The sequence below is a fragment of the Thamnophis elegans genome, chromosome 13, assembly GCF_009769535.1.
Source record: "Thamnophis elegans isolate rThaEle1 chromosome 13, rThaEle1.pri, whole genome shotgun sequence".
NCBI lineage: Eukaryota > Metazoa > Chordata > Lepidosauria > Squamata > Colubridae > Thamnophis > Thamnophis elegans.
Genome location: NC_045553.1, coordinates 39,801,645 through 39,945,823, shown reverse-complemented (window position 1 = coordinate 39,945,823; position 144,179 = coordinate 39,801,645). Strand labels below are relative to the sequence as shown.

Below are 144,179 nucleotides of genomic sequence, written 5' to 3'. Positions count from 1 at the left end.
GAGCCGCGGCTCAGCTGTGTTACTCCCCAGAAGTAACGTAGAAGGTAAGCTTTGCTAAAACTGCACACATGCAAAACACACGATCACCGAACCGATTGTTAAACTGGCAGGATCCCACCACTGTCTACCATCCATCCATCCATCCATCCATCCATCCATCCATCCATCCAGACAATTTGCATAACCATCCATCTCAAACTGGAAACTCAGAGGTCCCCAATCCCCAGTCCGTGGATAGGCACCGGGCTGCAGCACGCCAGAAGTCAGGCCACGGAACAAGTGAAGCCCCACCTGTAGGATACAGGCAGCATGAGAAACCACACCTCCTCCATTCCACAGAAGAACCTCTCTCCATGGAACCAGTCCCTGGTACCCAAAAGGTTGGGGGCCACCACCCTGAGAGCAATGGTGGGATTCAGCCAGTTCACGCCTATTTGGGAGAACCGGTTGTTAACTTTCTAAGCAGTTCAGAGAACTGGTTGTTGGAAGAAATCTTATTTTGTTTTTTCCCCCCATACTAATCCTGTAAGAAAGGAAACATTCTGGTGTTGTTTCTAGCCTCATCTTTATTGCCCTGCTTACAGAAACTGCTTCTCCAGTTAACCCTTATTACCATTGTAACAACTAAGGCGAAGTGCCCATCGACCTGAGTGACATTGACTTGGCCACGCCCACACAATCACATGATCACTGAGCCCCGCCTACCCAGATGGTCATTAGTGCAGAGAACCGGTTGTTGAATTATTTGAATCCTACCACTGCCTGAGAGGCAAACAATCGTAAAGAATTAAAATAGAATACGAATAAATTAAATAGAATTAATGAATCAGTTCCTTTGAGATAGGCCAACTCCAGAAAGAGACAGCAAGGATGATAAGAATGCTGTTCTATTGTTATAGGATTGCTTTTAATTTCTTTCTCATGCTTTCTCCTGTCCCCGGATTGTTTCTTTTATTTTATTTTTTCTGAATACATTCTTCAAACTTATCTTATTTATACACAAGATAGGTGCAAATGATTTTTTTTCACTCTCCCCCTTCCTCCAGTAACCGAGCAGTACTTGAAAAATACAGGAGAATTTGCACTTATTAATGGAATCCCTTTATTTTTTTCCGATAAAAAGAAACCCTGTTATGAAACCTTTCATTTATTTTTGGACAAAAGTGGAGCTCCTGTGGAGAACTGTTCACCAGTCCCCGTGTACTTCACACACACACTGAGAGACACACGGATACACACACACACACACACACAAACACAAAGAGCACAAATCCTAGAAAAACCTAACCCTCCCTCTTAATCCTCTGTCTTTGTTCTTATAAATTTACGGCTGGGATTCAAGATGAAGCAATATAACTAAGCTGCATAAAATAATATAATTATAGAAATCTATTTTTGAAAAATACAAATGAATGCCCAAATCAAATGGCAGAGGAACCAAGGAGAATAAACAGATCCCAGTGAATCTCACCAAAGTCAGTATTCGAAATAAAACTCAGGGACCTTCTTAATGGTCACCTCTAAAGAAAAGCAAAGATTGGTTTTCAACCCAGCTTCTTTGATGTGTTGAAACTTTTCCTTTCAAAACCAAAAAGCCAAGGAATTTTCTATTCATGCTTAGTTTTGTTAGAACCATTTTTTCAAAGGAAGGCAGTGATATTCTAAGGCATTTCTAGCTGAATTTCTTCTCCAGTGGTATTTTCAATGGAATAAAAATGAACTTTTGTGGGGGTTTTTTCCCCCCTGCCTAGAATTATGGCAAGAAAGTGAATTCTGTTAAATTGCTACATTTCCAATTCTGGAGTTGAACTTCAAATTATATATGGAGAACCCCAGAAGGGAGAAAAAAAGACTCAAGCTGTGTGTCACTTTTTTTTACTTATTCTAAAAACTGAGCCAGAAAAACACCCCAATATTGCTACTAAAGGTAAAAGTAAAGGTAAAGTTTCCCCTTGCACATATGCGCTAGTCGTTCCCGACTGTAGGGGTCAGTGCTCATCTCCACTTCAAAGCCGAAGAGCCAGTGCTGAAGACGTCTCCGTGGTGATGGGGCCGGCATGACTAAACGCCAAAGGTGCATGGAGCGCTGTTACCTTCCCCCCAAAGGTGGTTCCTATTTTTCTACTTGCATTTTTATGTGCTTTAGAACTGCTAGGTTGGCAGAAACTGGGACAAGTAACGGGAGCTCACTCCATTACATGGCACTAGGGATTCGAACTTGCCAAACTGCCAACCTTTCTGATTGACAAGCTCGGCGCTTTAGCCACTGAGCCACAATATTGCTATTATGGAGCATCAAAATAGAATTGGAGAATTGCTGGAGAAATCAAGGGAAGACACAATATATTGTCCAGTCACCATTTTATCAGGCTGCTTCATCAGCTTCCTTAAAAGCCCAGCAACTTTGTGTCATCTCCTCAGTTTAAGCTGATCATGAGCTGGACTGCAAAATCTTGCATTGCATTGTGATGGATGTCAATTGCACAGCTTCCAGCAAGAGCCGAAGTCCATTTTCCCCCTCTTTTTACCACCCTCTAATCCCTTGCTTTGGAGTTGGGTCAGGATGAACTGAATGGAGCTGAGTGTTTACTAGCTGGATGCCCTTCCTGACACCTATGCTGGGTTCACAGCAGATATTTTCTCTTTCCGGCCTGATCGAGAAACACCTGCCGCTGCCTAGGATTGAATTCAAAATCTTCCAAGTGGGAGATCTGCGCTGCTGAAGAATGGAAGTCCAATAAATATGCAAATTGCAACATCATGGAAGGATAGTACAGATCCGGCAGAAAACAGGATCAGCAATTCTCCAACTGTATTTTGATTGGTAGTAAAATAAGGTGCCAATCTGACTAGAATGAAAAATTGAAATGTAATGCAAGGCAAAGTATACAGAGAAATATTTCTTACCTCAATAGGAGAGGAAGTGTGATACAAGACATAGGATATTGGCTTGAACTCTTAAACTCCTGAATTTGAAGCTTGTCTGAGTCATTAGTGTTCTAAGTAGACTTAATGTGATCATTCCTTCCTTAGCCTCCCTTCAGCAGCTGCGAAGACAAGAACAGGAGATTGCAAACTCACAAAGAGCTGGACGCAGGCACTATTGATTACCGAGCCTAATGTCTGAGTGTGTAATGCGCTTTGATTTCTCACATAAAAATAATTGAAGTGTGAAGCAATACCAGATAAAACAAATTGGATACAAGTACACAGACGAGAGAGATGTATGAAAAAGAGTCGCGCAGGAGATAGATTTCATCTCTTTCTAACAAGCCCTGGGTCAGCCTATCGTTTCTGGTTAAGAAATGCCATCCCATCATCACTGACCACTTCCTTTGAGATAGAAGAGCAGGGTGTTCTTGGCTCCAATAAGCCAGTCCTTGCTTAACAATCGATCACTTAGTGTTAGGTAAGCTCCCTGTTGGGAGAGCGAGTACATTCAGAGAAGCGTTGTGACAGTTGTGTTGGAGAACACAGAAACCAGCATACAGAGACACTGCAATTTAAATAGGCTTTTACTTTCATGGAAATAGAGATATCAGAGTCCATCAAACAGTCCAAGTCATGCGCAGATAAGACAGTCAGTCATCAATGTCTTTCAGTTAAGGGATAATCCAAATAACATAGTCCAGTATCATATAATCAGTTCAGAACTCAAAGTTTGCTAGCAGTTGCAAAACTTACAATAGCTCACGGCACTTTCTAACAGCCAGCTTCCAAAACACTCAGATCAGATCAGCCCAGCATCTAACGAACAGAGAGCTAACAGTCATTATGGCTCCCTCTTATGGCTAATTGAGGAAACAGCAACCAATCACATTTTATAGTATGATTTAAAGAAACAGGTACAGCATTGCTATATGATTTATATATTGCCAACCCAACCGTTAGAAGTATATTCCGAACAACCTAACAGCCATTTGAAGCTACAGTGGAACTGTAACTTATGGTTATGGAACTTATGACTCTGTGCTGAAGTTATGGCTGCTGTAGTGCCCCTGGCATGTTGGGCCTATGTCAATGGTCACCTATAGGGAACAATGTTAAGACTTCTACTTCTGTAAGTTCTGCAAGTTTGCAGGTTTCCCACATATAAATTAAGTCCTTTAAGCCTGTGCCCAAATATCAAGGAGAAAACTCCCTTACACACAGAATAATACAATAGTAACCCCATTTAGTAGAATTGAAATGGGGAGATCCACATGGCCTTCACGGTGAACCATAATATGGCTTGATTTGTTTGAACACAGTGTCAGGTCTGCAAGCCATCTTTTCTTTTGAACTTCAGGCCTGCCACACTTTCTACTATTCATTTTCTACTGTGGGAAAATAGGGGGGGGGGGATTATAGAGAGTTGGGTGACATGTAGCCATAATAACATTCTTTCTGGAAAGCCACAGTCATCCTTTGTCTCTGCATCTGGCTGGAACTGGATGGGAGGAAACTGCCAGCATGGCAGTGGAAGATTGGACCATCTGATGGGCTTGTGGGTGTGAGGGTAAGTTCTTGAACTTTCAGCTGGGTAGCAAAACCTGGAAGCTTTCAGATTTGGGTTTTCCCAGATGTGCCAACATGGCTCTCTTAATAAATTGGAACTTTGAGGAATCCCTTGCCTCAGACTCTGATTTACTTTTGGATGCTATTTGGAACCCTGACACATAGTTTGTGGCCCAGAGATCTCAACTGAATTATGTCCACAGTTTTATGATGCCATGGCTCTCTGGAGTACATGCGCGGAACTGAATTTTAAGTTATCGTGCCAACTTTATAAAATGCCAACTTGTCTTTTTCTCGGGTTATTAGTGGTGATCTATTATGCAGCTCGCTGAAGGGGAAGGCAGGATATTTGTCAAATTAATTAATCGGTAAACAAGCTTTGATTTAGTAGAAGCCAATTCAAAAATATTCTCTCAACCTCTGTTTTTTTTGCCCCCCCCTGAGGAAAAACCTGATTGCCAAAATGATAGGCTGATTTTTCCCCCCTTCTACATGAAATACAGTTTCCCCCCCCCAAACAATTATAATATATCTGTCAGACCTGGAAGCCATCTTTTACATTTTGGTCCTCAGGCCAGAGATGGTATTCTGCCGGTTTGCACATGGGCGAACCGGTACTGGCGGCAGTGCAAAGCTCCGCCCACACACCCTGATGTCATCACACACGCTCTGTGCATGCGCTCTACTACTGAACTTGTAGCAAAGATAAGAGGATTTCATGCCTGCTTCAGGCCTGCCACATTTTCTACTATGGGAAAATGGGAGGGGTTGCTATCTAGTCAAAACAACTTTCCTTTCTCAGAGAGTCAAGGCCACCTTGCCCTGCAGCTGCAACGGTGTAACCGGGAGGCATCTCCAGTTTTGGATGATGCCTGATTGGGCCATGTGATGGATATGTGGGTGCTGGGCAGGGGCTTGGACTTTCTTTTGGGTGGGGAAATCTTGGAAGCTTTCAGATTCGGGTTTTCCCAGATGTGCCAATATGACATCTCTAATAAAATGGAAACTCAAGCTTCGGAGTCTTCTTTTGTTAGGGGTGTCACTTGGAACCCTGACAATATCAGGCAATCTGTGAGCGTGTGGTTTATTGTGTAGAATTCATCAACCACAGAGGTTAGTAGTTCTCCCCACCTCCACTCCTACCTTTGTAAAACAGAACAGAGCAACAGAATAATTATGTCACTTTTATGCATGAAGCCACTTGTTCCTTTCGGACGGACTGTGAAATTGGCAGTAGCTGAAAATGGGGATGGGAAGGCCAGTTTTCTGCCTCTTATCAAATACGCAAAGAGGTTTTTTATCAGCCTCCCTCCTATCACAACTCTCCTATCTCATATTCCGAAGGGGAATGGTTAGGAATGACCTCAAAAAAGGCCCAACATTTTGTTCAAGGTGAATTGAACTCAATCCAGATGGAGCCACTACTGATTCGTCTGTGCGGTTGCAGAGAAAGTCCCGACATTTAGACCACTGATGAAAATGTGACCCTGGTGATACTAAGCAGACAAAAATACAGTTGGAAGAATTATTCTCTACATACCTGAAGATCCTCCCAAACTTGCTGCTGAAAAAAACTTGCTTTTAAAAGTTAATGAGATTTAAGAGAGGAAGTAATTAAATATATGGAGAATAATCATACTAGCAGGAGTGCCTCAACTAGATTTAGTTTGGATTGAGTCAAATTTAGACTCTGCCAACACCTTGCCCCAATCTTGAAGAGGGCCTGTCTTTCCCAGCACCGCAGTCAAAAACCAAGTATAGCCCTTAGTATGACCGTGACCCGTCAAAACTGCGGTCCACAAAAGCGCGCTCGACGAAAGCACGCATTTGACGTCATCACAGCGCGACGAAAAAAATTAAAAATTGAAATAAAAATAAAATTAAAGCAAGCCGATTCACATAAAGGTAAGGGTTAGGTTTAGGGTTACGTTTAGCGTTAGGTTAAGGGTTAGCGTTAGGTTTAGCGTTAGGTTAAGGGTTAGGTTTAGGGTTAGATTTAGGGTTAGGTTAAGGGTTAGGTTTAGGGTTAGGTTTGGGGGGGTTAGGGTAAGGTTTTCGCTTTATTTTTACATTTATCGATCACAGCGCGATGTTTTCGTCGCGCTGTGATGACGTCACGTACGCGCTTTCGTCGAGCGCGATTTTGTTGTCCGCAGTTTTGTGGTGGAACCAGTATGACAAGCAGCAGATCCTTGGCATGAAAAATAACGGGTAGCAGACCATGGGCAGGGCAAAATAAGATAAAGTGAGGGACTAATACCACTCTATAAAGCCCTAGTAAGGCCACACCTAGAGTACTGCAACCAGTTTTGGTCACCACACTATAAAACAGAGGAAAGCAAACATTAATCGGTTTTATAATACAGCAACGGCTTTGCTATGAGTTTGCCTGTCTCTTGAAAACTCTAGAAAAAGTGCAGAGAAGAGCAACCAGGATGATTAGGGGACTGGAGGCTAATGTCAGGCCTGCAGTGGTTCCTTTAAGAATCTTTGGCCTGCCACACACACTCTCTCTCTTCTAGCTTCATCTTTAGTACGTGTATTCATTAAGGGGGGAATAGCAAGGGGTAGAATGTATTGTTTCTAAAATAAAAAATTCCTTCTTAGAAGCTCAAGGTTATTCTTTGTCTCTGCACCTTGGCACCTGACCAGAACCAGCTGGGTGGAGATGCCAACGTGGAAGGAGGAGATTGGGCCATGTGATGGATTTGTGGGTGTGGGGACAAGATAATGAACTTTTAACTGGGTGGAATCCCAGGAAGTTCTTCAGAATTGGGATTCCATAGTACGATGCCAAAATGTCTGTTTTATTAAATTGGAACCTTAAGGATAGCTCTGCCTTGGACTCTGATTTAATTCTGCATGATATTTGGAACACTGACAGCTAAAACATACGATGAACGGTTGCAGGAACTGAGCATGGCTAATCTAGTGAAGAGAAGGACCAGGGGAGACATGATAGCAGTCTTCCAACATTTGAGGGGCTGCCACAGAGATGAGGGGGGGTCAAGCTATTTTCCAAGGCACCTGAAGGCCAGACAAGGAATAATGGATGGAAACTGACCAAGGAGAGATTCAACCTGGAAATAAGGAGGAACTTTCTGACAGTGAGAACAGTCAACCCATGGAACAGAAGTTGCCTTCAGAAGTTGTGGGAGCTTCCTCACTTGAGACTTTCAAGAAGAGATTGGACTGCTATTTGTCAGAAATGGTGTAGGGTCTCCTGCTTGAGCAGCGTGTTGGACTAGATGACCCTTAAGATCCCTTCCAACTCTGTCAATCTGTAAATCAAGAGACTCTTTTGCAGGGAGGTTGAATGTTGGGCCATCACAGTTTGACCAGTTCCCAAAGGATCCCAAACTTTCTCAACTCCACTTACAGAGCTGATCTCAGACTTTCTGCAGAGAAAAATCCTGAATGCTACACTTTTCTTCAGTGCATTTTCTTTTGTCTAAAAACACCAGAGGTGGGTTCCTACCAGTTCGCACCTATTCGGTAGAACCAGTTCATCAAATCTACCAAATCAGTTAGAAGAAGTTCCACCAGTGGACCCGGAAAGCAGGCCACACCTACAGAAGAGGTTCCAAAATTTTTGAAACCCACCACTGAAAAACACACACACACACAAATAGCAGATTCAGGGACATATGACATTAAGAATGAGCAGAACCTTAGTCCAAGAAACATTTGGCCAGGATAAAAAACAACCAATCATCTGCCTGTGTAACCTGGGTCAGTTATATAATGTGTATGAAACAACTAAAGCCTACTTCTTTGAATATCTTAGAAAAATATATGTTGCACTAATTAGACTCTCTATTGTAATTATTTAATATTTCTAACAGATTAGCAGAGTTGGAAGGGACCTTGCAGGTCATCTAATCCAATGGTCTGCCCAAGCAGAAGACCCTATACCATTTCTGAAAGATGGCAGTCCAGTCTCTTCTTCAAATCTTCCAGGGATGAAGCTCTCACAACTTCTGAAGGCAACTTCTGTTCCATGGGTTGATGGTTCTCACTGTCAGAAAATTCCCCCTTATTTCCAGGTTGAATCTCTCCTTGATCAGTTTCCATCCATTATTTCTTGTCTGGTCTTCAGGTGCCAATGAATTTGTGGGAATGCATGCACACATGCACACACACACACTCTCTCACACACAAATTGCTTAGGAAAGCTGAGGAGACAAATTGCACCCCCCTGGTGATCCTCGGCTTACGACTGTAAATGGAACCTGCCCACCCTGGTTGTAAGTCATGACGGTCGTAATTTGAGTGATCACATGACCAACCTGATTTTATTATCTTTTTTGGGTTCCACCACAAAACCGTGTTCGACTAAAGCGCGCTCGACGAAACCGCGTAGCTGACGTCATCACAGTGCGACGAAAAAAGCACGCTGTGAGCGCTAAAGCTAAAATTAACCCCTAAACCTAAACCTAACCCCCCAAAACCTAATCCTAAACCTAACCCTAAACCTAACCCTTAACCTAACCCTAAACCTAACCCTAAACCTAATGCTAAACCTAACGCTAACCCTTAACCTAACCCTAAACCTAACCCTAACACTTAAGCTAACCCTAAACCTAACCCTAACCCTTAACCTAACCCTAAACCTAAACCTAACCCTAAACCTAACCCTTACCTTAACGTGAATCGGCTTGCTTTCAAAGCGCTTTTTAAAGCGCCCTTTTTTCTCCGCGGTCGCTGTTGTCGCGCTGCTGATGACGTCAGCGACGCGCTTTAATCGGGCGCGATTTAGTGGACCGCGGTTTTGTCGTGCCACGCTTTTTTGTTGTATAATAAATGGACTTATTTTAAATGCACTTTACTGAGAGTTGAGAAGCAAAAAAGCTGGCAAATTTATCCTGTTTTGGCAGTTGGTTGAGAAGCTGCCATATTTATTCTGACCAGTTGGTCTCTCCAGATAAAATCGACTGGGATTATAAAGTTGGAGGGATTTCAGTGGCGACTAAAAGATGATCTGGAATAGCATCAAAGCATCTCTCTCACATGGCTCTCCAGCTTTGCTCACACACATCTAATGAAAGGCTGCTCACTGGTTTTGGTACTGGGGAAGTCTGTTCTATTGTCAAACTGCCCGTGCTGTTTGGAAATTGTGTAAACCTTCTCTGCATTTCTTTTTTTTAAAATATATTTTTATTCTTTTTAAACAAAACAACGCATACAAAACAAAGCAAGAGAGGAACAGAAGAACAGCTTTCCTCCATTTCATCAAGCATGTCGTTTGGTTATAAGTTTTTGTGCATCAATTCTTTAGGATTAACATCACTGGTTTACATTAAACATAGCTGAATGTTTCGCTGTCATTGAGCATTATGTGTTCAAATTATCATTAATATCATTTCATTTGTAACAATCCTTATTTCCTTAGATTCATAATTATCTTTCAAATAACAATGAGTCTTTAAAGTATTATAGTATCACCTATCTCCAAGGAGAAAAAGCGGAGATTAGAACAAAGAATTCCCATTAACTTATAATATACATTCATATTTTCAATTGACCATAATGTCACCAATCATCCAGAATTCCAAGAATAGTTTCCCATTATTAATTATTAATCCATATAGTGGTTAAGTATTTCAATGCATGTATATGTCAATTGTTCCTTACATCATCATTGATCTGTTTAATATACAAACCTTCTCTGCATTTGAGCAACAGTACAGGCCTGGGTTTTTTTATCTTCATTGAAAAAGACACTCATGGATGTTTTAAAGTCACGATCGTATCTCCTCTTGATCGTTTCTTCTAAGGCTAAAACTAGGATGGCAGCCTTTGGGTAGCCAACAACCACATTGTTTGGAAGAATGGGCACATGTTTTTGTGTGAACGCGATGAGATAAAGTTGGTGAGGATCACATCACACTTGTGGGCAAGCCAAGAACAGGGTTCAGGATAGCTGGATCCATGCAGCATGCTAAACCATACTTGGATCTGCTTGGTTACAGCATCAGCTGGTCATTGCAATTTATACCTAGCAGCTGCAAATAAAATATCACCAGCCAATAAAAATAAGAGGGCTCAATTGAAGGATGCAACGGAGCAGAATATAAGACCCTTTCCACTTTCTCTGCATAATTTCCCAGTTTTGTGCTACTTTTTTGTACAATGCACCATGCCACGAATTAGGTTTGGATACTCATTTCTTCTTATAGTATAGTTTTTTAATGCAGTATGTTCTTTAATTACTTTATTTCTTGTTATACCTACTGTTTTTCTATTATGTACATATAGATCAGTGGTGGGTTTCAAAAAATTTTGGAACCTCTTCTGTAGGTGTGGCCTGCTTTCCGGGTCCACTGGTGGAACCTCTTCTAACCGGTTCGGTAGGTTTGACGAACTGGTTCTACCGAACTGGTGCGAACTGGTAGGAACCCACCTCTGATATAGATATATGTCATAGTTCTGGGGTGCGATGGCTCAGTGGTTAAAGGCACTGAGCTTGAAAGCTGGAAGCCAACAGCCCAAGTTCGAGACCCGAGTGCTGCGCAACAGGGTGAGTTCCTGTTACTTGCCCCACCTCCTGAACACCTACCAGTCTGAAAGCATGCAAATGTATGTGAGTAGATAAATAGGTACCACTTTGGTGAGAAGGAAACAGTGTTCTGTGCACCTCAGTATGTAGTCATGTTGGCTACAGAAGCATCTTTGGACAATGCTGGCTCCTTCAACTAGGAAATGGACATGAGCACTATCCCTTAGAGCAGGGGTCTCCAACCCCCTGTCTGTGGCATGCCAGAAACCAGGCCATGCAAACAAATGAATCTCCATCCACAGGATGCAGGTACCATGCAAAACCTCGCCCCGCCAGTCTGTGGAAAGATCTCTCTCCACATAACTGGTCCCTGGTGCCCAAAAAGTTGGGGGCTACTGCCCTAGAGTCAGACACAGCTGGGCAGGGCAAACCTTTATTTTTTATTTTCATGCTTTAGTTCTACTCTTAGATATTTTGTGGTATCTGATCTTACAGCTGTAATAAACTGATTGATTGGATTCTATTGGATTCTATTCAGAATTTAACCTTGGTTCGGAACAAAACTAATAGAAATTGCTTCAAGCTCATTTTTTAGAGCCTGTTGGGATTTTAGTTTGTTACCTTGGTAGTAGCAGTTTCTGAAAGAGGAGAGAGACAAATGAATGCCAGCTTACAATGAAATCCCAGACCTCACAAAGAGTGTAGCAATTGGCTAAAGCAGCCAGGCAGCCTGCCCGCCTTTTTTTAATAGGACCCCAACTGATAAACGTTGGTTTCCCTGTAATGTCACCCAGGTAGTCTTCAAGCTACGACCATAATGAAGACCAGGAAGCATATCATTCAGCAGTGCGGTCATTGAACGAGACATCACATGATCGTGAATGATAATCGTCCCTCCCAGCTTCCCCATAGACTTTACTCATTGAAAGCCTGCTGGGAAGGCTGCCGATGAGGATCCCATGTTCCCAGGATGGTGCAATCATGGTCAACATGAACCATTTCCTAACGACTTGCATTACAATTGCATGCCCCCAGGAATGTTGCAACATAAATGCGAGGAGTGGTCAAATGTCAGCTTTTTCTCCATGCCAATAGTGATGATACTCTGAGTAAATGGTGGTCCTTTGCTTTAATCTGCTCTTCTCTCTGATACATTTTCGACTGACGTCTTTTGATGTCTCTGCTATTAATTCCACAGGACGTTTATTTCCAAAGAGATCCTTTACATCTCCTGTCCTTTTGGACTGTCGGCTAGTTTAACTGTGCTCCCAAAAACTCCCCTGGACTGGATTAGGTAAAGGTAAAGGTTCCCTTCACGCATATGTGTTAGTTGTTCCTTACTCTAGGGGGCGGTGCTCATCTCTGTTTCAAAGCCGAAGAGCCAGCACTGTCCGAAGATGCATCCGTGGCCGTGTGGCCAGCATGACTAAATGCCGAAGACGCACAGAATGTTGTTACCTTCCCACCAAAGGTGGTTCCTATTTTTCTACTTGCGTTTTTACATGCTTTCGAACTGCTAGGTTGGCAGAAACTGAGACAAGTAATGGGAACTCACTCTGTTACACGGCGCTATGGATTCGAACTGCCGAACTGTCAACCTTTCTGATCAACAAGCTCAGCGTCTTAACCACTAAGCCACCGTGTCCCACCTGGATTACCACAATAAAAAAAAATATTAATTTCAATGGGATTTAAGCAGCACCTCCGTAGACTAAGGAGCAATTCATTATCTTGTCTTCAACTGAAAGAAAGTGGGATCTAAGTTCTCTTCCTGGTCGGCAAGCATAGGAAATACCAAATTTAGGTCAGCCGAGGCCATCAAACTCACTGGCCTCAAAGCAATGCATTGATACAGCTGGTGAAAAAGCCAATTAGCACTACACGTGGGATGCAGTGGACACCCTGCTGAAGAAGATCCCTTCTTGATCAGTGGAAGAGATGAAGCTACCTTAGATGTACAAGGCTGATGCTTTAGATCAGTGGTCAGCAACCCGCCGTGCTGGAGCCGCATGTGGCTCTTTCATCCCTCTGCTGTGGCTCCCTGTCGCTGGTCGGCTCCATAATTCATAGGGCTTTTAGTTAGGACAGGTAGAGGACAAAGGATGCTGCCCTAGGAGGAGATTCTATGGTGGGGGAACCAGACTTCTGGTCAGCTCCAGAACTGAACGGGGGTCTTCCGGTTAGGACTTATGTGGCTCTTTGAGTGTTTAAGGTTGCCGACCCCTGCTTTAGATGATGCAGTGGGTTGGGTGGGATGTTAAGGTAAAGCTTCCCCTTGTAACATTCTTGACCCATTAACCTGCTTCTTTGAACTTCAGGTGCACAGCTCTCTCTGTATCTGTGTGCCCAGAGCCATTTTGGTACCACAGAATCGGGCCTAGAATTTGGCTACCAAGATGCCCTTTTTGATGATAAGCATGCTGCTGTCAAAGGTTGGAAGAAGACTATCAGGGAGTAACAGATTCATCTGCCTAAAGCACAGCCTTCCTCTAAGTGTAGGTCCTTTTGATTATTCTTGAGGGGTGGAGCCATGATGGAGAAGATAGAACCTATGAGTATGCTTCAACCCTTGACCAAGACTTAAGAAAAACCACTTTCTAAGACCTGGTATCCTCCACATGCATTGGAGTTGAAACTTCCTAAATTTCAGGGCTCCAATGGTTAACAGCTGGACGTAGGCTAAGATTTTGGAGAGTTGACTATAATAAAACTCCTTATTTGTATTTATAAAGCCACAGCAGCTAACAAAATAGCATGGAACCCATAACAACACAATGCAGGTAACCTAACAAAACCAGCATTTCACAAAGAAATATTTCTGTACAAGCCACCAAAAGATTTTTTTTTAAAGGAAGGAATTCTCCTTCCGAAATATTTATTATCAGATTCTAGATTGGGACCATAGAAACTATGAGTTTTCTCCAACCCTAGATAAAATTCCTTGAATGCTGACTATCCTAACTGAAGAAAGGAAAACAATATTCTTGGGGGTGGTAACGCCTCATTAGATCGTCTAAGGCAACGTTTGTTTGTTTAGAACGAAAGAGGCATTTAGAGGCAGCTGAAGATTCCTATAGTTATGTGACCTCTTTAAATTCCTCACCCCTTGTGCATGTTAAAACATATCTTTATTTTTCTAGGCAAGTTCATCAGACGAAATACTCATACAAGACAGAAGTTATGGGGAACAAAGGTGGGGTTAAGTTCCTTTGACTGGGCGATGCCTTCCTCCTTAAAAAAAATAAATCAGGCTCTATATGTAATTAAGGAAGACCTGGATTTAAAGAAATCACATATTTATATGTAACGCTTGATATTTAAATTCGTTTCCAGGCAATCAGAAAGGTTAACATGGAACAAGTGTGAAATCCAAACAGGCAATTAGCAATCATTTCATCAGGGAGTCTGAGCATTCAGATGAGAGATCAAAAGCAACGGGGGGAAAGGATAGGTTGAAGAGACATTTGGGTCACTGTCCTGAGTGTTGATTTGAATTCAGAGGTTAAAACATTTTTTTTTAGGCCAGAGAGATATTGCCATGGCCTTTCTCCTTCCTTTCCAAATGATTCAAAGTGGAATAGAAAAATTCACATCCCTGCACATTGTCCAGAATCTACAACACTGATCTCATCTTGCAGGGTTAAGACAAACAGATGTGTGGTTCCCATTGTGCAAAAAAACCCACCGGCATCTCACTAACACATTGCATGCTTCTCATTAGACAGAAGATACATGTCAAACCCACCTGCCACCCACTGTCTACTTCCCTTTCCCCCATCCTTTCACCAAGGCAAAATCCAGAATAACTTCTGATACTTTTCACATCGCTTGGCCCTCCCAGAACCCTCAGCCAGAAGTTAGCTGTTCTCCTCTTTCTTCTTTTTAAGGGAGCTGACCTCATTCTCCTCTGATAAGTGGGCAACCTGAAAAGAAGGTCCTTGGCATCTCCTACCACCCTGCTCTTGTTCTTGGAATCGCCTGTTTTCCTCAACCTCCAGAAACCGGAGAGAGAAACCAACCCCAAACGAAACAACTTACCTGGCAAGGGAGGCGACTAAAGAGACTCTCCGGGGGCAGCTGCTGGTGAACCCACTGGAGAATGAAAGTCCAACTTATTCTGTGATGGTCTGACCCGCACCATTGTCGCCAGAAATGCGTAGGGGTCTTCTCATTGAGCTGTTCTCATCCCAGGGTCTCCGTGCCCTTCCCTCTTTCTCCCTGCTTGCTGTAAGAAAAGATATAGGCAGAGCCTCTGTGCACACCCCCTCTTCTTAACCATGCCTTGTTCCCTTAGTTAGAAATGTTGGTCTTCATCTCGATCTTCTCAGCCGCCTGTTAAATTTCCCTCCCTGAGCCTTATGTTGCTGCTGCTGCTGCTGCTACTACTTCCCTCTCTGTCTGTGTAGTACAAATGAATTCTCTGTGTATTACGGCTATTTAAAGGGGTGGAAAGAAGAGAAGGAAGGGAGACGGGGCTCCATGTGATCGGAGCATCATCTGTTCTGAATGAACAAGAAGGGAAAGGAAAGGTGGAGGAAGAGAGGGAGGGGAAGCAGGGGAAGGAGGGGCTGAGATAGACGCTTAAGCTTTGCTTCCCAGGCTGCACAAATAGGACAAATATGGGGCAGGCAGCATCAGGGGAGAGCAGCATCCATCACCTTGAGAAAACACAGGTGCCTATTCTTTCCCCGTAGAGTCTTCATGAGAGCCAAGGCTGCATCTTCTGTGCTGCCCATCTCTGGTTCAGTTTTGTTTCTTTTGCTGAGGTTGGTGCTCGGCTCTACTTAGCCAGGGAGTCGCTTGGAAAACAAAGGAAAGGAAGGAGGGGAAGCCGAAGCTTTGCACAGTGCATGAGAAAGAATATAGATTCCCCCAATAGTTGCTACAAGCAACCAATCAAAGAAGCCCAGGCGAAGAGGAAAGAAGGAGGCTGGGCAGAACATCTGGATGGGGGAAATAAATACCCAAGCCTTTCAATATCCAGAATAACAGAGTTGGAAAAGGATCCTGGAGGTCTTCTAGTCCAACCCCCTGCTCAGGCAGGAAACCTTATCACTATTTCAGACATATGGTGGTCCAAATGCATTTCTTGTCAGGAAATTTCTCCTTAGTTCTAGATTGTTTCTCTCCTTGATTAGTTTCCACCCTCCTTGTCCTACCCACTGGCGCTTTGGAGAATAGTTTGACTCCCTCTTCTTTGTGGTAGCCCCTGAGATATGAACACTGCTATCATGTCACCCTGAGTCCTTCTTTTCATTAAACTGGACATATTTAGTTTAGTTTAGTTTAGTTTTATTTCATTTGTATGCCGCCCTTTTCCCTGAAGGGACTCAGGGCGGCTCACAACTCAAGGGAAGGGGGATACAGACTGTTGACAACAACACAAAACAATACATAATTAAAAAGCACAACAATCATACCATTCGAGATAGGGGCAATGATTCTTTAGCCCCAGGCCTGTCAGAACAGCCAGGTTTTAAGGGCTATGTGGAAGGCCTGGAGGGTGGTGAGGGTGCGAATCTCCACGGGGAGTTCGTTCCAGAGGGTCGGAGCAGCCACAGAGAAGGCTCTTCTCCGGGTAGTCGCCAGTCGACACTGGCCGGCGGATGGAATTCGGAGGAGGCCTAGTCTGTGCGATCTAATCGGTCTGGTGGAGGTAATTGGCAGCATACCCAGTTCCTGCACCTGTTCTTCATCCGTTTTAGACTCTGGGCCCCTAATCATCTTTGTCATTCATCCAGCTTTTGATTTAGGCAGCATTTAGAACCCTATTTTTCTCATACAAAAGTAATCCTGTGAGATATGGCCAACGGGACCACAGGGATCTTTCTATATCTGGCTCTCCTCATTCCTAACCCAACATCTTAACTGCCACTGCACATTTTCCGAGGAAACTTGCAGGAATGGGCAATAAGCCCTTAAGCCTTACAACCTTGATTTAATTCCAGCTGTTGGTAACCTGCTGTTTCAGTTGAACGCGTGCATCTGGCTCCATTTTACCAATGTATTTCTGTCACTTTGATTTCTCCGACAGGCTCAAGGTGTCCTCTCCTTTCTCCTTCGGTTTCCTCAATGCCGCGGGCTGACAAATGAAGACAGGTGAGGAGTCAACCTGATTGCGAAGAACCGTATTCGAATCTGGTTTCCTCCAGCCTGCCTAACACTTTAACCTTTGGTGGCGGCATAGATTGTGGAGCGTAGGCTCAAGGAGACGTGGCTGCATAATTATTTAATCACGTAGCTCCATCAATATATAAGAGGTTTTCCAGGTCGCCACTCAAGGGTTTTAATTATAAATCATAAAGCAGCAAGAGGAATGGTGGCGGAAGACGTCCCCGGAAAGAAGAAGAAGCATCTTTCCAGTTCTTTACGCGTAGAGTTCAGATCCATTCTTCCCCATCTACATGCAGATCAGGTGCTGGTGAAGCCTGGAGATTGCTGTTACAAGCTTACGACAGATGTGGGAAGGATCAGAAGTGTCTAAAATGAACTTGCATCAAAGGTTGCTATGGGCAATACTCCTACTCTGGATTACAGTAACGGCTTCCTCTGGTCCCAGAGGATGTACCAACGTCCATCCAGCTCCCAAATCCAGTCATAATGTTATGGGTGTATTTTATGGCTGTTATTTCTTAGTCTATTTGGAGAGGGGAATTGAGCAGTTCTCTTAGACTAATAGTTTATAATTGTGATGGAGAACCGATGGCACACGTGCCACAGGTGGCAATGCAGAACCCCCTCTGCAGACACCCCAGCCGTCGCCCCAGCCCAGCTCTACTGTGCAAGCACACATGCCTCCCATTGGCCAACTGGTCTTTGAGTCTCTGCCACGCAGTGGCGGGTTACGACCGGTACATCCTGGTATGGGTGCACCGGTGCCTGCCGGTAACACCAGGTACCATTCCTGTATGGTGCTCCGGAGGGCTCAACCACCTGCTCTCCTTACTGGTATTTGAGCTGTTTGGGGCTTCCGCACACGGGCACAGAGCGTACGACGCCTGCTCGACGCTCCGCCGAGCAGCTGGAGCATCGCGGAGGCGTCGCTGATCCTCGCGGGCGGTAAGTACGTATGTTCATGTGGTGGACGCCTGGCCCCCATTGCACCGTACTGGTTGCAATGGGATGCTGAACCCACCACTGCTGCCATGTATGCGCAAGGGGATGGGACGCATGTGTGAGACACATGCATGGGGGCATGGGGCACATGTGTGGGGGTGCTCGCATTGCATTTTGGGGCCTCGCGCAGCCCCCCGCACCACATTTTGGCTTCCAGGTTGGTGCGGGAGGCCTTCCAGGACCAAAACGGGGCACAGGAGGCGCTCACATTGCATTTTGGAGATTTGCGCATACACGATGTCAGCCTCTGCTTCGCTTACTTACTATCAGCTGCCATAGAAATGGGGAAAGTGGGCACATGGTATTTGGGATGGGAATAAATGGTACAGGAGGTGATATGGCAAAGGGAGTTTTCTTCTCACCATCTTCTGCGCATGCTGGTGGCCGGTGTTTGGACCTGGTCAAGGCCAACCATCCTGCATACCAACCTGATGATGCCTTTTGGAGATGCATCCCACATGACACCTAAGGGAGTTGCAAATTGGACACTGGGGTGGGACCGCTGGAGAGAGGGGGCTGGGTTATCATTTGATATGTGTACTTGTTCGCGCCTTTCTGGCTCAGATCTTGCTTTACTTTCGTTGCTATCTTTTCGTAACCAGTAAAAGTATTTTAATTCCACGAACAATGGAGTTAGGAGTTGTCTTTCTTGGTTATTGATGGAGGCACGCCTGACACACACACTTTGGGCATTTGGCATCAAAAAGGTTAACATCACTGGTTTACAGTGACCCAAATAATTGATTTTGTATTCTATCGTTCTGATTAAGAGACTCAAGGCAACTACAGATCGGATGAAGTAAAAAAAAGAGTAACAAAATAAACACATGTAACATAACAGAATAACAGAGTTGGAAGGGACCTTGGAGGTTTTAATCTCCAGTTTCCCAGAGGTGAGCAAGAGGTGGAGGTGAAACCTTTTGAATCCAATGGACCTTTTTTATTAAAAGTACAGTGTGGAGAGGCAAAGCTAACACCACCACCACCCCCAGCGGAGTTCCACTCTTGGTGATTTCACTGACTCATTCATGACTCTCTTTGCAATACAGATGTGGCTTTGCCACAGGCTCCTTTACATGGTAGTCCTTTTCCTCTCCCCATCTAGCCAAGAGTCCTGAAATTTTCAGGTGCTTTACGGATGTATCTTTTGATTTCTTTTAGCCAGGAACAGCCAGGTGCTACCAGTTCCTGAAGGAGAAGTTAAGGGGGGAAAAAATCCCTCTCAAACTATATTCCTACTGTGGAGAAGAGATTTAAAACAATTCAGATCCAAACAAAAAAACAAACCCTCCCTTCTGTTCTGTATATTTTACCCTGATTAAATTATTTCACTGGCTATTTGAAAAACCAGCAGAAACCACACACACACACACACACACACACACACACACACACACACACACACCTTCTCTCCAGCCTCTTTTTCCAGTCCAACAGGGCTAGTATAGTATTATTACATCATCGGCATTCCTTTGGAATCTTAGTGTGAGCTGATTTAATTTCCAGTAAAGGACAAACTAGCAGAAAATGAATGAATAAATCAGAAGGAGTGTTAGATGCGATGTGTAAAAAACAACAGCCCAAACAAATCTTTTCAACACCTCCTCTCTCCATCACACATGAGTGCGGTGCACTCACACACAAACACACACACACACACAGACACCCACAACAGAAGGGTTCATTAACATGTTCCTGCTAGGGTCTGGATAATGTGAAGAGGGGAAAATAACATTTGACATGGAGGGTAATGTAGCTGTAGCTTGGAAGCTTTGACAGGAGTAAGGCAAAAATGGTGAAACGGGAAGCCCCCGGGAGAGTTTCTCTCGCGGGAATTTTATGATGAGGCCAACAGAGCTGTCATTTTTCCTGTTGTGTAGGAATTCATAAATGCCAGCCAAAATCAAAAAGGTCAGCAGAAATAAGAGGGGGAAATACAAAGGGGAGGGAGTGGACATCTGGCCTGGAAGTAGCCATGCCAATGAATACCCCAAGCAACAGATGGATGGTTTAATGGTCAGCCTGGAATCACTAAAGGAGGCAATTAGAAGCAGGGAGAAAATGGTGTCCTCCCCACTCATGCATCTTGGAATTGGGAGAACATTGGTATCCTTGCAGGAGAAGCATGGCAGATGTGAAGATAAATGGGAAGAGGTTTAAAAGAACACAGGTGAATTTATCATGACACAGAATCATTCATCTAGATAATCTCTTTCAGTCCTTTGAATATTGTCTTCCATATCATGGCGCTTGCAAAATTAATCTTCCAGAGATGAATTTTCTTTGTCAAATTTCAGATAGTAGGAACATTTTTTTTCAGTGTTATGTATCTATCAGTTAGCCTGAAACAGTGATATAGACAGATGATAGACAATCAATTCCATGTTTTGATTTCCACTCCCAATGAAGTGAAGGGAAGGAAAGGAGGGAGGGAGGGAGGAAAGGGAAGACACTTTTCAAATATTACTTTATTAAAGGTAAAGGTTCCCTTAGCACACATGTGCTAGTCTTTCGCGACTTTAGGGGGCAGTGCTCATCTCCGTTTCAAAGCCAAAGAGCTAGCGCTGTCCAAAGATGTCTCCATGGTCATGTGGCTGGCATGACTGAACGTCAAAGGCACACAGAGCACTGTTACCTTCCCACCAAAGGTGGTCCCTATTTTTCTACTTGCATTTTAACATGCTTTCGCGCTGCTAGGTTGCAGAAGCTGGGAATAAGTAATGGGAGCTCACTCCGTTACGCGGCACTAGGGATTCGAACCGCCGAACTGCCGACCTTTCTGATCGACAAGCTCAGCGTCTCAGCCACTGAGCCGCCATGTCCCTCTTTCTTACATGATGAATTTTGTAATTATCCTTTTTGTAGGTTCTGAAAGTCAATTATCCCTTTATGAAGGCTTGACTTGAGGGAGGCAGTTTCCCTCACCACAAAGGCAACGTCAAAGACATTGTGTTCTGTTGCCGCTGATACCTTTATAATAAGATTTCAAATGATTTTTTTTTTTTAGTGTAACAGGAAGCGGAAACATAGCAGTTCTGCAGAAGGGAGATGGACAGTGGGGTGGGGAAGGGAAAGGAACTGACAAAGAGGGAGAACAATTTTGAACTCCTCTTTTGCAAGAAAGGGGTGAAGGATTCTTTTCTAGTCTCAGATGAAAGTCCACATGTGGTAGCTGCTCTGCATTATATTACGGAAGAGAGAATACACAAGCTGTCAATTTATCTCAATAATACTGCATCCAGTTTTGGTCACCACACTATTCAATTCAATTCAATTCAATTTATTACATTTATATGCCGCCCTTTTCCCCCAAAGGGGACTCAGGGCGGCTCACAACTCAAACCAGACAAAAATTTTAAAAAAACAAAGCATAACAATACATAATTTAAAACACACAACAGTCATACCATTCGAGACGGGGGCAACAGCTTTTTAGCCCCAGGCCTGTCGGAACAGCCAGGTTTTAAGGGCTTTGCAGAAGGCCTGGAGGGTGGTGAGGGTCCGAATCTCCACGGGGAGTTCGTTCCAGAGGGTCGGAGATGTGGAGACTCTAGAAAATGTGCAGAGAAGAGCAACCAAGATGATTAGGGAACTGGAGGCTAAAGCATACAATGAATGGTTACAGGACATGGCTAGTCTAGTGAAGAGAAGGACCAGGGGAGACATGATGAATTTTATAATTAAAAGGAAACTGGAGGCTAAAGCATATGATGAACGGTTGCAGGAACTGGGCATGGCTACTCTAGTGAAGAGAATGACCAGGGGAGACATGATGGCAGTCTTCCAATATTTGAGGGGCTGCCACAGAGAGGAGGGGATCAAGCTATTTTCCAAGGCACTTGAAGGCCAGACAAGGAATCATGGATGGAAACGGATCAAGGAGAGATTCAACCTAGAAATAACGAGAAATTTTATGACAGTGAGAACAATCAACTAATGGAACAGACATTTTCCTTCAGAGGACCCCCTCCTTTCTGTGGCAGCCCCTCAAATATTGGAAGATTGCCATCATGTCTCCCCTGGTCCTTCTCTTCACTAGAGTAGCCATGCCCAGTTCCTGCAACCGTTCATCGTATGCTTTAGCCTCCAGTTCCCTTTTAATTACAAAATTCATCATGTAATAAAGAGGGACGTGATGGCTCAGTGGCTAAGACGCTGAGCTTGTTGATCAGAAAGGTCGGCAGTTCGGCGGTTTGAATCCCTCGTGCCGCATAACAGAGTGAGCTCCCATTACTTATCTCAGCTTCTGCAACCCAGCAGTCCGAAAGCATGTAAAAATGCAAGTAGAAAAATAGGGACCACTAGCCATGCCCAGTTCCTGTAATCTCCTTCAAATGTGCCCAATTCCATAAACTCATAGCCACACCATAATCAAGCACCGATTGGTAGATTTTTTTCTTTCCTCCCTCCCTCCCTATGCAAATAACCACCGCACAAAAGCCTTGAGAGAGATGAGGTTCCGGAAACCATCTTTTCTCAGTTTTGCAGGGGGGAATCGATGATGAACACTTAACAGACACCGAGCTCAGCTGCAGCCCCGTCCTTAGAAGGAATGTGGGGAAGCTGAGCCATGGCAACCCAGCAGATGAGCTTCCCCCTGAGCTTTGCTGGAGATGCTCCCCGCTGTGAAGAACTCTGGTGCAACATTAGAGAGAACACGCACCTGGGCTTAAATGCTTCCCCTGACTTACAAGCAGAAATTCCCATGGGAAAAAAAAAATCAAAATAGATAGGTAATCAGCAACCTCAGAATAACCTGCAGCTTTGGAAGCCCTGTACTAAACTTCCTCCAGTCTTGCTGCTGAAAACCAGAAGTTTTCTAATAGGTTTAGGCAACAAACTTTCCAGAACTGTCGTTTTAGAAACAAATTGTCCTCTGTAGGTCAGGAAACAAATTCTGAAGGTGTTCTTCTTGTGAATTTTTTTTATTACTATGCCTTCAGGTCAGTTTGGATTCCTGGCAACCATCTGGACTAGTCCCTGCTGTTTTCTTGGTAAGATTTTCAGGCTTGGTTTACTATCGCCTCGTTCCTAGGGCAGAAAGAGAGAGAGTGACTGGCCCAAGGTCATGAAGCTGGCTTTGTATCTAAGACAGGGCTAGAACTGACCATCTCCTGTGTTTGGCCCAAAGCTGACTTTCAAGCCTAAGGTAGGACTAGATCTCCAAAGTCACCCAGCTTGCTTTCATGCCTAAGGCAAGACTAGAATTTTAAAGACACCCAGCTTGCTTTCATGCCTAAGACAGGACTAGAACTTTAAAGACACCCAGCTGGCTTTCATGCCTAAGACAGGACTAGAACTTTAAAGACACCCAGATGGCTTTCATGCCTAAGGCAGGACTACAACTTTAAAGACCCCAGCTGGCTTTCATGCCTAAGGCAGGACTAGAACTCCAAAGTCACCCAGCTGGCTTTCATGCCTAAGGCAGGACTACAACTTTAAAGACACCCAGCTGGCTAGTCCAGGCAGGACTAGAACTCATGGTCTTCTGGTTTTTAGCGTGATGTCTTACCCACTGGGTCAAACTGGCTCTCTTTGCAGTGTGTTGTGACAGAGCACTATTCAATGTACATCACTGCCCTTTCAACATAATCTTTTATTCCTCCAACTATATTAAGCATGAACCCAGTGCTGAAAGGTTGATCAGCCTTGGCATAGACCTTTGTCCTATCACACCCAATGATTCTTTAATCTCACATTAAAAAAAAATACTGAGGGAGAGAGTGAGTGAGAGAGAGAGAGAGAGTGAAGGAGAGAGGGGGGAGGAGGGAGAGAGAGGGAGAGAGAGAAGGAGAGAGAGAGAGAAGGGGAGTGAGAGAGAGTGAAGGAGAGTGTGAGAGAGGCAGAGAGAATGAAAGAGACAGTGAGAAGGAGAGGGGAGAGAGAGAAAGGAGAAGGAGAGATAGAGGCAGAGGGAGTGAGAGAGAGAGTGAGAGGGAGAGAGAAAGAAGGAGAGAGAGAGAGAGAAAGAGAGAGAGAAAGAGGGAGAGAGAGAGAAAGAAGGAGAGGGAGAGAGAGAAGGAGAGGGAGAGGGAGAAGGAGGAGACCAGCAGCAGACTGAACCAAGATCTATGCCTTACATTTTCTTTTTTTAATTGTTTGCCAGCAGCTTTAACTGTGACATTTGATGACCTTAATCTGCTGGAGGCCAAACAACGCTGACATTTTAGCCAGTAGAGCAAGAACCTGATACTTCAAAAATGATGCCCTCAATTATGTGTCGAGGTTAGCACCTGGGTTAATGGAGAGCCAAATCTTTCTTAGATGGGAAGATTCACAAAAGATGTGGACCACAACTAAGGCTGATGCCAGGGACTTTGGAAACACAGCTGAGTTTTCAAAACAAAGCCCTGCTTCCTCCATTTTCTTTTGTAACCCGAGATAGGAGATTTGCACGGGGCACTTTGCTTAGGCCCCCAGAGAGATTTAGGTAGGTCAGTTTTAAATTGGCTTCATCTGTGATTAGTGCAAAAGGTAGACAGATGTTGGCTTCATGTTGTATAGCATTTTGCTAGAACAAATTTCTGGTCCAATATTTTAATTTGCCTTTGGTTTTGATGAAATGCATTTCCCCAAAGAAAACTACAAGGTGTTATTTTTTGCTTCTCAACAAATACAGGGCATAACTTGATAGCAGAAGGTCATGAAATCATTTTCAAAGGCAACAGATTTGGAGACCAGTCAGAGGAAGTGAAGTGTTGAGACGAGTGATCCATATAATGATCAGTGTAGTCGACACTCATGGTTTCATGATTTTGGATTGTGTTCCAGTAAAAGAAAATGGGATTCAAGTCAAGGTCATTGTGGTGATGGCTATTATTCTGTGGGCAACAGGCTAGAAACCAGGAGAAAGTGAGTTCTAATCATCTTAGTAATGAAAGCTGGCTGGTAACTTTGGGCCAATCACCAGGAGATTGTGAGTTCTAGTCCCACCTTAGACATGAAAGCTGACTGGGTGCCTTTTGGCCAATCACCAGAATATTGTGAGTTCTAGTTCCATCTTGGGCATCAAAACTGGCTGGATAACTTTGGGCCAATCACCAGGGGACTGTGAGTTCTAGTCCCACCTTAGACATGAAAGCTGACTGGGTGACTTTTGGCCAATCACCAGAATACTGTGAGTTCTAGTTCCATCTTGGGCATCAAAACTGGCTGGATAACTTTGGGCCAATCACCAGGGGACTGTGAGTTCTAGTCCCGCCTTAGGCATGAAAGCTGACTGGGTGACTTTTGGCCAATCACCAGAATACTGTGAGTTCTAGTTCCATCTTGGGCATCAAAACTGGCTGGGTAACTTTGGGCCAATCACCAGGAGACTGTGAGTTCTAGTCCCGCCTTAGGCATGAAAGTCAGCTGGGTGACTTTAAGCCAGCCGCTCTCTCTCAGTCCAATCTGCCTCACAAGGTTGCTGTTCTGTCTCATATACCTTTCCCTACCCTGTGCAGCCACATAGAGAGGGATTTGAGGACTCAAAATGTATGGAAAGAAAATCCAGAGAGAGTTCTGTCCACATGGTGGTGACTATGATTGGGACAATAGAGATTATTTTTTTGAAAATAGTAAAGATGACAACAACAACAACAACAACAACAAAAAGTTGCAACAACTGTGGTGACATGGAACGTGCCTTCTCTCCATTTCATTGTGTTGGAAGGAAAAATCCATCTGGTTCAATTCCAAGGTGGGAGAAAAACACTGGAAATAAAATGGAGGCTGCAGGCTGATTAGAAACAAGGTCCATTTATTGGTGAACAGAACCCCCAGGATTCTGAAAGGGTGTTGGGCAATTCCTATTGTAGCTAATGGCTTTTGTCCTGGGTTGGATCTTGGCTGAGAGGCTGTTTGTTCTAATCCTACCATTCCACTTTTGTTAGCTGTCAAACTTTGCTGCAAGGAGTTTCAAAATATCCTGTCTTGAATAGGCTTCTGCTGGCAAATATTTGCTTTGCTTATGAATGGAGCCATCTAGACAGTTGGCGTCCTCTTTCAATAAGCTCTTTATCTCCTTAAGGGCTGGCATCTGCTGTGGGCTATTGAGAAAGACTGGGGGTTGCTTTCTGCCTCTAAAAACAAGTTTCTCCATTTCTCCTTTAGGGAAATATAATATTCTGCCTTATTTAATATTTCCCAAAATATTTCATTCTTCTACCACAATTGGTAGAGAAATGATGAGGATTTAGATCAGCTGCAAATCCAGTTTATGCATATAAAAGTCTGTAAATTTGTAGATTTTAATATAATCTTGATCCACCAGCAGAGGTCACTAGAAAGTCATGAAGAAATGATGGTACTCTTTATTTGAATGTAAGCCAATTTACTACCTAAGGGCTGCTGAAATCTCCTCACTCCTATTGCATTTAAATGTAGAGTTGTCCCCAGTGTTTCATCTATTTGAGGAAAATGAGGCACATGGCATTTCTCTTTTCTCCTCCTTTCTGCTTCTCTCCTCCTCCTCCTCTCCAGTTCTCTCTCTCTTCAATTCTCTCTTCCCCAATTCTCTTTTTTCTTTCTCTTCTTCCTTCCTCTGAATAACCTTGAGCTTTGATCATCATCTCTGTTCCTGCAAAAAGACCTCACCAGAGGGCAGAAAAAAAGGGAGCAGGACAGGACAGAAAACATACAGTGTTGACTCTAGAGGTCTTCTAGAATGTGGGCCCTGGTGCACAACTGGAGGTGGTATTCAGCCGGTTCGGACCGGTTCAGGTGAACCGGTAGCTTCAACGATTAGCTGGCCCTGCCAACTCACCCCTGCTCTATCCCCTCCTTTATTTCCTCCTTTCTAGCTCATCTTGCTGACTTGGAAGGTAAACAGCTGAGCTTCTAAATGCCCCATTTTCAATGCTGCGCGCATGCACAAAGAATACATGTACGCTCAGTGCACGCTCATTGAACAGGTTGTTAAATTGGCAGCATCCCACCACTGTGTGCACAACCACTGGCTATGGGTGAATTGTGATATCATCCCGCTTTTCCTTCAATTGACGGCCTAGCCTCAAGCCAGCATCTTATCTCACAAGGTCTTACGTTATTCACGATCTGCCAGGAATTGCTTCTTGGTAGACAAATAGCTACCACATCTGGACTGTCAAAATTCAATTGTTGGCTAGATGGGAGTAAAAGATTTTAAGTCTGTTCGGTAGCTCCTTGCTGCCACCTAGACATTATTTACATTTTGACAGCCCAGGTTTTGTTTTTTTTTAAATTATTTGCAGTTTTCTTTTTTCACACCATATATATTTTGTGGACAGTTTATTAACTGGGTCAAATCTTTTCTAAACAACGCTAAAAGTAATAATGCAAATAAGTATGTATAATCCTAATCTTCCACCTTCAACAATACTATTCTCTCTTCATAATTCTTTGTCATTTCCCCCATTATTTCATTTAAACATAGATAACATTTGTATTTGTTAACCCCTACTAAATTACTAATATTTAATATTTTAAGTTGCTCATTATTCCACCATAGCTTCAATATTCCAAATGTGTAGGATTACTAATAAAGCCAAATATTAACAATATTTAATCAACCCTGGGAGTATATCTCAAAATCCCCAGTATGTCTAATCCTTAATATTTTAAATATCTTTGAAGAGCCGAGGTGGCGCAGTGGTTAAATGCAGCACTGCAGGCTACTTCAGCTAACTGCAGTTCTGCAGTTCGGTGGTTCAAATCTCACCGGCTCAAAGGTTGACTCAGCCTTCCATCCTTCCGAGGTGGGTAAAATGAGGACCCAGACTGTGGGGGCGATATGCTGACTCTGTAAACTGCTTAGAGAGGGCTGAAAGCCCTATGAAGCGGTATATAAGTCTAACTGCTATTGCTATTGCTAAATTCACAATATACTTTAACATACTCTTAATGTTGATAATACAATTAGATTACCTAATCCTAAATTTCCATCTACCTAAGCTTTATTTTTAGTTAGAATAGGTTGTATTTTCTGTTAATATATATATTACTATTTTCCCTATTTGTATTTTTCCATTTTATTAATATCTTTTCTCAGTAGCCATCATCTCTTAACCTTCATTTGTTGATTTTTTTAGTCAGCCTTTCATCTCTCTTTCTATTGGAATCTTGTCTAAATCTTTCTTTTTTCTATTATAAACTTTTATGGAGTTATCTAATTGATTCCTACTTAATAATCCCTTTTCTTCTTTATTTTTAGCTTCTTGCATTCCATTTTGATTTTTCCTTTCCACTGCTTCTTCTAATTTCTCATCTATTTCCTGAATATCATATTGCTCTTTCCCCTCCAATTGTTGAATGACTTCTACATTCATTTCTATGCCTTTAAACAATCCCCTTGTCTTTATTGTTCTTTATAGTTTCATGCACACTTTTTAACATCAAAAATATTTCTAAGAAATTTCAGATAGCTTATGACTAAAGAAACAAGGAATGATATAATTTGTTTAGAGCTAGCCTAGCAAGGAGGAATTAAAGCTCAAATGAAAGATGATATTAACTTCTTTTTAAGTTTATTTTAGAATGTTTTTATTAAAGATCTATACCCTGTATTGGTTCTGGGAAATCGGGGGGGGGGGGAAGGTGGGGGGTTGGGGGGCAAGGGGGGGAGGGAAGTAAATATTTGTAAAAGTTTTTTTTTCAAAATTTTCATTAAAAATATATCTATATATTTCTTATATGCCTTTATTATCCCCAGTAGATTCATTTTATAACAATTTAATAAAAATTACTCAGTATGTTTTTTTTATTCCAATGTCTCAATATTTTAAAAACCCCGCTTAATAAAATTTCATCAATTCCATAATTATAACTCCAACACACCTAAATTTATAATCTTTAAAATTGTTTAGTAATTTACAGCCTTATAGTGTTCCAATTCTATATCTTCCCAATTGGCCAAAGTCTTATTTAACTTTCCTTCTTTTCTCTTTTCTTCTATCACCTTTCTTCTTTTGTCTCATATCTATTAAGTAACATTAAAGATCCCCAATCCAAATTAATCCAATAGAGTCCTCCAATCTTTCGGATCCATATTTCAATAGCCAATTTTAATAAAAAATTAGTTATTTACAAGTTAGTTCCTTTTATAAATCTTCAGAAGGTGAAAAAAAACTCATTAAGTATTCTCAAATTATCCAAGTCATCTTCAAACATAAAGTCAAGGTCAATCCGTCTTCCAGATGTTGTTACTTCTATTTTGTGTATTAGAGTTTATGTGCATTGAATTCACTTTCACTGAGTATACTGCAGCTTTAGTGCAGCTTCCAGTAGATGACTCTCTTATTCCCAAATCCAACGTTAAACAATCTGTCAAAAATAGTTAATTATCTGATGAAAGCAGGGGGTTTAGAAATACAAATAAACAAGACAATTTCTCCCGAAAATCACCTTTCAAATTGTTTAAGCTTTTTTCAGGCTTTCTGTGTTTTAAAGCTTCCTTTGAGCTTCTTTCATTTCTTGTTTTTCAGGATTTCCCCCCCCCCTTCCATGTATTTAATTGCCGCTTACTTAGGCTTGGAAGTTCTCTTTTAGAATTCTTGTACTTAAATCAGGTCTTTAGAGTAAAAGTTGGTAATGATCTCACTCGGTTTCAATGTTCCATCCACGAACTGCTCCAGCACAAATCTTACGGTCTCGGTTGTCCCAGCTTTAGGAATACAAAAAATGCCCATTGTCCCTGCTGCCATTCAGGATAGCTTGCTTCAGACCGAACAAGGAAATTGTGAGTGCCTCATGGTGAGCGAAGCACCTCTCCCTCCTTCACCATCCCTACGACAGTGGTTACCGGCTAGATTTTTCAAGGCTTGGTGGAGCTTGCTTTTTTCCAGCTGTTCTCACTGCGACATCAACCGGAATCTCTTGACAGCCCAGTCTTATTTGCACAGTCTGAGGTGAATTCTCCAACAAAGGTTGATTAGCAGCAAATCTTTAAAAACTGGGCCAGCCAGGCCTAATGCTTACCAGCTCATGAGATTCTTGCCGCCTGTCAAAATGCTCATCCCCACTCCCTCACTTTTTCTCACCGAAATGATAAGCCGAGCTATTTCTTGGGTTTCTGTTTTGGACAGCAGGGGGTTGATTTCACATTTTAATGGTTACCTGCCATTAACCACCTGATGCTGATGCTGACATTGGATGAACAAAAAAGAAGAAACCTCAGTTGAAAAAGATTGGCAAAATGAGACAGGCAAGGACAGTGAAAAAAAGCTTTTGAAAACAATTCACATCCCCATATCTCCACTTATAGACAGCAAATGTGGTCTATGTGTAGGAGGAATAATCGCTGTGATAGAAAATGCTTCATTGTGTTTTATTTCTGGCAGTCCCATTTCCTTCTGTTTTCCATTCATGAACATCACATTCATTTTGGGTTTTTCTTTTGTGTCCCCCCCCCCTTCCTCTCTTTTGCATCTGTGCATGTTTTATTCCGGACGTGGGAAACGTAACACCTTATTCACCTTGCAGGAAATTGTACTCTTAACAAAAACCTCTGAGGCTAGATAATGTGTCAGTATATCAAGGAGGGGGGAAAAAATGCCAGCCAGTTCACTTCTGACAAGAAAAAGAGTTCCATATAATTTCGTGTCAAATGACCGACATAAAGTCCAAATTTAAGTTCTATTAAAACCCAATGGATAACTTTTGACCACTGAATAAACAGCTTCACAAAAAATAGAACCATATGAAAAGGATGGATTACTCTCCAATAGAAAATAATATCTGTAGTTCAGGGTTGAACTGTGCAGTTCTTGGGTGCTCCCTGAGCTGGCTTGTTTGCTTGCAGGCGTTTCATTACCTAGCGAGGTGTTCTGACCCCCCCCTCCATATGGTGAGTCACACCGACACAAGGTTACTGTTAGCCACACTTTATTCACAGTAATTACTCACAGACAAGACTTTGGCAGCAACCCAGACTCCCACAGATAAGAGATACACACAAGAGCTTCTCCAGCTTAGTAAAACGCTTGTGTCCTGCAAAAGGTCTCCTCCCAAAGTCTCTTCTTATATACTCTCTTGGGAGGAGCCCAAATCACAACCATCTGGGCCCGATTATCTTCTGTGTCTCCGTAATTGCTGCCTGCGCTTATCCATCCTTCTTTGCCTGGTGTCCGGGACCAACTCCCTTTGCTTCTCCTCACTGCTCCAGGGCCTGATGTCAGGGAGAAACTCCCTTTGGCTTTCACCGCTGCTCCATGCCTCAGGCACCTCCTGGTGGCCAAACAGCCTCTCTGGTCCCTGCTCGGAGTCTGCACCCTGCCAAGGGTCCTCCACATCTTCCAAAGCCGACTCATAGGGTCCCTCGCTATCGGAGTCTCTCAGCAGCTCCAACAGCTCCTGCTGGGCCACAACACTAGGTAACCTCCTCAATACATTACCTCCCAGTCTGATAATGAAACATCTCCAAACAAACAACCAATCAAAGAAGAGGACCAAGGAACCTACAGGTTTCTCTCCTGCAGTACTGCTTTCCATTCCCAGAAATATAAAAAGTTGTTTGCTGAACCGTGGATTCATTGTAGAGATGCCTTCTACCTGATAAGGAACCATTCATGGGATTGAAGATCTCTGAGCTTCTTGAATGGCAACCGCAGTGCCCCTCTGCAGTAATGCTTGTCTCTGAGACTGTACACAGAATAATGAAACCAGATTTGACTTGGAAGCAGAAGTGAAATTCTATTGCGAATAGGCAAATGAGATTCTCCTGGTCGGTCAGTCTCCATCCAGTGCAGGTGCCTCTGGATAATGTAGCAAGGTGTATTTGCTGAACACTACGCTGGAGGCCAGAGAAGATGGACTGAGTCAGGAACATGTTGCAGTCGGTTCTTTTCATGCATGGTCCCAGAGCCACAGTGGCCTCTCCCGTTGCACGTAAGTTGCTTCAAGTTTGTATCCTTTCTGACACTCCGCAAGGTGGAGAGTAAAGTTTATAGGATGGCATTTTAGTTGAGAGGATTGTCTTAAAAGCAGATGGGATTTACCATGACAATGCTTTGCAAAATAAATATTATGGGAGATTGCACATAATGATTAAACAAATTCTTTGCTTTTTCATTGCCATACTCTTTTGTGGGCTTAGTTTTAATTGATGGGCAGACAGTGTTCAAACACATTTATTGCAGGATCCAATCTGGGTCGATCACCAGGACCAGAAGTTTTGTCTCCTGAGATTTCGTACTCCTGCTGGAGTTCATCTTCAAGGAACACATGGATTCTTCATTATGGACTGATTTGTTAGATTTCTCTTCTGTCTTTCTGTGATGGGTTCCAAAATAGAGACACCCCATTCAAATAAGTCATATATGCTTGGAGAAAAAAAAGAAGCATTAATACTTTGTCCATCAAATTCTTTTACAAACCTAGGGTTCCATGAAACACACTTTCATGTCAAGCATAGTGAGGAAAGTCTATTTAAAGCATTTCAAATAATGTTCAGGATTTGGTCTTCAATTCTTACTTTTCCTTTGGCATCAACTCAATTATACAACTTCTAGGAAAAAAAGACTGTAATCACATGGATCGTAATAGTCATTAAAGAATGCTACCCAAACCAGATCTGCTTATGGCAAGAGCCCATCCTTAGGTCTCCTCAAATTTGATGGCTACCAACTCTGGATTGCAAGATCTCAGATGAAAATGGTAGCAAAACCTGGGTTTGTTTTATATCTCTTTGCTGCCGCCTAAGATGGTCCCTATATTTTCAGCTCTGAAAAGCCCTACCAACTGCTCAGCTAAGACACCTTTCAGTTCCAAAAGACCCGAACAAAGGAATCGACTCGTTTGAGCAGCAACTCCAGAGGTTCCTTGAAAATATATTGTCAGAGCAGGCAATCAAGACTCCCCACTGCTTAAAGATGGATACTGCAGAATCTCCAGCAAGTTGAAGTACCATCCAATCAGGAACCATCAGGAACCCCTTATCCCTCATTACAGTCCATTTCAACTTGCTGATGGGAAGCATTAAGAAGAACTGCTTTCCGTTTTTAGAAACATTCATAAGGAGGTAAGTGACTGAAGGCAATTAGAACCTGGGTTCTCCAGCTTTTCATATTTTGGTGTCTTTTAGGTATGTCGTATTTCAGTCCTAAGGATTCCCCACCAGCAGGGCCATGCTGAGAGCGGTAGATCTTCCTTGGGATGTTAAATTTAGGATGTTAAACTTTACTGGATCCCACAGATCAACCTGTTGCTTGAGTTAATGTTTACAAAGATCGTTTAAAGCAGAATACTCAAACACTATAGTAGTAAAAGTTTGTACTGCCAAAGAGTCAGATCATTTTCTGGATGTTCTTTGCCCAATTGTGTGTGTGTGTGTGTGTGTTTGTGTGTGTTTTAAAAATGCTGTGTGTTGGACGCTTGACACTGTTGCTTTTCTTAAACCTTTTAAAGTAGCCACTCCTCTCTCTTTTCAGTCAGGTTATATAATAAGCCACATTCCTCATTGTGCTATTGCGTATAGATGAGTTGGCAGGTGGTTTGAGCTAGGACATTGATTCATAAATGCCAAAGAGGCCCTTAGCTGGTCGCCGTCTGATGCAAGAACTGGTGGACCAAAGCAAACCAGGAATTCAATTTACCACTTCGCAGGTACCAAAAGCTTGATTGGCGGGCAAAGATTGGGGCGGCTTTTCCCTCTACATTCCTCACAACATTCTTTACTATTTAGCAGGGGAGGAAAAAGAGGTAAGAGAAGCGATTGTATCTTGATTTCTTAAACAAGAAAAGCTTAATTCATTTCTAACATCTCTCTGAAGACTTGGTTCACGTGATACATTTCCCTGAACATCTGCAGAACATGTTCAGCTTGGATAGCTTGAACTTCGGTGAAGTTGTGAGTTGTTGGGTATGCTGGGTCTAGAGAAAAGAAAGACTAGGGGGGGGGACATGATAGCAGTATTCCAGTATTTGAGGGGGTGCCATAAAGAAGAGGGGGGGTCAACTTATTTTCCAAAGCACCAGAAGACAAGACGAGAAACAATGGATAGAAACTGATCAAGGGGAGAAGCAACGTGGAAGGAGAAACTTCCTAACAGTGAGAACAATCAACCAATGAAACATCACTGGAGGCTTTTAAGAAGAGACTGTCTGAAATGGTACAGGTCTCCTGCTTGAGTGGGAGGTTGGATTAGAAGACCTCCAAGGTTCCTTCCTGCTCTTTTCTGATTGATTGTTGTTCCTTTTTTTTGTCTTTCTGAGGTTGAGATGTTGTGCAAATCATTTAACTACTTGGTGCAATGTGCAAATTTAGAATATGGAATAATTCAACAAACAGAACAAGCATATATTCTGCAGTGTATAGCCTGTCTTTGGCCTCGGAGCTTTCTTACCCCAAGTTCAAAGCTGAGGTTCTGTCAAATGGACAGATGAATAGAGAGACAGCCAGGGATAGAGAATAAAAGCTTACCCAACACTTGGTTTTAAGTTCATGCTTAGCTCTTTGGTGATTCTAGGCTAACTGCCACCTCCCCACAAAACCATCTCAAAATCTTACTGAAGCAGGATTAAGCCCCATGATATCCATTCATTTAAGGAATGATAGGGAAAAGTTACAGCTCAGAAAGAAAGAATCAAGGCTGAGAGGACCCTCGTTGAAATCCTTACGAGCTGCCATCAATTTTAATTGTTTATTTATTTCTCTTTGTTTGTTTTTGTTTATTTATTTAGTTAGTCAAACATGTAAAAGATAACAGTTATAAGTATAAACATAGGTATGAGCACAGGAAATGGGTAGGAATAAATGGAGACAGTAGAGCAGGGACAATAGGCACGCTGGTGGGCTTATGCAGGCCCACTTACAGACCTCTTAGGAATGGGGTAAGGTCAACAGCAGTTGGTCTTAGATTAAAATTATGGGGGATTTGGGAATGTAACAACAGAGTCAGGTAGCGCATTCCAGGCATTGACCACTCTTGCTGAAGTCATATTTTCTGCAGTCGCGTTTGGAGCAGTTTACCTTGAGTTTGTATCTATTGTTTGCTCCTGTATTATTTATATTATTGTATAAAGCTGAAGTAGTCATTGACAGGTAGGACGTTGTAATAAGTAATTTTGGATACTACGTTTAGGTCAGACAATAGGTGGCATATTTCTAGGTTGTCCAAGCCCAAAATTTCGAGTCTGGTGGCATAAGGGGTTCTATTGTGAGCAGAGGAGTGGAGGACTCTTCTCATGAAATACCTCTGGACTTGCTCGATTGTATTAATCAAGTGTGGGTTCCTGCCAGTTCTAGCCTCTTCTATAGAAGAGGTTCCACAAATCTACCGTGCCGTTTAGAACTGGTTCCAGCTCCCTTCCCCCACCTGTCCGCACATCATCAAGATGAAGAGCGAGAGGAGGAATTCTGGGAGTTGAAGTCCACAAGTCTTAAAGCTGTCAAGTTTGAACACCCCTGGGTTTTTTTCCCTAAAGGGTTAGGGGTGAAAGGGTCTTATAACTTGACAGCTTTAAGACTTGCACACTTCAATGCCAGAGTTCCTGAGCCAACATGACTGGAGGAGGAATTCTGGGAGTTGAAATCCACAAGCGTTGTTAAGTGAGTTTCACCACATTTTACCAGTTGGCCACGCCCACCCAGTCACATGGCTGGCAAGCCACTGCCCCGGTCACATGGCCAGCAAGCCACTCCCACAAAGCAGGCCACAAATACAGAAGAGGTTCTAAAAAGTTTTGAAACCCACCACTGGTATTAATATCCAATATACAGTGTGGATTTTTTGCAAGGGGACTGATTTTAGAGGCTCAGCAGTCTTACCTTTTAAACCTATCCCTTGGTTTTTACAATTGCACGATAAGCAAAGCACAACATTTGAGTATTTATTGACTTTCTCGATTCATGGTTTCTGACTTCAGGTTTCAGCTCTTTTCAAATTGCCTTGCAAGTTTCTTCTTCTGGCAGGCCTGGAGGGTGCAGAGAGTCATGAATTTTTTTTTAATTTTAATTATTATTAATGATGGTAAACTTATTTACAGCATAATATCTATCCAGAGTGGGTTTTATCATGTCAATTGCTGATACATATGATGAATTGCTTCCTGCCATTGTTAATCTGAAGATAGGCGGGGCGCATCTAAATGAGTGCGGTGGGAGAGACATCTTAACTTAATTTAGTTTAATTTATTTGATTTCGGTGCTGTTTGACTCTAAAATGACTCAATACAAACCATCAAATTAAGTTTTATAGGTTCCCTGCGCAAAAACAGAAAATGTGTGTGTGTGCACATATTCACACAAACATACATTCTGTGCAGTGGTGGGTTTCAAAAATTGTTCGAACCTACTCTGTGGGTGTGGCCTCCTTTGTGGGAGTGGCTTGCCACCCATGTGACCTGTGGGAGTGGCTTGCCGCCCATGTGACCGGATATGAAGATGCCGACGACACTTGTCAGAACCACTTTAAATTACCTCAGACACAGCACTGGCATGCATAAGAATATGATGTAAACTTGTTTTTTAAAAGGCATCTTTGGTTTGCGTTAAAACAACTTCAACACACGCAATGTTCTGATTGCACCACAAACGCAGTAGTCATCCTTACCTTTCACAGAGGCACTGAGTTTTATAAATATGAGCATGATAGTGTAGAATAATCATATCCAAGGACCAGTGGTGGGTTTCAAAATTTTTTGGAACCTCTTCTGTAGGTGTGTCCTGCTTTCCGGGTCCACTGGTGGAACCTCTTCTAACCGGTTCGGTAGATTTGACGAACCGGTTCTACCGAATAGGTGCGAACTGGTAGGAACCCACCTCTGATTCTGTGTATATGAGCCTTGGACATGTTGAATAGCTCATGAATGGTGAATCAGGAGAGGATCCAGTTTTGTTTAGCGTTCCGGTTTTTGTAGTAGTCGACCAGATCCCACTGGGTTGTCACAAGAAACAGAGAAATTAGAATAATTTATTCTATTTATTGCTTGCAACTTGATGAGCTGTGGTGGCTTAGTAGTTAGCATGGCATTATTAGACTGGTTGCTCAAAGTTGAAATCCACAACTACCCTTATGAGAACAGCAATTCTAGCTTATTTATTCATTCCTCCAGAAGTAGCAATATTTTGCTTAATTAAAATATGCAAAGTGGTTCCATTTAGATGTCTTAGATGGTAGATATCATGTTCCTGTCAATTTAAGTGGGGCCAGAAAGTTCATCTTTGTTGCTACCATAATCAAAGTCATGCCTTTCTCCTTCTATAGCTGTCCATAGCACATGTAGTATACCATATTGTAGCCGCCTGAAGGTATTTTCATTGGACTGTTCAAATATTTCAAATCAATCATGCTTAACAAACGATCTAATGCTGGTACACAGCTTGAGAAGCTGAGAATGCTTCCAGGATGTCCTTGGTCTGTCCTTTAGAAAGTGTTGGTTTTTTTGGTGTTGACTGAAGTTGTGTGCAGTTGGTTTATAGAAGTCAGGAATGGTTTTTCTGCCCTTGCTTATCAGTTCTCAGTAAGACTTTAATCCCAGAGGCCATCAGGTCCAGGCCTTCAAAACAGCAAAAGGATATAGCAAGTGTACTTTTGATTTTGCTGACCACGTCCTCTGTGGCCACTAAGGCATTTTGCTGCTTGAGTGAAAGATAATATGGTGTCTGTATCTTTCAGTACTTGGGATAACATCCTTTACTAGGTAGGCTTGATGAGGATAGGAGCTCTGGAGAGGTTAGGAGTCTGACACAATCCTATCTTCTATCAGAGAGCAATGATGACAGATTCAGGAGCAATGTCCTAGAACTACCATTTTTCTGACATTTGTTATTTGAGGCAGTTGGTGACCTGGCTTATGGTAGGGTTGGCTGTACTTCTCACTTACCTTTTCTAAAGGCAAAATTAAGACATCCATTGTTGGAACAGGTGACATAATTAGGATCTTCAGGTTACATTGCATTTTTATAGAATGGAATAGAATGAAATTAGGAAAGAATGTTATATTCTAGAGTAGAGTAGAGTAGAGTAGAGTAGAGTAGAGTAGAGTAGAGTAGAGTAGAATAGAATGAAATTAGGAAAGAATAGAATAGAATAGAATGCAATTAGGAAAGAATGGAACAGAGTAGAGTAGAGTAGAGTGGAGTGGAGTGGAGTGGAATGGAATAGAGTAGAGTAGAGTAGAGTAGAGTAGAGTAGAGTAGAATAGAATAGAATAGAATAGAATAGAATAGATATTGGAATGTAGAATAGAGTAGAATAGACTACAATAGAGTAGAATAGAATAGAATAGATATTGGAATGTAGAATAGAGTAGAGTAGAGTAGAATAAAAGAATAGAATAGAATAGAATAGAATAGATATTGGAATGTAGAGTAGAGTAGAGTAGAATAGAATAGAATAGAATAGAATAGAATAGAATAGAATAGAATAGAATAGAATTCATTATTGGCCAAGTGTGTGGACACACAAGGAATTTGTCTCTGGTACATAAGCTCTCTGTGTACATACAAACAACAAATGACAAATCATGATCATAATCATAAAATACAATCATCATAATTATAAGACACAACATTCAGTGAAAGCCATAGGATACTAAATAAGCAATCAACATGAATCATAAGATACAAACATCAAAGTTATAGTCATAAGAAGCTAAGGGAATAGGGAATAGGAAAGATGAGAAGGACAATAGGAATACAGCCTTACTAGATGATTTGTCATTGCAGGGCATAAGACAGTGTTATGGGAATTAGTTGTTTAATAGAGTGATGGCATGCGGGGGAGGGACTGTCCTTGTTTTTAAAACTGTCCTTTGTCCTTTAAAAGGAAAAGCAAATGAGACATGTTATAGGGTAAAAGTAAAGGTTCTCCTTGTACATATGTGCTAGTCATTCCTGACTCTAGGGGGCGGTGCTCATATTCATTTCAAAGCCGAAGAGCCGGCGCTGTCCGAAGACATCTCTGTGTTCATGTGGCCAGCATGACTAAATGCCGAAGGCGCATGGAACGCTGTTACCTTCCCACCAAAGGTGGTTCCTATTTTTCTATTTGGATTTTTACATGCTTTCAAACTGCTAGATTGGCAGAAGCTGGGACAAGTAACGGGAGCTCACTCTGTTACGTGGCACTAGGGATTCGAACCGCAAAACTGCCAACCTTTCTGATCCACCTTTCTGTCTTAGCCACTGAGCCCCCATGTCCCTGAGACATGTTAGGGAGATGTATAAATCTGAATATATGACAATATTTCCTATTTAGCCAGCAACTAACCCAAGTAACCAGAATCTTATCTATTTGGGGAAATTCTCCAAGGATTCTTTTTCCTTCTGTTGATTTGTGTCTGATTTTTGGGAAACTGCTTGGACAAGTCCCTGCAGGGTTTTTTTTGTGGCAGTTCTGGTTACCACTGCCTCCTTCCCAGGGCTGAGAAAGAATGGCTGGCCCAAAGTCACCCAGCTTGGCTTTGTGTCTAATGAGGACTAGAACTCACAATCTCCTGGTTTGTAGCCTGATGCTTTAAGTACTACACCAAACCAGTACAGCAAAAAATTGTAAGCAGAGCTAAATATCAAGTCTCATCTGAGCTCCTTTATATGGAACCTGGCAAGGAATTGAGGCTGTGCCATTTATGCGCAAAGCCCATGTACTTCCCCTGTTCTGCAGCCCTTCCTTAAATGCTGATTTATGGGAGTATAATAAACACACCTGCATGCATGAGAATACCATTTTCAATAGTTATAATTTTAGCCATGCTCTTAAAAGAGCAGAAACATATTACCCTGTTTCTTCAAAAATAAGACTTCCCCGGATAATAAGTCCAATCAGGCTAAAATAAGTCCTCCCCCAAAATAAGCCCCCCCCCCGAAAATATTGCAGCACAGCAGCAGCCATGAGGTGACCAAGCTTGCTGCCTCCTGCACCTCAAAAATAATAAGACCTCGGTTGGAGGAGGAGCCAACATCGTGACAATATGGACGTGTGGTCTTGATGCTCCAAGACCGCAGCTGATACATTTGCTGCTGGGTGGTCCAATCGGACCTAAACCGTCCCGAAGAGACGGTGAACAGGAAGAATACGTCTTGCTGACCTCAGGGACATCGCAAAGTCCCTGATCGATGCAAGATAAGTTCTTCAAGCTGGTGACAAAAAATCCAGCCAAGGCTGACGAAGTCGGGGCGGCTCCAAAATGGAAGGATATGGAAAGAGAAGGTGTTTCCAGCTGGTGAGGAACTTTTACTGTTTTAAAAAGAGACTGCCTATAAAAAACTTAAAATTAATTTAAATTGGAGAACAGAAGAATCAAGCGGCGGAATTAAATTTGAAACGGTTTTGGACAGTGAAATTTGAAATTTAATAAAATTTGTATGAGACTGTTTTGCTATTGGAAAGATACAGGTTGATAGATAGAAGAATATAATTTAAAACTAGTTAAACTTAGTGAAATTTATTGACAATAGATATAGTTTAAATAAATAATTGATAATGTTACCAGTGTATACAATGTGTAGTGTTATGTTGAGTATAATTGGATATGAATATTGAATGGTACCCATGTAAGGAAAATTAGCAATCCCTTTGGATTAAAAGTTAATAATAACAATAAAAAAAGAACTAAGTCAGATACAGTTAAAGTTTTGATTATTAGGGGGGGAAAGTTATGATATAGAATATAGTCAAATAAAAGAGGAATAAGAATAACAACATATATATAGATATGGGTATAACATAAGGAAACTGGGTGTAAACTTTAAACAGTGATTTGGAAAGGAGGATTAGAAAACATTGTTATTAAATATTATGGATGTTTAGCTAGAATAGGACATAAGGATTTAGTGTTAGTGGAGGATTTTAGAAATAGTAATTGAAAGGCCAGTATGTGGTTATGTATTACATTTTGGTATATTTTATGATGAAGGACGCTTAAACAATTATAGTCAAATGAAAATGGAGATATGATGATGGTGACATGTATGAATATTTGAGTTAAAATACTTAAGTTAATATGAATTATGTTTGTTGACTGTGGAAGAGATGCACAAAAGTCTTTTTGTAACCAACTGATACACTTTCTATAGCATATAAAGAAGGATATTGTATTTGTTTTAAATTAAAAATATTTTTTAATTAAAAATAATAATAATAATAATAATAAGACCTCCCCCAAAACAAGGCCAAGCACTTATTTGGGGGGGTCAAAAGAAAATAAGACCCTTTTTGGTCACCAAGAACAAAATGTGTGTTTGTGTTTCTTTATTAACCATCCCCCCCTTTGCTGCTTATAGAACAACTGCAGAAGAGAGCTTGTGTGGGGTTTGTGAAGGAGAAAATAGGTCAGCAAAACCCACCTCCAACCAATGAAATGGTTATTTCTCATTTCTGGATGACATCTCTGGATCCAATCCATTAAGTTTTGATCTTCTAATGGAACATTTTAAATCAGCTGTAAATAATTACACATTCCCTCCATCAATATCTTCTCTTTAGACCTTAGGCTGGGAGTATTTCAACATGGAAGTCTATTCTACACCCCCACCCCTCAGATAGAACAAGGACAATCAGAACTAAGGTCAACGGATCTCCAACAAGCTTGGATTGTGGATAAGGGTGGCCCCAGTGCAATGAAATGAAAGCAACATGTATTATCAGGGCACCACATGGAAAAGTTACAAATGCTGCTTCTTAAAAGCACCATGCAAAGTAGAATCGTTTGCATCTCATTTGCTTAGGTGCTTGTCCACTTTGGCAACCTAATACGTTGGTTCTCTAACTCACTCAATTCAGCTTGAAAACTAGCAACCTTTTGCAAATCAATTGTTCTTAGAGAAAAAAATATATGTTGTTTTAACCATTCAGTCGAGGCCGACTTTTGGCGTCTTTATAGCAGTGGTGGGTGGCAGGCGGTACATCCCGGTACGGCTGTACCGGAGCCTGCCCGGAGCGCCAAATACCGTTCCGGAGGGCTCACCCGCCCACCCAAGCTCCTTATTGGTCTTTTAAGTCTTCTGCACTTCTACGCACGAGCATGGTACATACAGGTCTGCGTGATGCTCCGCTGAGCAGCTGGAGCATCACAGAGGCTCGTGGAGGCGCTAAGATGATGTGGACGCCGCCGAGCCCGTTCCAACCGTACCAGTTGGAACGAGATCCAAAACCCACCACTGCTTTATAGACGAGTGTTCTCCAATGCCACTCCATCAAGCCCAGCTTCTTTCAATTGTTGGGATGTTCATTGTTGTATCGGTTTTGATGGTGTCAAGCCAGTATGTTCTTTGCTTGCCCTGTTCTTCTTGGTCCACCAGCCATTGCTAGCCTTGTTGACTTCTCTAGTGAATTTGCACACATGACGTAGCCAAAGTAACTCAAATGTAGTCTTGTGATTTTTGGCTTTTGGTTGTATGTCTGGTTTTTTATGATTCATCACCTCTCTGTTAGTTGCTCTGGCTGCCCACGGTATATGCAATCATTTACAGCAGCATCACAGTCCAAAGGTGTCAATTCTTTTTTTTTTAATTGAAAATTTTAGGAAAAAAAAAACTTTTACAAATGTTTACCTCCCCCCCCTCTCCCCCATCCAACCCCCCAATCCAACCCCCCCAACCCCCTCCCACTTCCCAGAACCAATACAGGGTATAAATCTTTAACAAAAACATTCTAAAATAAACTTTTTAAAAAGTTGGTATCATCTTTCATTTGAGCTTTAACTCCTCTTAGCTAGGCTAAGTCTAAACAGATTATGTCATTCCTTGTTTTTTCAGTCATAAACTATCTGGAATTCCTTAGTCCCATGTTTATTTTGAGTATAGTCAATCCATCTTCTCCACTCCAGTTTATATTTATCATTTGAGTGGTCCTTGCTGATATTTTAACCATCTCTGCCAGGTTTGTTACTTTTAATGTCCATTCTTGAATAATAGGCAAATCTTCCTTCTTCCAGCATTGCGCCACCAACAATTTTGCTGCCGTTATTAAATGCAAAATCAGGTTAATCTCTATAACTGTACAATCAGTAATTATACCTAACAAGAATAGGTGTCGATTCTTCTTCGATCAGCCGTTCTTAGTGTCTACAGCCAGAGAAACGAACTCATATAACTCAACATGACTCAGAGAAGACATTAGAAATGCAAAACGGGAGTTTTTAAGTGAAGATTATCAGTAAGGAAAGGAACAGGATGCATGTGCTAAATTTGATTTAAGTCATGCTGTATTGGTAAGAAGCTTGGTGCAGGCATTAAAAAAGTAGCAAAATGATGTGCCAGTGGTGCAGTTATTTCTCCTTTTATGCAGCGTGTCTGTGACATCATTTCCAAAGAGACATCCCTTCACATATGAACGTAAAAAGCTCTTTTCGAGTTTGCTGGTGTCTGTGTGATTGCATATTTTGATCTCTGCTTTACAACTCTAGCTGTAACCTTCTAATTTCCCTGAAAGGTTTAGGTTTAGGTTTATTAGATTTATATGCCACCCTTTTCCCAAGGACTCAGGGCGGCGTACAGCATTAAAAGAAACACATAATACAAAAGTTTAAAAAAATTAAATAGAATATCCCAAACAAACCCAGTTAGAATTAACAATAATTAACATTCTTTCTCTGGGTCAGTAATCTGTATCTCTTTATAAGTTGTTGATTCATGGAAGAAGAATATATCAGAGGACAATGTGGTTTCAAGTGTGGTCCTGATGCATCTACTCTAACAATGAAGAGAATTCAGACTTTGCATCTGCCATGGGGAGGAGTGAGTCATGATGTTAATGCTGCATTTTCCCAAAGAGTTAACCAAGAATTGACACTGACTTGTTGCCATATTTGTGCTGTGAACCTATCACATATTCACTGAAAATCAGTCCCATTTCTCAAGGAGAGTTGGTACAGAATATATTGCATTATCCTCCCAAACCTTTCAAATATGGTTGACACCTCCAGTTCAAATGCTTTGGAACCTGGAAGTTACAATTGATCCATCTTGGGGGAGCTTGGTTAGGCGAGGAGGAGGAGGAGAAGAAGAAGGAAAGGAGGAGGGGGGAGGGGAAGAGGAAGGAGGAGAATTAGAAGAGGAGGAGGGAAGGAGACGGAAAGGAGGAGGGGAAGGAGGGGAAGAGGAAGGAGGAAGAGAAGGAAAGGAGGGGAAGGAGAAGAGAAGGAGGAGGAGGAGGAGAAATAAAGGAGGAGGGGAAGAGGAAGGAGGAGGAGGAAAAGAAAAGGAGAAGAGGAGGGGGAAGGAGAAGGAAAGGAGGAGAGGAAGAAGAAGGAGGAGGAAGAGAAGGAAAGGAGGAGGGGAAGGAGGGGAAGAGGAAGGAGGAGGAAGAGAAGGAAAGGAGGAGGGGAAGGAGAAGAGAAGGAGGAGGAGAAGGAGAAATAAAGGAGGAGGGGAAGAGGAAGGGGGAGGAGGAAAAGAGAAGGAGAAGGGGAGGAAGAAGAGAAGGAAAGGAGGAGGGGAAGGAGGGGAAGAGGAAGGAGGAGAAAGAGAAGGAGGAGGAGGAGGAGGGGAAGGAGAAATAAAGGAGGAGGGGAAGAGGAAGGAGGAGAAGGAGGAGAGGAGGAGAAGAAGAAGAAGGAGACGGAGAGACTGTTTAGTTCTACAGAACTACATTTTGAGTTAATTCTTCACTCTTGCATTTTACAGAGGAAGACAGGCAGTCAGCAATCTCTCACATGACTCCCAATTTCATTGAGTTCTTTTTGGCTTTTTAATCATTAACCCCAAATGACGGTGGTCCCATGCTAAGAATTTGGTTTTGCTTACGAGCGAGTCTTGAATTGATGGCGCACTTCATGGATATTACAATACGCGACTTGATGAGGTTTTCATTTCCGTGCTTTGGTCCTTTCTCATCCTTGCTGATAAATTATGACCGACATGAGCATTCTTAAATCAAATCTAAGCATCTCTCCTTTGATATTTGGTTTGAAACGATGGGAAAAAATGAACGTGGAAGAAAACAAGATTCTGGGTTAATTTGCATTCTTCTGAGGTTGGAAGTCAGCACAATGAAGCTTAAGGCTCAATTGCCCCGTCTCAGGGTGTCTGAGTGCAGGCCTTACCATTAACTGGCTTTGGGTACCATGTCCTGAATTTTAACTTTTCCACATGCTTTGAAAATTCTCAGCCATGAAAAATTAATTAGAATATTTGAGTTTGCCACCTCAGCAGGCTTTCAAGAGGAACCTCTCTAAAATCGCCTCCACGATTGTGCAGCCAAAAGTTTCTGGCAAATGCGTGAATTTGGATGGCTTTTTCCTTTGGCCTAACTTCTAAAATAAGTACCGGTATTATTATTATTATTTTTATCCAGCAGATGTAACTGAGTTATTTCAATAAAGTGCAGCTTCCCAGAAAAGGGAAAAAAAGAAAGAAAATCCTATCATCTTCAAAGTTTTCACTGTGTTACTATGGTGCCCTATAAAACCTGGAAGCTGGAAGCAACAGTCCTCAGAATTGCAGAATGGAGACCTTCTTTCTGATCTAAGTGGCTTTTAATATTTTTAGCTTTAGCATGGCTTTAGAAATGGGATTTGAAACCAAGAGAACAAAGGATTAAACACAGCAGAGGTGGGTTCCTACCAGTTCGCACCTATTCGGTAGAACCGGTTCCTCAAATCTACCGAACCGGTTAGAAGAGGTTCCACCAGTGGACCCGGAAAGCAGGCCACACCTACAGAAGAGCTTCCAAAATTTTTTGAAACCCACCACTGGTCCTTGGATATGATTATTCTACACTATCATGCTCATATTTATAAAACTCAGTGCCTCTGTGAAAGGTAAGGATGACTACTGCGTTTGTGGTGCAATCAGAACTTTGCCTGTGTTGAAGTTGTTTTAATGCAAAACAAAGATGCCTTTCAAAAAACAAGTTTACATCATATTCTTATGCATGCCAGTGCTGTGTGTGAGGTAATTTAAGGTGGTTCTGACAAGTGTCGTCGGCATCTTCATATCCAGTCACATGGGGCGGCAAGCCACTCCCATCCAGTCACATGGGCGGCAAGCCACTCCCACAAAGGAAGCCACACCCACAGAGTAGGTTCAAACAATTTTTGAAATCCACCACTGAAACCCAGGTTGGCCTAGTGGTGAAAGTGCTGGCTAGGAACCAGGAGATTGTGAGTTCTAGTCCCACCTTAGGCATGAAAGCTGGCTAGGACTAGGAAGGGGTCTGCAACCTTAAACACTAAAAGAGCCATTTGGACCTGTTTCCCACAGAAAAGAAAACACCGGGAGCCACAAAACCTGAGTGGGCATGGCCAACTTAACATCACTCACTCCCACCCAGTCACATGACCCACCCAGCCACTCCTATCCTGGTTTTGTGGCTTCCGGTGTTTCCTGTGGGAAATGGGTATCTCTGTGTGTATGTGTCTCTCCCTCTCCCTCTCATCTCAGGCCAGGTGAGGAGTGACTGGAAGGGGAGAGTGAGGGGTGGGGCCAGCCAGTGATGGATTCAGCTGACAGGGAGCCACAGCAACGGGATGAAAGAGCCACATGTGGCTCCTAAGCCGCCGGTTGCTGAGACCCGGACTAGGTGATAGAGCCAAGTTTATTTAAAGCAGCTGTGTTTCAGAATTGTGCAGCTGCTTTAATGAGTCACTGACAGGTGCTCCATTTTGGGGGAAGTAAATCTGAAGCATCGCATTACCACTAAACAATTAACACTAGGCTGGTTCTTGTCTAAGGGGAAACGTCTTGTGCTGAGATACCTGCACACTTCAAAGAGTTTTCCTGTGTTAATGGAAGCCATTTAGTTAGTCATTACATCCTTGCTAGCTTCCTTGAGCAAACATTTACTTCTTTTTATCTAGCAAAAGCAAATCTTTACTTAGGTATGAGGCCTGTTAACAGCTTTCTTACTTCCGTAAGAATTATCCTGCGGGAGACAATAGTAGACAGAACAGCAAGAGTTGCAAAATGATCTGAGCATGTCAGAGTTTGGCCAATCACTGCTATTATAATAGCAATAGCAATAGCAGTTAGACTTATATACCGCTTCATAGGGCTTTCAGCCCTCTCTAAGCGGTTTACAGAGTCAGCATATTGCCCCCAACAACAATCCGGGTCCTCATTTTACCCACCTCAGAAGGATGGAAGGCTGAGTCAATCCTGAGCCGGTGAGATTTGAACCGCCGAACTGCAGAACTGCAGTCAGCTGAAGTAGCCTGCAGTGCTGCATTTAACCACTGCACCACCTCGGCTCTTAATAATTCTCCAGCCTCCTTGGTTTCCCACATTTGGCTGACATTTTCCCCAAAGGAGGACCTAATGAAGGGGGTCTTTTTCTGACTGACCAACAGAGATACCAGGGAGGATGGGATGGACAATTAACTTCATGTCTACATCTGCAAAGGGGTCAATACATTGGAAGCCTTTGGGAGAAATTAGAAAAGAGTGGTCAACGACTGGAATGCTCTACCTGACTCTGTTGTTATATCCTCAAACCCCCACAGCTTCAACCTTAAACTATCTACCATGGACCCAGTGGTGGGTTTCAAAAATTGTTCGAACCTACTCTGTGGGTGTGGCCTCCTTTGTGGGAGTGGCTTGCCGGCCATGTGACCTGGTGGGAGTGGCTTGCCAGCCATGTGTTCTCTCTCTCTCTCTTTCTCTCTCTCTCCTTCCTTTTGTCTTTCTGTCCCTTTTTCCTTTTTTTCTTTCATCTCTCTCTCACTTTTTCTTTCTTTTTTTCTTTTTTTATTTCTTTCTTTCTTTCTTCCTTTCTTTCTTTCTCTCTCTGTGTGAGTCTGTCTATCTGTGTGTGTGTGTGTGTGTGTGTCAGTGGTGGATTTCAAAAATTTTTAGAACCTCTTCTGTAGGTGTCGCCTGCTTTCTGGGTCCACTGGTGGAACCTCTTTTAACCGGTTTGGTAGATTTGACGAACCGGTTCTACTGAACTGGTGCGAACTGGTAGGAACCCACCTCTGCATGGACCTCACCCCATTCCTAAGAGATCCGTAAAGGGGGCGTTCTTAAGCACACCAGCATCCCTGCCCTACTGCCCCTTTCCTACTTTCCCCCCCCCCTAAAGCGTCCCTGTCTATTGTCCCCATTTATTTGTCTTCATTTCTTTCATTCATGTCCATGTTTATATTTATACCTGCTCCCTTGTACATGTTTCACAAGCTAATAAATACAAATACGAACAGGGTGGACTGTGACTAAATGTGATTGGTAAGATACATTGCTCCCTGGAGGCATACAGGTTAGTCCTCGACTTACAACACTTCCTATAGTGAACGTTCAAAGTTACAATGGCATTGAAAAATGGAACTTATGACTGTTTTCCACAGTTATGTCCTTTGCGGCATCACTGGGATCATATGATCGAAATTCTGATGCTTGGAAACCGGTTCGTGTTTGTGACCGTTGCTGTGCCCCCCGAGGACATGGGATCCCCTTTTGCGACTTTCTGAAGAAGCAAAATCAATGGAGAAATCAAATTCCCTTACTGACTAACTTATTGACTGCAATGATTCCCTTAACAGCTGCGGCAAGAAAAGTCGTAAATTGGGGCAAAACTTGCTTAACAAATGTCTGACTTAACAGCAGAAATTTGGGGCTCAGTTGTGGCCGTAAGACAAGGACTACATGTATGAAGTTTTGACAGACCTACTTGGGATGTAGTTACAACCAGATACGAAGTTCCAATGGTAAATTCCCCCCCAATCACATGACTGCACTCCAGGTATTGCCAACTGGGCTGATTTCAGGCGTGCCTCCATCCATAACCAAGAAAGAAAACTCCCAACTCCATTGTTCGTGGAATTAAAATAACTTTTACTGGTTATGAAAAGATAGCAATGAAAGTAAAGCAGGATCTGAGCCAGAAAGGTGCGAACAAGTACATATCCAATGATAACTCAGCCCCCCTCCCTCCAACGTCCCCACCCCGGTGTCCAATCTGCAACTCCCTTAGGTGTCATGTGGGGTGCATCCCCAAAAGGCACCATCATGTTGGTATGCAGGACGGTTGGCCTTGACCAAGTCCAAACACCAGCCACCAGCATGTGCAGAAGATGGTGAGAAGAAAACTCCCTTTTCCATATCACCTCCTGTACCATTTATTCCCATCCCAAATACCATGCCCCCACCCTCCCCGTTTCTATGGCAGCTGATGGCAAGTAAGCGAAGCAGACGCTGACATCTGCATTTATAGCATCTACAACCATGGACCATAACATTGTTTGTTATTTCCAGCAAAATCACACTCATAGTGAGCCGCCAGCTCACTTAATGATTGTGGATTCACTTGACAATAGTACAATAGTACTTAGACTTATATACCACTTCAAAATGCTTTACAGCGCTCTCTAAGCGGTTTACAGAGTTAGGACATTGCCCCCAATAATCTGGATCCTCATTTTACCGACCTTGAAAAGCTGGGTCAATCTTGAGTCCCAACAGGATTGAACTCCTGGCAGTGGGCAGAGTTAATCTGCAATGCTGCATTCTAGGAAGGAAGGAAGGAAGGAAGGAAGGAAGGAAGGAAGGAAGGAAGGAAAAGCAATAGCAATAGCACTGTATTAGCTATACATGGTTCTATCAACAGATAGCAATAGCAATAGAATTTAGACTTATATACCACTTATATACCACTTCACAGTGCTTTCCAGTCCTCTGCAAGTGGTTTATAGAGTCAGCCTATTGCCCCCAACAATCTGGGTCCTCATTTTGTCAACCTTGGAAGGACGGAAGGCTGAGCCAACCTTGAGCCTGGTGAGATTCGAACTGCCAATTTGCAGGCAGCCGGCAGGCAGCAGAAGTAGCTGCAGTACTGCACTCTAACCACTGCACCACCCCAGCTCTTCAACAATCATGGCGATTTGCTTAATGACCACTGCAAAAAAAAAGGTCGTTACAGCCATCACAAGTTGCAACCATGAGGGACAGCTTCTGTTACGGTTATAACTTGAGGACTCCCTGAAGATTATGGACTATTGATCCAGTGGCATCAATTAGTATTGAATAAACACCTGAGAAAGGTGATGTTCTCCAGCTCTGAAGATATGATTGCTGAGAAGTTGCTTCTGGATTTAAAATCCAAAAGTGCAATTTCATTTCCTATCTCCCTCCCAGTGGCATCCCTGCCCAGCTGTTTCCCCCAATCTGGGCCCTGTAGATTCACTGGGCTTCTCATTATTTCTACCCAGCGTGCTATAGCTCGTTTTGTCACACTGCCCAATTAAGCCGTCGAAGACAGCTGCCTCATTATTCTTCACAGGGGTGCTCGCTCTTAGCCTTATTTGCAGAACAGCATTTTTGTGGGAATTTTTAAGCAGAGGGACTCCACACCTGTTTTGCATTCAGATGGTCTCTACCCCAAAATCCAGACCCAAAAATAAATTCTGGAAACTTCCTGACACCATAGAGCAGGGATCAGCAGTCTAGATCTGAAGCGTGCCACTTTTTCTGTCCTAAGGAGCAGGCTTGTCCCTCCCCTAAATAATGAGTGGGGAGACAGATAGATAGATATTAAACTCTTCTTATCCAATTAAATATACTTAATATGATTTCTCTCCAGCTGTGCTTTCAGTAGGCCTATGCAAAGCTTCAAAAGTTTGCACACAAAAGATGGGTTAGAAAAGATGACAGCACAACAAATAGATCTAAAACCAGAATTATTATTACTAGGTGTACTACCAGGGAATTACAATAAAAGAATTACATACTTAATGTAATAACAGCAGCTAGAATCCCATATGCACAAAATTGGAAAAAGGAAAGTATACCTATAGATGAACAAGATACTAAAGAAAATATTAGAATGTGCTGAATTGGACAGGTTGACAATGGAACTTAAGGACAAAGAGGAAACAGGGTATTATTTAACATGTACAAATCTTCTACAAATGGTTAGATAACAGGTGCAAAGATTAGTAACTTAGTAAGGAAAGAAGAAGCGGTGGCTCAGTGGCTAAGATTCTGAGTTTGTCAAACAGAGGTCAGTAGTTCAGTGGTTCGAATCCCTAGTGCCACATCACGGAGTGAGCTTCTGTTACTTGTCCCAGCTTCTGCTAACCTAGCAGTTCAAAAGCACGCAGAAAATGCAAGTAGAAAAATAGGTACCATCTTTGGGCGGAAGTTAACAGCATTCTGTGCACCTTTTGCATCTAGTCACGCCGGTCACATGACCATGGAGACGTCTTCTGATTTCACTAGCTTTTCAGCTTTGAAATGGAGAATAGTACCGCCCCCGAGAGTCAGGAACAACTAGCATATATGTGCAATGGGAACCTTTACCTTTACGTATGAAAATAATAGTTATAACTATGATGTACAATATTATGTATTTAAAAGCGACTACACTGTATAATTACGAGAATAATGGTTATAATTAGGGTGTATAAGACTATGTTTACTTAAAAAGGACTTGATACAGTCAGTACATTGTCATTGCAAAACTGGAAACGTGATGCATAATAAAGAAAAATGTATAATAAAAATATTTTTTTAAAAAGGTTTGTGCACAACTTTGAAGATATTGCTGACGAAAGTGTTGAAGCCTTTCACCTCACACCCCAGAAAGTCAATTGGTTTTATTACAGGCCTCTTCTAATTACTTGAGGTCCTGGATGAGACACGAGAATGATTTTAGGAGGAAAATGAAATTGTTCCTACCATGTGTACGACTTTGTTGAGCCAACAGTGACTTCCTTCTCCGTACTAAATAATATCCTTTTCTCCCATTAAAAATGACAAATATGATTGCAACATCTAGAAGCCTTTGGGAAGTTGCGTCCAATCCTTCAAGGGACACTAGGCAGTAAATCTTTGGTAGGTAGATAAGAAGAACAGAGTTGGAAGGAACCTTAAAGGTCTTCTAGTCCATCCTCCTGTTCAGAGAGGAAACCCTATACTATTTCAAACCAATGGTTGTCCAATGTCTTCTTTAAAACTTTCAGTTTTTTGATAATTTGAATACTTTGGTATAATTGTATGTAGTGACCATTTTATATCAGAAAAATCTTTGTATATTAAACAGATCAGTGATGATGTAAGGAACAATTGACATATACATGAATTGAAATACTTAACCACTATATGGATTAATAATCAATAATGGGAAACTATACTTGGAATTCTGGATGATTGGTGACATTATGGTCAATTGAAAATATGAATGTATATTATAAATTAATGGGAATTCTTTGTTCTAATCTTCACTTTTTCTCCTTAGAGATAGGTGATACTATAATACTTTAAAGACTCATTGTTATTTCATAGATAATTATGAATCTAAGGAAATAAGGATTGTTGCAAATGAAACAATATTAATGGTAATTTGAACACATAATGCTCAATGACAGCGAAACATTCAGTTATGTTTAATGTAAACCAGTGATGTTAATCCTAAGATTAAGAATTGATGCACAAAAACTTGTAACCAAACAACATGCTTGATGAAATGGAGGAAAGTTGTTCTTTTTTCTTCTCTTTCTTTGTTTTGTATGTGTTGTTTTGTTTAAAAAGAATAAAAGTATATCTAAAAAAAAACCTTTCAGTTTTGGAGCATTCACAACTACTAGAGGCAAGTTGTTCCACTGGTTAATTGTTCTCACTGTCAGGAAATGCCTCCTTGGTTTTAGGTTGCTTCCTTGATTAGTTTCAAGCTATTGTTTCTTGTCCTGCCCTCAGGTGCTTTGGAGAATCTCTCTTCTTAGATATTGGGGCTTAGGTAGATAAAGGGACTTCCTGTATTCCTGATTGTTTTATGTGAAGTGCTTTTTAGTTTTCGCAACTTCCCTATCAGGCTTCGGGGGACATGGATTGGACCTCAGTAACCTAAATACAAATAAACAATTTTATCTATAAAGTGTGGCAATGAATGACATGTGGGCTTGTATTCCTCCAAAGAATTAAGTCGAGACATTTCTCCAGTTTAAAGCCAGGCATTTGCAATGTTTATTCCCTCTGCTCAATCAATCAATATCTACTTTGGTAAATGAAATGGGTATATGACAGGATGGGCTTGTTCTCGGCTGATTTAATTCTCTCACGGTGAGAATTCTTTGTTATACAACAATGGGTGATATATTCATTTCTTCAAAGGAGGATTAAGAGCAATGTCCTTACTGAGCTAGATTAGATTGGTTCAGATTCCTACGGATTTAAACCAGATTCCTTTTATAACCACTTACTGTTATACAACACACATTTCCCACCCCCCTAAAAAGGTATCTTTTATTCTTTTAAAGGGAGACTAAGAACAATGCTCAAATCTCGATTGGACTGTAACAAATAACCTCAGAGAGGGACCTGGGTTGACATTCCATTGCACACAATATTTTTAATGAAAAGATGAGATCGAAATTTAGCCTCTTAATTTGTACCCCATGCCATTTACATGTTACTTCTTCCAGGAGCTTCAATCTTCTTACATTGTTTTAAACTTATAACTCCTTGCAAGTAAGCAACTAAGCAAGTAGATTTGCTTGGACACTTCTCTTTCTTTCTAAAAGCCGAGGCCGAAGTGGCGCAGTGGTTAAATGCAGCACTGCAGGCTACTTCAACTGACTGCAGTTCTGCAGTTCGGCTGTTCAAATCTCACGGGCTCAGGGTTGACTCAGCCTTCCATCCTTCCGAGGTGGGTAAAATGAGGACCCGGATTGTTGTTGGGGGTGATATGCTGACTCTGTAAACCGCTGAGAGAGGGCTGAAAGCCCTATGAAGCGGTATATAAGTCTAACTGCTATTGCTATTGCTAAAATGCTAAATTTGGTCGTTGTTTTTATTTTTTTCACACCAGAAGAAGATTCAAAATTGACATTCTCAGTCATGGTCCATGGTTGTATTTCACCACATAGGGACTTTCAAAAGGTGACTGGACTCTGTTTTTCCTTGAAGATGTTTCACTTCTCATCCAAGAAGCTTTCTCAGTTCTGACTGGATGGTGGAGGATGGAAGGATTTGTATTCCTGCGTCAGAAGTGTGCTGCTGATGGTTCGACTCGGCTCGGTCGAACTGGTAGTCGTGGTGGCGGGAGGCTCCGCCCACCCGCCAGGACGCTTCTGTGCATGTGCAGAAACTTCTGCACACGTGAAGAAGTGTCACGCGTGCTTATGTTCATGCGGGAGCGTGTCCGAACAAGTAGTAACAAAATTGGCAACCCACCACTGTCATGCGTGTGTCCTCCACCATTCAGTCAGAACCGAAGAAGCTTCTTGGATCGAGAAGCGAAATGTTTTCAAGAAAAAACCCCAAGAAAGCCCAGTTGCCTCTTGAAAAAAAGCGTGGCACGACAAAACCGCGGTCCACTAAAGCGCGCCCGATTAAAGCGCGTACCTGACGTCATCAGCAGCGCGACAAATACGACCGCGGAGAAAAAAGGGCGCTTTAAAAAGCGCTTTTAAAGCAAGCCGATTCACATAAAGGTAAGGGTTAGGGTTAGGGTTAGGGTTAGGGTTAGGTTAAGGGTTAGGGTTAGGTTTAGGGTTACGTTAAGCGTTAGGGTTAGGTTTAGGGTTAGGTTAAGGGTTAGCGTTAGGTTTAGCGTTAGGTTAAGGGTTAGGTTTGGGGGGGTTAGGGTAAGGTTTTCATGTTAATTTTAACTTTACCGCTCACAGCGTGATGTTTTCGTCGCGCTGTGATGACGTCAGGTATGCGCTTTCTTCGAGCGCGCTTTAGTCTACCGCGGTTTTGTGGTGGAACCGAAAAAAAGCACCTTTGGGACAACCATGATCTGGATGACTGAGAATGTCCATAGACAATCTAGCCATTGTGTACATGACTGCATTTGCATGGTGTTTTAGAAAGGCCCTTCCTTCTTCCTTAACGTTTGAATGTATTGAGTTTCAGGGTTAATTATTTGGAAGGGGGGGGGAAAGGAAAGAAAACGCCAACCGTAAAAATCTGTTCTCCTTGCCCTCTGGTTTTACACGCCTGCTCCCTAGTTGGTTGCAAAGAGGGGTTATGCTCTAAATGAAAGTCATAAAACAGGGCTGTGAAGGCCCAGCAAGAGTGACTTGCAAAGGAGAATGATGAAAGGTTTCACCTCTGAGATTTAAACAACTGAAAGCAATAAGAGGAAATGAAAACTTAAACCCTGGAAAATTACTACAAACGGCGTGTTGAATCCGGGAGCTTTTCTTTGGATTCTTTGGTTGGGTGTTTTTCCGAGGCAAACAGATTAAGGGAATGTAAGGAAGCAAAATTGAGCAGAAATGACCTCCTGGCCTTTCTTGGGAACGTGCTTAAAGTTTAACTGGACTCTGGCTGTTGACCAGCCAAGAGGAGAATAAGTCAGGACAAGAATGCCTATAGGGCCTTTTGTAGCTGACTGCAGACACGGAAAGCTCTACTCTTGGGTAGCTAATGCATGTTTCCTGGGAGTTGCCCAATCATAAATGTTGGACACATTTCTCTTGTGACTTTCAGGGACAGGTTCAAAGTTGTTGCTGTGAAGGACGGGGTGGGATGAAGTAGAGTAGGTTACTGCAGTGTTTTTCAACCTTGGCCATTTGAAGATGTCTGGACTTCAACTCCCAGAATTCCCCAGCCAGCATTCGCTGGCTGGGGAATTCTGGGAGTTGAAGTCCAGACATCTTCAAGTGGCCAAGGTTGAGAAACACTGGGTTACTGTAGAGTAAGACATGTCCTGGTGTCTGCCATCTTCTCATGTTTCTAACAGCAGACTCCAATGCATGAAGGCTACAAAACAGAGAGCGAAAAATGATGAGGGATCAGCAGAGATTTATAGAAGTGCCCTCTTTTCCCCCAGGTTCTTTAGAACAGGGGTGTCAAACTCAAACTTAAATCTGGCTGGTGGGGCGGCCTGGAAATATCAAAGGACCAGCCTGTAGGGGCCTCTCCACACCCTGATGGGATGGATGCCTCCTGCAACATCCTGCTGGTAAACGGGGCGCAGGGGGCTGTGCGCGGGTTCCCCTGTGCCCATTTTTGGCCTGGGTGACCTCCTGCAGGACTTTGCTGGCCAAAAACGGGCTGCATGGAGACCCCATGAGGCCCCCATGTGGCCCATTTTCAGCCTGAGCAGCAGTCTCCCGGTCAAAAACAGGGGGGGTCCTCATGCAGCCTGTTTTGGTCCAGCTGATCCAGCCCTCAAAGAAATCCAGTTTGACACCCCTGCTTTAGAAGTAAGCAAATTTTGAAAGGCCATCTCACTTTTATCCAGGGTTGTAAAGACCGCTCCTGCTCTGACAGTTTTCAGCTGCCTTCAGAGTCAGACATCAGTGAGGCAGATGAACAGCTGAAGCCTGTTCCCAGTGTGCGCATGCACAGAATTGCCTGATGAAGGGAACGGCTAAAGAACAGGGGTTGACTTGGGAGTGGACGATGAATGGCCCCTCCCAGAGGAAACAAAAGAGGAGCGAAAGGCGACTGGAGTTTGCAAGAGGCAATTAGTTCACTTAATTGGTTCGTGACTCTCCGAGACTCCTTGCCAAGTTTTGCAGTAGCAGTTAGACTTATATACCGCTTCATAGGGCTTTCAGCCCTCTAAGCGGTTTACAGAGTCAGCATATCACCCCACACAGTCTGGGTCCTCATTTCACCCACCTCGGAAGGATGGAAGGCTGAGTCAACCTTGAGCCGGTGAGATTAGAACCGCTGAACTGCAGATAACAGTCAGCTGAAGTGGCCTGCAGTACTGCACCCTAACCACTGCGCCACCTCGGCTCTTTGCAGATATCGGCCTGGCAGCTCTCCAAGCCAGAGAAGGTTCTGTGACTGTAAATCCTCCCTGGAAAGACTTTGCTGGATGTGAATGAGCAGAATTCACAGTCAATTAATAAAAGGGTTTTTTGTCAGGACAAGGAGTTTATGTTATGCTCTTGGGAAGCCTGGGTCAGAACACTAATATGCATAGCTGCCCAGAGTCTTTGGGAGTGGGTGATCGTTGTAAATGCAATTCATGCAATAAATAAACAAGGTAACCAACTATTCCCAGGCTTTCTTGAATCACATGCATATCATGTGGTCGAGATCCTGAACTTGCCTCTGGGAATCCCGAGTTATTATTTCACCACGACCCCACTCAACAGGCTTAAATGTGCTACTCTTTCTCAACCTGAAAAAACTGAAGGAGGCAGTTCTAATGGATGTGGCTTGCCTGAAAAATTGTATCTGGATTACACAAGTGAGTGCCAGTTGGGGATAGTGGTGAAGGCACTGAGCTAGAAACCGGGAGATTAGTCCTGCCTTAGGCACACGGAGCCAGTTCAGTAGCCTTGGGCCTGTCCTTCTCTCTCAGCCCTAGGAAGAAGAAGAAGAAGGACAAGGACAAATCATTTCTAAAACCCTGCCAAGAAAACTGCAGGGATTTGTCCTGGCAGTCAACACTGACCGGAAGGCATAAAAAAAAAAGTGGGCGGGGGGGAAGCCAGTGAAGAGTTCTGAACAATTTCTTGTTTTTATTAGAAATGTTGCAGTGAAAGTACATGGATACTTGCCCTGTCTTTCAATTGTATATTCATTTCTTCTGCAAAAAGCAAGTTCTGTTATTTGGTATGTGGTTTATTTATTTATTTTTTTAACCGCTAATCCAATGAAACCAATGAAAATTAAAAACCCAAGCAAAATAGAAACATGGTCTGAATAGAAGCAATCTAATTTGTCCTTTGTGTTGGGAGGCAAATAGAGGAGATTCCTTCCCTGTATTGCCTAGGCAACGACACTTCTCACATATTTCCCTCCTTGTGAATTGAAGCACTCCAGGATCATATGTCTTGGGTGCTGTGGTAGGTGCGTCTGAATGCGGTGTGCAATTCTCACAATCAAGGTCTTCCATAGAGCAGGAGCACCTAAGGTGAATCTCTATCTCCCCAGCCCTGCAAAAGCTGTTTCTTGCTCTGCACCGCAAATTATGTGAGGAAAAAAACAGAAGTTCATCTTTTATGTCCAGACAGTTCTAGGCTGCCTTAACAGAGGGATAGAATCAAGATCCCATGAAGTGCTAATACCACTTTATAATGCCTTGGTAAGGCCACACTTGAAATACTGCATGCAGTTTTGGTTGCCACGATGTAAAAAAGATGTGGAGATTCTGGAAAGAGTGCAGAGAAGAGCAACGAAGAGGATTAGGGGACTGGAAGCTAAAACATACGATGAACGGTTGCTGGAATTGGTTACGTCTAGTTTGATGAAAAGAAGAACTAGGGATGATATGATATCAGGGTTCCAATCTCTCAGGGGCTGCCACAAAGAAGAGGGAGTCAAGCTTTTCTCCAAAGCACTTGAGGGCAGGACTAGAAACAATGGGTAGAAATTAATCAAGGAGAGAAGCAATCTAGAACTAAAGAGAAATTTCCTGACAGTTAGAACAATTAATCAGTGGAACAGCTTCCCTCCAGAGGTTGTGAATGTTCAAACACTGGAAGTTTTTAAGAAGATGTTGAATATCCATTTGTCTGAAGTGGTGTAGGGTTTCCTGCCTAAGCTGGGGGTTGGACTAGAAAACCTTCAAGGTCCCTTCCAACTCTGTCATTCTATTCTATTCAGAGGACTTGCTGGATGAATGTTCCTCTCCAAAGGAACCAAGGAAGTCTTGTGGGTATCTTAAAGAGTAACATATGTATGCCTTCAACTTGGATAAGAGAACTTCAGTTCTGCTTTCATGCCATGGTGACAATGTCACGTTTTTGTACTTTCAATGTCCATGATTGTTTTTCCAGTTGGGAGAGATTCCAAACCTTCCCCATATGTCACCGCAGTTGAGCCACGACAGCATTTGGGCTTAGCACCGGGGTTGAGTCACAAAGGAGAACATTTTCAGAAAGCTCCAGCATGATGTCAACGTCACTGAACCCTGATTTATACATGTCCGTTCCTCTCTTGGCCCATTTCCCCATCATCCCGTGACATTTTACATCCCGAAATAGGTCATAATGCACCCAGGGTTAAATTTCCCTGTCATTTCTCATGCCGCGAGCATTTTTATGCAGAGTTAATTCATGCATTCGCACACAAGTCACCCCCGCCAAATCTACACTGAGCAATCACAAACGAAGTACTTATCAACTCCCTAGTGGTAACTGTGCTACTGCGAGAGCTTCTTGTAACTTTTATTGGTGCCAGCCATGAAAGTGGGGAAAATACATGGCTAGCTGTTTTGAAGGACATTCAGGGGGTAGAATTGAAGTCATTAGTGTTATAGTACATACCCGAGTTAAGTACCACTTCGGAATGCGTCCTCGGGCTATTCCATAACGTGACCCGTCAAAACCGCGGAGGACAAAATCGCGATCGACGAAAGCGCGCATGTGACGTCATCACAGCGCGACGAAAAAAAATTAAAATTGAAATAAAATTTAAATTAAAGCAAGCCGATTCACATAAAGGTAAGGGTTAGGTTTAGTGTTAGGGTTAGGGTTAGGTTAAGGGTTAGGGTTAGGGTTAGAGCGTTAGCGTTACGTTTAGTGTTAGGTTAAGGGTTAGCGTTAGGTTTAGCGTTACGTTAACGGTTAGGTTTAGGGTTAGATTTAGGGTTAGGTTTAGGGTTAGGTTTGGGGGGGTTAGGGTAAGGTTTTCGCTTTATTTTTACATTTTTCGATCACAGCGCGATGTGGAATCTTTTCCCACATGGATAAGTTCATTGAGAAAAGAAAAGAAAAAACGCTTACAAGACATTGTCATAATTCTTCCATTTCTCCCTTTAATCCAGAGTGACTGCTGGGAATGTTTAAGTACTTCCAGAAACATTTCACACTGAACTGGGCCGAATGCAAGAGACGGAGGTCACGTCTGGTGTCAAAAGATGGAAGGTGTAACATAGAATTTGGGAATGTTGAAGAAGAGTCCAGATTTGTTTGCCTGATTGACATCTGGACCACCATCCTGGATCTAAGGTGGCGGTATAAGATGACCATCTTTATTTCAGCTTTCTTGGGAAGCTGGTTCTTCTTTGGCCTTCTTTGGTATGTCGTGGCCTACATCCATCAAGATCTGCCGGAGTTCAGCCCTTCTATAAACCACACACCTTGTGTAGATAACATCAATGGCTTGACTTCAGCTTTCCTCTTCTCCCTGGAGACCCAGGTCACTATTGGCTATGGGTTCAGGTGTGTTACGGAACAATGTGCCACGGCAATTTTTCTTCTCATCTTTCAATCTATCCTAGGAGTTATCATCAACTCCTTCATGTGTGGGGCCATTCTGGCCAAAATCTCCAGACCCAAAAAGAGAGCGAAAACAATCACCTTTAGCAAAAATGCTGTGATTAGTAAACGAGGTGGAAAACTTTGCCTTCTCATCCGGGTGGCCAATCTCAGGAAAAGTCTGTTGATTGGAAGTCACATCTACGGCAAACTCCTGAAAACTACCATCACCCCTGAAGGAGAGACGATCATCTTGGATCAAGTCAACATCCATTTCATGGTTGATGCAGGCAACGAGAACCTTTTCTTCATCTGCCCCTTGACGATTTACCACGTCATCGACAAGCACAGTCCCTTCTTTCACATGTCAGCTGACACCCTCCTTCAACATGACTTTGAACTGGTGGTGTTTCTAGATGGGACCGTAGAATCCACCAGCGCGACTTGCCAAGTACGGACATCGTACATTGCCGAAGAGGTCCTGTGGGGTTATCGCTTCGCCCCCATCGTTTCGAAGACCAAAGAAGGGAAGTACAGGGTGGATTTTCACAACTTCAGCAAAACTGTGGAAGTGGAAACTCCACATTGTGCGTTCTGCCTCTACAACGAGAAGGACGCCAAAGCCAAGGCAAAGATGGGATTTGACAACCCTGCCTTTGTGTCCCATGAAATTAGTGAATCCAATGAGACAAAGATGTGACTTTATTGCCCCGTGGGACTCATGTGTGTATGTGTGTGTGTGTGTGTGTCTGTGTGTGCTTACTTTTTGATTTTCCTGGGATGTGCCAAGAATACCTAATGGTTTTCTGTTGGGGGAAAAAAAATGAACTGGTTTCTTTTGTTGATCATAAGCAACCAGAAAAGACTATGAAGTAGTAATTCCCCCAATATCATAAAATTTGGGACACGATGGCTCAGTGGCTAATACACTGAGCTTGTTGGTCAGAAAGGTCGGCAGTTTGGCGGTTCGAATCCCTAGCGCCGCGTAACGGAATGAGCTCCCGTTACTTGCCCCAGCTTCTGCCAACCTAGCAGTTCGAAAGCACGTAAAAATGCAAGTAGAAAAATAGGAACCACCTTTGATGGGAAGGGAACAGTATTCTGTGCACCTTTGGTGTTTAGTCATGCCAGCCACATGACCAAGGAGACGTCTTTGGACAGCGCTGGCTCTTCGGCTTTTAAATGGAGATGAGCACTGTCTCCTAGAGTTGGGAGCGACTAGCACATATGTACGAGTGGAACCTTTACCTTTACTTTTACATATAATGTGCCGATAGGTGTAGGGACTTACACTGTAATATTGGTTACCAAGAAAAAGATTCTATGTCTTGCACAATGGGGAGAAAGTGGAAAATATTTTTTTGGCTGGATAATAAGTGGATTTAAAATTAAATAATTATCATGACAGCACTACTGCATGAATGTAAATGTTTCCTTATGTGGAAAACTATATTCAGGATTCAGTCACAGTGGCTCTTAGTCGGTTTTGATTAATTTTTTAAAAATGGAAAGCAGAATTATACTTGGTTAGTCCTTGGCTGTGAAATGACCAGAAAACCTCTGGATTAGATTAGGAAATTAAAAAAAAATCCAAAAAGGAAGGCAACAGCAAATTAATAAAATTATACGTCTCTCTCCTTGCAATCATCAAGAGAGATTCAAGTAAGATTTTACTTTATGATACAAACACACAGAAACTCAATTGCCCCGTGTTAAATAGGACAAAGGAGCGGTTACGGGAAACTAGGATTAAAATGTGGTTTACTTGTATTTCTGGTAAAATGATCTTAAAGTATTTGGGTCCCTTTCTGTGAGACAAGTGACTCAACAGTGATCATTGTAAGACTGTTTGGCTCTGATCCTCCTCCTCCTCCTCTTCCTCCTCCTCCCCCTCTTCAAATCATTGATTCCTAATAAACTGCCTGGACAAATCCCCGTATTTTTCTTGGCAAGATTTCAGTAATGCCTTGCCATTGCCTACTTCCTAGAGCAGGAGGGAGGAGGGGAGAAAGGGGGCAGAGAGAGGACAGAGAGAGAGACAGAGAGAAAGAGAGAGACAGAGAGAGAGAGACAGACAGAGACAGAGACAGACAGACAGACAGACAGAAAGACAGACACACACACACAAACACACACACACACACACTTTGTGCCAAAGGTAAGGCTAGAATTCAGTCTCCCAGTTTCTAGACTGGGTGCCTCAACTACTTACTACACCAAACTGCTTCAGATTAACAGAGTTGGAAGGGACCTTATAGGTCATCTAGTCCAACCCCCTACTCAAGCAGGAGACCCTGCACCATTTCTGACAAATAGCAGTCCAGTCTCTTCTTGAAAGCCTCCGGTGATAAAGCTCCCACAAATTCCAAAGGCAACTTCTGTTCCATTGGTTGGTTGTTCTCACTGTCAGAAAGTTCCTCCTTATTTCTAGGTTGAATCTCTCCTTGATCCGTTTCCATCCATGATTCCTTGTCTGGCCTTCAAGTGCCTTGGAAAATAGCTTGATCCCCTCCTCTCTGTGGCAGCCCCTCAAATATTGGAAGACTGCTATCCTGTCTCCCCTGGTCCTTCTCTTCACTAGACTAGGCATGCCCAGTTCCTGTTCATCGTATGTTTTGGTCTCCAGTCCCCTAATCATCCTGGTTGCTCTTCTCTGCACTTTTTCTAGGGTCTCAACATCTTTTTTTATAGTGTGGGGACCAAAACTGGATGCAGTACTCTAGGTGTGGTCTTACTAGGGCTTTATAGAGTGGTATTAATACCTCACTTGATCTCGTGGCCTTACATCTTTTGTATAATGTGATCTGTTTTTCCCTTCCTCCCATGAGGGGACGGATCAGATACAAATAACGTGGCCTTCTGGGATTTTGTCAGGATGCAGCAAACAGAGCGACATATTCAAAGAAGCGTGGGAAGAGAAGAGGATGCAAATGCTCGGAAGGAAGTCAGGAGCTCCCAGGCTGCAACCTAATCTCTACCACTGAGTTCAGTTTTGCATATTTAGCCCACGTGTTACAAGACAACTGGGAAGGCAGCATTCATTTGTCTCCTGTGGGTGTTTGCTGCAACCTTACCAATTAGATTCGTAAACGCCAGTTAAACAATTTAAAAGAGGATTGAGCAAGAAGAAATGTTAACTACCTTTTTCCTTCTGTCCCTCCCTCTCCCTCTCTCTATATCGCTCTCCTCTCTCTCTAATCTATTTGTGTCTGTCTGTCTCTCTATCTATCATCTATCCATCCATCCATCCATTTCTATCATCTATCTGTCTATCAACTATATCTATATCTATCATCTGTCTATTGCCTGCCTGCCTGCCTGCCTGCCTGCCTGCCTGCCTGCCTGCCTGCCTGCCTGCCTGCCTGCCTGCCTGCCTGCCTGCCTGCCTGCCTGCCTGCCTGCCTATCTATCTATCTATCTATCTATCTATCTATCTATCTATCTATCTATCTATCTATCTATCTATCTATCTATCTATTGTCTGTCTATTTATCTATATCTATCTATCTATCTATCTATCTATCTATCATCTATCTATCTATCTATCTATCTATCTATCTATCTATCTATCTATCTATCTATCACTATCTATCTCTATCTATCTATCTATCTATCTATCTATCTATCACTATCTATCTCTATCTATCTATCTATCTATCTATCATCTATCTATCTATCTATCTATCTATCTATCTATCTATCACTATCTATCTCTATCTATCTATCTATCTATCTATCTATCTATCTATCTATCTATCTATCTATCTATCTATCTATCTATCTATCTATCTATCTATCTATTATCTATCTATCTCTATCTATCTATCTATCTATCTATCTATCTATCTATCTATCTATCTATCTATCTATCTATCTATCTATTGTCTGTCTATTTATCTATATCTATCTATCTATCTATCTATCTATCTATCTATCTATCTATCTATCTATCTATCATCTATCTATCTATCTATCTATCTATCTATCACTATCTATCTCTATCTATCTATCTATCTATCTATCTATCTATCTATCTATCTATCTATCACTATCTATCTCTATCTATCTATCTATCTATCTATCATCTATCTATCTATCTATCTATCTATCTATCTATCTATCTATCTATCTATCTATCACTATCTATCTCTATCTATCTATCTATCTATCTATCTATCTATCTATCTATCTATCTATCTATCTATCTATCTATCTATCTATCTATCTATCTATTATCTATCTATCTCTATCTATCTATCTATCTATCTATCTATCTATCTATCTATCTATCTATCTATCTGTCTATCATCTGTCTGTCTGTCCATCTGTCTGTCTATCATCTCCCTCCCTCTCCCTCCCATCCTTCCTCCCCCCCTCATCTACACACACACACACACACACACACACACACAGGTTTTGCAGTAATATGCAAATAAAACTAATAATTATTTCTCCACTCCCAGACCAAGACAGCAAGAGTAATGGGTATGTAGCAATTTAATAAACCCACATCAAAGGAGAGATTAGTGATTAATATTTCATACTTGTTTTATACCACCTTGCAAGACTGAATTGCAGGCTTAATATGGATAGCAACCAGAGAGTGGGGGGAGGGGGCATTTTCCTCCATTTTTTTTTTCGCACCTTGTGGAAAATATTCCGGGTATGCAAATACACAGCTAACAATTTAAGGGCAATTCAAGTGAATCTACAAACCAAACAGGATTTCCAAAAGAAACCAGTCTGTCACACTAAAGTGCAGAATCAAATGAGACGCACAATTTAAACCAGGGGTCTCCAACCTTGGCAGCTTTAAGCCTTGGTGGACTTCAACTCCCAGAATTCCCCTGCCAGGGGAATTCTGGGAGTTGAAGTCCACCAAGGCTTAAAGCTGCCAAGGTTGGAGACTCCTGATTTAAACCATTTCTCTCCGTCCACAGCAATGTCTCTTTCCTAATGCATTCAAACGGGATTGTGAAATTGCCCAGGTTTCGCCTGACTCCCCCCCCCCACCCGTGGGTAATATCTCAGAAATGGTTGTTCTGTGCCATTTATCAATGGTTATTGCTAGCTTCAATATTTCACTGCTACCACCACCGAGCTAGAAAAGTAGCTCGAATATATTGCAAAGAATATTCACAAAATTAAAACGTCGCCTCTTGCAAGGCTCAACCAGAGTGTTTCCCTGGCAGAGACTGCCCTCTTCAGGCCCAAACTGTAATTTCACTCTCAAGTCGTTGTTACCCCTGGACACACAATCCCTTCCTTATCTAACTAACCCCAACCCTAACCTGTATAAATGATGGTGATTTTCCTCACTAAACTGTAATAATTTCCTGGGCAAAGTATGTTCATTTTGGGGATAAATGATAATAAATTACAATTTAGGTCGTTTGTGATGAATTATGATTTCCTGGACACATCGTAACTGCGGTCACTTTGGCAATTATGACAAATTGGGATTGTTTCCTGGACGAATTATAATGATTTATGGCATAAATTTAGAGGTTCAATTATGAGAATTTCTTGCACAAATGATAGTAGATTGTGAGTGTTTAGCCACCAGTTCAGGAGATATTCAACCTAAAAATAAAGATATTTTTTTTTATTTTTATAAATGTGTTTTTATTTTATTTTTTTCCATTTTCATTTCGTACAGTCACATATATACTGTGCATAACCGGGGCCATATAACATTAAACAATAAACACAGCCATTCCTCTTGTCAACAATAGCCCCCAAAATAGAAACCCAATGTACCTCTTCGACCCTCCATACACCCTTTCTTTCGCCCCCCTCCAACTTTCCATCTTCCCTCCAACATTCCCCTCTACCCTACTTCCCCTCCCCCTCTACCACTCCTCTCTCCCAGTACACTCCCTCCCTTCCTTCTCACCCTCCCTCCCGTCCTCTCTCCCACCCTCTCTACCCCTCTTTCTTCTATCCCTCTACTCCTCCCTTCGGTGTATTTCTACTATCTATTAATATATTCAGCTTATCCTATTTTTACAGTGAAATTAAAGAGCAACAGTATACAAGTGCAGTCGCGTTACTTTAAAAAAAAAATAAAGATAAATTTTCTGGCTGTTAGAGAGCAATCAACCCATGGAACAGAAGTTGCCTTCGGAAGTTGTGGGAGTTCCATCACTGGAGGCTTTCAAGAAGAGACTGGACTGCCATCTTTCAGAAATGGTGTAGGGTCTCCTGCTTGGGTGGGGGTGCGGGTTGGACTAGATGACCTACAAGGTCCCTTCCAACTCTTTTAATCTGTTAATCACCGAAATATCTTTCCCAGACTTCTTCTGGTATTTCAACTTTCAGAAACTATACTCAGCTTTTCCCTTAATTATTGAGACTAGATTCTTCCCTCTCCTGTCCACCCAATTAAGTCTTCCAAATTTTGTGCCACGGCTGGAAATACGCTTCTTCATATACCAAGCTGTGAAGTTTAGATGTCCATCCCGGTTTTATTTTAATCCCTTGACTCATAACGATGCCGCGCTGCTTCGAGCTGATTAAAAACCCCAAGAGCTAACTGGAGATCTAAGAATAAGCCTAGAATATTTCCACGCAGTTCCGATTGATTGCCGCAGCAGGAAGTGCCTGTCAATCCAAAAATGATCTTGGTGGACCAGGAATGAGGGAAGATAAGCCTTCACCCAAAGAGTTCAGCCTCTCAAGAACCATGAATAGAACTTCCTTTGTGTAGAGTGGAGGTTCTGAGCAGAAAGATATCAGTCCTCACTCAGGACAAAAAAGAAAAGCAATCAAAGATATACAGGATCCATTTAGAAAAGGTCCTGTAGAAAAATCTATTTCTGGGCTTGTCACCCAAAGCCACGAAGCAAAAGTTCAGTTAGGAGGACATGAGTAAATGTAATCTTCTAAAACAGGCAGCTGGGCAGTTGGAAGTCCCTTCTTCCTCCTTCCTTTTGGCAAGAGTCTTATTTTGTGAAGGAGGGGACAGCCATACTGGGTCCCATCCACTGAGGGGATTAATCTCAAATAAAGCTTGGTATTTAAAAGAATTGGAGGGGAGGGAAATAAATATTTTAGTTTAAGAAAATAGATGTAGGCGAATGATTATTCCAGTATTTTTTATTTCTCCCATGTAGTCCTATTAGTTTATTGGGCTTTGGACAAAGAGGAAGAATTATATTTAAAAGGGGGTGAAGATCAAGAGAAGATTAGTGAATATTAGCTACTAGTGGTAATTCTGGTATTTTGACAATTGTAGGGAATTGTTTTTCCTAATTTTCTCAAGTTTCTCTTCACCGTGAGAGAGAAAGATCTCCTTCTCCTCCCATAGACCGATTAGATCTCACAGGTTAGGTCTTCTCCGGATCCCATCTGCCAGCCAATGTCGGCTGGCAACTCCCCGGGGGAGAGCCTTCTCTGTCGCAGCTCCAGCCCTCTGGAACAACCTCCCCGTGGAGATCCGGACCCTTACTACCCTCCCGGCCTTCCACAAAGCCGTTAAGTCCTGGCTGTTCCAGCAGGCCGGGGGGGGGGGGGCTTTCAAAATATCCAGCCCCATGGAAACTGTGACTGTTGTGTATTTTAAAGTGTTGTTTTGTTTATTTATCCCCTTCCCTTGTTTATTGTAAGCCGCCCGGAGTCTTTCGGGAGTGGCGGCATACAAGACCAATAAACTCAAATTCAAACTCAAACTCCTCCTCTTTCTTCTCCCTCCTCTTCCTCCTCTTGTTCTTTTCCTCTTCTGCTTCCTCTTCCTCCTTCCCCTCCTTCTTCCTCTTCCTCCTCTTCCTCTTCTTCTTCACCTTCCTTCCTTCTTCTTCCTCCTCCTCCTCCTCCTCCTCCTCCTCTCTTTCACATTTGTCTGCTTGTTTTTTTCTTACCTAATTTTATTATTAAGAACTGTATGGGTGCTGTCTCTTGTGATGTTTCTTTCCATCATTTCGATGGCGCCATTTTTGGCCCTAAATCCTACTGAGGAGGGAGAGGAGATTTCTGGAAGGAATTCTTGAGATTAAATGGACTTGTCAGAAGTCTGGAAGGCTGCTAAAAAGATGTGGTGGTATCCCTAAGCTATCCTTCACAAAGAAGCAACCAAATAGCACACCCAACTTTTATTGAAGTTAAGAAATCAACAACCTTTAGTGATTTACCCTCAGCTAAGCTTGTATAGTTTGATTTATCTTATTGGCTTCCCATCTTTCAAGGTTTCAGATGAAGTTCTCTCTCAACCTCGGTTCCAGAAGATTTTGAACTGCAGTTCTTAAAAGAATTGATGCATGCAAAGCACAGGAAGCTATGGGAATGTGAAGTGTGTCTTGTGAGTAAAAGCCATGGTGGCACAGTGGGTAGAATGCAGTACTGCAGACTCCTTCTGTTAACTGCCGGCTGCCTGCAATTTGGCAGTTCAAATCTCACCAGACTCAAGGTTTATGGTAAAATGAGGACCCAGATTGTTGGGGGCAAGAGGCTGACTCTGTAAAGGGCTGTAAAAGCACTGTGACGTGGCATATAAGTCTAAGTGCTATTGCTAAAAGAAATATATGGCTTAATTTTTTTTTACTTGCGATTATTACATTTATTTCTATGGGAACTCTTCAGCTCCACAATTTCACCTACTTTTATACTGTTTCCCTCAACATTTTGTAAAGGGAGAGACAATAGAAAAGCTAAACGAAAGAGACCACAATGGAGTTAAATCGAGGGAACTCAAGAAATATGTTTAAAGCTATAGAAATCATTTGTTTTTAAATGACCACACGGGGGCGCTCTTGGGTTAAAGAAAGAATATTAATAGGTTTGTTTCCATGATGAATTGGCCACTAGAGGGCGCTTTCCTTTCCTTTAGGTCCTAAAGTTTAGGAGACAATCTAATAGTATTCTGCGTAGTTGCAAGAAGAAATACTTCTCTCTCTCTCTCTCTCTCTCTCTCTCTCTCTCTCTCTCTCTCTCTCTCTCTCTCCTCTCTCTCTCTCTCTCTCTCTCTCTCTCTCTCTCTCTCTCTCTCTCTCTCTCTCTCTCTCTCTCTCTCTCTCTCTCACACACACACACACACACACACACACACACAAAACGGCAAAAAACCCTTGAAGTTTTATCTGTAAAAGAAAACCCCTGTATGAACGTTTAACTTTAATTCAAGGAAAAAACCATTTAGTTCATTATGTTTCACATTTTAGTTCACCTTGGTCTTCAGCTGAACAAGACACTTTAAGGGAAACAAGCCTTGAGGTTATTCTATCTCCTTCCTTCCTTCCTTCCTTCCTTCCTTCCTTCCTTCCGTCCTTCCTTCCTTCCTTCCTCCCTTCCTTCCTTCCTTCCTATCTATCTATCTATCTATCTATCTATCTATCTATCTATCTATCTATCTATCTATCTATCTATCTATCTCTATTCATCCATCCATCCATCCATTTATTCACCTATCTATATCTAACATATATTTATCATCTCTATCTTCATCCACCCATACCTCACTCCATTTATAACTATCTATCATCTCCATCCATCCATCCATCCATCCATCCATCCATCCATCCATCCATTTCTATCATCTATCTATCTATCTATCTATCTATCTGTCTGTCTGTCTGTCTGTCTGTCTGTCCGTCCGTCCATCCATCCATCATCTATTTATCTATCTATCTATCTATCTATCTATCTATCTATCTATCTATCTATTCTATTCATCATCTATCATCTCTATCTCCATCCATCCATCCATCCATCCATCCATCCATTGTATAAATATAAAAGGTGTGCAAAAATATCCTTAGGAAACATTTTTTTTAAAATGGCTTTATAAATGCACTTATTTTCCATCAACAGCTGCACATTCTAGGAAGTGTTCAAGGCAATGTATTTAGCATCACAAAAGGTTTATTGCTGTTGTGTTAGTCCTGCTTTTTAAAATTACATAATCAGATTATAAGGTACCACTTGGGAAAGATTTAATATGCTATGATTACAGATGGAATCAGGATATTGAAGGTCCTAATTTTGACTGCTGTAAAGACTATTTTTCTTCCCCATCTCAGCTGGACTCCCAAACTCTCTAAACAGATCTCCCCATTTCCTCTTGTCAGGTGCATTTATGGATCAGTGCAGATTTTCCAGGAAACGTCCTACAATTTAAGATTCCGAGACCATTTTAGAGTCCATAATGCCTCTAATGCAAATTCTCTCTTAGGTTTTGCAATACCCAACACTTTTTTCTTCTTTTGCATATTTTTAGATTCATCCTCAAATATGAGGTGAGAAACAACAATTAAATTAATTGAAAAGGGGACTGAGATGATATTTTAATTACCTGGAGTAACTTAGAACATACTATAGACTTGTGGTCTCTATATGATAGACTTGTGGTTCAAATAAGCATTTATTTTCTTCCAGAGAAGTTTGAAAACAGAATGTTGATAGGGTTCAAAATACACATTTGAACCCTCTTCTCAAGGATCAATTGCCAGATTTTTTCCGAGTTACTTGTGCCAGTTAATCAATATAAAACCAATACAGCTTGGTAAAAGATAAAGGTTCCCCTCGCATATATGTACTAGTCATTTTTGGCTCTAGGGGGCAGTGCTCATCTCTGTTCCAAAGCCGAAGAGCCAGCGCCATCTGAAAACATCTCCGTGGTCATGTGGCTGGCATGACTACACGCCGAAGGCGCACGGAATGCTGTTACCTTCCCACCAAAGGTGATCCCTGTTTTTCTACTTGCATTTTTTACATGCTTTCAAGCTGCTAGGTTGGCAAAAGCTGGGTCAAAGTACAGGAGCTCACTCCGTTACGCGGCGCTAGGGATTCGAACCGCCGAACTGCTGACCTTTCCAATCGACAAGCTGAGCATCTTAGCCACTGAGCCACCGCTTTGTAATAGATCTTCGTTCCAAGTTTTGGGATAAAGCCATCAGTTTGTTTCCAAATGGAGCCTGTAGTTTTTTCCAACAGATACATTAGATGTGCTTCTTTTTTATTAAGACTTTATTTTTTTAGCAAAACAAATAATAATAATAATAACCAAAAAAAAAGCTGCAACCCAAATGTACAGATTAAAAAGATGTACAAAAATGGATTTGATAGTTAAAAAAAAACAAACAACAACCACAACTGCATTTGTGACCGAGGTCAACTCGTTTCAGTTTTCATCAATACTGCGAGATATAGGTTAAAAACATAACTCTACATAATTTATACAGTAAGTTGCCCTCTGACTTCGTTGACCTCTTCGGTAGCGGACTGACAAACGCACAGCGTTCGTGAATCGGTAATGTTTATTTTGCAATTCCCCCAACTTTGTTGAAGTTGGTGGAGTTGCTGTCATTTTATATTAGTTCCATTTTGCATTCTTCAGAATAGCTGTCCTCAATGCATTATACCTTCCTGTTTTATATTTTTTCCTGGTGCTTCCAGAGATATTAACAAAAGCATGTGACTCAATGCACATTCTTGTAAAGTCCTTTCAATGCCCTTAGTTGCTTTAAAATATACATATTTTACTTATATCTCATTCTCTTTTCTTTCCAGTTGAGTGAAAAAACAACAACAACAACAATCCAAGCCTTCATTGGCCTTAAAAACTAAAATTCCAGTTGATTATCTGCAAACCGGGTCTTCAAAATTTGCGAATTTTCTTCAGCACATTTCAAAACAGGGAGGAAAGGAAAAAAAACCCACCATGATTTCCCATTAGTTTTGGAAGAAACATTCATGTTCTAAAAGTCATTTTTTTCGAAAAAAGCTTTTTGGCTTGACAATACTCGGTCTACAAGTTCTCGGGTGATAACTCACTGCAGAAACTCTTAAAGCAGGTCCTATAAACGAGAAAAGCTTTGAACCCCAAAAAGGAAAGGCAGGATACTGGCCCACTGGAGAACTCAGCTGTTCCTCTGAGACAGAGGAAGCAGAGTTAGAAAAATAAAAAAAGGTTTATTCCAATAAAAATTACAATAGAAAATAACAATATTAATATCCAGGTTTTTTTTTTAAAGCTTTCTCCCCAAAGGTATAGATATAAAAAAAACATCCAATCGAAACAAGAAACGCCAGCAAAAGTGAAAAACACCTAGTAGTAGCTGCCTAGGTGTGAGGGCATGTGAGAATTAGCATGGCGGGGGACGTTGGGATTCGGATAAATACTTCCAGTAGGAGAAGTCCAGTAAGGGGAAGCCGCCCCAAAGAAACTAGAGGAAGTGACGGGCATAGAGGATGGATGTGGAGGGACGAAGTTCATTTTCTGCTGGTGGCCGTGGTAGGAAGGCATGTAGGAGAGATCCGAAGGGTATTTGTACATTGAGGATTCGGTCGGGTGAGGCTGGAGGGCTTGCGCAATGCCGTGAAAGTCAAATTTGTAAGCGTATCTCTTGCCGTGCACTTTGGTCATAATGTTCTTGTCGTAGTAATATCGGAGGGCTCGGCTCAACTTGTCGTAATTCATGTTGGGCTTGCTTTTGCGTTCCCCCCAGCGCCTGGCCACCTCATCGGGGTCGGTCATCTTGAACTCCCCATTGGTTCCTTCCCACGTAATGCAGCTGGCGTTGGAGCTGTCCGACAGCAACTCAAGGAGGAATTGCCACAGTTGGATCTGTCCACTCCCTATGAGAGAGAGGGAGAGAGAGAGAGCGAGGGAGAGAGAGATAGATGAGAGAGAGAGAGAAAGGGGGGAGAGAGAGATGAAAGAGAGGGGGAGAGAGAGATGAGACAGAAAGAGAGAGAAAGAGATGGAGAGAGAGGGGGAGATAAGAGAGAGAGAGAAAGAGAGGGAGAGATGAGAGAGAGAGGGAGAGAGGGGAGAGAGATGAGACACACAGAGAGAAAAAGATGGAGAGAGAGGGAGAGAGAGATGAGAGAGAGAGAGAGGGAGATGAGAGATGAGAGAAAGAGAAAAGGAGAGAGAGAGATGAGAGAGGGGGGAGAGAGAAAGAGAGGGAGAGGGAGATGAGAGAGAGATGAGAGATGAGAGAAAGAGAAAAGGAGAGAGAGATGAGAGAGACAGAGAGAGAGAGGAAGGGAGGGAGAGAGAGATAAGAGAGAGAGAGGGGGACATGAGAGAGAGATGAGAGAAAGAGAAAAGGAGAGAGAGATGAGAGAGAGATACAGAGAGAGAGAGAGAGAGAGAGATCAATTATAAATTTCTCTTGACATTCACAGATCAGTCAAAATGTTACATCTGCCTGGTGTTAGACACATAGCCTTCTCAGTGGTGGCTCCAGAGCGCCATAAAAAGAAGTAAACTTTAAAAAAAGAATTTCAACTGTGTTTGCTTTTCAGTTTCTGTTTCACTTATGATGTTGCTGTAGCTTCTTTGTTTAAATAAATGATAACATGATCGTTTCATATCTATTGCAAGAATTACTCTACATTTATTGACTTCGTATATACTGAGAGTGAGGCAGATGACTTATCGCTTGGGCTAGGTTTGATTCAGGTGGACTTACCTGGGTTGGCTAAGCGGCTACTGGTGGGCCCTAAGATCTGATACGGATCTAAATTGGGAAAAGAACAGAGGATGAGATGTTGGAGAAATGTACAGCACAGAGACAGGCAAGCCATCAATGCATTTCTAGCTTGAATATAGTGTTACTCCCATTTTCTATATCAGCACCTGTGCTGTTATTCCTCAAGCAGAGTGGAGATGATAGTGAATGAACCTCAACGTTTCTGTACTAGAAACGTGGGAATCTGCTACCCAGACCTGTCCTCTCAATTGAGATCTAAGGGATGGTGTTTGTTTATAACAGTAAAGTGGCTACTTTAAAGCTAACCTTTTGGTCGCCAAGTGCCAAAAGCGCACATGTGCGCACCAGTGGTGGGTTTCAAATTTGTTTAGAACCTCTTCTGTAGGTGTGGCCTGCTTTGTGGGAGTGGCTTGCCGGCCATGTGACCGAGTGGGAGTGGCTTGGCAGTCATGTGACTGGGTGGGCATAGCCTACTTGTAAAATGTGGTGAAACTCACTTAACAACGCTCCTGCTTAGGAACCAAAATGTTGGCTCAGAAACTCTGGCATTTGAAGCACGCAAGTGTTAAAGCTGTCAAGTTAGAAGACCCTTGCACCCCTAACCCTTTAGAAAAAAAAACCCAGGGGTGCTCAAACTTGACAGCTTTAAGACTTGTGGACTTCAACTCCCAGAATTCCTCCTCTCGCTCTTCATCTTGATGATGTGTGGACGGACGGGGGGAGGGAGCTGGAACCGGTTCTAAACGGCATTGTAGATTTGTGGAACCTATAGAAGAGCTTAGAACTGGCAGGAACCCACTCCTGGTGCGCACCCATAATGCAATGCACACACAACCCCCCCTATGCACCCTTCCCCCATGCATGTGTGCATGCCCTGCGTGTGCTCCACCCCGCATGCGCACAAGACCCCCACGCCCCTGTGTACATACATGCAACCCCCACATGTGCACCCCTGCACATGTGCACACATTTCCCGCATGGATCCCGCCCCTTGCACATGCGCAGCAGAGACCTGAACATGAGCTGGATTGTGGGAGGCCCGCACACATGCATGATGGAGCTGAGCTGGTGCAACGGCTCACACGCCAGCAGAGAGGGCTCTGTGTGCCCCCTGTGCCACAGGTTCACCATCATGGGTTTATAGTGTTAAAGATTCTCAAACTTAGTAAGTGAGACAACCCTTCGTAGATCTACGGAGGAGATTATTCCTTTCTAAGAAGGAACAATCTCAAGAAGTGTTTGGTTATATCTTTTGTAGCTACCTGCTCTAGATAATCCTCAACTTACAACAGTTCATTTTGTGACCGCTCAAAGTTACAGCCCCCCTGAAAATAAGTGACCCACAGCTGTTTGTCACACCTATAGAAATGAATGTAATAAACTTGAACCAAGCCAAAGTGAAATTTCACCAGAAACAATTGGGAACTGCTCTATGCAAATAATAGTCAGGGGTGGGATTCAGTCGGTTCGGATCGGTTCTGGTGAACCAGTAGCTCTGACCATCAGCTGAGAGGGAACCAGTTTGCTCCGATGATCAGGTTGGCTCACCCACCTGTCCTTGTCCTTTACTGCCCTATATCCTCTCAGCTGATTAGGGTGGCAGAGCAGATTGCTGAGCCTCAACTCGGTTACTCACCAAGAAGTAGTATAGAAAGTAAGTTTTGGTAAAATTGCACATACGTGATCACCGAACCGGTTGTTAAATCGCCAGGATCCCACCACTGATAATAGTCACATAGCAAAGTGACCTTTCTCCCCTAAAATCAGTAGAAGTGTGTGCATTCCAGCACTATTACCTGGTTGGGGTCTTTGTTGTTCTCCATTTTTGCTTACATTTTGTGTCCCTCCTAGAGGAGGACCTAAAGAAACAAAGAAGACATGTTAAGTTAGGAAAAAGAAGGAGCAGGATACAGCGGAGACCAAAATGATACGTACATCCTTTAAATTCACCAACATTTATTCCTCCATTCTAAAAAGGGGTGAGGTTCGCTACACTCTTATCACACTCTTATTACCTCTATTTACTAACACACCCACCCAACCACCCATGATCCTTCGATTGGCATACAAAATGAAACTAGAATCTTTCCAATGTCCAAATTGCAACAGCAAAAACTGTGTGTGTGTGTGTGTCTATGCCAATGTGTGTATATGGATAGCAAGAGCACTAGCAATAGCATCTAGACTTATATACCGCTTCATAGTGCTTTACCACATTCTCTGAGCAGTTTACAGAGCCCCCAGCAACCTGGGTCCTCATTTTACTGACTTCAGGAGGATGGAAGGCTGAGTCAACCTTGATGCAGTCAGGATCGAACTCCTGGCAGTGAGCAGAGTCAGCCTGCAATACTGCATTCTAACCAGTGTGCCACCACAGCTCCATGTTGGAGAGTAAACTCTCAAAGCATCATGTCATACTGTTAGCAAAGCAATAGCAATATCACTTAGACTTACATCCTGCTTTACAGTGCTTCTCAGCCCTCTCTAGACAGAGTCAGCCTCTTGCCCCCAACAATCTGGGTCCTCATTTTACCCACCTCGGAAGAATGGCAGGCTGAGTCAGCCTTGAGCCTGGCGAAATTTGAACTGCCAAATTGCAGGCAGCTGGCAGTCAGCAGAAGTAGCCTGCAGTACTGCACTCTAACCACCGCAGCTCTTAGTCTATAATTCTCAAGGTCATTTAAGATGGTCCTGACCCCTGATGTTGAGAAAAGGGCGACATAAATACTACAACAAAAGACTCCAGTTTTTTCCCAACATGACAAGATGAGATTACAGGGCTCTCTTTATGAAACGTTAGTGAACTTTTATATTCTTGAGAGAAGTCACAAAAGATCCAGGGAAAAAAAAACACGAACCGCCAAAGGAAAGATCTCCTGAGGACCTCTATTGCCATTTGATTTTGACCAATCAAAACCAGTGTAGACCCCTGTTTCTCAGCCATGGCAGCCTTAAGATGTGTGGACTTCAACTCCCAGAATTCCATGCTTGCTGAGGAATTCTGGGAGTTGAAGTCCACAAAATTGCTGTGGTTAAGAAATACTGGTGTAGAACAGGGGTCTCCAACCTTGGCAACTTGAAGACTTGCGGACTTCAACTCCCAGAGTTCCTCAGCCAGCAAAGCCACTGAGCAAAGCTGGCTGAACTCAGGGAGTTGAATCCACAAGTCTTAAAGTTGCCAAGGTTGGAGACCCCCCTGGTGTAGAAGATTAAATTAGTGTGGACAATAGTATGAGAACACAATCATTGATAAAAGTCTGTAGAGATTCTCAGTCATCCAGGACATGGTTGTCCCAAAGATACTTTTTCAGGAGGCAACTAGACGTTCTCCTTTTTTCTTGGAAGACATTTCACTTCTCATCCAAGAAGCCTCTCATTTCACTTCTTTATCCAAGAAGCTTCTTGGATGAGAAGTGAAACGTCTTCAGAGGAAAAAAAAACAAGAAACTCCAGTTGCCTCCTGAAAAAGCACCTTTGGGACAATCATTGATGCAAACTCAGTGGTGGGATTCAGCCAGTTCGCACCTATTCGGGAGAACCGGCTGTTAACTTTCTAAGCAGTTTGGAGAACCAGTTATTGGAAGAAATCTCATTTTGTTTTTTCCACTTTACAGGGCTAATCCTGTAAGGAAGACAGGAAGGAAACATCCTGGTGTTGTTTCTAGCCTAATCTTTATTGTCCTCGCTTATAGAAACTGCTTTTCCAGTTAACCCTATTACATTTTAACAGCTAAGACGAAGCGACCATCAATGTGAGTGACGTTGAGTTGGCCACGACCACCCAGTCACATGACCACCAAGCCATGCCTACTCAGCTGGTCATTAGGGCAGAGAACCGGTTGTTAAATTATTTGAATCCCACCACTGTGCCAACTACACAAAATGTTAAAACTTTAAAACATGACTTCTCCTGAAAACCATCTCTCAGCCTATCAAGGCAAAAGGTATAGCACAGTAACTCACTTTTATTGTGGCTGGAATTCAGATTGTTACCCCATCCTGATCTTCGAACAGCATCATAGGAGTTCTCTATTCATTATTAAAAGCAAACAAAAGAGAATAACGATTAATTGCAAATCATGACATTTGTTGCTTAACAACAATTGAGAACAACCTACAAGTCAAAGGCTTTACTTTTGTTAGAAAATCTACAGAAACCTATTTCATACGCCGTTGTAGCCTAGAATTCAGATATAGGTGTTGAAGGAGGAAGATTGCCATACAGAATGAGGGGCTGCCAACCCCTTCAGAGAAGTTAAATATTCATGATGGATTTGGGAATCTAGAACAAATGTGACAAACTAGAAGATAAATTTTGAAATAAATTTATTACAATCTAAGATAAATTAGAAGACCTAATTTTGTGAAGCTTCTTCTCCGGTATGCGAACTCGGGCATACAAAACCTTTGCCAGACCAATTCTCGAATACAGTTCCTCTGCCTGGAATCCACACTGTATATCGGACATCAATAGAATCGAGCGAGTCCAGAGGTATTTCACAAGAAGAGTCCTCCACTTCTCTACTCACAACAGAATCCATTGTGCCACCAGGCTCGAAATTTTGGGCTTGGACAATTTGGAACTGCACCGCCTGTGGTCGGATCTAAGCTTAGTACACAAAATTGTCTGCTACAACATCCTACCTGTCAATGACTACTTCAGCTTCAACCACAATAATACACAGGCAAACAATCGATACAAACTCAAGGTAAACTGCTCCAAACTAAATTGCAGAAAATACGACTTCAGCAACAGAGTGGTCAATGCCTGGAATGCTCTACCTGACTCCGTTGATACATCCCTTAACCTTCACAGCTTCAACCCTAAACTGTCTACTGTGGAACTCACTCCATTCCTAAGAGGTGTGTATAGGAGGCGTGCATAAGCACAGCAGCATTCCTTCCGTCCCTGTCCTACTGTCCCCATTTTTTGGGGACTCATTTCTTTTGTCCATGTCCATGTTTATACTTATACCTCTTATCTTGTACACGTTTGACAAGCTAAGTAAATAAAAATTAATTAATTAATTAATTAAAAGACAAGATGTAACGGAGGGAAACTATTCAAGGAGAAACCCAACCTAGAACTAAGGAGAAATGGCCTGCCTCCAGAGGTTGTGAGTACTCCAACACTGGAGGTTTTTAAGAAGAACTTGAGCAACCATTTGACTAGAATAGTAAAGAGTTTCCTGCCTGAGCAGGAAAGGCTTGGACTAGTCTAGCAATAGCAATAGCAGTTAGACTTATATACCTCTTCATAGGGCTTTCAGCCCTCTCTAAGCGGTTTACAGAGTCAGCATATTGCCCCCAACAATCCGGGTCCTCATTTTACCCACCTCGGAAGGATGGAAGGCTGAGTCAACCCTGAGCCGGTGAGATTTGAAGTAGCCTGCAGTGCTGCATTTAACCACTGTGCCACCTTGGCTCTCTCCAAGGTCCCTTCCCTCTCTGTTATTCTGTTTTGTTCTGTTAACTACTGGCAGGAGATGCCAGTGAAACAGGCAGATGAACCAGGGACATGGTTTGTTTCAAAACAAACAGTTGGCATTGTTGCACCCATCATAGACCACAAAACAGATGACATATTCCAACTATTACAAAACTTTTTCAAAATCATGGAGGCCATGCCAAGGGCGATTGTAAGATGACAGATCTTTCAGAGAAGTAACATGTCCCAGAAGTAACATGTCCCAGCTAGCAATAGAAGTACAAGGCAGCCATTGTCCTCAGAGCTTGCCTTGAGGGCTTTCTTCCTTATTTATTGATTTTATACACAGCCACCCAATCCAAGCAATACATGACTTGAGGTCATGCGCAAGAAAGATCACCCCTAACAAATGCAACCTAAGAAGTACAAGAGAGAGCTTAAAAGTCAACTAAGAGAGAGAGCAGCCACGTTCAACTCTACTGCGAGTCCTTTGGTTGTGACTCCATTCAACCTGACTTAAAGGACTTGGAAAAGGAATCAACTCAAAGTCAAGCTTTACTAATGTCCTTCTTAGGAGTGAACAGTCTTTTGAGACACTGTTTTAGGTTGGCATCTGGTTTGGTCCATCAAGCGAAATTGTGAATGCCCCAACACTGAAAGCTTTAAAGAAGAGGTTGGATAACCATTTGTCTGAAGTGATGTAGGGTTTCCTGCCTAAGCAGGGGGTTTGACTAGAAGACCTCCAAGGTCCCTTCCAACTCTTCTCTTCTCTTCTAATCTATTCTATTCTATTCTAAACTCTATCCTATGATCCTGTTTCTCATATCGGTAAGAAAGATCCATGAATTATACAGATGGCCTCTGTTTGCAATAAATTTAAGCCTGTGTAACATATATTCTGAAGTGCTTTTCATCATTTCATTCTCTCTCTTCCTGGTTGTCGTCATATTACCCTCCTCCCTAAACAGTTAGCTATCCTAGTCTAAAAGGAAATTGTGGGTATTTCAACACTGGAGGCTTTTAGGAAGAGACTGGACAGCCACTTGATAAGGTAAGGGCCGTCTGCTTGAGCAGGAGGGGGGGTTGGACTAGAAGACCTCCAAGGTCCCTTCCAACTCTATTCGATATTAAAAGTTTTGTCCTGATATGTTTACCTACATGCAGACCTTATGGTTTTTGAATATCCCCAACCTAGCAATTGAGTACGCACACATATAACCTCCTCCCTCCCTCCCTCCCTCCCCCTCTCTCTGTCACACCACAAACACAATTTGTCTACTAAATAATCACAGACTGGACTGAATACAAGGCCATTTCCCAAAATTCTGGAAGTTGAAGTCTACATATCTTAAAGTTGTCAAGGTTCCGAATCGCTGCTCTAGACAGTGGATCTGGAGCGTCTTCCTTAAGAAAGGGCAAGGCAGAGGAAGTCAGGGAGGGGAAGTAAGAGTAGGAGAGAGGGTAAGAAGGAAAGGAGGGAGGAGGAGTGGGGGAAAGAGAGGGGAAGAAGAAAAGAGGAAGGAGAGGAGGAAAGAAGAAGGGAGAGAAGAGAGGTTGAGAAGAAGGAAGGAGTAGGGTGGTTGCAAAACAAGATGGAGGCATGGGGTGGCAAGAAAGTGACCCCCAACTGTGTATTCTACACTTGTAAGAAGATAGTAATAAATATTAATAGTTAATAGACACATGTTAATAGTATTTGCAAGAATGTATATTTGTGAGTGTACTTGAAAGTAAAAAATAAAAAAAACCTTATACCTGAAGTGTCCTTTGAAAACAGTAGGTATTCTGGATTTTTTTTATATTACAGAAGAGACGTTCCAGAGATATAGTGGCCAACCAGTTGCATTTAGGACAGGGGTGTCAAACAGGGTCATGTTCAGGCCATGCCCCCCTCCCCAGCTTTACGAATGGAGAAAAACGTCACGTGATGGCAATGTGACATCACAAGTTTGACACCGGTGACTTCGGATATTCACAAGTATGGTGTCAGGCCTGGAAGCCAATTTGGGCATTGGATCTTCAGACCTGCCACATTTAATCTCTGAAAAACTGGGAGTGGGGGGACTGTATGGAGCTGGGGAGATATATGGAGCCATAACAACATTCCTTTCTCAGAGAATCAAGGACATCTTGCCCTGCACCTGGAGGGGTGTGACTGGGAGGCATCTCCAGTTGGGATGGTGCTTTGACCCTGGGATGGACATGTGAGTGCTGGGCAGGGATTTGGACTTTCTTTTGGGTGGGTAAAACCTGGAAGCTTTCAGATTCGGCTTTTCCCATATGTGCCAATGTCACATCTGTAATAAAATGGAACTCTGAGGAACTTCAAGCCTCGGAGTCTTCTTTCGTTGGGAGTGTTACTTTAGAACCCTGATCCATGGATATATATGTTATTGCCTGCTCCTTCAGGTGTGACATTTAAGATCTGCTGCCTATAATTCCAGAAATAACAATTAACCATCAATCTTTGTAGCCTCTGACATCTTGAAGCTCTTTTTAAAACCATCTAAACTGTTGACTTGTTGCCACATCTGGAGGAGAATCTGTGGCTGCGAATTCTACCCTTTCCCTTATGGAAACGATGGAATGCAATGTTCCATTGAGTGAACAAGAAATAACATTGAAAACGTAAGTGCAAATGAAATGGAATGGAAGAGGATTCCCTGAACGGAAGAGGATTCCCTGAACGGAAAAGACACAATGCTCTGCCTAAAATACCATTCAGATGGATGATGGTGGCCTGCTGTATGGAGCTATACTTTGGATTAAGATTTTTTTTTTTAAAAAAAAAAAAACATGGACATCTGGAAAATGTGCTTTGCTGGTGCATCTTTCCAAAGCATCAACAATAGTTGCTCAGATGAGCCAAGAATTTGCTTCCTTGCTATCTCCCCCCCCACTGCAAATGAATGCAATGTGTACAGCAGCACTACTGAAAATCTCCCCTCCCTTCACTCTTGCACAATTGTACTTGAAACACAACAAGAGAAATTGAGCCAAGCAAACCATCCAAAGATTTGGCTTTTATTTAAGTTGCTTGATCTGTGGATAATAATAATAATGCTGCTGCACTCATGACTTGATCCTCAGCAGTTCCAAGAGGGCCTTCCCTCATCCTGCTTTAGCCTAGGAAGTGAAACAAAGCTATCCTTAATTTCAACAACATTCTCTACAAAATGTCTATGGAGATTCTCAATCATCCAGGTCATGGTTATCCCAAAGGTGGTTTTTCAAAAAGGTAACTGGACTTTCTTGCGGATTTTTTTTTTTTTTTTTTGAAAATGTTCGCTTCTTATCCAAAAGAGCCCACTGTAAAAAGTATTGCCAAAAAGGCATTAAGAGTTGTTAACCTAATTTTGTGAAGCTTCTTCTCTGGCAACATTGTATTGCTAACTAGGGCATGCAAAACTTTTGCCAGACCAATTCTCGAATACAGTTTGCTTGCCTGGAACCCACACTGTATATCTGGGTACTTGAGAGACCGCCTACTGCCAATTACTTCCACTAGGCCAATAAGATCCCATAGATTAGGCCTCCTCCGAATTCCATCAGCCGGTCAATGTCGACTGGCAACTACCCGGAGGAGAGCCTTCTCGGTGGCTGCTCCGACCCTGTGGAAGGAACTCCCCGTGGAGATTCGTACCCTCACCACCCTCCAGACCTTCCGCGTAGCCCTTAAAACCTGGCTGTCCCGACAGGCCTGGGGCTAAAGACTTCAACCCCACCCGAATAGTATGACTGTTGTGCTTTTTAACGATGTATTGTCTTTATGTGTATAACTTGTTTTGTACTTCCCTCCCCCTGAATTGTGAGCCGCCCTGAGTCCCCTCAGGGAAAAGGGCGGCATACAAATAAAGCTAAAATCTCAAAATCTCAAATTAACACAATTGAGTCGGTCCAGAGGTATTTCACGAGAAGAGTCCTCCACTCCTCTGCTCACAATAGAATCCCTTATGCCACCAGGTTTGAAATTTTGGGCTTGGGCAACCTGGAACTGCACCACCAATGGTCTGACCTAAGCATAGTATGCAAAATTCTCTGCTACAATGTCCTACCTGTCAATGACTTCTTCGGCTTCAACCACAACAATACATAGGCTAACAATCGATACAAACTCAAGGTTAATTGCTCCAAACTAGATTGCAGAAAATACAACTTCAGCAACAGAGTGGTCAACGCCTGGAATCGATTCTGTTGATACCTGATTCTGTTGTGACATCCTCAAACCCCCACAGCTTCAACCTCAAACTGTCTACCGTGGACCTCACCCCATTCCTAAGAGGTCCGTAAAGGGGGTGTGCATAAGCGCACCAGCGTGCCTAGCGTCCCTGTCTTACTGTCTCCATTCATCTTGTTATCTTGTACATATTTGACAAACAAACAAACAAACAAACAAACAAATAGAAAGCTTGTTCAGAACTGAGGATGGTGATGGATGAGAAGCAAAACTCATCAAAGAAACAACTAAGAAAGTTCAGATGCCTTTTGGAAAAAGCATCTTTGGGACTCTCTAGAAAATGTTGTTTTAAGCTATGAGCTCTATTATGCATTGCAAGTCACAAGACATAAAGAAGAGAGGGTCAACTTATTGTCCAAAGCCCCTGAAGGGAGAATGAGAAGCAATGGATTGAAACTAATCAAGGAGAGAACCAACCTAGAAATAAGGAGAAATTTCCCGACAGGACAATTAATTAGTGAAACAGCTTGCTTTTAAAAGTTGTCAAGGCTCCAACACTGGAGATTTTAAAGAAGAGATTGGACAACCATTTGTCTGGAATGGTATAAAGTCTGCTGCTTGAGCAGGGGGTTGGACTAGAAGACCACCAAGGTCCCTTCCAATTCTGTGATTCTGTCACAAACTAAATTCCATAGATTCATTAATTTGCAAGAAAGTTTTGGAGCCCCGCTGGAATGGCAGGAAGTATCAGGGGTTGATTAGCCTTCTAGCATACGATCCTTTTGTAAAAAGCCAAGTCCATCATAGAAACCTTTTAGTAAACACGTCCCTCAATGGATGGATGTCAATAATCCAAATATGCACAGAGTTCCCAAAAAGGTTGCCCAATAACTTTTGCTGGCCTTTCGGCCTGCAAGTGAATGCTATAAAACCAATAGTCACCAACTGGTGATCTATGGACCACTGGTGGTCCGAAAGAAAATTTTGGTGGTCTGCAGAAAAAATATTTGCATTTTTTAATATTGCACTAAATCAGGGGTTGTCAAACTATGGCCCCTGGGCCAGATATGTGCAATGAATGTTTGTGTTGCTGTAGAGAATCTCCCCCAATTTGAACTAAGCTTTTTCTAATGGCGGCTGCTTAGTTCCAACAACTATTTCCTGTTGGGGCCTTAAGGAGCCCTAAGGAGCCCGGGCGGAGAGCGAGGAATGGCTGGGAGGGGAGGGGCGAGTAGAGGCTGGCAAGGTTGCCCTCAATGTGAGTGACATCGAGTTGGCCACGCACATCCAGTCGCATGACCACCTAGCCACGACCACCCAGCTGATCATTAGGCAGATCATATTAGTGGTCCGTAGAATTTAAAATTATGAATTCAGTGGTCCCTGAGGTCCGAAAGGTTGGCGACCCCTGCTATCAACAGATCCCTGAATGAGACCCTTGGACCCTGCATCAGAGGTGGGTTCCTACCAGTTTAGACATTTAGACATTTAGACATTTATTAAGATTTATAGGCCGCCCTTCTCCCTGAGGGGACTCAGGGCGGCTTACAACCACAGGGAAGGGGGTGCAATAATAAAAGACAAACAGTGAGTAAACTAAATAATTAATAAAACACAACTTGCATTCAACAGTCAACACTCGGGCGGGTAATTTAGGAACTTATCCCCAGGCCTGCTGGGAGAGCCAGGTCTTAAGGGCCGTGCGGAAGGTCTGGATGGTGGTGAGGGTACGGATCTCAACGGGGAGATCGTTCCACAGGGTCGGAGCTGCAACAGAAAAGGCTCTCCTCCATGTAGTCGCCAGTCGACATTGACTGGCAGATGGAATCCGGAGGAGGCCCAGTCTGTGCGATCTAATCGGTCGAAGGGAGGTAATCGGCAGAAGGCGGTCTCTCAAGTACAGTTCGCGCTTATTCGGTAGAACCGGTTCGTCAAATCTACCGAACCAGTTAGAAGAGGTTCCACCAGTGGACCCAGAAAGCAGGACACACCTACAGAAGAGGTTCCAAAATTTTTTGAAACCCACCACTGAGCTGCACGTATGCACGGCTGTAATGCAACCCATAGCAAAGGAGAGCCCCCAACCGCTATGGGGGAGAAGAAACCAACCATCTGGAGACAGATTTTGCTATCGCTGTATATGGAAACTGCTCCACTTCCTCTTCAGACCTTCTGGAAGGAGCAAACTTAATAGGCAGCTCATAACTCCGCACATGTGCAATAAAGCAGAGGTCGTGGGTGGATGGGGAAGCCCCCTTATTTTGCTAGGGGAAAAGGAAACATAATGGTGACTTAGAAAGTGGCCCAGACATGCTGTCAGGTTCAATTCGGAGAACTGGAGCCTGGTGCTAGGACAACACTGGTTGGTTGTCATCCCCTTGTGAGTACGGGCTTCCTGCCTGCTGCAGCTCACAGACAAGGAATCTTTGTTATAACAGAACCTTTTTTTTTCTTCTTTAAAAAAAAAAAGTTCTCTTTTTTTTGGGAGGCGAAGGGGGAGTGAGAAAACATACGGCCACCTCTGAAGAGGGTCAGCAGGAAAGCAGACACAACATTAAGTCCGGAATTTCAAAGGAAAACATTTTTTAAAGAATCCATAAGAGCAAGCTACTGTCTTTCCTGGAATCATAAACTCCCATTTTGGACTGCAGAATCATAATAAAAACAAGCAGAAAGGGGGAAAAAAAGGGGGGGAGGGAACCCCAGTTGGTGTGCGATTTCTTTTCCTTGCAAAAATATTATAAAACAGAGGCAGGCCATATTGTTATTAGAAGAAAATGAAGATGCATATTTTAGCGCCCTGGAAACATGTAAGGACATGTATGTACTTTAACATACAGTAGACATTCTTTCTGATCAGGGGGCCTAAATTTTAAATACACAATGTATTAGCAGATTAACAGAGTTGGGAGGAACCTTATAGGTCATCTAGTCCAACCTCCTGCTCAAGCAGGAGACTCTACACCATTTCTGACAAATGGCAATCCAATCTCTTCTTGAAAGTCTCAAGTCATGACGCTCCCACAACTTCCGAAGGCAACTTCTGTTCCACGGGTTGATTGTTCTCACTGTCAGAATTTTTTTCCTTATTTCTAGGTTGAATCTCTCTTTGGTCAGTTTCCATCCATTATTCCTTGTCTGGCCTTTGGAAAATAGCTTGACCCCCTTCCTCTCTGTGGCAGCCCCTCAAATATTGGAAGACTGCTATCATGTCTCCCCTGGTCCTTCTCTCCACTAGACTAGCCATGCCCAGTTCCTGAAACCGTTCATCGTATGTTTTAGTTTCCAGTCCCCAAATCATCCTGGTTGCTCTTCTCTGCACTTTTTCTAGAATCTCAACATCTTTTTTATAGTGTGGTGACCAAAACTGGATACAGTACTCTAGGTGAGGCTTTATAGAGTGGTAGTAGTACCTCACTTGATCTTGATTGCATCCCTCTGTTAATGCAATTTAAGATTGCATTGGTTTTTTTGGCTACCACTGCACACTGTTGGCTCATATGCAGCTGGTTGTCCACTAAGACTCCAAGATCCCTTTCACACTCACTGCTATTGAGCCTGGTTTCACCCAGTTTACTTTTGGTTTTATTTGTACTTTATTATTGGAACCTATTTTTTTTTCCAAATGAACAAATGGTTCCGGGAATGGTTCTTCCTAAACTAAACATGAAGGCATTTAATTTCCATTTTCTACACATTGGTTGGTGGAATAAGTTAGAAATAAGAACAAAAGCATTATTCATTAAACTATGACAGTCAAGGCTTTATCTTCTTCAACATCTAACCAATAGAAGATAGGCAGAAAACTCTCTGAGCCTTGCACAAAGCACAAAATCATCAATTTTCTCTTCAAAAGTACCTTGGCATAAAACACACAGCGTGGAATCTTAGAATGCAAAGGTTGGAAATGATATAGGACATCAATTTATCGAACCACCCAGCACCGGAATCGTTAACCAGAATGCCAGGTGTTAGATCATTCACATTGTTGCAGAACACTATTCGTAAAAGGGCATGATAAAACGTTGGGTAACTTGAAGCATGGGGGCACTTGGGGGCTGTCACTGTAACTGCAATCTGTGGTTGTAAAGATTTCCTGCCATGGTGGGATAGGAAATGCAAAAACTACAGAATAAGCCCTGAATATGTTTATCGCTTTAAAAGAAAAACAGCAAAGATCTTGCCCTGTAAAAAAACAGAGAAAGAAGTTGAGCCTTATGGTTTGGCCCATCTGTATGATACAAACCTTTCTCCTTCCTCGAAGGCCTCTGATGGCCTTGAAACCTTAAGAAAAGGACATCAGCATATTTGTAGCTCTCGGGGTTGACATGAGGAATCTTTGGTGCTCTCTGAGCTTTCTTGTTTTCTTGCAGACATTTCATTACTCAAACTAGGTTAGCATCGTCAGTGCTAGTAGGGAGTGGCGTTTGCTCTCAGTCTATATTCTAGTGGCTTGTACTATCCGTGTTGTTGAGAGTAGTCTTGAAGTAGTTCTCTGCTTACTGTTTTAGCTATGGTTAATGGCCAAACAAGCTAACAGTAAACAGCCCAACTGAAGAACTTTCAAGACCAAGACCAAGACCAACAGAGCAAGCCACTAGATAATAGAATGACCATGTTGGAAGCCAATGGAGATTTTCAGTCATCCAGGTCATGGTTGTCCCAAAGGTGCTTTTCAACAGGGCTTTCTGCTTTTCCTTTGAAGATGTCTCACTTCTCATTCAAGAAGCTTCAGAGTTGAAGAAGCTTCTTGGATGAGAAGTGAAAGGTCTTCAAAGAAAAACCAGAAAGTCCAGTTGCCTCTTGAAAAAGACCTTTGGGACAACAGAATTGGAAGTGACCTTGGAGGTCTTCTAATCCAACCCCCTGCTCAGGCAAGAAATCCTATACCATTTCAGACAAATGGTTGTCCAATCTCTTCTTAAAAACTTCCAGTGTTGGGGCTTCCACGACTTCTGGAGGCCAATTGTCACCCACTGATTAATTGTTCTCACTGTCAGGAAATTTTTCCTTAGTTCTAAGTTGCTTCTCTCCTTGATTAGTTTCCATTCAATCCATTGCTTCTTCTCCTGCCTTCAGGTGCTTTGAAGAATAGCTTGACTCTCTCTTCTTTGTAGCAACCCCTGAAATATTGGAACTCTGCTATCATGTCACCCCTAATCAATAGAGATTGAGAACAAACCCCACTCCTTAGCACTGATGATGTTACCTAGTTGGGTAATGTAATATGTGCAAGAAAACAACCGAGCTCAGAGAGCACCAAGGACCCTTGGATGCAAAATGTTTCTCATTGCTACACTAAATCATAGTTCTACCAACACCAAGCATGTTCTTAGGGACGCCTCACCTCCTGAATCTCTGCCAAAAAGGGAGGGAGCGTGCACACACATTGTGCATGCTTGTGGGGGGCGCAATCCAGAAGAGAAGCTGCCAAGGGGGCATGTGCGCACCGGGAAATGAACTTCTGGTTTCTGGCGCATATGCACATGCAACAATCAGCTGGCCAGTGTACATGCACATGCCAGAAACTGGAAGATCAGCTCTTCCTTTTTTCGGCACTGCTACACATGTGAAGGCCAGCTTATTGTCATGCGACCATGTGTGCCGGAAACCCAGAGGAGGAACGGGCGATGCAGCGCATGCCAGGCGACATGGCTTTGCATGCCACTTCGGGAACCTGTGTCATAGGTTCGCCATCTCAGCTATATGATTTCAAAGTCTGCAATACCGTCATCAAACTCGGAAAACTGAAGCAGACTCATCCCCATTAAAGCCAACTAAGCAGTGAGGCTCCAGCCATTCTACTCAGCGCCTGCGAAGCCTCTTTTAGTTTAGGAGAAAATTGTTTCTCAGCCAAAGAAAACTGGATGATTCTCATTAGAACAATCCAGGTCTCCAAAACAGATGAAGACAATTTGGACCAAGGTGCCCTACTCTGGAAAACAGAAGGGCAGTTGTTGGCGTGGAATCATGGCCAATGTCCAAGGAGATTGGGCTTGATTCCAATGGAACCTGTTGCAGGAACTTCAACTCAGATTAATGTGAGGGCAGGCAGAGACTTTCCTAGCATGTCTCTGAGTAAAACCACAGCTGTTAGGACTAAGGCCAAGTTTTGGGCTGTTCAGTGAGTAGAGTACTAACTGTGAATGCCGATTAATAACTGAGCCAGCCAGGAAGAGATATACAGTATATCTACATCTACATCAATGCATGCCACCTATACTTTCTAGAGTTTTTCCCCAGGATTATGGCAGTCTTAATTTGGGGAATTAAGCAGGGATGTGGTGGCTCAGAGGCTAAGACACTGAACTTGTCAACCAGAAAGTCAGCATTTTGGCAGTTTGAATCCCTGGCGTTGCATAATGGAATGAGCTCCCGTTACTTGTCCCAGCTTCTGCCAACCTAGCAGTTCAAAAGCATGTAAAAATGCAAGTAGAAAAATAGGGACCACCTTTGGTGGGAAGGGAACAGGGTTCCGTGCGCCTTCGGCGTGGTCACATGACCACGGAGACGTCTTCAGACAACACTGGCTCTTCAGCTTTGAAACGGAGATCAGCACTGCTCCCTAGAGTCGGGAACGACTAGCACATATGTGCAAGGGGAACCTTTACCTAATTTGGGGGAAAGTGATAGCTGAGGCCCATTTTTTCATGCATGTTGCACAGAGCCTGCGCTGGCACAGTCCTTGCTGTTTGTCATCTTCAGAATTTTCCTTTTCCTTATTATATTTCTAGGTTGTCCAAGAACCACAGCTCCCTGGCCCTTCGGCAAACTCATTAACATGCATAATGCAAAACAATAATGATGCAGAATAGAAAAATAACTAGATTGGGGAAAATGTGAACTTGGCATGTTGAGCAAATAGAAGGTCCCAATTTGCTAAGCTGTGGAAGTCTTGGTTGCAGAGCAGAATACCAAGTTCTTCTTGTTTTAATGTTATTCTACTTTTGATTTAACACAGGTGCTTATGGGTGTATGGAAGAAAGAAGATAGCAATACTTAATTAATTTAAGTACTGTAAACATATACGTGTATGAGAGAGGGAAGCAATTTTTTTTAAACAGCACTTTTGAAAAATTATTCCTTTCTAATTCTATAGGAAACTCATTTTCCGATTACCTTTTTATTAGAGGTGTAGAAATCTGGAATATTTTACTCTATGGCAGTAGTGCATAATCTACTGCATTTAATAATGGGAAGGGAGGAAGGAAGGAAGGAAGGAAGGAGGGAAGAAAGGAAGAAAGGAAGAAAGGAAGAAAGGAAGGAAGTAAGGACTAGAGGAGGAGAAAATTGGGAATAGGGGAAAAGAGGGAGGGAGGAGAAGGAGAAAGAGAAGGAGAGGGGCAAGGAGAAAGAGAAGGAGAAGAGAAGGAGAGGGAGAGGGAGAGGGAGAAGATGGGGAAGGGAGGGATAGGAGAAGAAGAAGGGAGGAAGGGAGGGATAGAAGAAGGAAAAGAAGAAGAAGGAGAAAGCGAAGGTGAAAGAAAAGACTTAGCATTCTGTTGCAAGCTAGGCAGTGTGGCATTTTATTTTCCTATCATGATTTTCATTGTTTTGATTGGACATTTCAAAAGGAGGAGAAGAAAAGCTATATTCGCTTTTGTCGGAGTGACAAAATGAATGGAGTGTCCTGGAAAGCACTGCATGAAAAACAGCCAAAGCCAGAAGTATTATCTTTATCTGATGAGCTTTCTTTCTCCCTCGGCTTCCCGTCCTGCACCTGCCCAGCTCCAGAAAGCACGAGAGCCAAGCACTCAGGGGCAGCTCGCCGGGCAGTGCCTGTAACCGCTGGCCAACTGAAGCGCTGTGCTTTTTGCTTTGTTCAAAAACAGCCCTTTGGGGTTATTTAAAGGGAAAACTATTCAACAGGAGAGGCAGTTGCACAGGAACCGTTCCTTGTTTCCCTCCGCATCCCCCCCACACCCTTCCTGCTTCTGAAATCTGGGGCTGCTCTAAGTGGCAAGAGGGCTAGCTGGAGGGAGCCGGCTACTCAAGTGGGCAATTGCTTTTGGAAACAAAAGCAGCACCTGCAACAAGCAGCCTTGATCCTCAGTGCCTGGGCGCACACGTGCGTTTCTGTCTCTGAAGCAGATGGCTCGAGGGGCAGGGTAGACTCTGACAGCATCCTCCGCTGAGGCTGAACTGAAGCCTTCTAGCAACCATACCATACCGAACCGGTTGGAACAGGGCGAGAAACCCACCCCTGCGTCTTTCCCATGATGGAATCCTTCTTTCCTTCTTTGGGGCATTTGGATTTTACTCACAGCTACTTTGAATCCCTTTCCTTGGTATTATTCCCTAAATCAAGCCACTGTTCATTAAAGGCAAACCATGATGACTATGAACGAATATCAAGAACTCACCTTCTTTGGTATTGACACGAGGTGGTGGATCTGTGTGGGCAGGTGTGTTGTAAGACAGCAAGGAGCTACCTGTGAAGAACAACCAGAATGAATTTAGGCTGCAGAAATTGCATCCTTCCTTGGACCAAGAGTCTTTCTCCAAGGCCACTCATGCTTTGGTCTCTTCACATGTTGATTATTGCAATGTGTTCTATAGACCACTCAGTTGCTGCGACTGGTCCAGAGGACATCAATGGAAGAAATTATGGTTGCTTTTTAATACACGCATGTAAAACCTCTCTTAAGAAAACTGTCCTGGTTACCAATAACCGTCCAAATGTAATTCAAGGAGCTAATTACACCTGTATTTTTTTTAATGGCATAAGACCTTGCAAAACTGCCTCTACCCCATGATTTCAGCCCACCGTGTGAGATCTATCATCTGATGGTGGCAGAAGTTGTAACATCTAAAATGGGTCATAAGTAGCCTCTTTAAAGTCCATTGTAAGTTCAAATGGTCATTAAACACGGTCATGAGTTGACCATTTTATGTATTTTGTGGAACTGAAGACATAATATAGAATAGAATAACAGAATTGGAAGGGACCTTGGAGGTCTTCCAGTCCAACACTAGAAGACTAGAATCTAGAATCTAGAATCTCAGGGGTTGCCACAAAGAAGAGGGAGTCAAACTATTTTCCAAGGCACCTGAGGGTAGAACAAGAAGCAATGAGTAGAAACTAATCAAGGAGAGAAGCAACTTAGAACTGAGGAGAAATTTCCTGACAGTGAGAACAATTAATCAGTGGAACAGCTTGCCTCCAGAATTTGTGAATGCCCCAACACTGGAAGTCTTTAAGAAGATAAAGCAATTGGATAGCAATTTGTCTGAAAAGATATAGGGTTTCCTGCCTAAGCAGGGTTTTGGACTAGAAGACCTCCAAGGTCCCTTCCAACTCTGCTATTGTATTGTGTTGTGTTGTGTTGTGTTGTGTTGTGTTGTATTGTATTGTATCGTATCGTATCGTATCGTATCGTATCGTATCGTATCGTATCGTATTGTATAACCCCCTGCTTAAGCAGGAAACCCTACACCACTTCAGACAAATGGTTGTCCAATCTTTTCTAAGGAACCTCCAGTGATGGAGAACCCCCAATTTCTGAAAGCAAGTTGTCCCACTGATGAATTGTTCTAACTATCAAGAAATTTCTCCTTAGTTCTAGGTTGCTTCTCTCCTTGATTAGTTTATATGTCCTTTCCATTCCAGATGAAACTCAATAGAACAAATTCTAGAAGATGAGGTAGTTAGGGACGCTCATAGTCTTCTAAATGTGTACATGAACATACTTCTTCTTCCTCTGTAGCACTGCAAATTGGAAGTTCATTAAGATGAATGCCACTATATAAAAGGAGAATCTCTTTGATTATGGAAAGCCACTGTTGAAAGCCTGACATCTTCTCAAATTCCCCGCTTCAACCATGGGACTTTTGAAAACAGGTAAATAGGCTATGAATCCACCATTAAAACATATCAAATGGAATTCAGGCCACCTTAAAACATCAGTACCTTGATTGTTCATATTATTTACATGATCCAGAGCTTAGAAAATGTTCCCTATCCTTTTTTACTTCTAGGGGTAAAGGAAACAACAATAAGATTCCCATGGTCAATAACAAGGATAGGCAATTTTGAAAGCACATCACAAATATAAAACACTTCCCGGGAAGCTTGATCAGGTACAAAACACCCATTTCCTGGTAGTCTGTAATAAATTTGCTCTGACTCTCACCTCCTTTCAGAAGCTCTCTAAAATTCCTAAAATTAATTCTTGGGCACGAGGGCAATTTTCCAAAGAAAACGTTGGGCTGGAGCAACATGAAGGATCCCGATGAGATTTGAGAGAGGCACAAAAGCATTCATATAAATAAAGATTATATTAAAGGGCTGGTGTTTGCCTGTCCATATACAATGGTCTGTTTATTTAAAAGAATACCAGAATAAAGGGCCCTGGGGGCGCAGTGGTTAGAATGCAGTATTGCGGGCTAATTTTGCTCACTGCCAGTTGCCAGCAGTTCAGCAGTTCGATTCTCACCAGCTCAAGGTTGACTCATCCATCCATTCTTCCAGAGGTGGGTTCTTACCAGTTCGCACCTATTCAGTAGAACCGGTTCGTCAAATCTACCGAACCGGTTAGAAGAGGTTCCACCAGTGGACCCGGAAAGCAGGCCACACCTACAGAAGAGGTTCCAAATTTTTTTGAAACTCACCATTGGTCCTTGGATATGATTATTCTACACTATCATGCTCATAATTATAAAACTCAGTGCCTCTGTGAAAGGTAAGGATGCCTACTGCGTTTGTGGTGCAATCAGAACATTGCGTGTGTTGAAGTTGTTTTAACGCAAACCAAAGATGCCTCTTAAAAAACAAGTTTACATCATATTCTCATGCATGCCAGTGCTGTGTGTGAGGTAGTTTAAGGTGGTTCTGACAAGTGTCATTGGCATCTTCATATCCGGTCACATGGGCGGAAAGCCACTCCCATCCGGTCACATGGGTGGCAAGCCACTCCCACAAAGGAGGCCACACCCACAGAGTAGGTTCGAGCAATTTTTGAAACCCACCACTGCATTCTTCTGAGGTTGATAAAATGAGTAAACAGATAGTTGTGGGAAAGATGCTGATTCTGTAAACTGCTTAGAGAGGGCTGTAAAGCACTGTTAAGCGGTTTATACTGTGTCTAATTCCTATTGCTATAACAGAGTTGGAAGGCACCTCGAAGGTCTTCTAGTCCAACCTGTTCAGGCAGGAAATCCTATACCTTTTTGCACAAATGGTTGTCCAATCTCTCCTTAAAAAGGTCCAGTGTTGGAGCATTCACAACTTCTGGAGGCAACTTCTGTTCCACTGATTAATTGGTCTCGCTGCCAGGAAATTTCTCCTTAGTTCTAGGTTGCTTCTCTCCTTGATTAGTTTCCACCCATTGCTTCTTGTCCTGCCCTCAGGTGCTTTGGAGAATAGTTTGACTCCCTCTTCTCTGTGGCAGCCCCTGAGATATTGGGACTCTGCTATCATGTCTCCCCTAGTCCTTCTTTTCATTAAACTAGACCTACCTAATTCCACTAACTGTTGTTTATAACTATAAGATATTTCTTTTAGTTATGCCAGGTGGTGCAGGAATCTGGGCACGAAACCCAGTCGGCATCACAAGAGGTCTGTATGAAACTGGGCAAAATAGAAGGGTGATGTCTATAGTGGCTTTCTAAACCTATATCCTGGGAATTTCGCACATTATTATTTTTTGGTTCTCAAATAACAGTGAGAAAGCAAATTTATGGCTGACACATTTTCTGGCAAATTCGAGACAGATCCTCCTTCCCAGTGCTCAGCATGACAAACGCCAGTCCCCCTGGCAAAGTCCGAAAGCTTTCCAGAGATTAAACAAGCTGCCTTTTGCAGCTAAAATGTGGACCGACACATCGGATGAGGACGGGAAGAGGAAGGTAGGCACGACAGAAAAGGGAGGGGAAAAAAAGGGAGGAAATAACCACATCAAGGAACAGACAAATAAAACAGGCTCTACTTTTGCTGAGAAGGGAAAAGTTGCCCCTGAGTTTATTGGTTCAAGTTCTCACCTTTGCCCAACGGTCTGACATTTCTGGTGGGAACACCCGAACCGGAGAGGAAAAATGTGTTTCCTATTAAGAGGTTGAAAAGAAAGAGACAAGAGGAGACAAATTGGGGTAGCGGAGGGGGAAGGGAAAACCAGACACAGCAAAACTTGCCAAGTACCAAGTCAACGGAAAACCCAGATCTGGAATCTTTATTGAGCAAGCTTTCAAATCTGAGCACAGCAATGCCACAATCGATCAATCACGCTATGCCTGGAAGTCACACCCCATTCGGGGACATTTTTGTTACTAATTCCAGATAGGTAGAAGAGACTCGGGGATGTGGATGTGGCAATGGGCCCATTCTCAGTTGCGTCCTAATATTTCTAAATCCTAGTGGAAGGGAGGGAGGGAGGGAGGGAGGGAGGAAGGAAGGAAGGAAGGAAGGAAGGATCTTCTACCTTAGTTTTGCTCATGCAAAGTTGACTATAGCCAATAGCCACCTAACCTCAGGAAAAGAAGTAGTTCTTATTTTTGAACGCACACATTGCTTTTGAAATTTCCACTTTATTTATTTTTACAAGCTCAGCAAGCCGGTGGTTAAACCGGTAGGATCCCACCCCTGCCTTCTACTATCTATGCCATGCTAGCAAAATGTCAAATTGGTCCACCAGCCAGTAGTACATAAACAGAGTGCAAACCTCACTCCCTTCCAGCCCTGATGGTGTTACCGAGTTTGGTAATGAAATGTCTGCACAAAAACAACCAAGCTCAGAGAGCACCAAGGAGCTGAGGTGGCGCAGTGGTTAGGGTGCAGTACTGCAGGCCACTTCAGCTGACTGTTATCTGCAGTTCAGCGGTTCTAATCTCACCGGCTCAAGGTTGACTCAGCCTTCCATCCTTCCGAGGTGGGTAAAATGAGGACCCGGATTGTTGGGGGCAATATGCTGACTCTGTAAACCGCTTAGAGAGGGCTGAAAGCCCTATGAAGCAGTATATAAGTCTAACTGCTATTGCTATTGCTATCCCACAGTTCAACCCTGAGGTACAGATGTTCTCTTCTACTGAGATGGAAATGTCTCTAACATTCTTTCTAACAAGTCAAATAAAGAACAAAGTTCCCGAGCACCTTCTGCATTCAACTCAGCATTCAACAACCCTAGGAAGTCAGTCCTGGGAAAAACAATAATTTCCTTTCGGCGGCATCGCACCACAAGGGAATTATCCAGAAATCCAGAAACCAGACAATCATTAGGCAGATGTAAGAACAGCTGCTTGGAAAGAAGTCTTTTTTGGTAGCCTCCTTGGCCAGTAGGCAGTCTTTAATGAAAAGAAGACTCTATACATATATACATACATACATACATACATACATACATACATACATACATACATACATACATACATATATACATATATGGGCATCCCAGTGGCAGCCAAAGGGAACAATGGGATCAGAGGTGGGTTCCTACCAGTTCACACCTATTCAGTAGAACCGGTTCATCAAATCTACTGAACCGGTTAGAAGAGGTTCCACCAGTGGACCCGGAAAGCAGGCCACACCTACAGAAGAGGTTCCAAAAGTTTTTGAAACCCATCACTGGTCCTTGGATATGATTATTCTACACTATCATGCTCATATTTATAAAACTCAGTGCCTCTGTGAAAGGTAAGGATGACTACTGCGTTTGTGGTGCAATCAGAACATTGCGTGTGTTGAAGTTGTTTTAACGCAAACCAAAGATGCCTTTTAAAAAAGAAGTTTACATCATATTCTTATGCATGCCAGTGCTGTGTGTGAGGTAATTTAAGGTGGTTCTGACAAGTGTCGTCGGCATCTTCATATCCGGTCACATGGGCCGCAAGCCACTCCCATCCGGTCACGTGGGTGGCAAGCCACTCCCACAAAGGAGGCCACACCCACAGAGTAGGTTCGAATAATTTTTGAAACCCACCACTGAATGGGATGTATGTCATCTCACTCAAACAAAAGTCCCAAGAGAGAGCCTTCTTCACAAGTTTGCAAGCTGTTGCCTTGGGGTGGGGAGAAGAAAACACCAATTAAGTGATGCTAGGGAAATGATGCGGCTGTGAAATCAGCCATCCATGGAATAAGGACAGGGTGGAGTATACAAGCAAAATACATTTGAGAGACTGACTGAAGAAAACGTTGCAGACGGACAATTGATTTTGAGTTGAACTGAAATAACCTGTTTGCATTTCTCCTTTCTCTGTTTTTTTGTTCCTCTTTTACCAAACAAAACAAGACTTCCTCCCGAACCCATCTGGGTGTATAGATATATATTTTTTTCTCTTGCTTTGCGGCTGGGCATAAGGGAAATACATCTGCTCTGCATACAGAAAGTCTACCCGATTAATTGTATCCGTTACAGTTGATGAATCAATTGCATCTCTCTATGTGCTTGTGTGTACGTGTATAGCTATAGCAATAGAATTTAGACTTATATACTGCTTTACAGTGCTTTACAGTCCTTCTGTAAAGCAGTTTACTGAGTCAGCATATTGCACCCAACAAACTGGATCCTCATTTTACCCACCTCGGAAGGATGGAAGGCCAACCAAATATATAAATTGTGTGTTTGTGTGTGTTTGTGTAGCTATAGCAATAGAACTTAGACTTATATACCACTTTACAGTGCTTTACAGCCCTCTCTAAGTGGTTTTACAGAGTCAGCCTCTTGCCCCCAACAATCTGGGTCCTCATTTTACCCACCTTGGAGGATGGAAGGCCAACCAAATATATAAAGAGAGTCTCTCTCTCTCTCTCTCTCTCTCTCTCTCTCTCTCTCTCTCTCTCTCTCTCTCTCTCTCTGTGTGTGTGTGTGTGTGTGTAGCTATAGACTTATATACCACTTTACAGTGCTTTACAGCCCTCTCTAAGTGGTTTACAGAGTCAGCATATCGCCCCCACAGTCTGGGTCCTCATTTCACCCACCTCGGAAGGATGGAAGGCTGAGTCAACCTTGAGCCGGTGAGATTAGAACCGCTGAACTGCAGATAACAGTCAGCTGAAGTGGCCTGCAGTACTGCACCCTAACCAATGTACTACCTCAGCGCGAGTAAGTGACCAATGGAGAGAAATCTCATACAACGCAAGCATGTCAGCCATTGAACATGTCGGATTACTTCCCCATCCATCCATCCATCTTACCATAGGTAACTCTGGGCAGCTTACAGTAACATATACAATTAAAACATAGAAAGTTTAAATTAGACATTAAAACCAAGGACACATGGGGAGGGAGGGAAGGGAGTGGGGGAGAGGGAGAGGTGGGATTACTCAATCCACCATCTCCCTTATGCTATTCCACCCCACCCCCACCCCTCGGAGCACCAAGCTGACTGGAAGAGCCACCTCTTTCAGCTCTTACAAAAGGAAAGGACGGTTAGCGGCCACCTCGGATTGGGGGATGGGGAGAAGACGTTCCAGAGGGCAGGAGCCACCGCAGAGAAGGTCCTCCTCCCGGATCCCTCCAGCTGGAATAATTGGGCTGACGGGACCCACAGCACGCCTCTTCTGCACAAGTGGGAGGAGCCAACCCCAGTGCAGTGAAATGGTCATAAGGTAGCAAGACGAGGTGGCATTCAGCTGGTTCAGACCAATTCTTACAATACAATAGCAGAGTTGGAAGGAACCTTGCAGGTCTTCTAATCCAACTCCCTGATTAGGCAGGAAACCCTACACCACTTCAGACAAATGGTTATCCAACATCTTCTTAAAAACTGCCAGTGTTGGAGCATTCACAACTTCTGGTGGCAAGTTGTTCCACTGATTAATTGTTCTAACTGTCAGGAAACTTCTCCTTAGTTCTAAGTTGCTTCTCTCCTTGATTAGTTTCCACCCATTGCTTCTTCTCCTGCCTTCAGGTGCCTGGAGAATAGTTTGACTCCCACTTCTTTGTGCCAACCTCTGAGATATCGGAACGCTGCTCTCATGTCTCCTCTAGTCCTTCTTTTCATTAAACTAGACCTACCCAGTTCCTGCAACCGTTCTTCATATAGCCTCTAGTCCCCTAATCCTCTTTGTTGCTCTTCTCTGCACTCTTTCTAGAGTCTCCACATCTTTTTTACATCGTGGCAACCAAAACTGAATGCAGTAAGATTCGCCCAAACAGGTAGCAGAAATCGTGCCCCGACTGTATGCTGTCCTATTTAGGCAAGTTTTTGAGGCCAAGCCCATGTGCAGAAGGCCAGGTGAACGTGCAAGCAAAGCACATGCATGGGAGGCCGGGCGCAGGGCACGAACGATGCATGCGTGCCAGATTCGCGCACGCGGGGGGCGAACCAGTGGTAATAAAAAGTGCAACACACCTCTGGTAGCAAAGGTGAATGAAGTGGCAACTTACTTTCCCTGAGGTAACTGAGGTGAGACAGCAGGACTTCTGTGTTGTAGAGGGAAGTGACGCGGAGGAAATCTTCCTTGTTCATCTTGCACAGTTCTTTGCCGTCCATGTTCTGGAAGAGGTTGGTATCAATCTCCATTAAGCCATATTCTTTAATAGCCCAGTCCAGCCACTGACGCACATGATCCTGACTCCATAATGTCGGATCTATCAGAAGAAATCAGAGAGGGGGAAGGATGAAGGAGGTTAGATGATGGATGACCAAGGCACTGCCAAGAAAGAACATTTTCCTCATATCTCTTCTTCCAGTTTCGTTCCTACTGCAAAGGAATTTATTTACTTAGTTTGTCAAACGTGTACGAGATAACAGGTATAAGTATAAACATGGACATGAACACAGGAAATGAGTACAAATAAATGGGGAAGCAGGACAGGGACCGTAGCATGCTGGTGCGCTTTGTGACCCAACAAATGCGCGAATGACAAAAGCACGCCGACAAAACCGTGGGGCTAAAACCGCGATGTCAAAAGCGTGCCGACAACAGCGCGCCGACAGAAGCGCGATTTAAGTTAAGGTAAGGTTTAGGGTTAGGTTTAGGGTTAGGTTTAAGGTTAGGGTTACAGCGCGCTTCTGTCGGCGCGCTGTTGTCGGCACGCTTCAGCGCTCATTCGTCGGCACGGTTTTGTCGGCGCGGTTTTGTCACCGCGGTTTAGTCAGGCGCGCTTTTGTCGTTCGCGCATTTGTGGTGAAACCGGTGCGCTTATGCATGCCCCCTTACGGACCTCTTAGGAAAGGGGTGAAGTCCCTGCTAGACAGTTTAAGGTTAAAGTTATGGGGGGTTTGAGGATCTAACAACAGAGTCAGGTAGAGCATTCCAGGCATTGACCACTTTTTTGCTGAAGTCGTATTTTCTGCAATTAAGTTTGGAGCGGTTTACTTTGAGTTTGTATCTATTATTTGCTCATGTATTATTGTAGTTGAAGCTGAAGTAGTCATTGACAGGTAGGACGTTGTAGCCGACAATTTTCTGTACTACACTTAGGTCAGATATTAGGCGGTGTAGTTCCAGGTTGTCCAAGCCCAAAATTTCGAGCCTGGTGGCATAAGGGATTCTACTGTGAGCAGAGGAGTGGAGGACTCTTCTCGTGAAATACCTCTGGACTCGCTTGAGCGTATTAATGTCCAATTTACAGTGTGGCTTCCAGGCAGGTCAGCTGTATTCGAGAATTGGTCTGGCAAAGGTTTTGTGTGCCCTTGTTCGCAGTACAATGTTCCTGGAGAAGAAGCTTCGCAAAATTAGGTTAACAACTCTTAATGCCTTTTTGGCAGTGGTGTTACCGTGGGCTCTGGGTCTTAGATTGAACGGTTAAGTGAAATGTTACAAGATAGAGGCATGAAACTTAACTCAGCCATGGTCAGGGTTAAATGAGCGATTTGTGGTCTCCAACTGCTTTCCTGTCCTTGTGGTTGCTGTTGCAATCTTGAGAGTCCCCTTCAACTGCGCTAACTTTTGAGACGTTTCTAGAAAGTGTGGCAATACATTTTTTCCTAGTGTATCTCCCCAAACCTGTCTCCCTATTTCCCCTCCCACAAATCCCCAGAAAGTCCTACGCTACAATGTCCGACCTGCCAACGACTACTTCATCTTCAACCTCAATAATACATGGGCAAACAGTAGGTACAAACTCAAGGTAAACTGCTCCAACTTGAGGCGGCAGCTCCGATCACACTTTAAGCCGAAAACACCAGCCTGAGGATGGCGAGTGAGACTTTGCCGAAACGTTGCCAAGACAATCTCAATTTTACATGGGAAAAGACCCAAATACAACAAGATCAGCATATCTGTCTGTCTGTCTGTCTGTCTATCATCTATCTATCTATCTATCTATCTATCTATCTATCTATCTATCTATCTATCTATCTATCTATCTATATCTATCTATCTATCTATCTATCTATCTATCTATCTATCTATCTATCTATCTATCTATCTCTATCTATCTATCTCTATCTATCATCTATCTATCTATCTATCTATCTATCTATCTATCTCTATCTATCATCTATCTATCTATCTATCTCTATTTATCTATCTATCATCTATCTCTAGCTCTATCTCTCTATCTCTCTCTCTATCATCTATCTATCTATCTATCATCTCTCTCTCTCTCTCTCTATCATCTATCTATCTATCTATCATCTATCTCTATCTCTATCTCTCTATCTCTCTCTCTATCATCTATCTATCTATCTATCTATCTATCTATCTATCTATCATCTATCATCTATCTCTCTCTCTCTCTCTCTATCATCTATCTATCTATCTATCTATCTATCTATCTATCTATCTATCATCTATCTATCTATCATCTATCTATCTATCTATCTATCTATCTATCTATCTATCATCTATCATCTCTCTCTCTCTCTCTATCATCTATCTATCTATCATCTATCTATCTATCTATCTATCTATCTATCTATCTATCTATCTATCTATCTATCTATCTATCTATCATCTATCTCTATCTCTCTATCTCTCTCTCTATCATCTATCTATCTATCTATCTATCTATCATCTATCTATCTATCTATCTATCTATCATCTATCTCTATCTATCTCTATCATCTATCTATCTATCTATCTATCTATCTATCTATCTATCTATCTATCATCTATCTCTATCTCTATCTCTCTATCTCTCTCTCTATCATCTATCTATCTATCTATCTATCTATCTATCTATCTATCTATCTATCTATACATCTACATCTATATCAATATCTATATAATTCTTTAGAATACAAGCATCTTTTATACAGACAATTTGGCATTGGATGTTCATTCAAGATTTCTTTTTAGTATTTCTTTTGCTGGTTCAAATTATAATAAAAATACTAAGTACCAAAATCACAGTCGTCGTCATCATCCTCATCATCCTCATCATCCTCATCATCCACATCATCCTCATCATCCTCATCATCTTAGTAAGCCTTTTTGGCTTACTTCATTAGTCACTGCTGGCCCATTCATGTATGTACATGTGCTTATGTGTATGTGTATGTACATGTATATCACAGAAGTGAGTTCATCCCCTCACATTTTGTAAATATTTAAGTATATCTTTTCATGTGACAACACTGAAGAACTGACACGTGGCTACAGTGTAAAGTAGTGAGTATACAGCTTCTATAACAGTGCAAATGTGCTGTCCCCTCAAAATAACACAACACACAGCCATTAATGTCCAAACTGCTGGCAACAAAAGTGAGTACACTCCTAAGTGATAATGAAACAATATACCTAAATATTTACAAAATGTGAGGGGATGAATACACTTCTGTGATATACTATGTGTGTACACACTCATATACATACATGCATGCATGCATGCGTACGTACGTACATATATATGCTTATGCTTTGTTTTTCTCCTCTGATAGCTAATTTTACAGGGCACCGAAAACTAGGCCTTTCCAAAATTCTAAATTGTAAATTTAATGAATTTATATGCCACCCAATCCCGAAAGACTCCGGGCGGCTTACATAAAAACAACTCTAAAAAGAATATAAAAAATATAAAATAGAGAAGAAGCAGGTTAAAAAACACATCATGCACTCAGTCTTGGTGGGCCTGGACCTCAGTCAAGAGGTCAACCCACCCCAGGCCTGCCGGAATAGCCAGATCTTAGTAGACTTACGGAAGGCCGAGAGAGTGGGCAGGGTCCGGATCTCTGTGGGAAGATCGTTCCAAAGGGCCGGGGCAGCTACAGAGAAGGCCCTCCCCCGAGGGGCCGCCAGACGACATTGTCTAGTCGACGGCACCCGGAGAAGGCCCATCCTGTGTGATCTTATAGGACGCTGGGAGGTATGTGGCAGAAAAGCCCTGCTCTCCAATTGTTTGACCCTTTCCTCAGCCCCTTGCAAATTTTACACAGATGGTCATTGAGATTTTTTTGGAGCGCTGTTTCTTAGTGTGTTCCAGAAAGTAGTAAATTCTCTGCAAATATGACCTCCCTGCTCAGACAAGTTTGCTTTATAAGTCTGAGTCATATTTCCAGACTCCACGGCCTGACAAAAAAACAAACTTTTACTTCCCACCCACTCGTCCTTTCGTTTTGCAATTGAGAGGCCTGCTAAGTCATTACAGATGGACTAAGGATGAGTTCAGAATTGGGTTGATGACTGCGTGTTAAGCCCAGATGGAGCACTGCTATAAATGGGGCTAATTTTAAGAATAGGACAATTGTGTGGAATAGGGGATGTGTAAAAACAGGTGTGTGTGTGTGTGTGTGTGTGTGTGTGTGTGTGTGTGTGTCTGTGTTTGTGTGTGTGGAAGGTTGTTGCTGGATCAGGCCAAAAGTTTCTTTAGGTCATCATTCTCTGGTTGACTCAGGCTTTGGGGACCAAGTACATTATGCTATTATTAGGTCATCATTACTGGCAAGACAGCGATGCAGTAGCTCAGGGGTTAAAACTCTGAGTTTGTCGATCAGAAAGGTCAGCAGTTTGGCAGTTTGAATCCCTAGTGCTGCATAATGGAGTGCGCTCCCGTCATTTGTCCCAGCTTCTTCCAACCTAACAGTTCAACAGGGTCATCTGTGTCTTGAGGAGACCCCATTCCAGAGGGACACTACTATAGAAAAGGAACACCTCTGGGTGCCTGAGACAGGACATTGTTTAATCAAAATCTGAAGAATGCCAACTTTGCAGGATCAAACTGGCCAGGCTAATATTATGGGAAACAATGGTTCCTCAAGCAACCAGATTCTTTGCCATGGATGATGTCATATCATGACTTTGTCAACTGTTTCATATCTCAATGCTTCAAGCTTCAAACATTTCTTGCTTGAAGAAATGCGTTATCTCGTTCCTGAAAGAGAATTTTCTAGCTTCAAGTGGTTTCAAGCTTGAAACAGAGGATCTTAAAAGTTGAAGCAGACATGTTTTATCTCAGAATGTCTGAAAAAGATCCTTTTGGACACAAGGAAACCAATAAATCTGAAACAGGCAATGTTGACTTTGAAATGGTTCAGATTCAAACTTTTTGCCAATCTCCTATTTCACAGTAACAATGAATGTCATCCCCGTTGCTAGCTAAAAAGCAGATCCAGAAGTTATATATATATATATATATATATATATATATATATATATATATATATATATATATATATATATATATATATATATATATATTACAATATGATACTTTGTCAAAGCTGATTATTTTAGAAGACGTCTTTATGAGCATATAAATAAACGTTTATAAACATTTCTATGGATATTATTTGCCGAGTCTAGAAAAAAGGTTCCTTAAATAACCTTTTGCCATTTTCTGCTTATTGGAAAATATTAGACAATATTTGCACTCCAACCCATTGCGGATTTTTATATATAGAAAATAGAATGTGTAGCTTTTGTTTTAAAAAAATATTATCTAATATAACACCTTCCTAAGGAAGGTTTCTATCAGGCTTCATATATAATTTTTTTTACAAAGTTACTTATCATTAATGTCTGCATTTTTATCTGCATTCTGTGCTATTTTTCTCATGGTTTTTATCAAAAATACATAGCGCTGGTAAAAAAACGAAAGAGAGCGAGCCAGAGAGCAAGAACTAAATACAATATATTCTGCACTCCAACAGATTTGCCTATTTTCTTGTCACAATTTATGATGTCTAATCATTCTTGCAGTTCTAATTTTACTGTCATCTTTTCTTGCCTTCTGGCAGCTCAGCGCATGTGTGCTCTGGGAACAAGGGGAGCCTGGTTTTCTGCCTTGCTGATGTCCGACTCTGGAGGCTCCAGAGGCAGCATGTAACTCCCAGAAGGCCCTGGCCCCCTCTCTGCCTCTGACAAAGAGCCCTCAACAGAACCTTCTCCAGACTCCAGGACTGGCCCATGTTCCTCCCCAACCTCCTTGCTGTCCAACTCTGCTGCCAACTCCACAGGCTGCTGGTGGACCATAACACCTTCAGCTACAATTTGTTACACACATTTACTTGATGAGTAAGTCCTGTTCATACCTACTGAGATTGATTTCTGGCCAAGATTGCAAAATTAGTAATTCCTAGTAATGCCTATACCTCCTTACTGTAGATGAGTCAGCTCTATCTGTTTCTGAAGACTCAATTCTTGATGATGTCTAAGAGTTGACTCTCCTCATGATGATTTGTTCACTTGATTCTTTTTTTGGGGGGGGAGGGAGTAAGAATTGTTGTGGCCCACCAGTGGCCAGCAGAGCTGGTGGCGGACTCAGACAGTGAGGAGGTTGGGGAGAAACATGGGCCAGTCCTGGAGTCTGAGGAATGCTCTGACGAGTGCTCTGCGTTAGACGCAGAGATGGGCCAGGGCTGTCCCACAGTTATCAGCTGCCTTTGGAGTCAGAGATCAGTGGGTCAGAATAACAGCTGGAGCCTGTTCCCGATGTGCGCATATGCAGAGTTGCCAGATGAAGGGAACAGCTAAGGAATAAGGGCTGATTCGGGAGTAAAGACACAGGTGGACAGTTAATGCCCCCTCCCATAGGGAATAAAGAGGAGGGAAAAGGGAGGGGAATTTGTAAGAGACAATCAGTTCAATTCATTAGGGTGAAGATCTGTTCCTGACTTCTTCCCAAGTGTTGTCTACTACAGAGTGGCGTTTGGAAGATATCGACCTGGCAGCTTTCCAAGCCCGATAAGGTCTGCAGTTGTGAAATCTCATGAAAGACTGTTTGCTGGGAATTTGCTGGAGGGGAATTCCCTTTAAGCTAAATCAAAGAGGTTTCATCGGGACGAGGAGTCAGCTTCATGATCTTGGGAAGTCTAGGTCAGAACAAGAATTCATACTAATCTCAAGACCAAATTTCTGCAAGGCTGAAAATATTCGAAAGGAAATGAGGTGGCCTCTTACCTGCTGGAACAATGACTCTTCTTTCATTGGTGGTCATGTTGGGAGGGGGAGGTCCGTTCTTCTCATCTATGTAGGTGCCATAATTCAAAGGGTTGGATTCTGGACCAGCACCAACCAGTTTGTTGCATTTGCTAACACTGCAATCCACTGGAGATTCCCTGAAAATATAAAGCAGAGTTTTCAAAGTCAATATTAACCCAGCTTTGCTTTTTGGTTTCTGGATCCTTTTGCCAAGACTACAAGTTAAAGCCAAAGGAATGTATTCATTTATGATGGAAATAATAGGTAGTCCTTGACTTCCATTCATTCATGTAGTGACCATTTGAAGTTGCAGCAGCACTAAAAAAAGTGACTCTTGACCATTTTTTGACCACTGTAGTATCCTCATGGTCACATGATCAAAAACCAGTTGCTTGACAATTGATTCTAATTTATGATGGTTGCCGTGTTGCCTTTTGGGACCTTCCATCAAGCAAAGTCAACAAGGAAGCCAAATTCTCTTAACAACTGTGCTACTAACTGAACAACTGCAATGATACACTTAACCCCTGTTGCAAGAAAAGTTGTTAAATCATAGTTTTGTGTATCTGTACCAGGTTTAGAAAATGTGGTGATATCAACAGTGGGTGTGGTATTTATAATAGTATCTTTAAAGCCCTTAGTGGATGATAACTCAAGTCCATAAATATCTTCCCCTACATCACTCAACTCACATGCTAAAGTTAGTAAGGGAAGTCCTGCTTATGGTTTCACCTCTGGACCTGAAGATTAAGCTGCTCCGCAACTTGAGTTGTCTCCATGGACCTACAAGGACTCAACGGTGAGTTCTCCTAAGACCTAGAACAGTGTTTCTCAACGTTGGCAACTTGAAGATGTCCGGACTTCGACTCCCAGAATTCCCCAGCCAGCGAAGTCTGGACATCTTCAAGTTGCCAACGTTGAGAAACACTGACCTAGAAGCTCATCATCTGGAGTCCACCTCTTCCTGACATCTAACAACGAGCTGATCTAGACAGACTGGCCTCTGCTTCACTTACTTACTATCAGCTGCCATAAGAAACAGGGAGGGTGGGGGCATGGTGTTTGGGATGGGAATAAATGGTACAGGAGTGAATGGAAAAGGGCGTTTTCTTCTCACCATCTTGCCCATGCTGGTGGCCGGTGTTTGGACTTTTGGCAGCTGCTGCACACTGCTAGCTCATATTTAAATGGTTGTCCACTAGGACTCCAAGATCCCTCTCACAGTTATTCCTGTTGAGCAAGGTACCACCTATACTGTACCTTTGCATTTCGTTTTTCTTGCCTAAATGTAGAACCTTACTTTTTTCACCATTGAATTTCATTTTGTTAGATAGTGCCCAATGTTCAAGTTTGTCAAGATCCTTCTGTATCTTGAGCCTGTCTTCTGGAGTGTTGGCTGTTCCTGCCAGCTTGGTGTCATCTGCAAATTTGATGAGTTCCCCATTTATTCCCTCATCCAGATCATTGATGCAGTAGGGATAAACATCCCAACTAGGCACAGAAGAACCCTACGCTCACAAATAAAGTCCTTTATATACCAGCCAGCTCAAGTGATGAGTTCCATACCCATTAGTTGTGGTAGACATATCTAGGTCCTATTGCTATGTTTCATCTATGACATTTTCTTTGCATTCACGAACCTGACCCAACCAACAGCCACAAGAAAAACAAGCTTTGAAAGAATCCATTCCACTCAGTAAACAGAGAAGAAAAACATGACTGCATGGTTAAATTCCCATCAGCTGAACAAGCCTGGAAAGATTTTCCAACAGAGAACTTTAAATTTCTTTGCTAAGGCACAGAGGCAGAATTATTCAAGCACAGTTATCATGGCTGGGAGATAAACTTTCTGCCGAGATATTCAGAGGCAGACAGTAATTTTTTCCTCATGTCTTTTTGGGGCGAAGGACTGCTTTGGAAATGGAAATAAGACGTGTAACTTGCACATGTTAGAACTTAAGGTTGTATGATTTCGCCTACTGTTTTTCCAGGCCTGGAACCAAAGGCGGCCTTTAGAGAGGCAAATTGCTGATCATTTTAATGTCCTTGCGGCAGGCAGAAAAAGTTGTAAGCAACAGGAGGAGTGAAGAGAGAGAAAGAGAGAGAGAAAGAAAAGGAAAACAGAGAAATATTGAGAAAGAGAAGGAAGAAAGGAAGGAAGGAAAGAAAGAATGAAAGAAAAAGAAAGAAAGAAAGAAAGAAAGAAAGAAAGAAAGAAAGAAAGAAAGAAAGAAAGAAAGAGGAGAACTAATTTCTCATGGGTGCCAGGTGTTAAAAACTATAATGATTTTGGAGTACAAAATGCCTGGCACTCTGCAGTTCCATCTATGGGATTATAATCTTCTTCAAAGCACAATTCAAAGCACATGGAGAGACAAGACAGAATGACATTATCTGCTACCAGGTGGTAGATTTATCTATTTAATCCTGCTTGGGTCTACATCAAGCTTTGCCAATTTGGTGCTATCCAGAGATATTAAGACTTTAATGTGGGCTTAAACCTGGGCCCAATGTTTGGGAAGTCAGGGTCTGCCTGTCACAAGCCAGGACAAAGGGTGAGTGATGGAGGAGTAACACCTCCTTACAAAACCTTGATCCAGTTGGCCCGGCTGGGAACACCTCAGAAGGACCTCTTTCAAGGGTTACAAGAGAAGACGGTCAATAGTTTTGAAGGCAGAAGAGGGCTCTACGCTCCAATGGCAGATAAAGTGGCAGAACCATCTTCCAGGAGAAGGGAAACTCTGATTGCAAACCTCCACTGTGGCTACATCCACTACTGGAAAAGGCTTCAGGAGTCAACCTCGAGGCAAAATCCGGAGCCGGAGTCTCAGAAGCAGTTTATGACTGTGTACAACTGGTAACTCCTGCGATTCAGCTGGAACCAATCGTATCGGTTCTGCCATTCCATTGGACTATTTCAGCAACATGGAGAGGGGGGATTTGTTGCTTGGATAACAGTCTATCCTCCATATTAATCTACCCAGGCCTCGTGCCGGAGAGGACATTCCAGCGTTACCTCTTTCCAGAGCACGATACCATAGTCTTTTGAGACTGAAGGATGCCAATGAATGTGGGCTTGATGGCACAGATTTAGAATAGTTTTGTGCATTTCTGCACTGAGAAAGAGGAACAGATGACCTATGATGTCTCTTCTAACATGTATCTTACATGACTCCCAAAATTCCAAGCCAGCTTAACCTTAGAAATATTGTCTGGGAATTCTGGAAGCTACAATCAACAATGTTCTGGAGACTGCCAGGATATAAGTGATTCAGAAAAGGAATTGATTGTAAACCTGATGATGGCAGCTAGATTATTGATAGCTAAATATTGGGGACAAAATTGGGATATTGAAAGAAATGAGTGGCTTAATGAAATTTGGAGTATGGCAACAAATGATAAATTAAGAACAGCAATTAAATTTTTTAAAAAAGAATGATTAAAGCAAATAATTATAATGAAATATGGGGGGATTTTATAAAATCAGTGTTGGTGGAAAGCAAAGGGAATAAACCTATTCAAGAATATATGTTGTTTTGAATGGTATAAGGGCACAATTGGAATATATTGTATATCTTTTATTTGTTATAGATGAAGAAATATAACAGTAAAAAAAAAGGTCTCGGTGGGGGTGTACACTATAATATTTGCTTTTATTCCTTTTTTTCTTTGTTTGTATTTACTATGTTTGTAATTTGTATTTTTAAAAAATAAATATTAAAAAAAAGGACGGGTATGTTTTTCCAGGTAACATTTAGAAACCATGTTTAACCATGAGCCACGGTGGCACAGTGGTTAGAGTGCAGTACTGCAGGTTAATTCTGCTGCCTGCTGGTTGCCTGAAATTTGACAGTTCGAATCTCACCAGGCTCAAGGTTGACTCAGCCTTCCATCCTTCCGAGGTGAGTAAAATGAGGACCCAGATGGTTGGGGGCAAGAGGCTGACTCTGTAAACTGCTTAGAGTGGGATATAAAGGACTGCGAAGCGGCATATATGTCTAAGTGCTATTGCTTCTATTGCTATTGCTATTAACATGTAGAACAGGGCTCTCCACAATTGGCAACTTTCAGATGAGTTCGTGGTTGGATGGGGAATTCTGGGAGTTGAAATCCACAAGTCTTAAAGTTGCCAAGTTTAGAGACTCCTGATGTAGTCAATCAAGAAGTGAGCAGATATTATTATCCCAGTAAATCCCCATCGCCCTCCCCCCCAAAGAAAGTAAGATAAAGAAAAGGAATTTAACAGATGATAACTAGTTAAGGCCACTTGATATATTACATGTTTTAAAAATTGCCTCTGATATCAGTATGTTCTATATACATTGAGGCACAATCACTCTTTATATTTCATAGGCCATTCTTAAAATGTCTGCACCAATAAACCCAAGATATAAAAAAACTCTGGTTTTCCAAATAAAAAGTGTTCCTCCACCAGCATTAAAAATCAGTGTATCTCAAGAAAGTGTAAAGAATATTTGGGAGCTCATTAACTCATTAAAAACTGGCTAAACAAAAATAATACCATGCAAGCATTACAAAGTTTGACGATGAGAACCATGTTAATTCTAACTCTCAGCATTTTTGCATTTTGTATTTTGAAATGGAATTAATTGGCACTCAAGGAGAAGGGAGGCAGATATTGTTATCCTTATTGTTCTTGTTCTTATTGTCTAAGCCATCTATTTTGCACCTCCTCTCTAGTTAATTTTGCACATGGGCTTTTCCCCAGAATCTTGAATGAAGCAGGTTTTTTTGGGGGGGAAAAAGGCAGCACTTGAGGTTAATGGAAAACATAGAAAAAGAGAGTGTTTTCTCGAGCTGTCTCCAGCTGGTTTGCAGATGTAGGGGGGCAGGGAGGCAACATCACCCCCAAATGTGCACATATGCATCCTATTTATTTCCTTTCTAAGTCAGGTTCACTGCTCTTTGGAAAAAAAAGGAGCAAACGAAGAGCCTGCATAATACAGACTTATGCTTCAGAAGTCAAGTGTCCAGTCTTTCCTGCAGCCCAAGCTAAAATGATCAAGGAAATCTGCACAGCACAAATTAGCCAATAGGTGATGGACAGATCCAGTGGTGGGTTTCAAATTTTTTTCAAACCTACTCTGTGGGTGTGGCCTCCTTTGTGGGAGTGGCTTGCTGGCCATGTGACCTGGTGGGAGTGGCTTGCCGGCCATATGTTTTCTTTCTCTCTCTCTCTCTCTCCTTCCTTTTGTCTCTCTGCCCCTTTTTCTTTCGTCTCTCTCTCACTTTTTCTTTCTTTTTTCTTTATTTATTTATTTCTTCCTTTCTTTCTCTTTCTCTCTCTGTGTGAGTCTGTCTGTCTCTGTGTGTGTGTGTGTGTCAGTGGTGGGTTTCAAATTTTTTTGGAACATCTTCTGTAGGTGTGGCCTGCTTTCCGGGTCCCCATAATGTATCAGCTATTTCCTTCTGAGCTACCTGTGGGCACTGCTTCTTAATTTGCTCATATCAGGTAGAGATACAGCTTCATTGGGAATGGAATATAAATTATAGAAATGAAATGAAATAATGAACTAAAATATTGAACTGACCTGACCTGACCTGACCTGACCTGACCTGACCTGACCTGAACAGAACAGAACAGAACAGAACAGTACAGTACAGAACAGAACAGATCAGATATTGGAATGTAGAATAGAACAGAACAGAATAGAATACAACAGACATTGGAATATAGACTAGAACAGAACAGAACAGATATTGGAATGTAAAATAGAATAGAATAGAATAGAATAGTACAGATATTGGAATATAGAATAGAATAGAATAGTACAGATATTGGAATATAGAATAGAATAGAACAGAACAGAACAGATATTGGAATGTAAAATAGAATAGAATAGTACAGAAGAACAGAACAGATATTGGAATGTAGAACAGAACAGAACAGAACAGAACAGAACAGAATAGAATAGAACAGATATTGGAATATAGAATAGAATAGAACAGAACAGAACAGATATTGGAATGTAAAATAGAATAGAATAGAAGATAAGAGAAGTTTGAAGGTATCTTGCAGGTCTTTTAGTCCAGCCCCTTGCTCCTATGACATCCTGAATAGGGATGTCACAGAAGGTTAAAGTGGAAGGAGTTAATGTGTGCATGGTTGCAATGGGTGGAGAAGTCAGGATTCTGGTACATTTCTTGGATCATGGTCTAAAAATGTCATTAAAGAGCAAATGCATGTTTTGATTCGAATCTGGCTTAGAAAATCTATGCAATACATACCGATATGACGTATTGTTGATTAGCCAGTAAATTACAAGAGGAAATTGCTTTCCTATCATTTCTCTTGGTAGTAGTTTTATGAATGGATTTGTTTGTGCATTTGTCTGCGTGTATAAGAGAAAAACAGAGTGTCTCTATGTGAAAAGTTAATGAATGGAAGAGAGCCCAGCCACATAATATGTAACGTGACCCATTCTCATCATCTTTCTGAGATCCAAGCTTCCCTGGCCGTCAAGCTGTATATATCAACTAGTACGTCTAGTTACATCTGAGATACAAATTATTCTTACTCCCTCTAGATGGCAGCAAAGTTACAACTATCTGTATATCTTTGCTGCCCTCTGGTGGCTGACTGGACATTTGTAGCCCTGATAAAAAGGTAAAGGTAAAGGTTCCCCTCGCACCTATGTGCTAGTTGTTCCCGACTCTAGGGGGCGGTTCTCATCTCCATTTCAAAGCCGAAGAGCCAGCACTGTCCGATGATGTCTTCGTGGTCATGTGGCTGACATGACTAAACGCCGAAGGGACACAGAACGCTGTTACCTTCCCACCAAAGGTGGTTCCTATTTTTTTCTCCTTGCATTTTACGTGATTTCGAATTGCTAGGTTGCCAGAAGCTGGGACAAGTAACGGGAGCTCACTCCGTTACACGGCGCTTGGGATTCAAACCGCCAAGCTGCCGAACTTCCGATTGACAAGCTCAGCGTCCTAGCCACTGAGCTACCACGTCCCTCTGTAGCCCTCATAAGATAGCTGGATTCATCATGCTGCAGATAGGTACTTGTCCTTTCTTACCTGGATCCATTCACATGATCGTATTCCCTCTTAACATTAACACGGACTGGCTGATTGATCCACTCTTGCTGGGGAGGTAAAGGGTTGATCTTGTGTGGTTGACCATAATCCGGGTTCCCTGAGGCTGTCATGTCTGCCTTGGAAAGGTGAGCACCAGCTCCGTAGGTAGAATCAAAGAGGGATTGATCTTCACTCACCACTGAGAGAGCCTCCTAGATATCAAACAGGAGAAAGAGAAATTAAAGCAGGTGTTATACCTGGGCTAGAGGTTTAGCTGATATCATCTTCTTGCAGCTGGCAAAGAGATAGTCAAAAAGGGATTGATCTGGAACTGGCATTCACCCCAGAGTGGCAAATTGAACCAGAAACTTTTGTGTTTCCATCCCAATCACTGAGCCAAACTTAGGGGTTCTTTGCTTTAATCTGAGCAGGCTGCAAGAACCTAGAGCAGAAGAGCTGCACACTGTATCTGTGGAGAAGAGCACCTCCCTTTGTTTTGGTAACCTGCCAGATTCAGAAGAGCTAAGCCATCCTTCTCCAGACGGTGGCTTTATGAATATATGGTCAACGTAACTCCCTGAGTTTGGAGCCGACAAGATTTTCATGATGGATGGGGGGAAATAACCGAGTTGGACTGAGCTAAACATTCTGCTACATGGAAAAAGCAACCATGTGGATGCAGCTTTCCCCATCCGTCATTTGGAGTGCTATTTCATTCAGCACCACCCATCTGCTGGAGCCTATAGCCAGGACAACTTGGAAATATACATACATGATGCGAAAGTCAGCCCCAGTATGCTGTGTTACACAGGACGGCCAGTATTTCAATCCTGGCATCTGCATGTTAAATAATGACAGCTGTGGAGAAATACTGAGAATGTCTGAAACCCTGGAAAGCTAGCCATGAAGGAGAAAGGGTTGACCATGTCATATATAGAAGAAATAATCATTTTAATCACCTTTGATAATACCTCTACAGATATAGAGATACTATAATACAGTTCCTAGGATGGTCTGGTCTAGTCTGGTCTGGTCTGGTCTGGTCTGGTAAGAAGGGTATGGTAGAGTATAGTAGGGTAGGGTATGGTAGGGTAAGGTAGTGTAGGGTATGGTTTGGTAGTGTAGGGTATGGTTTTGGTAGGGTAGGATAGGATAAGGTAGGGTAGGGTAGAGTATGGTTTGGTAGGGTAGAGTAGGATAGATAGAATGAGGTAGGGTAGGGTAAGGTAGGGTATAATATGGTAGGATATCGTTTGGTAGGGTAGGGTAGGATAGGATAAGATAGGGTAGGGTAAGGTATGATATGGTAGGGTATGGTTTGGTAGGGTAGGGTATGATATGGTATGGTAGGGTATGGTTTGGTAGGGTAGGGTATGATATGATATGGTATGGTAGGATATGGTAGGGTATGTTTTGGTAGGGTAGGGTATGATATGGTATGGTAGGGTATGGTTTGGTAGGATAAGATAAGGTAGGGTAGGGTAGGGTATGGTTTGGTAGGGTAGGGTAGGGTAGGATAGATAGAATGAGGTAGGGTAGGGTAAGGTAGGGTATAATATGGTAGGGCATGGTTTGGTAGGATAGGGTAAGGTCGGATCGGGTCTGGTCTGGTCTGGTGGTACTATAATATAGTTCCTATGCATAATCAAAGCATGGCTACCATCTAACAAAACAATGGGACACTGCCTTCTCTACTACACAATTGTTGGTTTCTGTCCAGCGGTCTAGACTAGACCTGAGACAAATGCCTTACTTTTTTAATATCTTACACTATGTTGTCCTTGGTAGTAGGCCAGTTTTAGCTTTCCTCATTTTTATGCTACATTCCTGGCATATCGCTCTGGGCTCTGTCGGTGGCTGAGCCAAGACCCAAACCAAATTTCTGTGCCTGCCGACACAGCCCTTTGTCTCTCGAGGCAAATTCGTGAAACAGAAGACTGACTTTCATCCAGGGGTGACTGGAGAAAGGAAGGCAGGGCGTAGGGAAGAAAAACACCTTCAGAAGTAACAGAGGTATGGAAAGAATTCCTACAGAAAACAATTCATAAACCTGTTGCAGGCCAAAACTTAGAGCAAGGCTTTTGTGGCGAGAGTTCAAGGGGCGAGAGCTTTGCCAGATAATTGGAGGTTTAGACCTGAAGCATTGCAAGGAAAATTCATAACATAGGCATTCTGCTGCCTTACAACCTTCCTCAAACTAATCTTCACTTGGAAGGTCAGGATGCAACCAGAGGGCAGAGGATGTTTTTTGATGTGTGGTTTTTTTAGTAATATTATCTGTCCTCATTTTCAGGGTGCCTTAAGAGTTTTTCCAAATCTCTTTGGATGTGTTTTTAATCTCTCTTTGGATTGTAAGCTAAGGATGCTGCTATTACTGTTTCATTCACATCTCTGCCTCATCCTTGTAGCTTCTTCGTCTGCTTATGTTTAGCTGTCCAAAACCTGATCATGAAAGATGTTTCTTCAGGGGAGGTCTCCTTTGGGATTTAACTGAGATGTGGAAAGTCATGGCGACTGTCCTTATTAAGAGATAATTGTACAAAAAAAATAGGACAGGCATGTACCCATCGGACACCTCAAATGTACTAACTGTACACTCATAAATCATATCATAGTAGGCATCTACAAGCCCTGAGCCATGGTGGCGCAGTGGTTAGAGTGCAGTACTGCAGGCTACTTCTGCTGCCTGCCGGCTGCCTGCGATTTGGCAGTTTGAATGTCACCAGGCTCAAGGTTGACCCAGCCTTTCGTCCTTCCGAGGTGAGTAAAATAAGGACCCAGATTGTTGGGGGGAAAAGGTTGACTCTGTAAACCACTTAGAGAGGGCTGTAAAACACTGGGAAGTGGTATATAAGTTTAAGTGCTATTGCTATTTTCCTTCCTTCCCTCCTTCCTTCCCTCCCTCCCTCCCTCCTTCCCTTCACAGTGGTTAGAGTGCAGTACTGCAGGCTACTTCTGCTGACTGCTGGCTGCCAGCAATTTGGAAGTTCGATCCTGACCAGCTTAAGGTTGTCTCAGCTTTCCATCCTTCCGAGGTGGGTAAAATGAGGACCCAGATTGTTGGGGGCAAAAGGCTGCCTCTGTATAACAGCTTAGAGAGCGCTGTGAAATACTGTAAAGCACTATATAAGTCTAAGTGCTATTGCTATTGCTATCTATGTAGGTCAGGATTCAATCGTTGGGTTTTTGATATTCTCTGAGCTTAATTCTCTTCCTTTGGATAACTTCATCAGCGCACTGATGATGTTACCTAACCTGGTAATGAGATGTCTGTAAGAAGCTAAGCAAACTCAGAGAACACCAAGAACTCAACCAAGAAGCCATATTGGAGATTAATGAAATGTGCTAGTTACTTCAATTTTTTAATTCAGGATGATGATACAGTCTGCAGACTTTCACTTGTGATCTTCAAGATTTATATCTAGAGGAAGGAGACAAGCCTGAGACTCACTGTGGCTTATTCTTATAACATTAAACTGCAGCATAAGTTTATAGTTCATCCAGCTGATTTTTATCACAGCCATGCTGCATATTCCTGTAAATTTATCACATTACTTTGTGGCAGGCAAGAAAGAGATTGAAAATCACTCACATGAAAGCAATGAAATCGGGGAATGAATAGCAGGAGTTCCTAATTAAGTTCCTTGCCCTTCTATCTCAACAGTCATGCAAAAGATAACAGAGTTATCAGTTAAAGCCAGAGATGGGTGGAATGGGGGATTTCTCTAGAGAAAAAAAGGAGATAGCTGTCACTTTGTTTTGGGATGGACTTGATCATTTATTTCATGATTTATAAATTGTAGTAATAAACATCCTTCTCAATTCATAACCTCTTCCACTGCAGCACTTAAAAACAATAATGACATACTTAAGATATGGAAATAGGCAACTGTTTAATTTACATCATTTTCCCCAATAACACAGCATTTGGTTGGCCTTGGCATATAGCCATGCTGGCCACCTGACCACAGAAGCATCTTTGAACAATGCTGGCTCACTCAGCTAAGAAACAGAGATGATCAGCGCTCCCTAGAGTCAAACACAACTGGATAGGGGTTGGTTGGTGTCTTACTAATGTATTTCTAGCCGTGTGTCATCTTAATAGGAGAAAACTAACTTATATCCTGTAGGCTCTTCTCTATGTCAGAGAAAACTTCACTTGCTACACCCTTGCCAATTGGCAAGAAGGGTTTACCAGGTACCAATTCATCCATCCATCCAGTCATTCATCCAGTCATTCATCCAGTCAATCATCCATCCATCCATCCATCCAGGATAGCCCTTGTCTTTCTTCCACTTCCACTTCATTTCCACTTCCATTTTGTACAGGGCCCACTGGTAGAGCAACCTGATCTAGAATGGTCTTCTCTAGAGGTGAGGAGCTTCTAGTCCCCACTGTGGCTTGGAGCAATTCTAGAAATATATCCTTTCTGCACTGATGTGAATATGACCAATCACCATTCGACTAGCGAATTGGTTTGATACTTTATGGCCAACATTCAGATGCATTTGGTCCATCTCACTATTCATTGGTCTACTACCTGAGGTAACTGCTTCACAAACTCCAATGAAAGGTTGGCTGATGACACAGAAATAGGTCTGGTGAAAAAGCCTACTCATGACCATACAACTTATGGTCCATCAAACCAAGCAGAGTACAACTAGAGTACATCGGCCATACATGATGGCTTATTAGAAGCTTGATAAACTCTTGCTGTACCATGACTGGTAAAGCAATAGTTGGACTGACCATCTGGTAAACCACAATCCATAGTTGACAGGCTGGAGACAAGAGGTATGCAAATCTGGTCTAGAGAGTTCATGCAGACCTTACTACATTTAAACAATACTCTCTTAATGATCCTGCTTTAACAGATTAACAGAGTTGGAAGGGGACCTTATGTGTCATCTAGTCCAACTCCCCCACTCAAGCAGGAGACCCTACACCATTTCTGACAAATGGCAGTCCAATCTCTTCTTAAAAGTCTCAAGTGATGAAGCTCCCACAAATTCCAAACACAAAGCTGTTCCATTGATTGGATTGCTCTCATTGTCAAAAAGTTCCTCCTTGTTTCTAGGTTGAATCTCTCCTTAGTCAGTTTCCATCCCTTATTCCTTGTCTGGCCTTCGGGTGCTTTGGAGAATAGGTTGACCCCCTCTTCTCTATGGCAGCCCTGCAAATGTTGGAAGACTGCTATCATGTCTCCCCTGGTCCTTCTCTTCACTAGACTAGACATGCCCAGTTCCTGTAACCGTTTTAGTCTCCAGTCCCTTAATCATCCTGGTTGCTCTTCTCTGCGCCTTCCCTAGAGTTTCAACATCTTTTTTAGAGTGTGATGACCAAAACTGGATGCAGTACTCTAGGTGTCATCTTACTGGGGCTTAATTTCTGAAGCCCATTCTCATCTTTTATCTCTATAATAATGCCATTCTTCTACCACCTAACAATTCCATGAGAACCAGTCTAATTTAGTGGTTAAGACATCAGGTTATTAAACCAGGAGACTGTGAGTTCGAGTGCCACCTTAGGCACAAAGCCAGCTGTGTGACATTCTCCCTCAAAACTAGAAGGAGACAATGGACAGAACTATTCTGAATAAATCTCTTCTAGACAAATGTTTGGACAAATCTCTTATGGAAAACCCTGGCCAAGAAAAACCCCAGGGAGTTGTCCAGGCCATCTCTGAGACTCAGATGCAATTGCACGAGAATTCTCTCCCCCACCCAATACTTTTAGACCTGTCCTTGAGAAAGAAGCAAGAGCTGAACAAGCAATCATACATGGTTCAAAGAAGTAACAACAGCAGACACAATAAGGACTCTTCCAGACTCTGTTCCTGGTCTAAAGCAAAAGTGTGTCCCAGCCAACTGATTTGGCAGCCAGCTAAACTTATAATGCTAATCACAACAAGCACCATCTGGAGCTGGTAGATTGATCTGAGCTGGCAAATCAGTTCAAGATTTTGAACTCCCTTCTTTTATGAAATACTTTCCCCTTAATGCTTACATCTGGCTCGTACATAATAATTTACAGCATCCTCAATTGCCCACAGACCATGCCTGTAGAAACTTGTTCCTTCTCTCTGTTTACATGTATCGACTCATTCCTCCACCCACCGATTTTTCTCTCCAGGTGTTGCCTTCATTTTCTTGGGAAATAATTAGGCATCTCTATTTGTCAGCATTGACCCTGTGCTGTAGATACAGTACACAGTGGCCTATTGCATGAGACACAGTTGTAAATATTGTTAATTAGCAGGTTTTATGGTCAATTCAGCTGGAGATGCTTGGGGCCAGGAATACGATGGTTTCAAAAACTGGCTACTTTGCAAACTCCGAACTTCAACCACTTCTCAGATGAATACATTTTTAAAAATGCAAAGTCACATTATGGGATTATGTGTTGTGCCCCCCCCCCCCCCATCTTCCTGGTAGATTGAAAAATATGCCTTAAAGTTAATCGAACAGTCTCTCTTAGGCTTACCAAGGCAGAAAGAGGCCTCTCCTTGACCACTGTGAATTTTCTACTGTCAGCCATAACTTTCCACCATTCAAGACAATGATGAATCTGCATACACATGGGAGGTTGAATAACTAACCTGTGGTGCAACCAGAACAATTTTGAACTAAACACACTCAAAACCATAGAAGTGGTGGTGGATTTTAGAAGAAAACTTCCTATACTACCACCTCTTACAATACTAGACAACACAGTATCAACAGTAGAGATCTTCAAGTTTCTAGGTTCTATCATATCTCAAGACTTAAAATGGACACGTAACATCAAAATCATCATCAAAAAGGCACAACGAAGAATGTTCTTTCTGTGCCAACTCAGGAAGCTCAAACTTCCCAAAGAGCTGCTGATTCAGTTCTGCAGAGGAATTATTCAGTCAGTCATCTGCACCTCCATAACTGTCTGGTTTGGCTCTGCAACCAAACAAGACAGACACAGACTTCAACGGATCATTAGAACTCCAGAAAAAACAATTGCTACCAACCCGCCTTCCATCGAGGACCTGTATATTGCACGAGTCAAAAAGAGGGCTGTGAAAATATCTACAGACCCCTCGCATCCTGGACATAAATTGTTGGTTCCACCACAAATGCGCGAACGACAAAAGCGCGCCTCACTAAACTGCGGTGACAAAACCGCGCCGACAAAACCGCGCGACGAATGAGCGACGAATGAGCCCTGAAGCGCGCCGACAACAGCGCGCTGACAGAAGCGCGCTGTAACCTAACCCTAAACCTAACCCTAAACCTAACCCTAAACCTAACCCTAAACCTAACCCTAAACCTAACCCTAAACCTAACCCTAAACCTAACCCTAAACCTAACCCTAAACCTAACCCTAAACCTAACCCTAACCCTAACCCTAACCCTAACCCTAACCCTAACCCTAAACCTAACCCTAACCCTAACCCTAAACCTAACCCTAACCCTAAACCTTACCTTAACTTAAATCGCGCTTCTGTCGGCGCGCTGTTGTCGGCGCGCTGTTGTCAACGTGCTTTTGACATCGCGGTTTTAGCGCCGCGGTTTTGTCGGCGCGCTTATGACGTTCGCGCTTTTGTCGGGTCACGAAATTGTTTAAACTTCTACTCTCAAAATGATGCTATAGGGCACTGCACACCAGAACAACTAGACACAACAGTTTTCCCTGCATGCCACCACTCTGCTAAACAACTAATCCCCACAACACTGTCAAATTATCTACTAAGACTGTATTACTATTATTCTTCTCATCCTTCTGAGTACCTATCCCTTCCCACTTAGGACTATAACCATGTTGCTTGTATCTTTAAATTTATATTGTTTTTGTTTCCTAGAATGATTTGATAGCTTATTAATAACCTTGACTATCATTGTTGTATCTTTTATTCTTGATGAATGTATTTTATTCTCCTTATGTACACTGAGAGCATATGCACCAAAGACAAATTCCTTATGTGTCCAATCACACAGCCGTTATTCCGTTATTCCGTTATTCCGTTATTCCGTTATTCCGTTATTCCGTTATTCCGTTATTCCGTTATTCCGTTATTCCGTTATTCCGTTATTCCGTTATTCCATTCTCTTCTCTTCTCTTCTATTCTATTCTATTCTATTCTATTCATGTGGATCACAGTTTGGAAACACCAAGCTGCTCAATTCATTCAGAGAAGTGAAACGACTTTTTGATTCTCCTTCCCACAGGAATTCTGACCCATTTTCAGCTATCGGGACCCATTCACTATTGTTTTTAGCCCACCCATGACACCATTATTCCAGCTACATTCATAAGCATTGTTTAGTTACATCCTGTTTTGTTATTCCAATGGTATCTGAAACAATGGGAGGAAGCCCATTAGGAAACATTCACAGGGAGCTGATAGAGTACAAAGACCGTAACATTCATTTCTGGTATGAGATGTCTTGCTGAAGATAAAAAAAGAGAGGGTAGGCAGAGGAAATGGACCAGGGTCTGGAAAAGCTACCAGTAAAAAAAAAAAAATTGGAAAGAATGCAAAGTACATTTTCCTTTGTTACAAATTGGGCTAAAATATGAAAACAAAATAGTGGAGGAGTTTGTATGAATGAATTGAAGGTACTCTGGAATGTGGAACATTTAGCTGATCAAGACAGCAGAGAAAGAGATGCTCCCCCTTCCGTTCTGCCTATTGGTGTGGGGATTCGGTCAATGTTTCTGAATTTTAGATGGTTCAGGAGGTGTGACACATTAAGCCAATGTTTCTCAATTTGGGCAACTTGAAAATGTGTGTACTTCACCTCCCAGAATTCCCCAGCCGACATGAAGTCTTCACATTGCCAAGGTTGAGAAACGCTGCAATGGTGTTCCTCTACATCAGGGGTGTCAAACTCAATTTCATTGAGGACCACATCACTGTGGTTGTGCTTGACCTCCGGGGGCTGGGATGTGTGTGGCCAGCTCGACATCACTCAGTGAAGCTCCGTTTTCGGTTGTGATGGTCTCCTGCAGCCCTCTGCCAGTGAAAACAGAGCTTGGGAAGGCTGCCCATGGAGACTCACTCCATTTTCACTGGCAGAGGGCTGCAGGAGGCTGCTGCTGTTGAAAACGGAGTTTGGGAGGGCTGCATGTGGTCCTCCCGAGGTCCTTTTTTACTGGCAGAGGCAATGCAGGCTGGTCTTTCATTGTTTCCAGGATTGGCCTGTGGGCCAGATTTAAGCAACCCCCGGGCCATATCTGTGCCCCCCGGCCTTGAGTTTGACACCCCTGCTCTACCTCAAATCATGCTATTGTTCCTTCTACTTTTAACTGTCTACAGGTCTTCAGAGAATGTCCTTCTCAGTTCTATTGCTGCTATTCCTCCTCCTTCTCTAGCAGATATATCCTCGTTCTGTAAAGATTCTCTGCTCAGTGAATTAAATTCCGCTATTCTATTCTGCTGCATCCTTCATGAAATCATTATTTTGAGACATTGTATCAATGCTCCAAATTTTTCCTTTGTCTCCCAATTAGCTGCTGCATACAATTCAGTATCGCTATAGGTATCATAACCTATAGCAGTGTTGCAATATTTGAGGGACTGCCACAAAGAGGAGGGGATCAAGCTGTTTTCCAAAGCACCCGAAGGCCAGATAAGGAATCTTGGATGGAAACCTTCCAAGGAAAGATTCAACCTAGAAATAAGGAGACATTTTCTGACAGGGAGAACAATCAACCAGTGGAACAGAAGTTGCCTTCAGTAGTTGTGGAAGCTTCACCACTGGAAGCTTTCAAGAAGAGACTGGACTGCCACCAGTCAGAAATGGTGTAGGGTCTTCTTCTTGGGTGAAAGGATTGGACTAAATAACCTACAAGGTCCCTTCCAACTCTGTTATTCTGTATCTGTATAACCTCCTGGAAATTCAACTTCTTTTTATCACAAATAACAAATAAAACTGCCCTATTTTACAGACTAAGATCCCCAACATTTCATCTATTAATCCTCCCAGCAGAAAAAAGATTATAAAAACCTTTGCCAGACCAATTCTCGAATACAGCTGGAATCCACACTGTCTAACAGACATTAATACAATTGAGCGAGTTCAGAGGTATTTCATGAGAAGAGTACATCACTCCGCTACTCGCAATAGAATACCTTATGCCACTAGACTTGAAATTTTGGACCAGGACAACCTAGAACTATGCTGCCTAGGGTCTGACCTAAGCTTAGTACACAAAATTGTCTGCTACAATGTCCTACCTGTCAACGACTTCTTCAGCTTGAACCGCAATAATACATGGGCAAACAATCAATACAAACTCAAGGTAAATCGCTCCGAACTTGATTGCAGAAAATACGACTTCAGCAACAGAGTGGTCAACGCCTGGAATGCTCTACCTGACTCTGTTTTTACATCCTCAAGGTTAACCTTAAACTGTCTACCATGGATCTCACCCCATTCTTAAGAGGCAATGGTGGGTTTCAAAAATTGTTCGAACCTACTCTGTGGGTGTGGCCTCCTTTGTGGGAGTGGCTTGCCACCCATGTGACTGAATATGAAGTTGCCAATGACACTTGTCAGAACCACCTTAAATTACCTCTCACACAGCACTGGCATGCATAAGAATATGATGTAAACTTGTTTTTTAAAAGGCATCTTTGGTTTGCGTTAAAACAACTTCAACACACGCAATGTTCTGATTGCACCACAAACGCAGTAGTCATCCTTACCTTTCACAGAGGCACTGAGTTTTATAAATATGAGCATGATAGTGTAGAATAATCATATCCAAGGACCAGTGGTGGGTTTCAAAAAAATTTGGAACCTCTTCTGTAGGTGTGGCCTGCTTTCCGTGTCCACTGGTGGAACCTCTTCTAACCGGTTCGGTAGATTTGACGAACCAGTTCTACCGAATAGGTGCGAACTGGTAGGAACCCACCTCTGCTAAGAGGTCTGTAAGGGGGTGTGTATAAGCGCACCAATGTGCCTACTGCTCTTGTCCTACTGTTCCTATTTATTTGCACTCATTTCTTATGTAAATGCTTATACCATCTTATATGTTTATATGTTATATTCATATGTATGCTTGTTTTCTCATACATGCTTGACAAACCAAACAAAATAAAAAAATAATGAGACTCATGCTACAAAGCACAGGTTTCTGTCTTCATCTCCAACTAAAACTCAGGAATCCATGGACTGCTACCTCGACCGGCATGTCCTTCTCTTGAACTCTTGCAATGTCTTGTCGCTAACTGGTCTTCACATTTGGCAGAAGAGTCCAAAGCTTTTTGCCCCCACTGGGCTGGCATGCATCTTTATTTTCTTTATACACCCACCCCAGTCTCTGGCTCCATTCTGACCAGCTCGCCTTTACACACGCCTCTAGGAAAAAAGCAAAGATTTTTTTTTCTTGCAAGCAAGTCCTCTTGTGGCATTCCAACAAAAACATCTCAACGAGATTACATCAAGATATTTTCCTTCTCTTTTTTGCCCCAGTCACAATCACACTACGGGGGATAGAAAATCCAGCGCTTAACCCACCGAAGGGGTGGTTTAACTGATCTCGTTTTCTGCAAAGATTCATTAATGTCCCTGTCTCGCAAAGAGGGAGAAGATACGCAACTGGGTCTTGGTGGACGGCAGGCTTGGAAAGAATGATGGCCAATTTGCAAGCTGCATATACCACTCATTTCCAAACTGGGTGAACACTGGCATGAGAGATAAATTGGCTCCCTCTCTAGTGAATTTTAGTAGAGATCCTTAAAGAACTCCTGGCATATAGAATAAATAGGATGAACCACAACTAGAATACTGCATCCAGTTTTGGTCCCCACACTATAAAAAAGATGTTGAAACTCTAGAGAAGGTGCAGAGAAGAGCAACCAGGATGATTAGGGGACTGGAGACTAAAACATGGGATGAATGGTTGCAGGAACTGGGCATGGCTAGTCTAGTGAAGAGAAGGACCAGGGGAGACATGATAGCAGTTTTCCAATATTTGAAAGACTGCTACAGAGAGGAAGGGGGTCAAGCTATTTTCCAAAGCAGCTGAAGGCCAGACAAGGAATAATGGATGCACACTGATCAAGGAGAGATTCAACCTGGAAATAAGGAGACATTTTCTGACAGGGAGAACAACCAACCAATGGAACAGCTTGCTATTAAGGATAAATAAAAAACTGATTTTTTAAATATGGGATGTATTTCATCAATGGCTAGACAATAGAAACAGAAGTTAGAAAGGAGGAGATATAAAAAGAGGAAATGATAATGTGGAGAGTTCTTAAATAAGGTATTAAGTATTATTGTTACTATATCATTATATTATCAATATTATTGTGATGAATACTACAACAAACAAGTAGATTATGACTGTTTAAAAATAACTGTACTCAGATCATGCAGTTTGATGGAAATTGAATGTTATATAAATGAAATAAATAAAACATGAAAAAAAGTTCTGGGAACTTCATCACTGGAAGCTTTCAAGAAGAGACTGGATTGCCATCTGTCAAAAATGTAGCATCTCCTACTTGGGCAGGGGGTTGGACTAGATGACCTACAAGGTCCCTTCCAACTCTGTTAGTCTGTAATCTAGTGAGCTTTTTGAACAACAACAACAACAACAACAAAAGTAGAAATCTGGTTTCAGGCTTCAAAACCCAAGAAAGGCACACAGAGTTACTTCTAAGTTATTGTTCCACACTTATAGACAAAAATCTGGTCAAACTAAAGCAACAATTTGCATCATTAAATATATACTTTGAGGACCTCTAGGGAGAAGATGTCTTCACCCTCTTCCTTCCTAAACTTTCAGCAAAGTTTAAATAGTTTGGTTGGGAGGAAGAGGGTGAAGACAGCTCTTCCCTAGAGGTTCTCAGAGTTATATCTTTAATGATGCCAATTGCTGTTTTATTTAGTTTGACCAGATTTTGGTCTATAGGTGAGGAACGATAACTTAGAATAGGGGTCGGCAACCTTAAACACTCAAAGAGCCACAAAGATCCTAACCAGAAGCCCCCCATTCAATTCTGGAGCCAACCGGAAGTCTGGTTCCCCCACCACAGGGTCCTTCTAGCAAGGCATCCTTTTTCCTCTACCTGTCCTAAAGCCCTATCAATTGTGGAGCCAACTGGAGACAGGGAACCACAGTAGAGTGACGAAAGAGCCACATGCGGCTCCAGAGTCACAGGTTGACGACCCCTGACTTAGAACAATAACTCTGTGTCTCTTTTTTGGGCTTTGAAACCGGACAGTAAATTTCCACTTTTGTTGTTGTTGTTGTTGTTGTTGTTGTTGTTGTTGTTGTTGAGAAAGCTTAATTGATCATCCTGGTTATTCTATATGCCAGGAGTCCTTAAAGGATCTCTATAAAAATTCACTAGAGGGGCAGCCAATTTTCTCTCTCGTGTCCATGTTCACCCAGTTTGGACACCCAGTGTTCACCCAGTCCTGGTCTTCGGGAAAGAAGCTCCCCCCTCTTGGGAATCCAGACTACATTCCATCACATTTGCATATATGTACCTATAACCGTCGGTCTATTATACCTCTATAGTTTTCTGGGAAACAGAAACATCTAGGCAACATAACACCCACTGTCTAGTTTGTAGGCTGGAGTTCTGCATGGAAATGCATGGACTAAATCTGGAATTAACAAGCGGGATTACTGAGTTATGAACAATAGTTAGCCGAGATCCAGGTGGGTTATCGACCTATTTGATATTTGACAACTGAATACTGGTGTACTGGATCTGGACTGGGGAAATTTGAGTTCCTTTTATGAAGTTAAGCAGGGCTGTTCCAGATGAGCTCTTATTAAGGGTATTTTTTTTCATAATTTCACAGGGGATCGAGAAATCACCGTATTTCATTTTTTGAAATTGCCTGCCTTTTCCTGCCATTTTTTTCTAACATAATTCTCCCTACCCAAAAACAACGATTAAAATACCACATTGCAGAAGGCAATATTAAGCACTTACATCAGGGGTGTCCAAACTCAAGGCCCGTGGGCCGGACGCGGCCCATGGGGTGCTTAGATCTGGCTTGCGATGCCGCCCTGGAAACAGTGAAGGATTGGCCTGCAATGCCTCTCCCAGTGAAAATGGGGCCCGGGAGGGCTGTGCATGCCCCACAAGCTCTGTTTTTGTTGGCAGAGGTGTGCACGAGGCCACCTCAGTCAAAAACAGAGATTGCGAGGGCTGTGTGGGGCCACCTGAGCTCCAGTTTTGCTGACAGGGGAGTGCAGGAGACCGTGCCAGCTGAAAACAGAGCTCGAGAGCCTGTTTTAGCTGGCAGAGGGCTCAGTCCATCACAGGTAGCCTCACCCGACACAAGTGACATCAAGTTGGCCAATCCCACCTTCGCCACACCCACTCCAACCTCCCAAGGTCAAACACAACCCTGATGAGACCCTCCATGAAATCGAGTTTGACACCCCTGATTTATATCATTTCTTTTGACTCTCAAAGCAATCCATTTTGGAAGTTATCTTTGGTGATTTTGCTCCAATCACTTTCTGAACTTAAGAAAGGGCTTTTCATGGTATTTCGTGCATATCATGCCCCAAAAGGCTGCAGACCTTATTTAGGATAAAGAGAAGTAGCTCTGTTTCCTGTTCCACACACTCTTGAAGGTGACAAAAACAACCTATTAGAGCACCTTCATGTTCATCGTTCTCTAAAAGCATTTTCAAAAGGAAACCAGATGCAAATCTTCATGTTTCAGAGGCTTCTTGTGTTTAAATAGTACAGCGATGTCTACATCTGAAGGAGACAATTTTTATTTTTTTATTTTTTTTAATTTAAAATTTTTATTTCTCATATATACATTCACAATTATATGATCTCATAACTGTTATTAATAATATGTATTTGTAATTATTTTTCTCCCCTACAGTTGACAATATACTTGAAATTGCTTTCTTACCATCCCATAAACCCATCTTATCTTACAACAATCCTACTTCTTCTTCCTTCCTTCCCTCCTTCCTTCCCTCCTTTCTTCTCTTCTTCTCTCCTTCCTTCCTTCCCTCCTTCCTTCCCTCCCTCCTTCCCCCTTCCCTCCCTCCTTTCTTCTCTCCTTCCTTCCCTCCTTTCTTCTCTCGTTCCTTCCCCCTTCCCTCCCTCCTTCCTTCCCTCCTTCCTTCCCTCCTTTCTTCTCTCCTTCCTTCCCTCCTTCCTTCCCTCCCTCCTTCCCCCTTCCCTCCCTCCCTCCTTCCCTCCTTCCTTCCCTCCTTTCTTCTCTCCTTCCTTCCCTCCTTCCTTCCCTCCCTCCTTCCCCCTTCCCTCCCTCCTTTCTTCTCTCCTTCTCTCCTTCCCTCCTTCCTTCCCTCCTTCCTTCCCCCCTTTCTTCTCTCCTTCTCTCCTTCCTTCCTGCCTTCCTTCCCTCCTTTCTTCTCTCCTTCTCTCCTTCCTTCCCTCCTTCCTTCCCTCCCTCCTTCCCCCTTCCCTCCCTCCTTTCTTCTCTCCTTCTCTCCTTCCCTCCTTCCTTCCCTCCTTCCTTTCCTCCTTCCTTCCCCCCTTCCTTCTCTCCTGCATTCCCTCCTTCCTTCCCTCCTTTCTACTCTCTGAAGGGGACAATTTTTAAGAGTACAGGTAATAGTCCTTGCCTCACCAAAATTCATTTAGCGGCCGATTGAAGTTATAATGGAGTGAAAAAAGTGACTTATGACCGGTCCTCGCACTTATGACTGTCACAGAATCTCTACAGTCACATGATCATAGTTGGGAAGCTTGGCAACCATCATTAAAAGGCTTCAGCATCCCATCATCATGTAACCACCATTGGGCAGGAAGCTTCCAACTAGCAAAATCAATGGGGGAAGCCAGATTCACTTAACGTCTGCTTGATTTACTTAGCGACTGCAGCAATTTATTTAAAAACCATGAGAAAAAAAGTCATAAAATTGGTTGGAAGTCACTTAACAACCATATCGCTTAAGGTAAAGGTTCCCCTCGCACATATGTGCTTGTCGTTCCCGACTCTAGGGGGCGGTGCTCATCTCCATTTCAAAGCCGAAGAGCCAGCGCTGTCCGAAGACGTCTCCGTGGTCATGGGGTCAGCATGACTAAATGCCGAAGGGACACGGAACACTGTTACTTTCCCACCAAAGATGGTCCCTATTTTTCTACTTGCATTTATTTTACATGCTTTTGAACTGCTAGATTGGCAGAAGCTGGGACAAGTAACAGGAGCTCACTCCATTATGTGGCGCTAGGGATTTGAACTGCTGAACTATCGATCTTTCTGATCGACAAACTCAGCGTCTTAACCACTGAACCATCGCACCCACAACTGTGGTTGTAAGCTTAGTATTAGCGGTACAGAAATCTTCAAAAAGTGTGGCATGAAAGCTACTTCTCACATGGTTGAAAATATTGATACTAGATCTGTCAGTTACCAGGACAAGAGAGAAATAAAAGGCCAAAGAAAAGGTTAATTTATCCATTGCACCATAGAAATGGGAAAAAGAGGGTTACGAATTCAGATCTTGATTTTGCTATGAAACTCATATCTGATATAAAGCATCCTGTGAACTCTTTCATTACGGTTTCATGGCTTTTCTACAATCAACCCATTTACAGTTTTTTTTCAAACCTCAGAAATTATTCCTGATTTTTTATTTTTTATTTTTGCTTTGTCAGTGGGGGGGAAAACTTCCCTAATTCCATCAATCAAGAAATGGTCTCTGGGTATGACTTTGAGTGAAAGGGAGCTAGAATTCAATTTTATACAAGGCTCAAGCTCGTCTGGATTCTGAAGTCAGACAAAAGAGGATATCCATGTTGTAAATCCCAAGAGACATCTGGTTCATCTTTTGCAAGGCTGGGCCTCAATCTCCCTTGAATTCTAGACATTTCCACTACATCACATGGGATGCATATTAGTGGGCTAAACATTTTAAACAATGGACCTGGCTGTAGTAATTTTTTTAAATTTGCATTTATGTTTAAGTAGTCTGCCTATCATATCAAGCAGAATCACCTTTGAGCTATAGCAAAATACTGCCTGATTCCCCCCCACCCACTACCACCTGATCTCATTTCAATGAAGAAGAATTCACTTTCAAAATTTCTTTCCAATGGGAAGAAAATATGCATGAAAGATTCAGGTACAAACTCCAAATCCTCTTATTTTATAATACAATGGCCAAGGGATATCCGTATGTGAATGTCCAATCCTGATTATGATAATAAGCTCTAGAACCGTGATGGCGAACCTATAACACGTGTGCCCGAAGTGACACATGAAGCCATATCGCCCAGCCCCCACACCCTCGCCTGTTTGTCTTCTGGGTTTCTGGCGTGCATGCATGCGTGAAGATCAGCTGTCTGTGTGAACGGCAGTGCCGAAAACCCGTGTGCACATGCGTCCCGGCCAGTTGATTGTCGGTTGTGCATGCGTGTCAGATCCTGGAAGTTCAGCTTTTCCGGAGGATGATCTCTTTGCCCACATGGCAGTGCCCAAAATGCATGCTAGAACCTGGAGGTTCAGCTTTTCCGGAGCACATCTCCGACAAGCACGCATGACGTTTCCGTGCAACCTTTTCAGCATTCTACAATAACCCACAACCTTCCTGGTTTGCTGTGCTTCTAAGGGAAGACCTCCCAAAGGAATATTTTCTGTAGGCTTTTTTTTAAGACAGACCAGCCGGATAAATTTCAGAATGGCGACAAAATATGTAACTATGGGAGTAAATTCCCAACTCAGAAAGACCACCAAGATAATCCCAAAGATACTTTTCAATACGCAACTCAACTTGCGTCCATTTTTCCCTTGAAAACGTTTCGCTTCTCATCTAAGAAGCTTCTTCAGTTCTGACTAAATGGTGGGGAATGGATGGGTTTGTAAATCAGAATTCAAGAAGCTTCTTGGAAGAGAAGCAAAAAGTTTTCAAAGGGGAAAAAAAATAAGAAAATCCACTTGCCTATTGAAAAACACCTTTGGGACAACCATGACCTGGATGATTGAGAATCTCCATAGACCTCACCAAGATAAATTCAGAAGGAATTCTTAGGCATCTTGAAAAATATGGTGGGAAAAGGAGACTTTTGCCTTAATCTTAACCATCTGGTTCAGCCAAAGGGGGAGGGGCAGACAGGCTAAAAGTGTAATAATAATAATATTGTCATCATGGATTGGAAGCAATAAACTAGGATTTCAGACAAGAGTTCACTTCCAAGAGACACATCCAAAACTCAGATTCTGCCACTGAAAATAATTTATCTCTAAGTAAACAGGATTTTTTTATTTAATTACAGATTTTCTTCTTTTAAGAAATAAAGGTTTGTTTGGATTGGACAGTTTCTAGGAAATATTAGAAAGTGATTAATTTTCTAGAAGGTTGGATTAGGAATAACTGGGAGACTGTTTTATTTGTATATCCTTTTTTCTGATTCCTTTATTCTAATCTTGTCTTATATTTATTTAAGGATTAATTGTGCATCCAGATGTTGATTAGCAGTAACTCCCACCAGTAACTCCCACCATCATTTATCATCAGCCATGATTCCTAGGGATATTGGATGCTGGCACGTTCAGTCAATATTTTAAGAGCCAGAAGTTACCTACCAGAATGAATGTTCCAACACTGGAAGTTTTTAAGAAGAGATTGGACAATCGTTTGTCTGAAATGATATAGGGTTTCCTGCCTAAGCAGGGGGTTGGAGTAGAAGACCTCCAAGGTCCCTTCTAACTCTGTTATTCTGTTAAAACTGTTAAACTTGTTTTTTTCTTTAGCAAACAATAATCAGGATGCTTGCAGCTTCTTCTTTCTGTAAAATAGGCACATTGTCTGCAGGACTCAGCTAAGGAAGGTAGCTGAGATCGCAAGCAGAGAGAGAAAGCAAGAGGCTCACATTTATTGAAACAATTGTTGTGTCTCCATGGGCCAAACTAAGCTCAGGCAGAAAATAGCTAGTGCCCCCAACTTTCCTGGAATGGGGGTTAAGCTTTTACTCCAGGAGGAACACCCTGTCAAAATGAGCTTAGCGATCAGGCTAACCTTTCCACACAATTAAAGGACACATCTGTCTCACAGGCCTGCTTCTCTTCCTTTGCTGAAGCACAGACATGAACTAAACAGCTTGTCTTGTTGATTTGGCCGGGGAACAAAGGCGCCCATTCATGGACTGCTCACTTCGTCCACACGTGGGTGTGCAAAACTAACTTTGCTCTGAAAGGTGGGTGGACAGCCTTTGCCTGAAACTCAATCCTGCCCTTCCCACCCACCAGCCATGATATAAATCCAACAGTTGCAGTGGCCCAGTGAGGTAAGACTTCTTTTTAAATATTGACCTGGACTTCACATTCAGGAAAGACACACACACACACAGGGAGGGAGGGAAGGAGGGAGGGAGGGAGATGGAGACAGACAGATAGAAAGAAACAGAAAGTGTGTCAAGAGAGAGAAAGAGACAGAGAAACACAGAGAGACATTCAGGAAAGAGAGAAAGAAGACATAGAGAGAGAGAGAGACAGAGAGAGACAGAGAGAGAGACAGAAAGAGAGAGAAAAAATAGAGACAGAGAGAAAATAGAGAGAGACAGAGACAGACAAACAGACAGATACAGATATTCAGGAAAGAGAGAGAAAGAGAGACAGACAGAAAGAGGGAAAGAGATATATAGGCAGAGAGAAAGAGTGAGGCAGACAGACAGACAGATACAGACATTCAAGAAAGAGAGAGAGAGAGACAGAGAGGAAGAGGAGGGAAGGAAGGAATGAAGGGGAGAAAGAGAGAGCAAGAAAGGCGAAGTAAATATAGGTTATGTTGGATTGAATTAAGTTAGTAGGAAACTGAAAACTCACTTTGTCTAAGATCCACATTTCCATTTTCAACAATCTTAATAACTTATTTGGGTTTGCATTCTTTGAGGCTGACCATCAAGTGTCCCCTGGGTAAGCTTTGTATAATTAGGAAATAAATGTGGTAACTGAAAAAAGTGATCGTCATAAGTCATGAAAACAAAAGCCAACATCCAAACTTGGTCATGCTTTCCCAAAGAGGTACAGTGTTGAAGCTCCCCTGTCTTCCCAAACTCTTCATTAGGCAGGATATCAAAAATAGCAAGGAAGAAGGTTCAACAATGAAGCCACTCATTCTTAATCTAAATCACGTTGCGGGCAAATCCCACCAATTTGTTTCCTAGAAGAAGCAGAATTCAAGAAACATTACAGTCTTCATAATAGCAAGCTTGGAAAGTAATTTTGGATGGACCACTAGTAAAGGCAAATTCTATGCTATCTCAGTCGCTGGCATTGATCTGATGTTTTCTAGCTTCACTCTTCAATGCTTTATGGACTAACCTTGAACGATTGATTCCGTCCAAAATTCACTTTCATCCAAACTTCTGTCCAACCAACAGGGCCTATCTCATAGCTTGTTTAAAACCACCTCACCGCACTCTTGGCCAATTCTGTGATCAATTCAAACCTAACATCCTTTTAGAAATCACAAAAGTCATATACTCTTTGCCTCTGGCATATGGTAAGCTAAAATTTCTGTATCCATATGATGTACAATGGACCCCCAGGTGTGTTGAAAAATCTGTCTATATATAAAAATGGCTGTGTGTGTTTGTGTGTGTTTGTGTGTGTTTGTGGGTGTGGGTGGGTGGGTGTGGGTGTGTTCCAACATAACTCTGGAAAGCCTCAAGCAATTTCAACTAAACTTGGTACACAGATGACTTACTCTCTGGAAACAAATACTGCAGGAGTAAGGCACTCCTAACATCCCTCGGTGTGTGTGTTCTGTTAAGATACAGCCTGTTGTGCCTTCAAACGGCTTCTACTGTACTGCTGTAAAATGACTTCTACTGTGCAGCCCATTGGAGTTACCATGGTAATGGCTTCACAGTACTCCACAAAGGGGTTCCCTCTGGTGAGGGGAAAAATCCAACATTAGAAATTATGTTTGGTCTGGACATTTCCCCCTTATAAATAAATACCTGGAAAATGCCGGGTTATCAGCTATATAGAATAAACCTAGGTATGGTGTCATGAAAAATAAGCAAATGCCTGAAATACCCTTTCCTAATTCCAAATACTTCATTATCATCATTATGAGTTCAAATCTTTCTCAAAAGACAGTTTGAAGAAGTCTTCCTCCCAGCCCTTGTTTCCTGAGGTTCAAATGCAAAACTTCAGATGGATTGTGTTAAAATATTTAGGGCATTTCCCACCAATATCCTTAATGCAAACTTAGGAAAGTAATATTCATACTAAATGGGTGATTGATTTCCTTCATGTATTTCATTAACTGCAAATAATAGGAATCATGATGCTTATCTTTTAAAACCAAGACATCTTAACTTACAATGGTACCTTAGCACTCAACTGCTTGGAAACTCATAAAATTTATTTCATGGTTTGGTACTCATTGTTTTGGTATTTATTTATTTATTTATTTATTTATTTATTTATTTATTTATTTATTTTTTATTTTTTATTTTTTTATTTATTTATTTATTTATTTATTTATTTATTTATTTATTTATTTATTTATTTATTTATTTATTTATAGGCCACCCAATCCCGGAGGACTCCGGGCGGCTTACAACGAGGAAAAAAGAAATAGTGAAAAATAAAAATAAAACAGGTTAAAATCAACACACATACATTCGTTTTGATCGGGGCTGGACCTCAACAATGAGGTCAACAGCCCCAGGCCTGCCGGAATAGCCAGGTTTTAACAGCTTTTCTGAAGGCCATGAGAGTGGGTAAGGTCTGGATTTCTGGGGGTAGCTCATTCCAAAGGGTCGGAGCAGCTACAGAGAAGGCTCTCCTCCGGGGAGCCGCCAGTCGACATTGTCTGGCTGACGGCATCTGAAGGAGGCCCACCCTGTGGGATCTTAACGGCCGTTGGGAGGAATGTGGCAGTATGCGGTCTCGCAGGTATGCTGGCCCTAAGCCAAGTAGGGCTTTAAAGGTAATAACCAACACCTTGAATTGCATCCGGGACCAATAGATAGCCAGTGCAGCTCGCGGAGGATAGGTGTAACATGGGTGTACCTAGGTACACCCAATATTGCTCGCGCGGCTGCATTCTGGACTAGTTGGAGTCTCCGAAAACTTTTCAAGGGTAGCCCCATGTAGAGCGTGTTGCAGTAATCCAGCCTTGAGGTGACTAGGGCATGAGTGACCGTTTGGAGTGCCTCCCGATCCAAATAGGGCCGCAATTGATGCACCAGGCGAACCTGGGCAAAGGCCCCCCTGGTCACAGCCGACAAATGGTGTTCCAGTGTCAGCTGTAGTAGGTACTTATTGTTTTGGTGCTCATCATGTTTCCTGGAACCAATTAATGAGGAGTACCAAGGTACCACTGCATTTTGCTCACCCTTCTCCAGCCTTGCCATCTTCCAGCTATGTGGACCTACCATAAATTTGCTGGTCAACATGGCTATGGCTGAGAGTGTTTAAAAAAAACATGAAAATCCATATATCTGGGCAAAGCTAGATTTGCTCACCTGCCAAAAAAAGCATGGCGCTCTTTTGAAGATTAGTAAATGGATGCTTTGGGAGACAGTATTTAAAACTTTGCTCCAACTGGTGAAAGAGGAGGCAGGAATAGCTTCAAGACGCTGGCAAGCCACTTACGTTGCATTCTTTTGGAAACTCAACTCACGGGGGACTTAAAACGGGTGTTCGGTGTGGTTCTATCCTGCCTTCCTAAAGTCTGCGGACCTGAGCCACATCTTCAAGCTTGGAGCATGGAAAGGGGGCTGAGACACACAGTTGCATCTATTTTCGGATTTTATATTCCATGTTTTTCAGGCTGACCTTCTGTCCAAATGGGAAGAAAAGCTGGAGGGGAAACACACACACACAGACACACACACACACACACACACACACTCCACTTCACAAAATAGTCCAGACCACATGGCATAGGACATAAGAAGCTAAGTAGATGGTTGGTGTATGTGTCATTGCACAGACTGAAGTCACACCCTCACCCAGACTTGAAGCTTTCACAAGCTACAGAAAGAACAACAGGAAGTGGCCGTAAGTATTTATAGCATCATTGTGTTTATCCTAAAGTGACGTCCTGTCAGAGATGGTGATGCACGCTAAAAAAACTCAAAAAGACGAAAGAGAGCAGAAGACGGGCTGACCATCTCGACGGGAGGACCAGATCCTGCAAGTTTTAGAAGCTGCACATTATCTCCTGAACCACACTTCCAGATCCCAGGGCCTTCTAGATAAGTGGAATGGCTCACAGGTTGCAGGCTATCAGCTTGGAAAAAGGCTGAACTATATAAGGAAGTAAACAAGGAAAAACAACAACACTACGGCCGTTATTATTTAGTTATATCCCATTGACTGTTACCATCAATAACTGAAGGCAGCGAACTGACCTAATATTCCTTCTCTTTCCTATTTTCCCTGCAACAACAACCCGGGGGGGGGGGAGAATTAGAGAGAGGGACTGGCCCAAAATCACCCAGTTGGCTGTTATGCCTCATATGGAACTAGAATTCTCCTAGAAGCCTCCTGGTGATTGGCTCTGCCAACTTTCCCATCTAAGGCAGAACTCAGCACTCACAGTTTCCTGGTTTTAAGCATGCTGCCATAACCACTAGATCAAACTGGCTAAATTATTACTGTTATCATTGCCAGTACTACCAGTAAAATGCACATATTCTAATTGTATACCAGTTGTCCCTACTCTGCCATTCATGTGATATACCCCCTCAAATTAGCTATTTTGTCTTTGTTCTCCTAGTAGTAAATGCATACGTGGAAATGTATTAGTTCCCCATCACACAGCTAATCAATGCGATGGTGGAAAAGCCACATTTCCCTGTTCATTTATTTATGTATTAGAAAATTTATATTGCCGCCTCTTCGCACATGGCGACTCAAGACAGCTTAAAAGGTAAAGGTTCCCCTTGCATGTATGTGATAGTCATCCTCGACTGTAGGGGGCGGTGCTCATCTCCGTTTCAAAGCCGAAGAGCCAACACTGTCCGAGGTTATCTCTGTGGTCATGTGGCCGGCATGACTAAATGCCAAAGGTGCACGGAATGCTGTTACCTTCCCACCAAAGGTGATCCTTATTTTTTCCACTTGCATTTTTACGTGCTTTTGAACTGCTAGGTTGGCAGGGGCTGGGACAAGTAATGGGAGCTCACTCCATTACGGGGCGCTAGGGATTTGAACCGCCAAACTGCCGATCTTTCTGATCGACAAGCTCAGCGTCTTAGCTGCTGAGCCACCGCGTCCCTTTTCAAGGCATCTTACAGGGATATAAAAACATCATATACATATATGTGTAATATTAATAAAATAATAATCAAATAATATGATAGCCCTTCACTCCTCACCCCGGTGACAACACATCACACCAGCCAAGCAATAGGCTCCATCCCGCTCTGGGTTCCCCAGGCCCACTGGCAGAAGCAGGTCTTCAGCGCCTTCTGGAAGAGTGTCAGAATGAGGGCCATTCTAATCTCTGGGAGAATGCTGTTCCAGAGAGAGGGAGACACCGCAGAGAAGGCCCTTCTTCTGGGTCCCACCAGGTGTAACTCCCTAGGGGATGGGACCTGGAACATTCCTTGCCTCCCTGCTCAGGGAGATGTCACAGGCAAGAGATGATCCCTCAGATCACCTGGTCCCAAGCCATGAATGGCTATTCCCAAGCATCCAGATTATGTTGCACCATGGCAAAAGGTATTATGTGTCTCTCTGTGTATGAAAATTCACAAACTCCTGAACTTTTGATTCAGTCCCAGCTCTACCCATTGTTGATGTTTTTGTATGATAGATTGTGCTCTTCAGACAAGGAATGGCGTGAGGAGCGATGGATATGAACATTTCCATCTGCAACCACTAGCAATTCTATTCAGCATCTAAGATACCAAAACAAGAGACTTTATCCAGAAGCAAGAACATATTTTGGACATGTTTCTAACACACACTCTAAGATTCCCAGAAGGCTGGATGTTTTATGCTTTGTTCTGCATTCAAGCAGTACAGATGGCCTTCTTCACTGCCATCTTCTAAGTGCAAGGGAAATGCTAAATTTGCCATCTTTGCCAGAAGAGTTTGGTTTTCTGGATCCTATCCAAACACGATGACAGTTCACACAACTGAGTGTGCCAGGGTTTGTTTAACCAGAGTTAGATAAACCAATCACAACAGCTGAATTCATTCAATATGCTAAGATATGCTATAAATAAATAAATCTGAGAACATTTCTTGTACAGTAGGGATGAGAGCAGTGTTGCAGTGCATGTAAATATCTTGGTGATAAAATCTGTAGAGCATTGGTATGTCATTACAGAGCATAGGTCCACTAACCAACAGTACCTTTTATTTCAAGAGTTAGGAAGTCCAATAAGAAGGGGGGGAAATTTGTTGCCAGCTCACATTTAGCAACCTAAATAGAGCCGAGGTGGCGCAGTGGTTAGGGTGCAGTACTGCAGGCCACTTCAGCTGACTGTTATCTGCAGTTCAGGCGGTTCTAATCTCACCAGGCTCAAGGTTGACTCAGCCTTCCACCCTTCTGAGGTGGGTGAAATGAGGACCCAGACTGTGGGGGCGATATGCTGACTCTGTAAACTGCTTAGAGAGGGCTGAAAGCCCTATGAAGCGGTATATAAGTCTAACTACTATTGCTATTGCTAACCTCCGGACTGCAGATTTTACTTGGGGAGATGTAGTTCTACTTTGTATTTCTGAGGTTGGTAAAATGAGGACCCAGATTGTTGGGGGCAAGATGATGACTCTGTAAACCACTTAGAGAGGGCTCTCAATCACTTTGAAGCGGTAAATACCCTGTTTCCCTGAAAATTAGACCTCCCTGGATAATAAGCCCAATCAGGCTTTTAAGCGCATGAGCTAAAATAAGCCCTGATAAATATTGCAACACAGCAGCAGCCATGATGTGACCACACTCACAGCCTTCTGCACCTCAAAAATAATAAGACTTCCCCGAAAATAAGAACAAGTGCTTATTTCGGGGGTCAAAAGAAAATAAGACCCTGTCTTATTTTCGGGGAAACATGATAAGTCTAAGTGCTATTTCACTCCTCCTCTTTCTCCTCCTCCTTCTCTCCTCTTCTGCCTCTTCTTTTAATCTTATAAGTAGCCCTGGTGGCACAGTGGTTAGAATGCAGTATTGCAGGCTAATTCTGCCAACTGCCAGCAGTTCGATTGTGGCCGACTCGAGGTTGACTCAGCCTTCCATCTCTCTAAGGTCAGTAAAAATGAGGACCTAGATTGTTGGGGGCAATATGCTGACTCTGTAAACAACTTCGAGAGGGATGTAAAGCACTGTGAAGCTGTGTATAAGTCTAAGTGCTATTGCAATGATGGCACAAAGCAATCAGAATAACAGAGTTGGAAGGGACCTTGGAGGTCTTCTAGATCAGGCGTCCCCAACCTCTCATCCACAGGAAGCAGGCAGCACAACAAATCATACCCTGTCCAAACCCCGGGAAAAACCTCTCTCCGTGAAACCAGCCCCAAAGCTTGGGGCCACTGTAAATCTAGTCCAATCCCCACTCAAGCAGGGAAGCTTGTAGCATTTCAGACAAATGGTTATCCAATCTCTTCTTTAAAAAAAACTTCAGTGTTGGAGCATTCACAACTTCTGGAGGCAAGTTGTTGCACTGATTAATTGTTCTCACTGTCAGGAAACTTCTCCTTAGTTCTTAGCTGACTTCTGAATCAATCCAAACTCAAACTCAAAATGCAGTCAAAATGCAAAACCCCTATGGTAAAATAGGGGAAGTTACCTCCCCCCCCCGCATTGATACTGACCCTCTTGGCTTGCAGATGGGAAAGAATCCCGACGTTAAAAATCCTCCATCTAAGCAAACCAACAAATCACTTTGCATGTGGAAAGTTGTAGCATCAGGAGAGAAACATGCAATCGTTTAAGCACGCTAAGAATGATTTCTCCCATCAGCCAAGATAAGCTAAAACATGACAAGAACAAATGCATAACCTGAAGCTTACGTTTATAAACAGCAACCAGCAATGCTAATGTACATGTTCTTAAGACATCTAGAATAGGGATAGAGTCAGGGTGAAAGATCTGGTGTTTCGCCAATACAAAATTTAGACATTAATTTTATTAATAGAATTGATGACATTACCTAGTTGGGTAATGAAACATCTGCAAAAAGACAACTATCGGTAAGCTCAGAGAGCACCAAGTTCTCCACAATTAAGATATTCCCTATAATATAATTGGATACAATGAAGTCACGATTGTAATGTACAGACGTGTTAGTACATCCACTTGCATTTATTAACTTTATTTTATTTATTAAAAAGGAAGCAGTGGCTCAGTGGCTAAGAACACTGAGCTTGTCGATCAGAAGGTTGGCAGTTCGGCGGTTCAAATCCCTAGCGCAGCATAACGGAGTGAGCTCCCGTTACTTGTCCCAGCTTCTGCCAACCTAGCAGTTCAAAAGCACGTAAAAAATGCAAGTAGAAAAATAGGAACCATCTTTGGTGGGAAGGTAACAGTGATTAGTCATGCTGGCCACAGGACCACGGAGACATCTTCGGACTGTGCTGGCTCTTTGGCTTAGAAACAGAGATGAGCATTGCTCCCTAGAGTCAGGAACGACTAGCAGATATAAGCGAGGAAAACCTTTATCTTTAATGTCTTGGTTTTCTAGGAAAAGGACATTTTTGTGACAGCTTTCAGTCACTGAATGACCCACATCGTTTCCCATCAATGTTGGCGACCATGACCCAGAAATGTTCAGTGTTGATTTCTAGGGAAATTTCGGGTTTTGGTTTTGCATCCAGTTTTGGGACATTTCGGCTTTCAGTCCTGCGAGTTTGCATTCCCCATAAAACGTGTCAGGACTCCTTCCCGTATTTGCAGAGATAACATGATCTCCCTCTTTAGACATCGATTTGGAAAAGAAAAGCCGAACAGCTACAATGACAACATCGTCACAAAAGCACCCGAGTCTTTTCTTTGCCTTTTTCTTCTTCTCGCAGGGAGACAACAGTCCCCCCGGCCCTCTCCTCTTTGATACATTCATTAGCGCAATTGAATCAATATCACTAGTCCAGCCTGTTTGAAGGGAGAGCTATTCAGCCACATTATCATGACTATTACTCTCCATTATAGCCGAGGGCTGATGAAGGCCAGATTTCCAGGGCTTATTTGCATGGAGCTTGGCAGGTGTTAAGCCCAGGTGCCCTCCTGGCATTCAGAGCAGACGCATAGAGAAGACAATCCCGACTCCAGCATCATTTGCATGAAAAGCAAAATATGAGGGCAGATAAAAAAAAAAGGAAGGATAATGAATCCCATCTGGGCCTGAGTCACATGGCCTTTGGGCTCAGGGGCTGGCTGCTTATGTTTTGGTCCACAAAGATATTTTCTTTTTCTTCTTTCCAAAGTTTTCCAAATATTATATCAATGCTTCTCACCATCTACCCGTAATAACTCATCTGCTATTCTGCTTTCCATACACCACATTATCCACCACGACAAAGATATTCTCTGTTGCTTATCCCAAAGGTGCTTTTTCAGGAGGCAACTGGACTTTCTTGTTGTTGCTTTTTTAATTTTGAAGATGTTTCACGTCTCATCCAAGGAGCTTCTTCAGCTCTGACAGGAGAGACAGGGACCTTTGGGACAACCATGACCTGGGTGACTGAGAATCTCTACAGACTTTGAGCTACACAATTTGGGATTGACACCCTTTGAATGGTGTGGGAGTAGAAATGGATTTTTAGAGGGAAAAATTGCAGACTACAGGAACCATTAGCACCACTCAGGTGACCCTGAAGACACAGACAAACCTCCAAGTGGCCTCAATGACCCTCTAAAAGGATGCAAATGACCAGTTCTGTCTGCAAGGAATATCAATCCTTCCATTCCCCACCATCCAGTCAGAGCTGAAGAAGCTTCTTGGATGAGAAGTGAAATGTCTTGAAAGAAAAAACAAGAAAGTCCAGGGGCTTCTTGAAAAAAGCACCTTTGGGACAACCATGACCTGGTTGACTGAGAATCTCTACAGATTTTGAGCTATACAATTTGGGATGGACAACCTTTGAATGGGATGGGAGTAGAAATTGATTTCCAGAGGAAAAAAATTGCAGACTACAGGAACCAGGAGCATCACTCAGGTGACCCTCAAGGACACAGGCAAACCTCCAAGTGGCCTCAATGACCCTCTAAAAGGATGCAAATGACCAGCTGTCTGCAAGGAATATCAATCCTTCCATCCCCCACCATCCAGTCAGAGCTGAAGAAGCTTCTTGGATGAGAGGCAAAATGTCTTGAAAGAAAAAACAAGAAAGTCCAGTGGCCTCCTGAAAAAAGCACCTTTGGGACAACCATGACCTGGATGACTGAGAATCTCTACAGACTTTTATCTGTACAATTTGGGATGGACACCCTTGGAATGGTGTGGGAGGAGGAATGGATTTCCAGAGGAAAAAATTTCAGACTACAGGAACCATGAGCACCACTCAGGTGACCCTCAAGGACACAGGCAAACCTCCAAGTGGCCTCAATGACCCTCTAAAAGGATGCAAATGACCAGCTGTCTGCAAGAAATATCAATCCTTCCATCCCCCCACTATCCAGTCAAGAGCTGGAGAAGCTTCTTGGATGAGAAGCAAAATGTCTTGAAAGAAAAAACAAGAAAGTCCAGTTGCCTCCAGAAAAAAGCCCCTTTGGGACAACCATGACTTGGGGGACTGAGAATCTCTACCGATTTTCTGTTCTCAGTTGTCAAGGAGTCCATGGAATGACTATCTTATCATCTACAGGCTTTCACCAACCTTAGCTAGTGTGGGTTGATAGAATTGGACAATATCGGCCTTTTGTTAAATCTTGGTTATCCGAATAAGTTGCAGGTACTCCTCAACCTACGACCACAAATCTCTGTGGCAAAGCAAAACATTGATTAAGTGAACTTTGCTGCATTTTACGACCTTTCTTGCCACGGTTGTTAAGTGGATCACTTCAGTTATTAAGTTAGTAACATGTTTGTTAAGTGAATTTAGCTTCCCCCTTGACTTCGCTTGTCAGGAGGACTCAAAGGGGGGGATCACGTGACTCGGGGACACTGCAACCCGTCATAAATATGAGTCAGTTGCCAAGCATCTGACTTTTGATCACGTGACTATGGGGATGCTGCAATGGTTGTAAGTGTGAAAGATGGTCCTTGGTCACTTTTCTTCAGGGCTGTTGTAACTTCTAACAGTCACTAAGTGACTGTTGTAAGCCAAGTATCTGAATTCTGCAGTTTTGCATATTCGTCCTCCGTTGTTCTACTTCAGAGCTTAACTAGCTTTGCTTTATAAATCTAGATTCACACATTGCCCAAGTCATAGTTGACTACAACTTTGTTTTTACTGAATAAATTATCACAAACTTGGCTCAAACATCAAGGAGAGAAGCAACTTAGACCTAAGGAAACATTTGGGAGAGAGGCGGGGCTTGGAGCTGATGGCAAGCTCCAAGATTGCCATCGATATCTCTGTTGTGTACGGTCATTTTTCTGACAATTAGAAAAATTAATCAGCGTAACAACTTGCCTCCAGAAGTTGTGAATGTTCCAACATTGGATGTTTTAAAGAAAAGATTGGATAACCATCTGTCTGAAGTGGTGTAGGGTTTCCTGCCTAGGTAGAGGGTTGGACTAGAAGACCTCCAAGTTCCAACTCTGTTATTCTATTCTATTCTATTCTATCACAGTAAGTCCTGGAACAATGAATTCTACTGGCTTAATTCAGACATTGTACTAAGTTAAAATCAAGATGACTAATCGCTTAATGGGAGGTGTGAAAAGCACTGTAAATTTATAAACAAATGCCCTTTGGATATTAAGACTACCTAAGCAAAGAGGAGAAAGCTGAAAGTG

At 42.6% G+C, this 144,179-nt stretch overlaps 3 protein-coding genes across 3 annotated transcripts in view; 1 reads left to right on the top strand and 2 right to left on the bottom strand.

Moving 5' to 3' along the window:
* KCNJ5 (potassium inwardly rectifying channel subfamily J member 5) overlaps positions 1–2,939 on the bottom strand; it is a 9,719-nt gene extending 6,780 nt beyond the window's left edge. The window contains exon 1 of the mRNA XM_032229743.1: positions 2,908–2,939. Within this exon, the coding sequence (XP_032085634.1) occupies positions 2,908–2,939 (32 nt within the window). The remainder of the gene's footprint in view (positions 1–2,907) is intronic.
* A 56,691-nt stretch (positions 2,940–59,630) lies between these two features.
* Positions 59,631–60,749, top strand: KCNJ1 (potassium inwardly rectifying channel subfamily J member 1). The gene has a single exon (XM_032229851.1). The coding sequence runs from the start codon at positions 59,631–59,633 to the stop codon at positions 60,747–60,749; it is 1,119 nt and encodes a 372-aa protein (XP_032085742.1).
* A 10,809-nt stretch (positions 60,750–71,558) lies between these two features.
* Positions 71,559–113,586, bottom strand: FLI1 (Fli-1 proto-oncogene, ETS transcription factor). Its single transcript, XM_032230069.1, has 8 exons — positions 113,374–113,586; positions 106,309–106,466; positions 99,410–99,613; positions 91,451–91,519; positions 77,446–77,511; positions 75,279–75,341; positions 73,462–73,509; positions 71,559–72,619 (listed from the first exon to the last, which is right to left on the bottom strand). The coding sequence occupies exons 1-8, from the start codon at positions 113,502–113,504 to the stop codon at positions 72,090–72,092; spliced, it is 1,269 nt and encodes a 422-aa protein (XP_032085960.1). The 5' UTR covers positions 113,505–113,586; the 3' UTR covers positions 71,559–72,089.
* Between the last annotated feature and the right edge of the window lie 30,593 nt (positions 113,587–144,179).

Bases quoted from the DNA above. Each gene is read 5' to 3' on its own strand.
- FLI1 (XM_032230069.1), bottom strand. From the start codon at position 113,504: ATGACAGCCTCAGGGAACCCGGATTATGGTCAACCACACAAGATCAAC. The intron at 106,467-113,373 runs GTAAGAAAGGAC...TTATATTTTCAG, and splicing joins GATCATGTGAATGGATCCAG to GGAATCTCCAGTGGATTGCA. The intron at 77,512-91,450 runs GTGAGTTCTTGA...AATAATGAATAG, and splicing joins TCGTGTCAATACCAAAGAAG to AGAACTCCTATGATGCTGTT.
- KCNJ1 (XM_032229851.1), top strand. From the start codon at position 59,631: ATGTTTAAGTACTTCCAGAAACATTTCACACTGAACTGGGCCGAATGC.